This window comes from Sturnus vulgaris, chromosome 2 (assembly GCF_052056855.1).
Source record: "Sturnus vulgaris isolate bStuVul1 chromosome 2, bStuVul1.hap1, whole genome shotgun sequence".
In the NCBI taxonomy this organism is placed as follows: domain Eukaryota; kingdom Metazoa; phylum Chordata; class Aves; order Passeriformes; family Sturnidae; genus Sturnus; species Sturnus vulgaris.
This window is the reverse complement of record NC_142244.1, coordinates 16,594,216-16,703,051: the sequence shown is the minus strand read 5'-3', so window position 1 is coordinate 16,703,051 and position 108,836 is coordinate 16,594,216. Positions and strand designations below refer to the sequence as shown.

Below are 108,836 nucleotides of genomic sequence, written 5' to 3'. Positions count from 1 at the left end.
TTTTCTGTAACCTGAAACCGCTGGATTTTCTTCTTACTTCAGAAAGTTATTTTATTTTGTTATTGATGTTGTGTAGGAGACAATCAGTCTTTGTGTGAAAGGCCTAACTTCTCAGGCTGCTGAGACCACTTTGGTAAGGCTGTTTTCTGCTCTTCTTTTACAGGAAAAGAAAAAAAACTGTCATATAATTCCACTGAGAAACAGATGAATATTATCAGCTGAATTCAGTTCATTACTCCACATACCCTGTATTCCATGTGCTGGTATTGGAACCATCAAATGCTGACAGGACAAGAGGAAATTGCCTCAAGTGGTGCCATGGGAGGTTTAGATTAAATATCAGAAAAAAATTCTTCACCACAAGGGTTATCCAGCCCTCAAACAGGCTGCCCAGGGTATGAGTCTCCATCCCTGGAGGTATTTAAAAGACATGTAGACATGTGGTTAAGGACATGGTTTAGTGGTGTTAACAGTTTCACGGGTGTTAACCCATGTTTAGTGGGTTAACAGTTGGGCTAATTGATCTTAAAGGTCTTTTCCCACCTAAGTCTATGCTTTTTTGGAAAAAAAAAAAATCTCTAAAAATGTCATTCTGCTTTGCAATGGGATCATTTCTCTAACCAAGATACTTTTAGGGCACTTGCAGAATCATTTTTTCATGCTATGTCTCTGGAATCATATCCTGGGTACTTCCCATTCAACCTGAACATTCTAGTATTAAAAGCAGGCAGATGTGCTTTTAGTTCACATTAACACAGATTGGAATGGCTGTTCACCTTGAAAACAGTGAAAGGTATCCCAGTCGTGTAGGAGAGAATGAATCCTCAGTGGAGAATTGGTGCTGTGTTCTGGTTTAGTGTTTACCCAGTTCTGACCTTTCTGATATTTCTGATATTTCTCTGAGATGTCCACTGAGAGAGGGAGGTTGGGGTTTTTGTGTGTGTTACGGAATAAGGACTTTATAATTTAAAATAGTAAAGTTTTCAGAATATACTGCTTATCTCTATGGCCTTTACCTAGCAACTGAATTATTTATGTGTTTTGTTGCAAGTTGTTTCTACCTAACAAGTTGTGTTCCTATGTGTTCTATTACAAGTTGTTTCTCTACTTTTGCAAAATTGCTAAATAAGCTGTGTATCCCCTCCACCTACCTAAGCACCTTGGATGTTTCTAAAATTCTGAATTATCGTGTGTTTGTGCTTTTTCCATATCATGTGTATGTTCTTGACAATCAATAAATGTTCCAAGTAATGATGTTGGACTGCACTGGAAGTGCATTTCTGCAGAGGTGGAAAAAGTTGGTGATGTCAGTGGGTCTACAGGAGAATGCTAGCAGCAATGTGTTTGAAAAGACTTCCCTTTGAGTGCAAAGGATTTCTACCACAAGTGCTGATTACTGAAATTAATTTCCCCTGCACAGCACATATGCTGCAAAATTTCACTTGTCTTTTCTGCTTTTCCCTAATGGTTTTCTGTGAAAGCAATGGAAAAATGTAGTTGTGTGATACTCTCACATCTTCCTCTTTTCTGCAGTAAATATTTTAGCAGAATTTAACCATCCTTTCTTATTAAATCTTAGCTTCTTTTCTATATTTCTATTTAAATAGAAGTAATATTTAAAAGTAATATTTAAAAGTAATACTTAATATACTTCCATTTAAAGCTGTTTCTGGAGCACATAGAGGTGAAATGCTGAAGGCCTGATCAAGTGCACAAGAAGCCTTATTTCTGTGGGGATTTTGCTGTGAATTGGTGGGCTTATATTATTCTCTACAGGACTCAAAAAGCAGTGTCTTCTGTACTGTGACTTCAGTATGTATGAATCCTTCAATTTTGTTAACATCCTCAAGATGCGTGGCACCTCTTCCCTTGAACTGATGGATTCCATTAATCAGTGATATGATATGTACTTAGGGAAGCTTTAAGTGATGGAAAAATTATGACTTCTGCCTCTGATCAAAGCAGAACAAAGCACTTGGCTGCTCCTCTCTCTATTACTGCAGTTTCCTTGCAATCAGGGAGATCTCTGGAGGAGATGGTACCAAGAACTGTAATACCTAGGAAAAGAGAAGGAGCCCTGACTGAGAATAACATCCTTGAGTCTATCTAAAATTTAGGCGGCTTTAGCTGGTCCAGGTTCTTCTGTGTGTAGTAGGAGGTTGTGGTGCTTCCTTACTGCAGTCTGGCAGCTGATGAGCTCAGTTACTTTCCCTGGGATTGCTCATCCAAAAGCAGGATTAAGTCCCGAGGAAGAAATGTGGACGCAAACGTAACAGGCTGGAGTTTCCTCCTAGTTGTAATATGCTAATGGCAGAAATATGTGTTAAAAAAAAAAGCTTGAATTTAAAATGAAAGTGAGGTGATGAACTGTACAGCTGTAAAAGGATTTCCAGTAACTCTGTAATGATAAGGATTCGTGATTAGACTATCAGGAGAAAACTTGTTCCATGTGACTCACAGAGAGGCAGTCCCTGCTTGAGAGCTGGGGCTGTGACTTAGGGAAGCTGTGTATGGTTGGCTGCATTAATGAGACTTTCTTCTCCTCTGAGCACCATGGAAACACTTCTACATAAACACATGGTGCTACTGTCGTCTGCATTTGCAAACCGTGCTGGTGGAAAATGCACGGACACAGTACAAATGGACAGGATCTAGATCATAGCCCAAAACACAAAACACAGACACTCAAAACCCTGCAATGGAGAAAGCGCCAGTCTGACTCACTAACAGACTCCTCTCAGCCATTTAATATACAATGATTTTCTCTCTGCAGAAATGTTATAACCTGCATTTGATTTCTCTACAGAATACCATCCTTTTAATTATGTCAAAATAAAATTCTGATTTGTAATTCAAACCAGTTCATCTAACCTATCTAATTCAAGGAACCTGTACTGAAGAAAAACTGGAGCAATGTAGCAGCAAATTGTTTCTGATAAAAAGGATACATTTCATTTAAATCAAAATAATTTAAACCAGCAAACCAGAAATTTGCGTTTAAATAAATTATTTTACTCTTGATTTGTATTTTAATTTTTTTCCTCCTTGAAGAATACCATGTTTTCACTGGTGTGCAACCCTCTTGCTGTGATTATTACAGCTAAATAAAACCCCTTGCACTGTAACCCATTATACTATACCAGGGCTTATTTCATTTTGCAGGAGGGTATGCAGTATCTGTACAAATCTACATCACTTAGCATGCATTTACTCCCTCAGGCTCTTATTTACTAAGTGGTTTGTTTTTCTGCCCAGGATTTGCTCTGGACTGGCTTGGGTTGGTGATGGCTTTGCCCTCCCAGGCTTTAAAGCAGGGATGGTCCTTGCCTCTCCCCTGCCCCATCCAGAGCTGGGGACTTGTGTGAGCAGTGGGTGCTTTCTGGGGAAGGCAGGACACAATGCTGGAGAGGCAAGTGCTCCCTGCACTTCCACAGGGCCACTGGATAATCTCTGGTGACACCACGACCATCCACATTTGGCCCTGCTGCCACATCCTTCTCCCTGTCCGGGCACTCAGCCATGACATCCATCACGTGCATCCTAGGCACTCCTACTTAAATTTCCTTTGGAAAATCCATTTCTTGATGGATTACATCCTGCTGATGTAATGGGCCTGAAATGGTGGCGTGGGCATTTTGTTTCATTTCAAACATAATTTTACACAACTATTCCCAAAGCAGCATCAGAGTTTCACTTAGTTGCATTTTAACCTCCAAAGCCCGCAGCACTGCCTGACACTTACATTCACAGGCAGGGTCCTTCAGCCTGCCACCGTCCTGGCTGGAGAAACACCCAGAGCATCCCCCAGGGATGAAGGCAGCCCGTCGGGGTGGCTGATGGGGGTGGCAGATGCTGCATCCTGACACACGCCCCGCGAGGAAGCCGTGGGCGGTGAGAGGTGACTTACGAGGCTGAGCAGTCTCCCGGCACCAAGACTTCCCCCTGCACCCTGCCAGGGAGTGTTTCAGCAGCCTGTGACAGCAGCCAGGCACCCATGGCCTGGCACTGAGCCCCCTGCCTCCTCCCTGCCTCAGGGCTGGCCTCGGTGCTGCTGGACCAGGGAAACGACAGGTACCAGGGCAGGGAAGTGGGGCAGGCTGGGCTTCTGCTCGGGGTTTTTGGTGGTGGCAGCAGGCAGGAAGGAGAAGGACGTTATGGAGGGTGCTGTGGCTCCTCAGGCTCCTTCCCCTAACCATGTTCCCCTCTCCTCCCAGCCCAGGAGCTACAGGAAGATGATGTGCCTGCCTGCCTCCCCACCAGCGCCGGCGTTGAGGCTGGGGCTCGGGCTCTTCGTGCTGCTCTGCCTTGGTATAGGTAAGCCGGAGCCAGAACGGGAGTGTGGGAAGGGGCTGGGCACCAGCAGCAGCACCCTGTTGTGCTTGATGTGATGGTCCACAGGGGATGGTGGACCTCAGGATACTCCTGGTGCCTTCTGCCAGGGCTGAGCCCAGGGTTTGGGGCAGCTGGCACTTCACTGAGGATCCCTCACCTCTCACTTTCCCAGGCTGCTGGCTCCCAGAGGGACATGGTGATCTCCCATCACAGCCAGGGTGACAGAAATGAGGGTGGTTTTGGCCAGCTGATGTCTGTGAGGAGCACATGGCGCAGCCCCTTGGGCTCCGGCTTCAGTGGCGGGGTGGTTTCTGCAGCTTTTTGGGTGGTTACAAGTGGGTGCCTGGTGGAAAAGATAGGGAAAGGTGGCAGCTCAGAGTGCTCTGCACCTCCTGGGCAGCTCAGCACAGAGCAGAGCGAGTTCTTTCTCCACCAACACAAATCCCTGTTGAAGTCCTGCCTGGGCGTCCCCTGTCCTTTTCTGAGGACTTGCCACAAAGCTCACACAGATCTCTCCTCGCCTCGAAAGGCTTGGGATGAGTTTTCTCAGATGTGTGAAATGTTAAACTGGAAACCACAAAAAATTCACTTCTGAGCTGGAGTTCATTGTGGATGCAAAATAAGTTGTGCTTGTTGTCAATTTTAGTGTTTTAGTTTTAGCAAGTAATGATACTCTAGAGCAAACCTGGACTGAAGCTTTCCTTAAAAATCAAGCAACGCAAAATGAGGAGCTTTTCATGCTGCTATTGTGAGTGAAACTGGGAGGTATTTGATGCTGGGTTTTATTTTCAGTTTCAGTCTCTGAAATTTAAGATAAAACTTGGAGAATTTAGCAGGGAATGAATTGCCGAGCTCACTTGTTAAAAAGCAGCGACCTCAAATGTGGGATCTCTGCGCTTCTGTCTTCCCCTCACTCCTTCCTCTACTTCTGGGCTTGCAAAGCATTTGTCAAGCACAAATATATTTTGCTTGTATTTGCATCAGGCAAACAATCAATCATGAGCAGAACTGTTTCTCTCTCAGTACTTTAAGAGCTTTTGGTATGTTAATAATGTAATTACGAGCATATGGTAATTCACCAGACGTAATTTCTCTGAAAAGGATTCTGGTTCCTTGGTTAAAGGATGTATAGTTGGATGTATAGTTTGATGCATGCTAATATCCACTGCTAGAAATAGGAGTTTGATAATAGAAAACCAAGTGTTTGTCTAGTTGTACTTTTGGGGCACAATTTTTAGATCCTTCTCAAGCAACAGGTCTCTGGAAGTCACAGTGCCTCAGGAGCAGGTGCTTGGCAGACTGATAAGAGCAGGACAGCAAATGCACTTATTTTCTTCTCTGTATGCACTCACACACACTCTGAACCCTTCCTCTCCAAAGATCAGCATTCCTACATTTCATATAGCTCCTGGAAAATACGTGGTGCAGTATCCACAAAGAACTGAGTTTTAAAAGCTATACTGGTGCTTGTGGGTGATGCCATCTCAAGGTTGCCCACAGGGACCACAGGGACCGAGTTCTGACCTTGTTGTGGCAAAATAATGGAGCCTTGGGTGCCTTCCATGGCCCTGGCATTGACTTCCCATGCAACACTAAATGAGTCACCACAGCCAGCATTTACAGGACAGACCCCACGTGGGGCTGCTCATGACCACACCAAGGCACAGTCAGGGCTGGCTCCCAGAGTGTCCTTGGTTTGGCCCAGGTTTCCTGATGCTGGCACACCTCCCTGATGTTGCACTGCAAAAGGTCAGGTAGCATTCCAGGATGGAAACAAGTGCCCTCTGTAAAGACCCTGTGGATGAAATAGTAACAGAGGGGATGCCAGGCTCAATTTTCACATCAGGCGTTAATGGGGGCTTATTTAAAAGAGATTTGAAGGTTGATTTGAAGGTTGTCTTCCATAGGAATTTCATGCATGTGCAAGCTATGTAGATCCATTTCTTTTCCTTTGAAGTGAATTTTGTTACTCTGACGTTCACCTGAGGTGCCCCACTGAAATGCCAGTGTCATTTAGAGCTGCTTCTGGGATGTCTTCTGCTGCTGGAGACACTGATGTCCATGAACAACACCCCATTGTCTCAGCACAAAACGGCACAACAGCCTTGGTTACAGCACAAACTTTTAAAATTATGATCTGAATGCACTGCTGGTATCCCCATGGGCTGGGCTTTGTCCTGCCATTGCACCTTCACATCTACCTATAAATTGTAGGATGTTCTCTGTCCCAGTTTGTTATCCTAGAAAAATATAGCTTGAAATCCCCCAGTATGACCTTTCCCTGCCCTGTGTGCAAACAAAGCACAGGCACTGACTTCAGGGACCCAGCAAGCCCAGCTTTAAGTCCATGGAGTATTTTTAAACTTCCCTGGAGACTTTTCTTCCAGCTGGGGACCACTTAGCTCTTGGTTTCTTCCCGGGGGTGAAATTTTTTGAGAAGTTTTGAAGAAAATTCCCTACAGCCTTTCTAAGTTACTGGAGAGTTGGGAAGGGAGGGGGAATATCCACTTCTGTGAGTGAGCACTGGCTCACAAGTAACTCATTCTGGGAATCCCCTTCCCTGTGTTACTCCCAGAAAAGAGCTCAGAGTGGAGATGGGTTTCAGAAAGGGACAGTGAGGGCTGAGAAAGATTCCCTATTTTGTGTTCACCCCTAAATATTGAAGTGTCTAGCAATGAGCTTCAGGTGTTTGGTGTCTAATTTCCAGATCTGGTATGGGTTGTGCTGGGGCACATTTCATGGTGGAGATGGCAGAAATTTTTCTTGACATACCAGATTTGCCCACTTGATCACTGGATGCAAATTGAGTTTCTGACTTATTCCTCTTCATGCCTTCAGCTGTTATTTTAATTTCTTTTTTCGGATGAGTTTCTGTGTCCTGTTCCAGACGTGAGGAAAAAAAATGTCTTTCAAAAACAAGGGCAGCAGATCTAAGGAACTCCTTTTTCTGTCTGTCTGTCCAGAGTGAAACCTGCTGTAAGACCTTGTCTGGAGAAACAGAAACCCAGCTAAAACCTACTGCTTTTGGCTTATAGAGAGTGTTTTATTTCTTCTGTTGTGTGCCTCTTAAATGAAAGGATTCTTTAGGAAAAAAAACACACAGAAAATTAAACTTAGGAAAAAAAAAACACACAGAAAATTAAACTTAGACAAGCTACATTTTTACACACAAAATAGCCTAAGTGCTGAGTTTGTAAGGCTGTGGGTCAAATGTTCCTTTCACCCACACCATTTCCTTTTTCCAGTTAGATCGGAATGAACCCAGATAGCTCCAGTGACCTCATGTTGCTCTGACTGCAACATTTTTTTTGCATTTCTTGGATCACTGAGACATTTGTGTCCTGTTTGCCCGTGTGCATGTTGAACATTCCTGCATTTAAACATGCAAAGTTTGGAGTGGCTGCACACCCTGGAGGGGGATGGATGCAGACAGGAGTCACAGTTGAAGGGTACAAAGAGATCATTGCCATCAAAAAATGCAATCCTGCTTCTCTCTGGCTCTGTGATCCTCCTCTTCTTTGCACATATCTGATCCCTGGATGATCTACTTCACCTTCCAGCTTAGCAGAAAGTTTCCTTTTTTCTGTTTTTTTTTTTAAGACTGGTATATTGAACCAGACTCTGGAGAGCCCTGCAAGGGGGAACATGTGGGATTGGAAGGGAAAGGGGAACCAGATCCCCTCTGCTTGCATGGGGAAGGCGTGAACTCAGTGTGAGTTTGCTGTCTGGCTGCATCCCAAGGTCGTGCCAGGCTGGGGGAGAATTTCCACATTCAGAAAAATTCTCATAGAATTACAGAGTTTGTGTTGGGAGGGATCTTAAAGCTTAATTTGTTTTAACCTCCTTGCCGTGGACACTTCCACTGGATCAGGTGGCTCAGAGTCCTTCCCAAACTGGCCCTGAGCACCTTCAGGGCTGGGGCATCCACAGCTTTCCTGGGCAACCTGAGCCAGGGCCTCACCCCCCTCACAATAAATAATTTCTTCCTAATACCTCGTCTAAACCTCCCCCCCTTCAGCTTGAGGCCATTGTCCCTTGTCCTGTTGCTACATGCCCTTGTGAAAAGTCCCACTCCAGCCTTCTTTAAGGCTACTTTTAAACACTGGAAGGTTGCTCTAAGGTCTCTCTGGAACTTTCTCTCCTCCAGGCTGAATGTTCCTCCTTCCTTTCAAGCGTGTTTTCCAGTATAAATGCTGTGCACATGTGGATGTGGTGCCTTCCATAAGTGTGCTGGATGCAGTGAATTCTGTTCACTTGGCAGAAGGAGATCAGTTTTGTTTCAAAATATATTAACTTTCTGTTTAATTGTAGCTGTTCTGTCCCCTTGGAGGGGCATCACCATTGGGAGTCTCGGGAGTTCATTTGAGAATTGATGTGAATCTTTCCCAACTCGGAAATGCCACAGGCTTTGCTTCTGCTTTTTCACTGTTATGCTTTTAAAATATCATTGGTCCCAGGGGACTCCCTGAGTGAAAAGAAAGTGCTGACTGATGGCTCATGGTGGCATTTCTACCTATGCTGTGCTCAAAGGACATCCACATTTTGGCCAGCTCCAATTCCTACCATATCACATGAAAAATGGTTAGAAAAGGGGATTGAAGGAAGTCTCTCTGCACATCATTGCTGTCACCTTAGCAGGTACCCCCTGGTGTTGTTTTAAATGCCCTGCAGACAAGGATTTGATCCCTGTGCCAGGGAAGTGCTTCAGAGAGAGCAGAGCTTGCTGTGTGACCTTGGTTCCTAAACACTGAGAGCCCCTTCCCTGCCTGCCCTGCTCTCAATGCCTGCAGCAGCACCTGCCCAAGCCTCTCCCATCCTGAGTGCTTTCCTGAGTGTCCTCCAGTTAATTCCCAATCTCCATGCCCTGCTCTTTTCTAGGGCTGTGTAATCTCTGCTCCAGCTGTGGGGTGACTGTCGGGGCTGTCTGCAGAGCATCCTTGGGTCAGTGCCTGAGCACAGACCAGCTTTTCTAACAAGATAATGCCTGGCAGGCCTGCAGCATTGTTAGCTGCACTGCTGAGTGTTGCTATGGCTGTGGGCAAGTACTTCAGCAGCAAAAAAAAAAAAAAAATTTAAATTTGTAAATTTTCAACTTTGAGGCAGGCTTATGTGAGAGGTATCATACTTGATTTTCCTACTTACTGGGTTCTTTCACCTTCTATCAGTTTCAAGAGAGGGCTGGCTGCTTGTGGAGCCTGTGAGACAGAGATTTAGTAAGCATTGAAGAAAACTACAGCCTTAAGGAGTGGGGAGGACCTTAATTTCAGAAACTGCTGTGAGGACAGTAGTATGCGTGGCAGTGGTACTGGAGGAATTAGGAAAATTATCTGAGAACATCTTCAGCTGGGAGATAAATATAGAGGAAGTACAAAGTGATCCTGTCAGCAAGAGACAGAGTCTGCGGGGGAAAAAATTAAGAAATTTATTTTTGTCTGTCTTTGTGGCAAATCTCCCCCACCAGCCCCTCTTACAGAAATGCCACGTCTAGTTTCTGCTCCCAAACTGGGAAATCGAAAGAGCACAGAGCAAGATGCAGGAATTTGATCTCTAAAGGAACTAAAATATGCAGTCTTCTGAGGATGTCCAGATTTTAGGGGCTCTCCCTGCCCTTTTTTATTCTAGCAGGGTTACATTCCACGGGCTGAGAATTGAGAAAGGGAGAAGTTTCAGAAAGACTCTTCTTTTTCTCGTTTCTCCAAGTCAAAGACATCCTTCTGTCCCCACGGCCGTGTGTCCCTGTGGTTTGCAGGGGACAAAGCCAGCTCTCCATCCTCTCCTCCCTGAGCAGCACCCATGTGGTGCACTAAAACATGATCTGGTCCCCTTCTCCAAGTATTCCTGGTTCCATATCCAGCTCCTTGGTTGGATCTGACCTCCTGCCTGGTGCCAAGATGAGAAAATTGCCGGTGATTTGTGCAGAGTTGCGATTTTACTCATGTGACAAGCACAGCAGACTGGACATACCCGGGCAGCGGGCTTGTCCCAGGCTGACTCAGAAAGAAGGAGATTTTTATCTCCAAAAGTACAAAACCTGAGATAGATCAAGAGGTGGCAGCTGGCTGGAGCTGCCCCAGCGAGCCCCTCTGCCAAAGTATTTCAGATTCCCTTTTGTCTTCTCAGTGCTAATTGCAGATTCCCGATTTCACAGCCACATCATGGCTTCAGGGATTCCTTCACTGAAGGTGAAGATGTGCAAACACGCACAAAATAAAACAACATCACAATGGAATGAAGGCTGCTGATGGAGTAGGCACCAAAACAGCCTGGGAGTGTTATAATAATTGCCAAATCAACAGTGTAGAGCTGGGCAAACCGGGGTAACTCTTCTGTTTAGGAGAAATGTGGCAGCATAAAGATGGGAAGTGCATAAAACCATGTATGGGGTACCCCACGGTTACAGCACAGAAGCAAGAAAGGATGAACAGGTTTTAGAAAAACCTGTTCAGACCATTTCCCTACCTCAGACCTGCCATGCCCTCATCATGCCCTAGGATTAATCCTGTCACTTGGCTGCTGCAGCCACACTTGAGGAGTGTGAGCAGGTACAAGGAACTGAGGGGAATCACTGCCATCACTGGTTTTATTTGGGATGCCTGCTTCTCTGCTCCCCTCTCTAACCACATTTGGGGTGAGTAAGGGAACTTGACGTGAGCAAAGCATCTGGATTTGCAGCTGCTTGAGCAGCAGCAGGCCCGTGGTTTGTGATGAGAGGTTGGGCTTGGGGTTGTGCAAGGGGAAAGGGCCACTCCTCCTTTTTCCAAGATCTCTCTTTGCATCCTTGAACTTGCTGGAGTGGAGTCAGTGAAGAAGGAGCCTCAGAGGCTTGTCAGGCACTCATGCCTGGGTTAATCTGCAGTCACAAACTCTGTAAAGAGGACAGCAAGCAGGGTCTTATAGCACCCACTTTTCTCTGTTTCATCCCATCTTTCTTAGTGCACAGGGTCTTTACAATGAAACACAGAAGAAGGAAGTGTTTTTATGCACTTCTGAACCTGTGTCTCCACACAGGGCATCTAGCAGGGTTTTTATGTCATCAGTGTGTTCACGGGAGTCACGGATTGAAACACAAAGCATTTCACATACTCCCATGTAGCACAGGACATTTGCTGGCTTTTGGCTCCATGGAAAGGCTGGGGAGAATCTCATTACTCATTGGTAAAATCACCTGGGATAAAGACGAGATCAAGGGGGAGTGTCTAGTCTTTTAAAGATTCAACTTTTCAAAAATTTCTTGACTCATTGTCTATTTTGCTTGGAAATCCCTGTAAAATAGTGCATTGCCCTCAAAGGATAAATCATACAAGTTTGGAGTGAATGTGCTATTCACAGAAAATGAGGGATCTGAGCTGCAGAAGTACCTGCAGAGTGGGAATCCCAGGTGCAGGGTCCTAGGCAAAGTCAGCAATGCCATTAATTTATGAGTAGAAATACCAGCTGCTGTTGCCAAGGTAAATAAGGAACCAGATGGAAAAAAAGCAAAGCAAGGTTCAGAAGGGCAGAGAAATGGGGAAGGCAGGAAAAAGAGAATGGCTTTGGAGCTTCTGTTCACCAGGACTTATCTGGAGGTTCCCAACACTTTGAGGCTGCTTCTCCAGAGCATTGCTGAGTCTTTAGCTGCCTTTTACTGTCAAATGTCTCTGCAAGACTTCTGTGCCAGAGGAAATCTGCTCTCATGTGCTGCTGGCTGCATGTGTGGTCAGGATAGCAAAGCTCTCTGTGGCTGAGGAATTTCTGACTTAAGGCTTGGGCAAAGAGTGCAGGAAATAGGGATATGGGCTAAACAGCTCTCCTGACTCTCAGATCAAACAAGAAGGAACGATTCTGCTCTACACTCCTTTCTGTTCCAGTTAGCCTTGCTGTAGGGGGCATCTGCAGCACAGGCATAGTTTGGATGAAGCAAGCTTTTGTGCCCAGGGAAGAGAAAGTCAGCCCTTCCATCAGTTCAGCATTCCATATGCCACGGGCTTCCACTGATGGAGTGATGTGTGTGCACAGCAAGAGTGGGGGGGCTTCAGAGGGGTGGGAAGAGGAGGGATTTTTTTCTAGAAAAGCCATTAAAAATTATTTCCATGGTGAATATCTTCCCCTTGGCTGCAGAGACCATTCAGCACAGAAATGGCACAGAACTGGATTTTCATTTTTGCTTTGCAGTTCACCTCTAAAGCGAAAGGGGACTTTTGTAGGGCTTAATGACTCTTCATGGACTTTGGTTCCTTCAGGTTTGCAGCATTCAGGTTGCAGTTTCAAGGGTGCAGAGCCTTTTAAGGGTAGACATGACATCAGCAGGAGTTTCCAGCCCCTGCACATGTACTCCCGAGAAGGTTTTTGTTCTCCTTTTGGTTGCAAAGGAGACTCTGAGGGGCAAGGTAGGGAGAACCTCATGTAACTCATGATGTGATGTCACCCTGACATTTACTGTACGCCTACTCTTCCCCTATTGCTGCAAAAGAAAATAGAAAATGGTCTTTATCAATCCCAAATTTGACAGGATGTTTGACTGGCTGCTCTTTCGAGTCTCTCCAAAAATAGTAAGAGCTGCACTGTGAGAACAAGCAAAGATGTGGTCAAAGATAAAAACACACGTACACACAAACACACACACACAAGTGCGGGAGAAGGAACTTCAGGAATCACAGCCTGAAGTGTGCTGCTTTTAAGGTGAACAGAAAGAAATGCTTTCTCACACAGCATGTAATCAAACTGCACAAGTCATTGCCAGAGGATGTTGTGAATGCCAGAAATATATGTGCATTCCTGAAAGGGCATTCCTGAAAGGGCAAGAACTCTTCCTGCAGGGTAGGTCTAGCAGTAGCAATTTAAATGCTGATGTCAAGAAATCCTGAATTTCAGACTGCAAAGGTTAGCAAGACAAGGCAGTTTTTCTCCTGTGTGGAAGGAGTAGTTTTTCTCTCATTTTGCTACCAGTTGATGGCTGACAGAGGTCAGTGTGCTGAGCAGCACCTGGTCTGCCCCAGCTTGGTTGCTCAGGATCTGTAATGCATTAGAAGGGGAAGTACAGGAAGTGGGGGGGAAAATATTGAAACTTTCCCTTTGGAAGTCCAATGGAGTGGCTGAGTGGAGGGAAACCAGTTAAGTAAGAAATTGCTAATTTAATTACATATTCTATTTTATTTAACTTACATTAAAACATTCCATAGTGTCACCAGGACCTCCACAGTATTTTTTGGTGTTTCCTACAGATTTAATGTCAAGTATGCAAGTGGGACAGGGGTGGGTGTGCGGCAGGGGAAGGGAGTGAAATTTATTTCACAGAATCATTTAGGCTGGAAAAGACCTTTAAGATTTTTGAGCCCAAGCTTTAACTCAGCCCTGCCAAGTCCACCAACACATCGTGTCCCTAAGTGCCACATCTACCTGTCACATCCCATCACAGCCTGAGTGCTGCACTCTGCCTCTGGACAGCGTGGCTGCACTTAGGCTGGGACTATCAAGAGTGAGCCAGCATCAGCCAGACTTTGCTAGGAGGGGTGGCAGTTCTGAGGCTCAGCTTTGTGCATTGCTCAGCTCACACTTCAGGCAGAGGCTTTGCACGTGGGCTCTCCCCTCCAGTGATGGGTGATCCCCATCCGTGACACACTGCCTGCCAGGACTTTCCTGATTCCTCTCTCAGGTATGTTTGCTGAAATGCTAGAATAGGAATAACAGTTCTTTACTAGGAAGAAAACTAAAATTAAAAAAATACAGAAATACAAAAAACCCAAACCCAGATCACTGACAGAGTCAGAATACAACCTGACACCCTGTCAGTCAGTCAGGGTGTTGGCAGCAGTCCCATTAAATGGTGGCTGCATCCTCCTGCAGTGACAGATGTGGTTCAGTTGAAGCAGTGCTCCAGTAGAAAGATGCAGTTTTCTTCTGAAGGTCCAGTGATGATATAGAAGGGTCTGGTTTTCCTCTGGAATCCAGTGGAAAAAGGCTGCTCTGATGTTCCAAAGCTCAGTTTTTATCTAGGTAGGAAATGTTTGTGGACATTGATGGAGCATCTCCCAATGGGATGATGTAATTTTATCAGTCATGCAGTGGCACTCAGTGGCCCATTAACAGAAGATGCCTCCCTGGAGGAAGGATGGGTTGTGGAAGAGATAAAGAACACTGCCCCACCTGGTTTTTAACGGTGATAGAACACATACTTTTGTATGTATGTAAGCCAAGACAAATAAATGTGTTCTGCAGGGAAAGAAGAGGGAATCTATATCTTTTCAGTCCTGAAGACAGCTATTTCCTTGTTTTTCTGCTCTTGGCCAGGGGAGTGTAACAGATTGATATCCCACTTCCACCACTGGAGATCAGTGCTAAGGCAGTGAGGCAAGCAGGAGAGAGAGCAACCTGATCTGGACTAACAAAGCCGGGTGCAGATCATCCCCAGGCTTGCACTGACACAGGTGAAAGCCCAGCCACCTGCCCTGTACTGCAGCACAGGGCTGTGTGTCCATGCTGGGACCTTTCAGCAGCAGCAGGAATTCCTTGCTTGGCTGCTCCTTTGGATGTCAGCCCCTGTGAGCCTTTACCCACTGGAAAGGGGAAGGAGTGGGAAAGCAAGGCAGATCATGGCAGTGGGGTGCTTAGTAGGGCAATTACTGCTCACATGGTCAAAGTTGTACCTAATTTCACCCTGGGTGAAATTAGGGTCTCAATTTATGGCTGTGCTCCAGGTGTGGCACCATCACAGTCACTGGTGGAAGTTGGGGAATGTCTGTGCTGGTTCCAAGCCATCCCATGAGCTTTGACAAAGATAAATTTGTTCTAGCTAGACTAGGCAAAATTGCTAATGCTGGAAGGCTGATGACAGTGTGGCTGCCACCTTTGTGTATCATTGTAGGGTTGATTCTGGTTTCTGGGGTCTTGAAAGTTTTGGGTTGTTCTTCTTTTACAAAAAAAATAGCTACCAAAAATCCCTCGGCCCCCCTGAACAAATAGTCCAGTGTGGCCCTGTTAGGCATGCAGAGAACCCAGTGGAGAGTGACACAAATTTTCCAAACACCAGGCTCTGAAAAGGGAGAGCAGAGGAGATAGCAGCTGGTGCATGAGTGTTTCTATCCCTGTTTCTATTTATGTTCAGGCAAGCGACTCTCCTGCCTTCGCCTTCAGCAATCCATGCAGCAATCCTTGTGTGCCTGCTGGGTCATGATCCTGGGTAGGAGTGGAGCATGATGCCCAAGGGTGGCTGCCCTCAGCACAGAGCTGAAGCTGTAGGACAGCTCGGTGGGTGATGAGGGATGTGAGCAGTCAGAGCCAAAAGGGGCGAGCTTTAGGCAGCAGGTCCTGGCACAAGGCTGTTCCACTGGCTCACTGACTTTTGTTTGCCCCTCACCTGCAGGCCAAGCAATGGAGAAGAAAGTAGTCAGAAGCAAAGTGGGGGAAAAGGTCAGCCTGCCTTGTTGCCATCGAATTCCCAGCTCAGAAAGCCTGCACACTTACCGGGTGTACTGGCAGAAGAACATCACGGAAGTGGTGCTGGCCTACTCGGAGGGGAACATGATCTCCAGGCACGAGCGGTACCAGAACCGCACAGAAATGGACCCCTGGAACCTCACCCTGTGGATCTCCCCCATGGAAATCCTGGACAATGGCTCTTACAAGTGCATAGTTCAGCGCAATTCCATCGTGGTGTGTGACCAGTCTGTCATCCTCTTTGTGACAGGTAGGTGGATTGCCTCCTGACACCTGAGGCTCTCCAGTGCCAGCTTCTGGGGGTGAAGGATGCTCTTCCAAGCTCATTCATACTGTAGCAGATAGATTTTCATCAGGAAGCCTGAAAGAAGGTGTGTTAACTGCTTCCATTCCAGCAGCTTCCCTTCTTACCTTTCTAAAAGCAGGTACAGACATTTTTTTTTCCCACCACCAACCTAACCTCCTCCCCTTGGTGCCTTCTTCTTGTGAAAGGATCCCTCCTGGGGCCCTCCCCAGGTACCACTGAGGTAGCCCCTGCTGTCTTTGGGGCAAAGCAAGACCCTTTGTGCTTGGCAAGCATTCAAGGTGAAAGAGAAACAGAGTGGCCACGGCAGCATCCCAGCCCTGCATCCAAATCCCTGCATCCAAATCCCTGTGGAACTGGCTGCACTGCAGCTCCACAGCCTAAGGCTGAATTCATCATGGAGCTTTGAGGCTTTTTACATTAAAGAAACCGAGTTCCTTTGTTCAAGATGAATCTGAATCTTCTCTTAGAGGCCACAAAAAGTTCCACTGGCATTTTCCATTTCCACTGGTGTTTTTGTGGCAGCTGATCTCAAACAAAGACAGATATACTGGTGAGATATATAAATATATACATGCATTTGAATACCTTTAACAGCAGAGAGTTATATGAATCTTCCAGAAAAGTCAGTGAAGGAGCATTCTTCGTCTGGAAGGAGATTTGGCAACAAAAAAAAGACAAGCTCCTGAGGTTTGGCCATTTTCTGCTGGTCAGAGGGCAGAGAGGGCAAGGAGACAAATTTAGTGATCTTTCTGGGAACTGCTATGAAAAAAGGGAAGTGTACTGCCCCCACCCTTTTTTAACCATGAGGGTTGAGGAGTTAACTGCATATAAAAGTTAAAACTAAGGATCTCTTTTCCTGTCCACAAATACTCTGGTTTCTTTCCAGCCAGAAATCCCCTTGCTGTCTTAACAGGCCAGCTGTAATAATTATGGCAGACATCTGCTCCCTTTGGTGAAGTGGCATCAAGTTATTGTGGGGATCAGGAAAGGGAAGTGCTGGAACCAGGCTGGGATGTCTGAAGGGATTTCCCAGGCTGGATGGCAGTGGGCCTGGAAGGAAAACCATCTCTCCTTGCTTGCCACTGCTCAGCAGCACAGTGACTGGTTGCTTGCATGGGCAGAAAAAACTTCCCATGGTGAATGCCCTGTGGGGGAGTCTTTGCTTTGTCCATGGGTTTTGGGAGCTGCAAACCTTGCTGTGGCCTGACAGCATGGTAACCAAATCTCTCTTGCTTCAGCTGACTTCAGCAAGCCCAACATTACAGCAGAAGTGACCGCTGATTCCTGCGATGTGACTGAGATGGTGATAACGTGCTCTTCTCACGGAGGGTTCCCCAAGCCCAAAATCTCTGGAGCCCTCAACAACATGTCCGTGGAGTGGAATGCCAACTGGGTGTCTGAATCCAGCTTCAGCCCATACAATGTCACTGGAAAACTGCTGCTCAATGTCACCAAAGACGTCGACATCACTTGCTCCGTTGAATACAATGGCTTTTCCAAGTCCACCAGTTTGCTTATCAGTACGTTTTATTAATGATTTTTTGTAACCAAACTATTTTGTTGAATCTGCTGAGTTGCCTCTCTGAGAATGCAATAGATATTGTGCAAGTGTTCGTGCAAGGATCACCCAATGATCCTGCCTGTGAACTACACACCAAAATATTTTAAAGGCTGGAAGCAGAGGCAGCTCTGTCTTCCTGCTGCTCTTCTGCAGCTGGGCTGAGAGCTGAACTGGATCCTGTTGTGATCTGGCCACAGGTTGGGGCTGCCACCATCCCATGCCCCTCTGTTCCAGCGTGGCCTTGCTGCCAGCTGTGTGACAAATACCTGGTGTTTGAATGGGGGGACCAGAGAAATGTGTGTGCTTTAAAAGCCACAGGCTGCACTTCAAAAGAATTTCCTCATTTAACAAGCATGTTTGTCCCTGCTTCAGTGAAAGAAACTGTCAGCTGGGGTATAGACAAAATTCTGCTTATAAATGTAACATAGGGTTAACTCATACGAAAAGAATTCCATCACTGAGCATGGCTTAGAAGTGATGGCATAATAGATAAGTCTGTGCTTTGAAAAGCTTGAGGCACAAGTGGAAACAGCATGAGGGAAGGCAGCACACTACATTCCAGATGTTTTGCAGTAGAAGGGGATTTGCAAGAAAATTTGTAAAACCGAAAGGATTTTTTTTAATGCTGTTACCAAAAAGGTATTCTGAAATGTCTCTGGGTCTGATGTTTTTACTGTAGAGATAAGGGCACCTTCAAGGGAAGACAGAGAAGCTCTATTTTTCCTATGGAATTGTACCTTATTCATCAAGGTAGCTTATTCATCTATCTTACTAAAATCAAAGGGGCTTGTGGGGAGAGGTGCCATTCAGCTTCAGAACAAATGCCAGGAACTAGTGCTTTATGAATATTGGCTATTGCTGGATGTAGAGCATAATGTCCCTAATGAAGGGAGAATAAGGCTATGAATAGCTCACTGCATAGAAAAAGAGAGCAACAGGGGAAAAAAAAAGCAGTAATCAGAGGAGGGTGCAGTCAACAGTGACACAGCCACAGCCATCACAAACCCTCCACTTTTTGACTTGTAGGATGTGGAACCACTCCCACTTTGGTTTGGTGTAAATGGTCCTCCAAACAAACCTTTCCTGAGCACTGAGTTAGACAGAACAGAGCCTCTGGTAAATGCAGAAAGCAACCCCTACAGAGTGAGGGAACAGCAGATCAGGCTAATTGATGCCTTAGGAGTGGAATGATGCTTACCTGTGCCAGATGCAGATAGTGGAAGAACTGGAAGGTTTGTGCACATAGGTCTGCAGACCTATGGACATGCAGCAAGTCCTGTCCTGTACAAGAATGGCCCAATACCTACTCCAAAATCCCAGTGTTAGAATGAGATTTTCCACCATTTCCAATGGTGAAAAGCCAAAGGCTCCAGACCCACTGAAACTGAACTCTGCCACAACACTTCCTGCCATGCAGAAAAAAGTCTATTCTAGTCTGTTAAATGCATCATTCTCCTTCACCTGTGAATCCAAAGGGAAAAAAATTAGGCATAAGTCTGATGAAAACAGTAAGGAAAACTACAGAATACCTCTGAGAACAGAAATTTTCTAGCTGTGGACTCACACTTTTCCACCAGTCTTAGCTCATTTCCCTGAAACAGCCTACGTGTTTTGAAATATTTCCTGTCTCAGTCCTGTTCAGGAGAAAGACAAAGACCCAGCTTTTTACCTTCTGTGCATGTGTTAAGAATTTCAGCCCATAGCAAATGTGGATGAATGGCAGAAATTTAGGTGCCAGCTTTGTTTGCTTGTTTATTGAGTAAGTCCATTTTCAGGCTGAAGAGCTGAGTTAGAATTTGGCCAGAACTCCTGAAATTCACATGAAAATGCCAATATCCTGTTGGGCCCTTTATTTATGTTTTATTTCTCCTGTCTCAGAGAAAACAAACGACTGCGTGGTTCCTCCTGTGCCTCCACCTTATAATGTCATTACTGCTTCAATTATCATCGTTATCACCTTCATTTTGGCTACCACTCTGGCAGCAAGATACCTCTCCAGGCATGGTAAGTGCAGCTTTTTTTCCAAGATGTCTCTTGTGCTGATGGAGTTTCTGTGTAGTATACACATTTATAGAAACTTTACTGTCACACTAGGTATTTCTGTACCTTCTTCTCTTTTTTCTCATTTCCTTTTTTTTTTTTCCCTCCAGCATCCACTGTCACAATAAGTCTATCTCATGATTTTCCTACATTTTGTGTGCAGGCAACACTTGAGTTCAGGTTTGAGAGTGAAGAGGTGACAGGGAGTTTTGACAGCAGATCAAAATATTTCCAAAATCAGGGATAATGAAGAGGTTCACAAAGATTCATTCTTATGTACTGAGATGCTTATCCATGCCCCATGAGCAGCTTTGCAGAGCAGTCCTGGAGAATGACAGCAGGCCTTGCAAATACATGAGGATAAATAACACCCAGCTGGGTTCTGTCAGGTCACCAGGGAAGCCACATGTGGGAACAAGAATCCCACTCTGAGGACTCTATGCTTGGGCCACTTACAGCATCTGGCTGTGATATTCCTCATTGGAAAAGGTCATTTTCTGGGCACCAAGGACTCAGTCCACTTACAGACACCTGTACGTTTGCCATGCTTGTGTCTTCTGGTACCTTTACTTCAATTTCAGATAAGTTCACTCCCAACTCAGACGTGTGGAGGTCTCATTACTATTTTTCTTTTCCCTTCCCCATCAACCACATCCCTTCAAAAAGCAATGTGGCCATTGAATCAAGCTGAGCTAATTTCCTTTTAGTGTTTTATCACAAAGAAAGGAAGCTTCTGGAAGGCAGTGACTCTGGGTCACACCTGTGCACCTCCTCATTTTCCACCCCTCTGCCCTTATGACACCAGTGCCAGTTCTTCTCCCCTGCTGTTCCCTGGGGCTGTGTCAACAGGAAAGCAACAAGCAGGCTGAAACCAAGAAAATCACAGTTGATCACAGGCTGTGCTGTTAGCTGCATGTATAATGAACTTCTAATTATAGGAGAAAATTAACTGGAATCAGAAGACTTGGCTCTCAACAAATATGGGCTGGAAATTAAAAGGTTCCTTACCATTAAATTAGCAAGATCCTGGAGCACTCTGAGATAGCCTTTTATATAGGAACGGAATTGCTTTTAAAGCAGATGTAAAAAGCATACCCTTGTGGTAGAATGCAATCACCTGCAAACAGCATGGCACATGGCTGCATTAACTGGAATTTCCCCTTTAGTCCCACTTCCATAATATGCACAGGGAGTAGATTTGCTGAGTCGGGTGGTATTGTTTGGTTCAGCCACTTTCCAGACCAGGCGTGGAAGAAACTGTAAAAGAAACTGTAAAAGAAACTGTAAAAGAAACTCTAAGAAGTATAAGAAACTGAAGCCAGAGCTTCCATGCAGCTTTTCCAGTCTGTGTAGCTGTCCCATTCAGTGCTGCTGTGCATGGCCACCTGTCTGGGAAAGGGAAATATCTGCCCTAAGAGTGCTTCCTGTGGGTGCTGCTGCAGGTCACCTTTCAAGAGCTCTCCTGGGAGCTCAGAATAGGTCTGAGAGTACCTCTGTTGTTCTGGGCTATGGCAAGCTGAGTCAGGAGTTGCTAAGAGTGGTTTCCGAGCTTGAAAAGCCATGCCTCAAAGAGCTGAAGTAGGGGAGGGAAGAACAGAAAGGCAGGGCAAAACCAAACGGAAGTAAGATTTCTCAGATGCGTGATTGTTGTTGTGGCCAAAACAACCAGGTGCTTTGTTGAGGTTCACAGCCGCCTACTCTGAGGAGTTCACAGCCTATTTTGCTGTACTTTAAGAATGAAAACACAAAGCACCAAGATTAGATGTCACCTAAAGAATAGCTTAAGATTCATGTTGTGTAATTTGTGCAAGCCCAATTGAACAAGATTCAACTTGAACTACTAAAATTCAGCCATAGATGGTGAGATATTAAGGGGATCTGCTTAATCTGAGATCCTCTTACAGCACTGAAAGAGTTTTTAGTTTTAACATCGGCATTCTTTCACTCGATAGGTAAACTGCAATTAGTGACATGTAACTTCCATTATTATTTCCCTTCTGACCTTATCTCAGCATGTAGCAACCTGTTTTTGTGCCAGGCTAAAGTTCTAGCCCTGTGTTAATGGGAGTGGTTTTATCCATATGACACTATATAGACGATATCTATTTGTAATAGAGCTTTCTATCAGATCAGACTATGACCATATTCATATGCTAACAAGGGATCTTCTTTTTCAGTTTGTTCTCACTGTTGTAAGCACCAGGATTCAGTGGAAGACGGTGTGAAGGAATATACAAAGGCACCCATGAGCTCTAAAGGGACAGCTGATACATCATCTGTATGACTAGATCGCACTTGCAGGTAGTATTCTTCACTCTTCTCTTGGCAAAACAGTTTCTCAAATACTCTCACGTGCTCGTGCAATATTAGCTCAAAGCACCGCAGCTGTCAGGATCTGCAGTGACATCCCCTGCCATTGCCCCTGTGCTCATTTTATGGGCGTCCCAACTAAACACTGGGCAGTCTTTTAGTGCCTGTCCTGTTGGGCTCACCTGTGAGTTACTCATCCCTACCTCAGGTGCCACATGTGGCTTCATCCCCTAGAGGTCCTGGCTGATTCCCTGTGAGCATTGTGCCTGATCTGATGACTCAACATGGGAATATCGCTGATGATAGAAATTGAGGATTGACCATATGGTGGTAAGGGAGGGGGGAACAAAATAACAACTCCAGCTTTCCTAGTATGATCAGACATGCCAGTCCACTTCTGAGATACGTCCATTCCCTTCAGTAGCTGGAGGAGTGGAGAAGGAAAAGTTTCCTCCCTCAGACTTGCCCAGAAATCACTCATATTTTAAAAGGAGTTACTTTCGATAATGGAATGTTACAAAAGATGGGCTGGGGAAGTCTGGCTTGGCAAAGTTTTATGATTACAAAGGATTATACTTGCTTTGGCTTGAAAGCTCAGCATTTTTCAGGGCCGTGTCTTCCAAAAAGACACTTAAGTGAGGAGACTTAAGAGAAGATTAGCAGCTAACTGTTCTTATTCACATCATTATCCAGGTGACTGCATTTCCTGCTCTCAGGGATTGCCAGGGTAATGCCTGTGGAATTGCCAGGGTAATGCCGTAGAGCAACAGCTGTGGGGTCTGGAAGTCATGAGTTTGTCAAACTGTGCATTGCAGGATCTAAAAGTTTAATAGTTTTGAGATGGAAAGGAGGGGAAACTCTCATTCAGGCCACTCGTCTCATTTCCAAACCTGACCACCCACTCATGTTTTCCTCTGGGGAAAGCCCTGTCTGGAACAGATACAAGAACCTTGGTTGGCATGAATTTTGGGGAGTTTTGTGATGGGAGTGACAGGAGTTCACCTACAGAATAAACCCATTCTCTTTTGTTATAAAAGTTTGCCAAGATTTTCCTGTAGGTGGCTGGTGCTTGCCGACTCCAGCGCCTGGGACATCTGCTGTCTGTGGACTGAGATGGAAGCTGTGCTTCCTTTGTGGCTCACTGCCATCTCGTGATGCTCTCAGCCATGTCATACTGCCGCTTAAATGGGAAGCACGTTCATTACTAATCCTCACTCTGTTCCCAAGGTTTTGCAGGAAGAGCTGAGCCAGAACAGCTCAGAACAGCTCCGAGTTTAGGGACCAGGAGCCCTCTTGTGGAAGGCTCTCGCAGGTGATACCTGTTCGTCGGCTCTGCAGCATTACTGGGGTACCTTTGAGGTGTGAAAAACAAAATCTCAGTGAAATCTTTTCCTCGAGTCCCTCAGGTTGTCCACGCTGTGCATCCCGCACTGCCGACTGCACTGTTGGTTGTACAGCGATGCTTGCTGCACGGACCCTTTGGCTCTCTGCAAGGGGGGGCCAGCAGGAGAAAAAAAAACTCTGCTCACCACCACGGCCGACAACACAACCTCCTGTGAAGGAATGCAAACCCCCACCCACGCCACAGAGGCTGTGTGATGGCCTCCTTACAGACGAGGTCGCTGGGATTCCAGCTGAGAGGACCCTCTGGCAGAAGGATGTCACCAGTGGCACACCAGGTCAAGACTTCAGGAACCTCTGGCTTGATGGTGCCTCTGTGAGAATCAGGGGCTGCAGAGCCCTAACAGGGAGCCCATGCCCACCTACCCCTTCAGTAACACGGAGCTGCCCTTTGGGAGACCCCAAATCCTGACATGCAATCTCGTCAGTTTGTGCCTCCACGTTGGTAGCGTGAGCAGCTAAAACTTTTACGTTCAGCCTCACACAAGTATCTGTTCTTTCCACTGGAGGACTTTGAATTTGGATTCAACCATTACAGATACACATCTCTTCTCCCCTAAAGAGGCAACAGTGGACACATTCTTCATGAAAAAAAAGACACCTTGGAAGTGAGTCTATGTGCCTCATGCTTATTTGCATACTAGACTTTTTAGGGAATGATACACATTGGCAGCACTCCTAAGAGCTAATTAATATTGCTTATCTACTGCAGTGGCACAAGTTCTCATAACATTTCTCTCTTGAAAGGACAGCCTTGCCAACCCAAGCACTCAGGCACAGCTCCTCCATTCAGTTGCTGTGTGAGGGCACACACCCTGTGCACACACAAAGCCAAGCTCTGGTGTGCATTCCTTCCCACTCACACACATTGGAACTTGTGTGACAGCCAGTGGTGACCTCGTGTGTATCTACTGTAACCAAATGTCACTCGGGGTCTTGCTTCATAAACAGGGGTCTGCTTCTGTGTGTACATCTGTCACGGGATACTTTTAAGGGAAAGCTCTGCAGATTTTTGGGAGTTTCTCACAGCAACACGAGGATATTTACTTCACACTGAACGTTGCTGCTTTCTGCCAGTGTTCTCTCTACCCAGCCAGGACTAGAAGGAATTTCCCTACAGGATGCTAACATTGGACAGGACTCATCTGATCCTGGTGTTATTCTTGCCTACTATGTAGGAAAAAATGGTTTCTCATTTTCAGGGGAAAGGAGGAAAATGCCCCAACTCCTAATAAGCTTCCTAAGTAACTCTGCCTACTAACCTAGCTCAACCCTGCCCTGAGTTTGACTTTAATGTTTTTCCCTTTTGCTCTGCAAGCTGCACCAATTCCTGCACTGCTCTATCCACGTTATCAGGGCAAATCAAAGTCTGAAAGCACAATGCCATCTTCTTTGTGGGATGTGTTGTCACTTGAGCTGCTTCTCTTCCTAGGACGCAGCAGACATAGTCCATCCATTTCACTTTTTTCCTAGTTGGTACATATTCAGAAACTGCTGGAGAAAATAGGAGGATTTAAAGTGGTTTTTAGGATACTGAACTCAGAAATTAAGTAAGATAATGGTCCCTTTCTACTCCTGCAGAGTCATACTGTGCCATCACCTTTTTACTGCTTTCCCATTGTACCAAGTGTAATGGGAACTTCAGAATATTCTTACAGAGGAGTTTTGACAGAGAAAAGGAGGTAATATGGAGGATAAGGAAACAATTGCACTTGTATCTTCTGGTTGCAAAGAGAACACAAGTGACAGAAATCAGAGTGTTTCCAAAAGGCAGCCTGACCCTATTGCAGGACTTGGTGCATGAATGATGTCTCACATTTTTCAGGTTTCCTGTTCTTTCAGCCTATGCTTGTTCCAGCACAAACCACCCTCTCTTGGCATTCACTTCCAACTTTGCTAATTTCCAACACTGTTCTTCCCTATAACCACACTGCAATTGCACCTTGCCAGCCACACCACAGCTCTGCCAGTTGTACCAGCATGTTTTCCCTCTCACTATCCCATGCTCTCTCTACTTCTGCACAGCCTCTCGCAGAAGGGTTTGTCTTTTGCACTGTGTCAAACCTTTCTACATCACCACAGAGTCCAGTAACACTTTCAGTAACTTCTCCCAAAGGAAACCAAAAATTTCATTGATCAGTATGTCCAGCATCAGGTTATTTTTCTAGGCTTGATGGGCAGGTTATATGGTTCATTTTTCATTAAGCACTAATGCTCTGGATCACGTTTTCTATTGCCTTATGCTGTATTCAGTGAATTGCACATAGATGGTTCCTGTGAGACCTTCTCAGCTTTATATCTGTGTCATTGTAGCAAGTGAGCTGCTCTGTTTACCATGGGTGTTTTGTATATAATGTTGTTTCCTGGGGTTCCTCCTTTAATTGTATTAAAAAATAAATTGTAAACTAACTTTCCTTTCTTTAGTAATAAAAGATGTCTGTCTATGCACTGGGTAGAACCTCTGTTATTCATGTTAGCCACCATTTCACAGCATCCAGGTAGGTGATGCAGGTGTTGACAAAGCTGTACCAGGTACAACTGGCATCAAGCCACAGCTCTGTCCGGTGTGCTGACAGCAATGACAAAATGACACTCAGGTAACCCAACTTGTGACTTCCACACCCCTCACATCTGTCAGTTTACCTGGGGTTAGCTGAGCAGTGTAGCTAGAGATCATCTTTCTCCCTCCAAACAGGAGGTTTTCTGCAAAAGCAAAACCCAGTGTAAGGTATTCTCACTGTACCCCTGGTACTTGGGTTACCTACTCTGAAAGTAGAGGGTCAGTAATTTCAGTGCTGTGCTTTTGCTGGGAGTGGAGAGAGTGGGGATGTGAAGAATCCCTTACAGGTGTATGTAAAAAACAAGCTCTGAATCAATTCTTCACTCTCCATTCGGGAGTCTAAGAAATAAGGAAGTGCAGGGAACTAAATTCAGCAAGAAACTGAGAAACAAATGGCTGCTAATCTTGAGTGCTTCCCCTGGCTTATAAGCAGCATAAGAACATGTAGCAGCCCTCCCTTGCACAGAGAGAAAATCCACACAACTGCTACACCTTGGCTCTGCCTTCCCTCCCATTAAAGAACATCCCTGCATCAATGGTCAGGCACAGGAAAATTAGTATTCCTTAGGCATCACATCAAATACCACCAAACAGGAATAGAGACAGAGCAATGACACAGCTAAATGTCATCAGAGCTGCTGTACAGATAAGAGTGTTGGATATTGGGTGGGGATGTAATAGCAAGAAGAAAGAAGATAAAAAAGAAGAAGATAAGACGTCGCTGTGTAAGCACAATGACAAAAATGTGACCTAGAAAGGCCTATTTTCTTTTTTTTTGAGGGGATAGGGGGGCAAAGGACAACACCATTACTGTCACCAACACATGCAGAGCTTAAAACAGGAAGAGTGAAAGATATATCCATACTTCTGATTATGCATATCCTTCACTTACACATAGAAAAGGAAAATCAGAGCTGGTCGATGACAACACTGAAATACACGTTTCTTGAATAGAAAAATGAGCTGCACTGGGGTGTTTAAAAAATTAAATGCTCACTTCAGGAGTCAGAAAACACAACATCTTATTGAAAGCAAACTGTGCCAAAAATCTGCTTTAGGTGGGTGGAATACACTCTGTGGGGATCGACTGTTCATATTTCTATCAACAGTAATTATTTGGAAAAGCATTCAACCAGAACAGATTCTTTTCTTATGAAAAGAGCACCTGGATGTGATCCCTTTTAGTAGGACAAAAAAATTTCCAACAAAGAAAGGGAACAGGAATTCTGACCTCCTGCTTTGGGGGAACAGTGATGGGCCACGTCACCCTTCTGAGTACAGAACATTTCACAGTAACTCCAGCACCACCCACAGGTAACAGCTCTGACTTAACAGTTCGTCTCTGGAACAAAATAATAGAGCTGGCACTCTCGTGGCTCTTGCCTTTGTTACTGCCTAGGTAGAGGAATGTCTGGTGGGATTTTAGAGCTCTTCTCAAGGAGAATCACTCAAGGATGCTTCTCTAGTACCAACACTGTACCAGCATAGAGTACCTGCTGTACTGACATAAAGAGCTCATGGACACAGTCACTGCTGGATGGCTTTATTGAGTGTCTTGAACTACAATGGTCACCCCCTAATTTCCAACTTGCAAATGAAATTAGAGGCCTTCTTATTGTTAACTGTCCACAGTGCCAAGTCTTTCATAATCACCACCAAAAATAAGTCATATTTTCTGTGGCCCCCTCAGACTTCTATTGAGGAACCCAAATCATGCCTTTTTCAGGGTATTTCCATATAATTCTCAGCTCCTCCACACTGACTGCCAAATACCCCAGGTATTTGTAGGAACCAAGTAAGAAACCACCATCAGCACATTCTTCAGGCATTGTTTGAAGAGCAGCTTTCACCAGGGCATAATTAACTTTTGGAATCAGTGCACCTTTAGCACATGAACCATCCATAGGCTTCTTTAACTTGAGTACTTCTACATCACTGGTGGTTTGGACATTTTCAGCAGTGAAATGGGCTCAAGATGAGGCCTTGGAGCCCTCAATTCCTGCCAAACCTAGATGACACTTCCTGGTCTGTAAAGTCTCTGTACTTCCACCTTCTCAGGTGGAACAGGTTTGGCCCTCCCAAGCTCTTTGTGCAGTGATATCCATCCCTGACCAATGTTTTCAGCAAAACACTTTTTCACAGGATACAACTGCATTCACAGACAACTTCCATGATCCCTTGACTGAAGGCTTTTACAAGCAGGATCAAAATGCTTCTTACAACAGAGATCTGGAGAAGACTCAGTAGCTCTTCAATTCTCTTGCTCTCTCCATCTCTGGTCTTCCCTGGGCATTGTTTTCTGTTTGGCCTAAGATTTCAGTCATACTGAGCCTGGATTGCCTAAGGAGAGAAGAGAGAGTGCAAAGCAATTTTATGCCTGTATCCTCCTGACAGAGACATGACTGCAGAATCCAAGCTCTTGAAAATTTCTTCTACAACTAGTAAGTTTCAGTAATTCACATGACCAGGGTCACGGCTTTTTCCCCCCCAAGCCTCCAGCTATCCTCCTTCTTTCCTCTCTTTAATAGGTATGGAAAGAAAGCAGCAATGAAGGAAAGACTGGCAAGACTAAATCGGCATTTCTAAGTCTGGTGAACAACAGCAACAACCAAGAGAAGAACTGAGGTTTAGAAAGCCTAGTGTGTTGTGGTTTCTCTCAATGCTTGAACAAAGACCCAGACACCCTCCTAGCCCACGACTGGAAGGGGCAGAGCTGCTCCTCACCACTCTGCCAGCCTCTGTTCGTACAGCTCCTTGCGCTCACGACTCCTCTTCTCCTGCAGGGTCTCACCAGCCAAGCCATACATTGCCATCAGGAGGCCTCCTGCAGGGACCCTGAAGGAGGAAGCAGAGAAGTCACCAGTCACCCAGGGGACACACAACAGCAATAACTTACTGGCATCAGCAAAAGGTTCAGGCAGGGGCCAGATGCTGCATGAAGGAAGTGTCACATACCCCAGAACTCACATCACATCAAGACTAAGGTACTCCTACTGTCACCCACCAACCACAGCTTCTCTTCAGCTGTGACTCACTGGAGCCCCTGTGATAATGTATTTTGAATTTACTCATTGACAGGCACACATAGGACAAAGGGGTGGAAGGATTTATGGTGCCCAAGGAAGATCTCATAGAACACCTAAACCAAATTTCAGACAGTGACACCCCTGCTCAGCTTCCATCCAGTTCTGGAAATACTTGTGTTCTCACTGGTACAGCTCGCTAGGCTGCTCCCAGGCATGCCCACAGCTGACACCATCCTGATGGTGCCAATCTGAAAAGTCAGATTTCTCCTGAGTTAGAAGTCATTGTCCAGAAGCACAGAGCCTCTGAGAGAGAACCATGGGCTCCTCCATGTCCCGGGGAACTTTAGGAGACTCATGACTGCAAGAAACACATGAAGACATGTGTCACCTTACAGCCCAGCCATGCAGCTGCTCCCTCAGTGTTTCCTAATGGCTGCTGCTTCACATTTTAGTTTTGGTGGAGCCTATGTTGTTCCCTCTAATAAGCAAACAGCAGCAAATAAGATGCTCTACTGAGAGCACTGAGCTCTCACTACTGAGAGAGCAGCAAAACACAAAACAAGAAACAAAGAAGAAAAGAAAAACAGTTTAAAGGTTGGAAGAAAAGTGATCATCATGAGGTCCTAAGAGAGATACAGAAAATCCCTCAAGGCAAGAGAGGAAGGGAAGCTCCTGCAGCCCCACCTGTGATTCCAGGCTCACAACTCACCCAAATGCTGCTCCAAACACGATGCCGCCCGCCAGGCCCTGCAGGCCCAAGTGCATTCTGAACAGAGCTCCGGTGAAGGCTAAAAAAAGAACAAACCCACTGAAACTAGAAACAGCCCACCACAGACATCTCACACCAACATAGGGAGTTGCTTTGCTGCATTTCTCTTCTCCATGAGCTGACATCTGCTTTTAACAGAGCAGAAAGCAAGTGCCATGGCCACTGAGACAGACCCTCACCACACAGTCACCATGGTCTCTGCACTGAAACATTGCACAAAGTTCCTTCTGCTTCAGAAAAACTGCCAAATTTTTTCCTGTATCACAGAAGAATCTATGAAAGTAAAACCAAGCTCTCTCTAGGCTGGAGCATGATCTCCCTCAACCTTTTTTCTGTGCAGCAACAGCTAATAATAGTAGCTACCATGTAAGGCAGAAAGGATCAGTAAAAATTGTATCCAACTGTAAGGGCAATAAAGCCTGTAAAACTGAACAAGCAGATCATTTACCCAGAGCCCTGCTGCCAAAAGTGGGCATGCAAAACTTAGCATGAAAAGGGCAGCCTACAAACAGTGTGGTGAATTGTTACCAAGAGTGGTATGCTTTCCCTGTTAAACAGGTGCTTATGAGAACAGGTTATGCACCAAGTATTGCCTTACCTCACATAAGCATTTTTCACACAAAATATTGCAGCAAGTATCTTGAAGATGAACTGATAACCACAAAACTCCCCAATGTTTTCAGCAGTGCCTCAGTATCTCTGTCACAAATAAAGGCACATAGCAGGCAAACAACGGGGCAAAGCCAGTGGAACAAGAAGCAAAGCCCAAGAGAACAGAAGCTGTTCAAGCCCAAGGGATGTGGATACTTGCTTATGCTTTTCTGCTACGACCCTGGCTCACAAACAGAAGCACACAAGGTTACAGCACTCTTACCTCCTGCTGCAGCAAAATTACTGATGGTGGTTTTATCACGGTATGCAGACAGACCCGTGCTCACCACGCTGCAAAGGTAAGGCACAGAAGTCAGCAATTGCACATGGAAAAAGAGAGGCAGCAAAACACAGCCTGAAATAAAGCTGGATTTCATTAAGCCAGCCCTCAGGTTGCCTCTAACTGCCTGGTTGTCCATCTGTTCAGAGCACACCCATGCCAGCCATGACTTCTGTGACTTTACTGCAGGCAGCTGCACAGACACAGGCAATATCGAGTTCATGAACTGGATCTGAGACACTCTTTCTTTTTTTAAATCAAAGATTTTTCTTTACCATTGTATAGAATCATAGAATCAGAATGGTTTAGGCTGGAAGTGATGTTAAAGATCATCCAGTTCCAAGCCATCACTGTGGGACAGGACACCTTTCACTGGACCAGGCTGGTCAGAGCTCCATTCAGCCTGACCTTGAATATCTCCAGGGACGGGGCAGCCACAGCTTCTCTGAACTGGCTGTTCTAATGCCTAGGAACGTATAACATAGTCAAGGATAAAAGAATTAGAGTAATTAAAAGGTCCTACCAGTCAGTCAGTCAGTCCTGATGCAGGACATTTACCCCAGAAGCTGATCCCTGTGTCAATAAGATCTTGCCTTGCACACAGTCCCCAGTACAATAGCCTAAGTCACACTTGTGACACCAGCAGGATCACCTACTCTTGTGTCATCAGATTTCCCTCTGGGATAGGTAAACCAACTCCTCCTAGAACATCAGCTAAGCCCCAAAGCATTCTGTTCTCAGTTCAGCAGCCACATACTCCCCAGCCTCCTGCATGGCATTGACAAGCCAACAGCAATCCTCCTCTCTTTCCCAACACAGATAAACCCAAATCACTTGGGTTTTAACTGTGAGACTTAAAATTTTCACGACTGCAGGGTGAAATTTTCAACTTGGGCTTTACAGAAACAGTGTTGAGAAGCAAATAGCTTCGTTCAGAACCTTTTCCAAAGGGCTGGTGGAAAAGGGCTGATCTGACTGCAGGGGAGACACCTGGTGGAAGATGACGAGGTTACATGTCAAATCCAAAGAAATCCAGGAAAACCCAAAGAAATCAAAAGCTCCAGAAGAGAAAGCCAACAGCATGCTAACTAAACCTAAAAACAGATACTAAACTAAAAGGAGCCACAGAAGCCAAGAGACAGTGAGGAAGAAATTCAGAAAGGAACAAAAAAGTTAGGGAGGCAGAAATATAAAATAACGCCAGTCAATACTGAGGAATCTTAAAAGTAGAATGAGAACTTAGAGAGAGTCAATGCAGGCTTAAATTTTTTAATTTACTAGTTTGAACAACAGGGAAGGAGATATTTCTAGTTCAAAAGGGCTTTGCTCAGAAGACCATGCCTAGTTTGATGTTCTATTGCCAGAAATGCACTGAAACACCCAAGAAAGAAAAACAGGGAAGCAGAACACTCTCTGCATTGGTTTTGTGTGTGTGTAGGAAAAATCTGAAGGCCTAAAAAGGTACAAAGAGCTGGTAAGTCTGATATTCAGCAACTGCTCAAGAACAAGACAATCCCCTGCAAGTGTCTGAGGACAAGAAAAAACAATTGTGAGTAACACCAGTGTATACAAACTAGGAGTAATGAGACATACCAGAAAGGACAAAAATCAGTGTGGGTTAGAAAGCACTTCCAGAAACTGTCAACACACTTTAACACTCCCTCAGAGAAAAAGCACCAAAAGAGATGAAGCAAAAGCAGAAAGCAGCTGTCAAGAAAGGGAAGAACAGTGTTCAAGTCAGTAAGAGCAGGGATTAGATGTACAAACAGGGCTTTTCCACGTTGAGGGTTTGTGTTGATGCATTAGATGATGAGAATTCTGGGGTGATTCTAAAAGGTTAAACCCTCTTCATGCTCCTGCCTGATCAGCCAGACTCGTGTTAAGGCAACACCAGGAGCTGCAATCAATCACCAGAGCTGTGGGCACTGCTGGCACGGAAAGCTCTTGGCCCCGGGTGCTGAAGGCCAAGGAAAAGCACAAGCACAAGGCAGCTCTGCTCCCTCTCCCATCAGGAAATACTCACTTGAATATGGTGGCAAAAGCTGTAACCCTCCAGCTCCAGCGCCAGCCGTAGCGGATGAAACTCCGGAGACCAGCACGGTGTGCAGATTGCTGAGGGGACACAGGGGACATGTCACAGGTCACAGCCACACCCTGCAAGCCACGCCATGGCACTGATGGCCCTTGGCGCTGGCATCCCAACCCTGATCAAGTCGGTCCCCTTCGGAGGAAAAGCTGCTCCCAGCCACCAACAGGAAAACCAAAGTCAATTCCAGTTTGGAATGTCAGCTGGTCTTTCTAATCCTGCTGCTGAAAGACATCTGGGCATCCTCTTTGAGGACAGTACTGGAAAGCAGCAGAGGAGAAGGGAGGAAAACTAGAAACTACTTCATTATTATGAGTTCACAAGTATTAATAAATAATAACCATCTACACTAAATGTCAAGATACCATCAAGCTCTGCTGTTTAACACTGGCACTTTAAAGTTTGAAAATAAGAGGTTTTATAAAATATGTAATAAACAGAAGCTTCACAAGAATTAAAAACATTGCAGTTAATACCATGAAAGTAAATAAACTTTCTCTTCCACTGCTTGTGGTGCAGGAGCTTAGCCTGGGTTCAGATGTGCCAAGAAGTCGCCAGAGTGAAGCCAGGTAGTGGCAATTTACTGGTCACCACATCAGAGGCCAAATCTAATTGTAAATGATGCAAACTTTACATCAGACAGATTTTTAAAGGGGTTTTCTTCCTCATAATCCAGGTAACCAACATTTTAATTGAAAAACAAACACCTAGAAGTTCAAATACATCTATAAAATGTCGCAAATGTTCGGCTCACATTAATTAAGATAAGAGTTCAATCCCAGTTTGAAGTATGAAGTCTCCTGTCATCACAGTAAAACTTAAAAGCAGAAAGCCTTCTCGAGACATGTTAATCAGCCACTTAAGAGAACGGTGAACTTTGTTACCAGCTTTCTCGGTAAGGAAGGGCGCCGGTTTGACCGCAATTTGGGTAACGGGGCACCGCTAATTCCCGCAGCAGCAGACCGGGCCGGCTGCACGCCCTTACACACCGCGTACTCGTGTGCTTGCTACACACTCCCAGCAAACTTTCTGCACCACAAGCGGGCAAACACACGCGTTCCACAAACACGAGGCCACCCCGCGGGCTCCGGTGTCACCTCCAAGGACAGCTTCCAGCACCGGCGCCTCCCCAAGGCCGAGGCCTCCCGGGGCCGCCGCAGGCCCCGCCGGTGCCCGGCGCTGCCCCCGTGCATCCCGGGCCGTACCACGGCATCGGCGCGGTTCTGGAAGATCTCGCCGCGGCTGCTCTCGATGAAGGCCTTGCGGGCACTGATGAAGGCGGGCAGCCCCCCGTAGAGCCAGCCCACCACTCCCGCCGTGAAGGCCGACTTGGCGATGTTCACCGTCTCCTCCGGGTACTGCTGCTGCTCGCTGCAAGGCAAGGGCGGCGATGGGCGCGGGAGGCACGGCGGTACCGCCACGACCCAGCCCCGCAGAGCCCCATCCCATCCCGTCCCACCCGAGCCCGGCCCAGCGCTCACTCTCGCCGCCAGAGTTCGCTGAGCCGCTCCCAGCCCGTCTGCGGCAGCGGCGCGGGGCGGCCAAACCCCAGCGGAGCGCCGGGGCGCTCCGCCATGGCCGAACCGGGGCAGCGGCGGCACCGGGCGGGAGCGGCAGCGCCCCCAGCGCCCTGGCGGGGCACGGCACCGAGCGGAGGGGCTCGGAACCGCTCGGCTCGGCTCGGAACCGCTCGGCTCGGAACCGTTCGGCTCGGCACCGCTCGGCTCAGCTCGGAACCACTCGTGTGAGACGCTGCGCTATTACTGATTTATGACCCCAAACATTTTCCCGTTTGTGCAGGGCCAGGTTTGTCCCCCCTGCCCCCGAAAGAAGAGCTGAGTTTTGGGGGCTGTGATGCCCGGTTCATTAGACAGAGGGAGTGCAGCCCCCGGGCTTTGAGGCCGCTAAGAGGCAAATCCTGCACGGCGAGATGGTGCCTCTCATGGTACTCATTGCCTTCCCTAAAACTCGCTCTGTGTTGAACTCCTCCTTCCCTCCAGGAACGCCTTATGGGGCAATCCTGGCTCGACTGTGCTGACACAGATGCAGCTGTCGTGTATTAGGTATCATAAACCATCAAAGACTCATTTGTGAGGCCTTTCACAAAGGAGTGAAAGCTCCCCACCAGGGGAGTGCCTGGGCCTTCCCACCGAGCCTGGGTGGGAAGTATTTTAACCCATGGGACTTGAATTCCTGGGATTCTTCCCCCACTCCTGATGAACCATCACTTCGGCCACCTAAGGTGCAACAATCAAGTCTCATCTCCCAAGATCTACACTCTGCAGACTTCTTATTAGTCCTCTGATGAAGCAACCTGCATCCAGCAAAACTTCATTTTTGTCTGTTTTATTCCAAAAAGCACTTCTTTACAAATGGTTTTAAAATATCATACAGAGCTGTTCAGTTTCTTGGGAGTGCTGCCTCTCTGTTGGCTAAAAATTGAAAACCAGAAAACTCTTTCCACTCTGGCACAGTTTTCTGGGAAATCAGGTTCTTTTAATGCCCCATTCTGTTTCCTTTGCTGGATGGGATAACCCCAGCACTGGTCCCAAAACCAACATACTGCCCCAGCAACCAGCACTTGACCAATAGGGCCAGCTGCTGTGTCCCTGTACCAGGGCTGCAAGGCCTCTGTGAGGGCATACATGCATTTTAATGTTATTGTTCCACGCAATTTTCTTCTTCCTTGATCCACACTGACTGCAGACAGGCCTGAGAGCTGTTGCTATCATCCTCTTCCATTATAATGTGCTGCTCTCTCAGCCTTGAGGCTGTTTTACCATCAAGGGTGCCCCCCTGGGAGGCTCCTGTGTCCCTCCTGCCACCCCTCACTCTTCCTGTCTGGTTGCCAGAGAAGATGCTGCTCCTTCCCAGCCTCTCACCTCAGGGGCTACAGAGCATTTCAGGAATTGTGGTCCTTCTCAGCCGAGAGGCTGTGGTGGGCATAAACACAGTGAGCACAAGCAGCCCGTGACCAACTCAAAATGGGCAATGTGAGCAGTAGCTGCTACTGTGTGACTGAAAAGACATTCCCTCAACCAGGCTGAAGGAGATGAGAAAAGAAGTGGCACTGCTGTGGGGAAGAAAAGCGATTTCAGAAGTGAGCAGATGTATTACCAGTCTGAAAAAAAATAACCAAAACCCCGAACCAAAAAACCCCCAACCAAAAAACCCCCAAAATAATCCTAGAAAGATTACAGAAGGGGATCAGAGTAGACTCTGCCCTTTTGGGAAAAAGAAGTGCTGAATTTATCTCTGAATACTTTTTCTGGGTTCCTAAGGGTCCCAGGATGTCTGGCCAGGCAGCTGGTGAGAGATAATTAACAGGGGCTCAGTTGTGCAGGGCTGTGCAGGCACAGAGCTCATCTGTTGGAGGAGGAACCACCTCAGTTGCCAAGCACATCACTGATGATGGCCACATCACCACCACCTGCTGCTCCCCTGTGAGGTAGGTAGGGTAACTCTGCAAGGATCAGTTATCCTTTCAAGGGCATGTCAAAGCCTTACCATCAACCTCTAAAACCAGACATAAGCATCAACTCTAAGCTATCCAAAAAGGTTACCCCAAATCCCAGTACCTGCTTCTGTCAGAGAACACCTAATACCCCAATGCTATCACCCATCAGAGAAAACATTTGCCAAACAAAGGGGCAAGTATTTGCCAGCTGAGTGCAGCTAACAGTCTGTGTCTCTTCCCATGACGTTTTACCAAAAGTTCAGTAAGGCTTCTCATTGACTGAATGGGATTTAGGATCATTCTGAGACAGGTAGTAACTAAGTCCTAAATGCTAACACCCCTCCTCTAGGCATGACTGACTACCTCATTAAATAGCCATAATCCAACACGCTGCTTAACATTCTTGTGGTGACAATATCCACTGCCTGGAAGCAATGTCCAAATCAGCCTACTGCTGTTCTTTGTAGTTCTAGTGTGAAAGGTAAGTCTGAGAGAGCAAGAAATAAGTTAATACTGATCTTCAGATTTCCACAGTGATCAGTTTGAGCTGAAGAGAAAAACAGAGAAGTCTCTACAGTTCTGTTTTCAGCTGTCCAGAAGTGATCTCGCTGTAGCTCTTCCTCCTTTTCACTTTGTAAGTCAAGGTTTGGGAATATTCAGACAGCAGATGCTCCCAGTAGCAAGAAACGTCCTCCATCTCCAAGTGCTCAGTGATGAACTGACGTCCCCTAGAGACACACAAGGCACAGTCAGGACTGTTTTCCAGCTCCTACAAGAGTCATTAGTTTTGGTTTGGATGTATATCAATATTCACTCTTGTTTCAAATGAGAAACAACACGCACTGCTCTGTACCGTCTATTTTAATTTTACAATTTTCATTCATGCTCACAGCTCTGACAGTTGCAATGCTTTTGCTATCCTCAAGACAGTATTTGCTATCTGGGATAATAAATATCAGATTTCACTTATCACATACAGCTAGAACAGCAATGATGCATGCTGCTTCAGAGCAGCCTGGATAGAAAATGTTCACAGTGCAGACACAGCTCCCAGGAGCCAGCTCACCTTGTACTGAGACAAAAGCTCCCAGCCTCTGCCAGCTTTCCGTGGGGCTCCTGACATGGGTCATATGTGAAGTAAAGAGCTAAGCACAGCATCCTGTTCTCTGCTCCCCCCTGCTTGTTATGAGTGCTCCAGCCCTTCTGCTGTTATTGCAGAGGATCAGTTATACTGCACCCTACTAACACTGGGGTGTCTTTGAAGGGCCACCCTCTTCAAAAGAAGTGTAAGAAAATGTTTTGGAAGAAGACTGCCTAACAGCCAGGAAGGACACATTTCTTACCTCTCTGAAATTTCTTGTGCTATGGCATCATTTTCCTTTACAAACTGCAAGAGCTCCCTAAAATGAAGACATACACAAAAAAAAGCTATGAAACAACTGGCTCAGTGGAGAACATAATCCCTTAGCTAAATTGTTAGGGAGGGTGAGGTTAAAAGTCTACAAGTAAAGTGACGGTGCTGCTCACCTCAGAGCACAGAAGAAACCTCTCTTCTTGATTGTTTCACATCACTTCTGGACAACATCCTGAAATCTGGGAGCTAACACATTTTTGGCCCACTGATAAGTTCTTCTTTCCCCTTATCTCTGCTGCCCACTTGCAAATTTAAGTGTCTAGTGCCTGCTGATTTCAGTGAGAGTGAAAAACTTACTCCAGTGAAACTGCACTCCCCAAGTAATATCAGCAAAGGATTCTTTGGGGACAGTGATGAAGAGAAAAGACCGTGACCTCCAAGAGTCTTTGCCTGATGCCTCGGAGTGGAGGCTCTTCATGGCCTGACACAAACCATCCCACCTTCCCAAAGGCCTCCCCATGGTAAGGAATGCTCCACGGAGCAGCCTCACACCTGACATCAGACAGGTCTGACCGCACCGGGATGTAGTGGACCCAAGGCTTCAGCTGGGGGTAGAAGAACTCTAACCACTCTTCTCCGACATGAAAGACGAGTGAGCCACACAGGAAAAGGTGTTTCAGGCGAAAACTGGCTGCCACTCCCCGGAAATTAAACAGGTACCTTTAAAATGAGCAAAGAGAGACACCTGATTACACGTTTTGTGTGAGGAAATGCACTTAGGTGTGCTGGTCTCTAAGTAGCAGTGAGCCTTCCCTGACAGGCAGCACACCAGTCACTAAAACACAGGAAAGGAATTTATTTGAAGCTGCTCACAGGAAAGGTGAGCTGAAGTTAAGGGTGTGCTGGCTGAGTTTCTGCTGTCTCTCAAAACTCAGTGAGAAAATCAAGGTGTGATGCTTTACCTCTGATAAAGGTACCTGCCTTAAGGAGGTCTTATGGACAATTGCCAACAAGACAAGGAAGGTCAACATGGATTCCATGACCCTATGGGATCACACAGATTCTGTCAACCACAAGGAAATTTTTCACAGTTTTCTCTTGCCTTGCAGTGAAGCTTTTCTGTTCATTGTGCTTTGCCACATCTATCTCAAGTTATTTTTTCCTCTGTGATTCTGCTTTAATCTGAATGTAATTGTTTCTTATTAACTTGGGAATGCAACCCTAGGAGGTTAAATGGGCCAGCACACAACAGATGGACTTCACAGATAACAAAGAATCCACGATTTTGTTTTCAGTATTTTCTGCCAAGTTGGTAAAGTGGGCTTGAGTGTGGCAAGGGGGTATTTCTCTTAGCAAACTGTATCTCATAGGGATGTTTGTTTGCTTACTTGTTTTCTTTATCAAACACACATTTTTCCTATTATATGGAAAGCTGTTTTTCCTACGGGTAAACCTCCCCAGAACATAAAACTGGTCTTTGAAGTCAAACATTTTGGGCTGAGGGAAGAGAGTTCTTCCTTTAATGACGCTATTTCGGGTGAGATGAAGCTTATATATTATATATATTTTGGGCAAGATGGGAATTACAGCTAAACTTAGTTCAGCTGTAAATAACAAGGAGTAAATCTGAAATTACTTTGCATCCTTTGTGTTACCTAGGATCTCAAGGCAGGGACGAGGAGCTCACTGTATTAGGAACTCAACAAATACATGTAGAGATGTAACAAGAATCATGGTCTGGAAGCAGGGAGATGCCTCTGTCCAATTCCAGACACAGCTCCCACTATCCATGACCTCAGCCAAGCCAGCCTGCTGTAACACCTACACTGAAGGGAGCAGACAAAAGTTCATGTTGACCCTGCCACCCTGGGCTACAACAAAAGTGTGTGAGAAGGTCTCAGCCTACACCATATGATGGGCTGGGGAGCATCAGAGTTGGGCAGTGTATGTGTAACAGAAGGGAGAAATCTGGGCTACAGTCTAGTGAAATACAAAATGAGACAAGTCAATCACATTTGCACAAAAACACAGATTCAGCCAAATGACTGAGCTCTTATATCAGCAGATTCTGGCTGGCAGAACCACAACTAGCAGAAGAAAAAGCAAAACATCTGACATACAAGTGCATATACACTAAGAGTTTATATTGTACATAGAAACCTGTGAGAGTGTTACACCAAAAAACCCTCACTAAAGTAGTTAAAGAATAAAAACCTTTGTAAATCAAAACCACATTCTCCCAAACAACATGAAAAGTATGAATTAAAACTAGGTCTCCTCAGTCAGATTTCAGGTTCTCTCTTTTACTACATACACCCAGTGGCAGCACTTGTCATGCTAAGCTCCCAAATTTTCAACTGTCTTATATCTGCTCACAAGCTTTCATATCTACGTGAAGGTGGTTGTTGAATTAGACCTTAAAATAAAATGAGACCCTACACCATGCAAGGAAAGACTAACCCACAGCCCTTGAACAGCTTTATTAATCAAAACTCTTACTTGTATTTGCAGTGATCAACCAGTGGAATTTCCTTTGCAGGAGGCTTTCCTAAGGTGTCCTTAAAATAAAGAGAATAAAAAAACAAAACAAAATAGTAAGCTTTAAATGGTGATTTAACTTGTTTTCCTTCTCAGTTAGAAACAAAGGTAATGTGTCAAAACCTTCCATTCCCACTTCTGAGAAAACCTTCTCTGGTGGGCTGTTAGAAGGATTATAAAGAATTCTCAGCCCTTCAAACATTACACACAGCCTGTAAGTGAATGCCAGCACAAACACATTAAATGATAATGTTTTGTTGGCAGCTCCAGAGTGGAAAACAGCTTGGGACAATGGACTGTGTGAAGCCAAGTGTAACTGGATTAGCCAAGACTGTCTGGAGAGAGGTGGACTAAGTAAGAAACTAAAAAGTTATCAGCAAAAGTTATAAGAAAGTTATCCACAACAGGATCGAGAAATGGGCAAAACAGAAAAAGGTTTGAAGACTGGCAACACCAGAGAGGCAGCTCAGAGACAGAAGGGGAAGGGTTGGCCAATTTTGTTGTTGTGGGAGAGGAGGAGATTGGCAGAGATTCATTTTCTTATGTGTTCCCCTTTCCTTGAACAACAAACGTAGAAGGAAGAAAAGTGTTTGGCCTGCCAGGCTCCAGAGACTCCTTCCTTTCATCTGTCAGAGAGGTGTGGCCGTTGAGGGAACTGCATACCTCCCCCACTCGAAAGGTTCACCCACAACTCTCCAACAAGATGTTTTCTCTCTCATCAAAGCCATCTTGCAATGCCACCCTTTCTGGCCTTCACACTCACAAGACAGACAAACACCCACCCACCTTTTCAGATTTCCAAGCCTGGTTTTTAGTGTACTCAGCGTCAACAAGTTCTGGGTTTTCTCGGGACAGCAGGATGAGGGGATCTCTCTCAGGGCTTGTTCTGAAAAAGAAATGCTGTCACTAATTGCCAATCCCAGCTCATCACAGCTAACAGACTACAGGATTCGAGACTGCTTCTTTTTGAGGCTGACCTCCCTCTGTGCCCCCAAAATATTATGATGTTATTTCTGTCCAAGGATATATTAACAGAAGAGAATGAGTTATGGGTACCAAAATTATTTGACTGGCTATATATTTAACAATGTTGTTTAAATAATTCCCAGGACAAATTCTGCTTTCTTTATCCTGATGGGTGCCAAATGTTTTAACTCCCACCTTAGTCAGAGAGAGTTTAGAGATGCTCAGCATCTTCAGCAGTGATCCTTCTGACAGGACTTTAAAACACTGCTGATAAACAAGGTTATGACATCCCTCAGACACATTCCTCATCACCTGCTGAGCCTACCTGGTAAGCCATCAAATCCTTCCCTACTGGGGAAGGGGAAGAAACAAAGCATGGGGTTTAACATTGTTTCAAACTGTCACTGGAGAGAGGCCAAAAATAATCTTCTCTTATCCCCCACCACTCAGGTAACCTAAGGCCAGAATACTTTTCATTCAGTGTGGAGCACCTGCACAGCAAATAAAGCATTCACATTGGCAGGAAGCATGTACAGCAATATTAAATCTTTAAATTTGTATCAAGCACCTGCAGTTTCCTTCACAGAACAAAACAAGTGGGTTCCTGAGGTGACAGTTTTAGTCATTAAGAAATAATGTAGCGAATCCATCACGACTTCTGTTTCCAATATTAGGTGATTATAATAAACTAGTTGCAAATGGCAGTTCTTGTGGAGAATAGCTAATAGTGCAGTGCTGTACAATATGTCTCACTTTCCTTACTTTTGGAAAACACACTCTGAGTTACACTTAATTAGGGATTAGGTCTTGGAGACATAAAAATTTCTACATACAGAGAGCTGTCACAGCCTCTGTTGGTAGAATCTTCTGTTGCAGGAAATAATGCTCACCTGGATCCTCGGAAATATCCCTTAGAGATTTTTTTCTTCCATGGCCATTTTTCTGCAGATCTGAAAAATATTTTTTATACATGGCAATAAATTATTTAATATAACCATGAAACAACACTCTTATCAGCTTTCACAGCATGATGTCTTTTTCTATTCTTCATTTTTGATGGAAATCACTTTCTTCATTATAGCATAAAAAAACTCTCAGCCAGGTCCAATGAAACAGGTTTCTCTGTGAATATTGTGTTTAAGGCAACATAATATAGGCTGCTTTCCAGAAGACCTTTCAGGCAAAACAAGGTATTACCCATATCCCCCCACTAAACCTTGAAGGGTATTAAAAGTTTACCTAAGGTCTGAATCCACTTTTTGTACTGTGGCTTTAGTTTGCTGTACTTCACTGAATATGGAGAGTGAAAAATGACTAGAGAGTTTCTAATCAGTCATTTCCCACTGCAAAACAAAATTAGCAAAAACCCATCTAGTGTTTTGCACTTAAAACACAGGAGTTCATTGTTTTTTCTAATCACTATCACTTTAAACCTAATCAAGTCTTTCAAAATAACTGTTCACCTGGGGTTTTTTTCTGCCAGTGCAGTCACCTGCCTCACCAACTCTCAGGGGAACCCTGCCAATACTTTTCTACTGTACCTGGTGGAATATGCAGGTCCTGACCCCCAAGCTGACCTACCTGTGCAGGTCAAGCTTTGCATCTCCTTATAACCCAGTGACACGAGTGAAAACACAAGGATGAGGAAATGCTTTGGACCCCCATTACACTACAACACAATAAGCTTTAGCTATGAATAATCACGTGACTCTTCAGATTTTGAATCACAAAAGATTCAACCTTAAATTCAGATGTCAAGTCAATTACAGAAAAGTGGGTTTTGCTGTTTTGTTTCTGTGTTCACTCACTGTTGCACACTTGGTTTGTCACTCTCCATGGAAAGCAGCCCTTTACTCTGCTAATAAGTCAAAAGATCCTGCCAAAAGGAAGACTCCCAGCCAGAAACATCTTCTGTTTAGCCCAGTAGTGACTCTTGATTCTTAGGAATGATTCCAGGTTTTTCTATTGCACAATGACACTCAAGTAAAAGCAGATCTAAAGAAGGCTTTCCTTTAGCCTTCCAGAAGCTTATACAAACATCCTGGATCATCCCTGCAGTGAAAAAAACACAGCTCCTAGAGAGGTAGTTGAAAAGAAAGAAAAATATTTCTGTATGTCAGGGGAGATTTCTGCAGGCAAAAGATAACTGCTACTCTACTGACAAACCTGCTCTCCTCAAACCTGATAGCAATCTGGCCCTTACAGCATGAAGGATGTGCATAGTTTGTCCTCTGCATTCCTAACTAAAGGGTTGCAAACAGAGGAGCTGATTAGAACTTCCAGTGACATCATCCAAGGTTTCCATGGAGGATTCCCATACAGCAGTTAGACTGCAGGTAATTAATGTGAGGCAGCAGGACAGATCATAGGCCAACAGACCTATGGTCTTAGACATCAACACTGGCCCAGTGCTGCCCAGTACAAGATGGATTTTTGTCTTCCATGAAACCTCCCCCCACACACAACCATTTCCAAAACCTACCTTCTGAGGTCCTCTCTCATGAGGTCCCAGCGCCCTAAACCTGTTGGGTAAATTGGCCAAACAGCTGGTCCTCCTTCCCAAAATGTCCAGGCAGGATACATGATATCATTGTACTCAGATGTCTTAAGAAAAAGGAGAATAATGCAAGAATGAGAGTAGTATCTACTTTGGTTTACTGACTGAGCCCACCAGTAAAAATGTTCCTTCTGGGAACTCTGTTGGCCTTCTCCGTTATGCATCCAAAAGAGGCCACAAGAGCTTTGCAATCACCATTTTCTGGGCTTACAGAATCACTGAATTATTAGGGTTGGAAGGGATCTCTGGAGATCATCCAGTCCAACCTCCCTGTCATGGCAGGGTCACCTAGAGCAGGTTACACAGAAACACGTCCAGGTGGGTTTGGAATGTCTCCAGAGGGGGAGACTCCACGACCTCCCTGGGCAGGGTTCATATGAAGACAGCTTGATACTGAAATACTTCAATGATTTTTAGAAGGCTTTGTCTTGCTGTGTGATGACACAGGACTTTCATGTAGAAAATAGCAAAAGAGATCCATGATGCAGTTGATTAGTAAATAGCAAAAGACCTGAGCTCAACTCACCTTTCTAAAGTCTTGTGCCCATGTGTAGCAACAAATGTTTTCTTCTGATGATAAATCAAGAGGCATTATTACCTCCTTAGAGACAGAGGCACTTAGAGACACTTTGACATTAAAGTTTCCAACACTTCAGTTCATTCTAGACTTCCTAGAGATCACTTAACAATTCACCATAACAAATATCCAGACCAGGTAAGAATTCCAGTTCCTGATTCCTGTTTTGCTTAAATCCTCATATATTACCAGAGGGAAGATCAGCACTTAAGACTAAGGCCTTCTATGAAACCAGACTATAGGCAACTTCCTTGCACTAGCAGTAAACTTCTTAGACAATTATCCATCTATCTGTCATCTGGAGACACTGTAGAGTCCAAGGCCACTGAGGTAGTTAGGAGGTCAGTGCACATGACTTATGAACAGGGGCTGAGGAATGGGTTTGTCTAGGCACAGGAAGAAAGGCTTGGGGGAATGTAAATGCCATCTCCTACTGCCTAATGGGAGAGTTCAGGAGGAGGCACACTCTGTTCTGAAGTGCAGAGACAGAATGAGTGGCAGCAGGCTTTGATTACAAGAGGAGAAATTCCAGTTAAATAGTGGGAAATATGTTTTCATTCTGACAGCAGGTCAAACTCTGTCTGTGGATGCCATGTCCCCAGGGATGCTCAGATCTGAGCAGGATGCAGCCCAGAGCTGTTCCTACTCTGAGCAAAGGTGCTGGCCTGGGTGACCTTCTGAGATCCCTTCGAACTTGAATGAGTGTGTGCTTCTCTATCTGCTCAGTCTTGCTACAGCCAGGCACTCACAACTGACCACGACAGCTCCATGATCAACTTTCTGAGATGCAGAACAGTACAATACTTCAAACTCTTACTCTTTCAGCTTTAGAAAGCACACGGGACCAACACCCTGAAGTCTTCCTAACACTGACTGTTGAAATGTGAGCTGTGCCTAGGTGACTGGATTCCAATTAAGATAGAGTTGAGGTTACAGTTCAGATACTGGACAACAGTGCAGAGCTCAGTTTCTTGTAGGGTCTTGCAGGGCACCCAGGGACAGAATGATGAACACAGCTGCAAAGATTAAACTCCTGCAACCTGCTTTGCAAAAATTTGGGTTCTGCTGGCTAGAGTTAAGGTTGTTCAGTGGTCAAGGGGCAAGACAGCTTGGCTTTACTGCTGCATCCAGCAGCAAGCATGGTTATTGCCTTTACTGAAAAATCTAGAGAGAATTTGGGGATCATTGGGGAGTAGGCAATAGTTATGGATCATATTATGGTTCAGATTGCAGGAGCTGAAGACTTAGCTACAGAGTAAGATGCTGCAAGTTAGCAGAAATAGAGTTTGGTTTGAACTAGCAAGACCAAATAGTTCATTGCTTCTCCTTGCATTTTAATGTCTGCTGGACTTCAGCCAAGATTAGGATTTGTTGTGAAAATGAAGGATGCACTCAGGGCATACACTAATGCAAAGGCAGATTAGTCAAAGCTTGAGGTGTAAGAACATTTTGTTGGAAAGGATGAGACACTGTGCCACAGTCAGGTTTAACAGTGGGAAAGGTAGGAAAACATGCAGGAGGGTTCTTGAGTCTGGGAACAGAGAAGCAAAGAGCGATTGTCTCCATGCATGTGTGCGCCTCTGTGTGTGTGTGCACGTTTTCAGGTGGAAAAGAGAATCCAGGAGAAAAGGGTTCACAGAAGATGACAAGATTATAGAAACACTCATCTGTGGCACCATAATATAAGGACTAAAATATTCACATTAAATGAGATTACTGTATGACAACTGACATGATCAAAAATCCTTAATGTTGCTTATAAACTATGGCTACAATTTTAACAGAGGTATTGGGAGGAATACTGGCACATATCCCACCCAGCTGTGTATCATTCCACTGCAGCAGAGGTACACTTTTTGACCTGGAAGAGGAGCTAATGAGGGGAAAAGCTGACCTATCAAATTGATCTGCAAGTCTGTCTGTCAGAAAACTGGAAGCAAAAGGAAACAAAGGGCAAGAAGGAGCAAGAAATTTTGATGCACAGAAAACCTGCAGAGAACCATCCTCAAAAATATGATCCCAAGAGAAAGAAGGACATGCATGCCTTGGAAATGCTCAGCTTTGAAGGGTGTGTGTACCTTGCTGAAGGAGAAGACTGGGATAATGGGTTTCATCCACTTGGGAACCTGGGGGTAGTCTCGCACATTGATCACCATTTCCATGTCAGGGAGGCGGTGGATGATCCCAAGAATGAAGTGCTCAACTCCACTGCATCTGTGGAGAAATGACACATGGCAAAAGAGCTATAAGGAGGCAGACTCCTGCAGTCTCTTGCAGGCTTTCTCTGCATAGAGGCAGAATAGACGGTGAGCCTAAGCCATACCATGACTGCCTACAGCAGTGTCCAAGTGCCACTGCAGTATGGACACCAGTGAGGCAACACATCCTATTAAATCTGGCCTCATCTGAGCTTTCTCTGGGATGTGACAACCAAACAAATCTTTGTACACTAAAGTGCAACAGTGACACTTTCCTACTGATGCATATAAGCTAATAGTTTATTTTCTGGGCTCCTGCTCTGATGAGGAATTCTGACCTCTGAAATACAATTGTACTCAATAACTTCTAACTTGGCAGTGTTGGAAGTACTCTTCTGTCCCAGCTAGGGAGAGCAGACCCTCTGCACAGCTCTTACCTTGCAGGGAACATGCAGTCCTGCTCACGATACAGTTTGTTTTTAATTATTTGGTAGTGGGTCCCGAGCTTCCGGCTCACCACGTCTGACATTGTCTCCTTGGAAATGCCACCTCGAAAAGGAGCCAGGTCCTGCTTCCAGACACTGAAACAAAACCATCAGCCATTATTATGTAGCACAGGGAGGATACTGTGTATTCAATTGTTGCAGTGTACAGAACTTCTAGCTAAAAGCAGCTCCATGCAGCTTCTAGGAGCTCTGGTGTGAGAATTTAAGTCACTTGGAAGTTCCTCAGAGACTCATAGGTCCAAGCTTCACACTTTTACCTATGTGCTGTTTGCCTGAGCACAAAGCCTAGCACAGGACAACTCTAGACACTCCCTCACAAAAGTACCTGACATAGCCTGGCATGTTTTGAGTAAAACCCTTCAGCTCACTTCACCCTTGTGCTCTGGCCCCCTACCAATGATGGGACACATCAAAACCAAATTCTTCACACAATGTCATGCTATCTAGACATCAAACATGTAGGTAACAGTCTAGTTGCAAGGAACACAAACACCCAGCAACAATGGGTGAGTGAAAGCTGGCCCAGGGGGACAGGCCTATGCAGCACATGTCCTGTGACTTCTGCACATCACCAGCGAGCTCCAGGAGCACAGTATGGAAGTACAAACCTAATGAATATAAGAAAACACAGAAGGAAGATGCAATTTATATAAATTTAGTCTAAAAGTCCTGTGATCTAACTGCTGGGAGCATGAAATGAACGCTGTCAGATTGTAACAGCCAAGGAAATATTCTTTGCTTTTAGGTAGACATTGCATCCTTGCCAATGTCAGGAATTACCATTGTGCAGATAGTCTGACCACAACAGCATGAGCAGTCCGGCAGGGATGCAAACGGGATGAGCTTGAGAACAGGAGGAGAGCTGAACTATGGCACATCCACAGCCATCCTCACTCCATGTTACTATTGCCTATCATGCTCTGCAGCAGATTTGGAGGTTGTAACCACTTGAGAAAGTGTTTGGCCCAAAGGTGGTCAGGAGCTGGCAGGGTGTATGTTTAAAGATTACGATGTCTTTAGGCTGTATCTGGATTGAAACTTAGGAAAAAGATTGGAAGGCTCAGCTAGAAGGGACTTTCCCTCATCAATATTTCAAGAGCAATGAAGATCAAAACTTCCAAACAGTGTACAAATAGTTGCTCAGTATGACTCATCTGATTTTCAAAGTCAATATAGCACTCGAACCCCAAAATGAGTGAGCACGTCTGATACTTTTTAAATAGGAGGCCTGAAGCTGGGCATCGATGTTTTTGCATCTGAAATCCTAATCCTAAAGGCAGAAGAATAGGATAACCCCTAAATTCCTTTTCCTCCTTTAAATAAAAATGCTGCTTAAAGGTATCAAACACCCCCAGTCCTACTGAGTGAGAAGACAGAAGTGAGTTGTTAAGAGAAATGTCACCAGCTATGTGTATGGTTTATTGTGTGCTCATATATGAAATGTATGCTCAGTTGCAGAGGGGAACAAGGTGTGTGACCAGCAGTGCCATAGCTGCAGACGTAACACATTTGGGCCACAATATTCCCTAATAATCCCCAATTATCCCAGCGCTGCCGAAAGTATTCCCTCCTATGTCCGGAGACTTGCGCAGTCGAAAGGAAACTAGTCTCACCTTTGGTGGCAGCTGCAATTTTCCTTTACACACGGCTCATAGGCTTCCACAGCTTTCTTAATTTGGCCAGTTATCGTTTTCCACTTGGCATCTAAAACACAAGGAAAAGCCAAAGGATTCGATCCATCCGCCAGCAGAATAAGCGGCGGGGCGGGGAAGCGGGCAGCGGCTCGGGGGTGCCTTGCAGCCCGCGCTCCGCCACGGGATTGCAGGGGAAGCCGCTCGCCCTCCCGGCCCCGCTCCGCAGCCCCGTGCCGCCATCCCGCCGCTCACCTGCCGCCAGGGCGGGCTGCAGGCGGCACAGCGCGGCCGCCATGGCCCACAGCGCCACGGCCCACAGCGCCAGCGCCGCCCGGCCCGCGGCCATGGCCGCCCCGCCGCGCGGCCCAAGATGGCGGCGGCGCCCGCCCCGCGCGGCCATGGGAGCTGTAGTTCTGTAGTGCCGTAGTTCTGGAGTTCTGGAGTTCTGTACTTCCCGCCCTGGCGCTGAGGGGGCGGGCCGACATTCCCGTGTCGCGACAGAGGCGCGGCGGGTTGCGATAGATGGGGCGGTGCTGCACGGGCAGGACGAGCTCTGAGTGTACACCTGGGATAGACCCCCACAAATATCCTCCTGGCTGCGCCCTCAGGGGTCCCGGCAGCTTCGCACGGATCTGGGCGCTGCCTGCTGGCCCTCGCTCCCTCTGGGCGTTCTTTGGGAGACGAATTCCCTGGACGCCTGCATTCATCAATGATTTATTCCAGCCTGCAAGAGGCTCTTTCTGCTGGCCCGACCACTCGCTGTTGCCAAGGCCTGATTCAATTTGAATATCTAGGGCAAAGTCACAAATCTCATCGTTGCAGTGTAAATTTCTTTGTCGTTGATTTGTGTAAATTTCTTTGCTGCTTTAGGGCTGTAGGCTGCAAGGAATCATAGGATCATTGGATGGTTTGGGTTGAAAGGGACTTTAAACATTATTTAGTTCCAAGCCCCCTGCCATGGGCAGGAATGTTTTTCACCAGACCAGGAGCTCAGAGCTCCATCCAACCTGGCCTTGAACACTTCCAGAGAAGGAGCATCCACAACTTTAGGCTACCCCTTCCAGTGCCTCACCACCCTCACAGTAAAGAATTTTTTACCCAACATCTGATCTAAACCCATGCTCCTTTGGTTTTAATCCATTCCTCCTTGTCCTACTACATGTAAAAAGTCCCTCTCCGTCTTCAGGTACTAGAAGGCTGCAATTAGGTCACCCCTAAGCTGTCTTTTGTCCAGGCTGAACAAACCCAGTTCTCTCAGCCTTTCCTTGTAGGAGAGCTCCTCCATCCCCATAGTTATCTTGGTGGCCTTCCTTTGGACTCATTCCAACACGATTAAATTATCTTTGAAGATCCATTCCAACACAAGCTATTCTATAGTTCTATGAAAGAAGTGAACTGAGAATCGGTGTTTGAGCACCATCAACATAATGTGTAGGACTTTCACTTTGCAAAATGCTTTGTAAGAATGGAATATTCAGAGCTACCCTCCACTTAGTGTTTGGTATTTGAGTGTGGGTCAGCTCAGTCATATTTGGCCATCCTTCAGGAGACAGGCTTATCAGCTGGGTGCTAGATGCAATACCCATGCTGATAAGCAGCCAGATGAATGTAGGTCAGAGGGGCTGGGGATAAGCAGATACCATCCAAACATGAATCCACACCAGTCAATCAATGTTTCTTTCCGAGGCTGAATGTGGGAAGGTCTGTCCCATCTTCACAGGGTCTGTATATTCAAATGTTAACAATAAACATTCATTTTTCCTAGCTTGCTGGCTTTGGATTTCAGGAAGAAAAGCAGTGATTGCTCATTAATAGGAAGGAGCCACATTTACACTAAGTTTCTATAGAGTGAACTCTGATTAGCCACAACAGCCTCCAACTCCACTAGTCATAAAGGCCTCTTTTGTGTGAAACTGAATTAGTCCTGTAGGTATTTGTAGATTTGGGTGGAGAAATTATTACCAGAAAACAGACCAAAGAGGAAAAGCATGTGCTGACAAGGAGTGTGACGGTTTCCCAAGGACTGCTAAATTCCAGAGACCAGTAGTTCTACTGAATTTGCAAGAGCTGATAAAATCCAGGCACCAATATGTGCAAGGCTGCAAGTGAATATTGGGATCAACCCCTGGCTGCGTGGCTGGAGGGCAGCAGCTCCTGCAGGCAAAGTCTGTGGGATCGTGTGTGCACCCATTGAAATAAGTCACTTTGAGGGACTTTCTGAACACCTGCTTGGAAGGTGCTAGTGCCAGCACAGCCCACTACTGAGGTTGTCACTATGAGGGAATAAGTGAATCTTTGTGTATTATCTGCTATTCATAGTAACAACTTCCTAGAGTGAAAACCTTGAGTACTTCTGGCTGTCTCATCCTAAACTCTTGTTGCATGGCCAAACATTTTTTAAGCAAATCAGGAAAATTAATCCCTTGTTTTCATCTTCTCCTTGTGATCCTCTGTCTTCCTTTTGATTTCTGCATAAGGGTCTTCTTTCTTTCTTTTCCTCTACAGTCCTTCTTAGACCTGCAGTAGTCACAGATCCAACTAGAGACTGGACTGAAGACTTCCCCAAAAGTGTGAACCTAAGTAAGGTAAAACCAAAAAATTGTCAATACTCTTAAGTATCTATATTTGCCTCCACAGGCCTCACTCAGTCTTAGCCATCTTTACATCGCTAATCCACCCATTAGTTCTAGCAAAGTTTTCTGTCTTCCCTCTCAGGTTCCAGACCAGATTTTCCTGCTTCTTTCCTGGCTGACTGAATGGAGACAGCAGCTCACTCTTCCAACACCATTTCTGTTTGTTTCTCACAGCTCTCTGCTAATCTCCTACACAGCCAGTAGAGCTGTAGTAGTTCACTCTGTAGCAAAGGTTATTTCGGGTACTTTCTCTGAAGCAAATAGTAGGAGTGGTAGTCAGCATAAATGTTTAATAGACCCTGAGAGCTAAGACTTTAAGATGAAGCTTCTTTTGAAGCTACATTTACAGCCTCTGCTCTCTCAGGCTTTGTATAATGAAAGCACCCCAGGCCACTGTGGTGTGGTTTTGGCATGTGCTGTAATTCCCCCCAAGCATCTTGGATGGTTGTAAGCCTCAGAACCCCTTGACTCTCACTTCAAACACAGCCTTTGCCTCACCTTCTCTACCTTCTTAATTTCCTGTAAATCCAGAGCCCCGTGCAGGAGCATCTGGCTCTGATCTTTGATACCCTCCCTCAAACACAGCCCCTCCCTCATTTTTTTTCTCTGCCAAATCAAGCATAAACACCCACAAATTTACTTTCATCCTGTTCCATGTGCCCGGAGTGGAAAATCACTTGGCTGTAAATCTGGTGTCCTTGCTTTACATATTCAACATAGGTTAGAAGAAGGGTGCTCGGGAAAGAGTTTGGTTCTCCAAGCTGCTTGCAAGATTGAGTTGAAGAAAACATACTTCCTACATGTTGAGTTTCTCTCAGAGCTGTGGTCTGGCTTTTCTTTGCTACTATCTGCTTGAGCAGGGGTGGCAGTGGAGGCTGTTCTCCTTTAATTCATCCTTTTGTGCCAAATGGAAGTCCTAGCTTCCTGAATTGCTCAAATAATGGGGAACATTTCCTATGGAGAATGGCCATCTCAGCAGAGGAAAGAAGGAAGCTGTATAGGCTGCTGAGCTCCAAAACCTGTGATTGACATTACCAAGGCTTCTGGGGATGGGCCCAGTCTTTATCATAAGAAGCCACACAGCTTCTGGAGAGTCAAGATTGTTTCCTGTTGGTGAGATCCTTGTGGAGCTTCTTTTCCCTTTGGCTCTGAGCTGTGTCCCATAACATGCAGCCCTGTGGAGGTGTCAGACTGTGGCTGTCAGGATTCAGGGCTGGCCACAGCTGCAGTACATGGCTTGGGGGTGTTTGGTATTGAATATTCAATTATTTTATGCAAAGAAGGCAAATTACAAAAATGTTACAGCAACTGGAGCACTGCAGAGAAGTGTAGTGGCAGAATAGGGCACCCAGTAAGGGTTGGGTTCATGAATAAAGGCTCAGACTAAGACTGCAGGGTCTGCAGAACCTCAGGGTTGGACTGGGCAAAACAATGCTGGAGACCCAAGAGTTCAGTTTTGATGAAACCCCATCGGAGTGTGGCAGTGAAGGAAGTCAGTAACCAGCCCTCAATCCAGCCTGAGGATTTGTCAAGGCAAAGGAAACAATGGAGCTTCCAAGAAACAGTGGGAAAGGCATCTGTAGCTCAAGCCCAAGGTCAAAGTTTAAGTAGCTGTGCATGCTCTGTGAGCAACACAAACCAACTACATCTGGTACTTGGGAGAAGATGCAAGAACTGCAGTGGCTTCATCCCCTGAGGGATTTGAATGTGGCAGAGGATTCCTGTGCTCATGACAGTGATGACACTGTCATAAAATCTTTTTCACATTGGCAGCAGAGTGTAGCAGCCCCAAAGAGGAAGAAGGACACCTATTAAGTGTGAATTGAGTATGTAAATACACTTATAGACATTGGGCCAGGAATATATCTGAGGCTTTTTATTTGTATCCCTTAAAAACAGTGCAGATAAATCCATCTTTCTTGGAGGAATTAGAAAATCTAGGACTCCTGAACAGAAGGGTGAACTGAGTTCTGGTTCCTCCTAAAGACACAGCACTTCTCACTACCAGTGTCATTGCTGCAGATACTATTTTTCCTGAAGGCCACCATCACTGGAGAATTCTTATATGTTTTTGACCCCATAGTCATTAAGTCATTGGAGTTGTTAAATTATCAAAGCATGGAACTGTAATTGTGAGCATCTTGTGAACTGAGTAACTGAAGTCACCAACACCCTTGCACAAACCAAAAACTGGAAAAGGCAAATTTGTAGTGGGAGAGCATGGGGGGATGTTTGGAAAGTAAAAAGCCTTTTGTCTCATCAAGAGGATGTATTCAATATTTGCACCCATTTCCTTTTGCATTTGAGTCACAGGACATCGCCACAAGCTGAATTTGAGCACATTCCTATAGAAAAAGCCTTGGCATTAGGCCATGGCTGTAAAGACTTTTAAAAATCTGTTTGAGAGGCCATGTTAACTAAAACTGATCATAAATCACTTTTTGCCATTGCCAGTGGGGATCTGGCAAACACCTTCCTGCAAACAGAACGTCTCTTTCTTTAGCTACAGTTGTATAACTTGCAAATTGAATGCGAACCTGAGAAAGATTTAGTAGTTGCAGGCACACTTTCTAGAGCCTTTGACAAAAATTCTGTGGAACAAAGTCCCAGGCTAGATTACGGATATGTCAATTGGGGAAAACAAAATAGAAAAACCCAGCCTTGTCGGTTTTAAAATGAAATGCAGAATTTTATTGCTGGTAGTTTGCTGAGGACGAGACACTGCAGGATGTAATTAAGGTTCTACTAGAAAATGATTTGCACAGCTTATTCTGTCCCTGTTTCAGTTTAAAACGATTTAGATACCACTTCTCTGAGGCATGAAGAAAACTGATCCTTGAAGTGTTGCAGGAAAATAAAGACACAGAAAGCCATTTAGAGCCTGAAGGCAGCGTGAGACATCTCTGCCTCCCTCAATAGACAGAAACACAAGAGATGTGAAATGGAGGAGTGTGTGCTGGTGGAAAACACTTACCCTCTGGAAGGAAGTTAGGGAAGCAGGCTGGCATCAGCTTGATGTGGGAATCCTGAGCAGCCATTTTCATATTGCAGGGTAATGTCTGAGGGAAAGCACCACAGCTTTGTAAGGGAGCAGGTTGCTGGTATCTCTTAATAGTGGATTTCATATTCATAAAAACATGTCTGTCAATGCACTGCCGGTCAGTGCAGCCTTATGTGTATCCCAGCTAATCTCTGGTGCTGCAATTTACCACATCAGGGAAAGTAATGTCGAAGCTCTGCCAGGAAGGGGGCAGTGTCAATCTGTTGCACTCCTGGCACTGCTTAGTTGCAGTGGATTGTCACATCTGTGCTAGCAGAAACTGATATCGTGGTGAGGGTGGGTTTGTTGAGATAAGCAAACGGGAAAAGTGGAACAAAAACGTGGTGAGATTTTGTAGCCTGGGATTGGCAGTGTTTCACAAGTGATAGAGATGCACAGTGACAGAGAGACTCAACAACTAAAGATGGGGTGTGCTCTGTGGAGACCTCACGATCACATGAAGGGGGCTGTTGTAGGCAGTGCATGCTGTGAGGAATAGATTTGAATTTCCCAAATTCCACAAGCCAGTGGGAGAGCGTAAATTGCCTTCCATGATGGCGGTGTCAGCTTAGAGTGGCTATAGTCTAGAAAAGTAAGCAGCTTTTTAGTGTGCTTTTTGCTAACCGTGGGATGGGTTCTCCAGAGGACATGGGTTAGAACACGGGACATCTGTGACAATAGGACATTTCTTAGGAGCAGACACCTTGTATGTACTTGTGGTGTCTATTAGCTGGGTGTAGTTGAATCTGTGTCCCTAGGGAAGCTTTGGGCATCTTTCAGAAGCTCTTGGTGGAGGTGCCATTGTGCAGAGGCTTGTGTGAACAGCACGGATCAGAGCTCAAACAATGATCCATGCAGAGCTCTTTGGGGTTCCTGGTTAGGAAGCATTCCTGGACAACAAGTAACATGGGAGTTCTTCCATGCTATTTCAGCCAGCAACAAAAGGTGTGTTCAGGTATAACATGCTGAGCATAGAGAGGGCTTTGTTTCCTCCTAAAGCCCCAGTGCTTGTCACTGCCACTGTCATTGCTGCAGCTACTTTGCTTCCTGAAGACCATCATTGCTGGAGAATTCCTAGATGTTTGTGACTCCACAGACATTAAGTCACTGAAGTTGTTAAATCATTGAAGCATAGAACTGTAATTGCGAGCATCTTTGTTACAACTTTTTTGCAGAGCTGCACAAAATTCGTGCTTTTTTCTGTCCTAGCATTGTTTGAATGTAATAGAATTTCCTTCTGCTAATAAACTGAGGCATTAAGTTTCTAATTTAGGGATGGGATAAAATGAGTTGTGCTGTGATTTCTAATCATGGGAGAACTCTTCTAATGTGCACACATTCAGTGTTTGTCGTATAAAAATGGTTCCTTAACAATGCCCATTGCAGCTAATTTGTAACTACACAGTGTAAACATTGATTTCTAAAGTTTTATAATAGATCCCCAAGCTACTTAATTATCACTTACTGACCCTTGTTTTCTAATGGTGATTAGTTTAGTTTCCTCAAACTTTATAAGAGCTGTGCCTCAAGTGGCAGTAATATGGACAATTTCTTATTCCATATTTAATAGGATAGGGGGTCTCCAAAGCATTACTAGATCATGTCTTCCCAGAATTAGGCTTTACCTTCACAGTGATAGCCCCCTTAGCTGGACATTTTGAATGTTCTATCTGGTTCAGCTTGTATTAAAGTCAGGGAGAAGTAAATTCAAACCAAAACTCTGGGACTTAAAAAAAAAAAAAAATCACAAAGTCTTGCTTATAGTAGGTTTCTTTCAGGTCTGGCACAGTTTTTGCTCTATAAACCTGTTGGATTCTTCAGCACACCTGTCTATATGAGTTGAAGAAAGAGACCAACCTGGTTTCTGAGAAAAATTTGCCATGAAGAAAATGTGCAGGCTAACTTAATCCCTATGGCAGTTTCATTGACTTGAACAGTTATCAGGCTGAACTTCTCTTTCACCCTTAGTCTTCCACTGCACTCTGCATCCCCCTACACTCTTTAAATGACATTGGCTGAAAGGTCAAGAGAAAAGCTGCTTTTGATTCCCTTGAGGTAGAAAACTGGAGAAAGACTTGTTAATCAGAGAGCAGAGCTTCTTTTTTCTTTTGGAAGAGACTTCCAAAAGCAGAAGTTGGGTTTTTTTTGTCACCTCCTATCATCAGAGAATTAGGTCTGTTTTTAAAGGGGTACAGGTTCAGAGACCCACCAGTCTGAAATAAACAGTGAAACCTTTCTTCTTATCAAATATGATATCACTGAAAAGCCAGAAAATAGGACTGAAGGGTGGGTGCATTGAGATGTTTTCCAGTCCATTCCTCTATCCCATTGCATGGATACCTCTGCCATTCTTGACCAACATTTGCTCTTTTCTTAAAGACATGCAGTGATGGAACCTGCTCAGGCTTGTAGCAGTTTGGGGCTCATTTTGGGCTTGCTTTTCTTGTGAGTTCAAATCCTGCCTTCCAATGCTGACACTGTAACTCCCGTGTAGCCAGTCCTACTCCATCTACTACATTTGAATAGCTGATTTTTCCTAAGCAACTGTAGGAATTTTTCATGTCTTTTTTGAATTCCATTCTTTTTTTCTTCCCAGACTTTCTCAGATAAATCAAAGATGTTTTGAATACTAAATCTGTTTTCCAGCATATTTGCAGCCTCTCCCAATAAGGTGCCATCTAAAAGTTTAATAAGCGCAGCCTCTGTTCCTTCATTCTTGTCATTAATAAAAATATTTAATAATACAAGTTCTGGGAGAGTTCTCTACAAAAATCTTGCTTGATGCATCTTTCCTGTTTGATGGAGAAGCAGCAGTAACTTCCCTGGATATGAGATTTCCCTCTCCTCCAACTGAGAGTCAAGAACAATAATTTTTGCATATTGTGAAACATGCCAAGTTTCAAAATTTTTACTAAGAAAAGTCTCCAAAGGCTGGGCAAGAATAGAATGTCTAATAGCAGAATTTATTCATAGATTGTAGAGGATCTGTGCTCTAGCCATAAAATCCATAAACATTTAAAGGGAGATGATCTGGTCAAGGAAATTCTTTAAGTATTTATGGTACCCTGCTTGACACCTAGCAGGACAGGACACCTCCTGACCTTAAAGCTGGAGTGTTACAGAAATAGTCTTAGCAGACTGTTGAAGAGAAGGAAAAAAAAAAACCAAACCAAGAAACAACCCACAAAACTGTGGATTTAAGCGTTTTGGAATGGGCACTAACTCTATAGAACACTTGGAAATTCCTTAAAAGTTTTTTTAATTTGAAAAAAGCTCTCATGGTTTGGTGCTTTTGACTTTTGGGTTGCACAGTGATCACGTACTGGTGGCACAGTGATTTGCACGTAGTTAAGTCCTTCTCAGACATACTTCTAAGGGTGCTTAGACACTTAAATGGCCAACAGGAGGGCTTGAATTTTTCAAGATAGTGATGCCTTATACCTTCCAGATTTAAGCCAACCTCCAACTGTTTGGTATCAGGAAGACACTCTGTAGAAAGCAGATTATACCAAATGGTTCTGCTGCAGGCTTGGAGCACTTCTTACATGGGGAAAGACTGAGAGTACTGGGACTGTCCAGACTGGAGATGGGTGTGATCTTATCCATGTGCATAAATGCCTGATGGAAAGAAGACAGAGACAGACTCTTCTCCATGGTACATAGTGAAAGAAGCAACAGGAACAAGGTGAAACACAAGAAGTTTTAGCTGAAAATCTTTCTTTCTTTCTTTCTTTCTTTCTTTCTTTCTTTCTTTCTTTCTTTCTTTCTTTCTTTCTTTCTTTCTTTCTTTCTTTCTTTCTTTCTTTCTTTCTTTCTTTCTTTCTTTCTTTCTTTCTTTCTTTCTTTCTTTCTTTCTTTCTTTCTTTCTTTCTTTCTTTCTTTCTTTCTTTCTTTCTTTCTTTCTTTCTTTCTTTCTTTCTTTCTTTCTTTCTTTTTTTCTGTGATGATGGGTTGAAAACTGGAACAGGTTGTCCAGAGAGGTTACTAAGTCTCTGCACATGAAGATATTAAAGATCTGACTGGATACTGGCCTAAGCAAGCTGCTCAAATTTAAGCGTCTTTGATCAGGGTTGAACCAGGCAATTTTCAGAGGTCCCTTCCCAGATTTTGTGTGTTTTGTTGGGGACACTCTTACATATTCTTCTTGAGCATCCATGTGTGGCATCATCAGAAACAGGGCACTGACTTGAGCCCCTTTTTGCACAGAAGTCCAAAGAAGGGAATTCACATTTTGATGTAAGGGAATGAGAGAAAGGTGTCTGTTCTTTGTGTCTCTCACACTTAGCAGAGACACCTCTGTGTGTGCCAACTGATGCCTAATTTGCATTTTACACATAACTGATTCTGGAAAGGCAAAAAGAAACCCCTGTGAGATGTAAGTGCACAGCTTTCCATGTGTACAGGTCTGGATCCATGATCAAGAAACCTCTCACTCTGTTAGACACTTCATCCTCCATTATCATAGTTAGTGTTTTCCTATCATTATGTTTTTAATTACAGGCATAGATGGATATGTAAATCATCCCCCATCTGAACTAATGAAGAAACAATTTCATTTTCTTTCCCATAGTAGGAGAGGATACTGATGAAGCCACAGCCTTGACACAAGGTACCATTGGTTCAAATGACCTGTTTGAAAAATATGTGAAAGGGAGCTGTGGAGCTGCCACCTGGAAGGTCCATGGGAAGAGCTGGGAGCATTGCCTAGTGAGGAACAAGAGCTTGCATACAGCATACCTTTTATGTAAGGTGCATTAACAGTGTGTATTTTTCTCAGCTTCTCAGGTAGAATATTTCCAGTTCTGTCTGTATCTTATTTCAACATTCTTTTTCCCCAAGTTGTACCGTCTTGCTGTGCACTGCAGTGACACTTCTGTGGATATAGTCTGTCCAATAGGCCCTGATATGCAGTTAATGCTGCTTTCTCCAAGTATCTATAGGATCCTGAGAATGAAATAATTCTTCAGTGCACAAGTAGGTCAGAGGGGGTTATCTATTGCTCAAATATAAGATTCATCTCCTACTGTGGGATGCAGAACCTTGTGCTCCTACTTCAGGTTGTTTTTAATGAAGAGCTGCTTGGGTTACACTGTAACAAAAGAAGGCAAACATTGCGAAAGGATCATTTTAATGATTCCTAAAGTCTGATTGGTATTTCCATACTGCTTCTCTTTATCACAGAGCAGCGGTGGTTCAGCCTTTCTACACTGACACACAAAAATTCTGGAGTGAATTTGAGGGCTGGCCTGTTTAGTGGAATGTACCTGGTGCTGTGTGAGGGAGAGCAGCAGAAGAGGCCATTGTATCACTGCATCTGGATGCCATAGAAAGTTCCTGTTGTCAACAGCTGCCCTCTCTAACCAGGTGGTTTGGACTGGAGATGCAAATGATGTTGGCATCAGCAGGTTCTGGCTGCAGAGGCATCAGCCCCTGAATGCCAACTTCTGTGGGGCCAAACTGGCTTTCTCTGAGGGCATTTCCAACAGAATCCAAGATGCAGCGAGCAACAGCTGCCTGCCACTGTGACACAGACAGAGCTCTCTGTCTCTCTCCGTGGCACAGCTGGCTGCTGAGCTCTCCAAATCCCAGCCCTGCCATCCCCATAGGACCTCTGCAGTAAAATAAAATGGCCTGCAGGTCTGGGGTGAGGCTGCTGGAACTTCTGTTATCCCAGATCTGAGACTCCAGGAAGAAGGAAGAATTTCTCCTTTCCAGAACAGTGTTTCTAATTAATTAGTTTTAGTTTCAGGCAAATAATTTTTGGATGAACTGGCATCCTTCAGCAGGATGATAATACTTAAATGTGCTCCTTTTGGGGCCCTGTGCATTGTTGTGCATTAGTCTCTCCTGCCTTGAAAGAAGAGATGTCTGTATTTACAGGTTTATCAAGACAACATTGTATCCACGTGGAGTAGCATACACTGAAACTTTAAAATGTGCCAGACTCCCTGGTTTGTTTATCGTTTTTTTACCTTTAAACCATTAGGTGTTTCTGATTTGCTCTTTACTGTGCCCTCTTTGAAAGGGGGGAATGTTGTCTTGCAACCTTGGGCAAGATGTGGTGTGTTATTCCTCTCACCAGCTCTGAGGTTCAGGGCAACATCAGTGTACTTTACCTTGCTCTCCCCTCCTGTCCTTCCTTCCCTCCCGAGGAGCAGGGAGGAAATGCTGCCCCTGTGATTAACCTGTATCCATTCAGGATATCCATCCTGCCTCGGTCTCCAGCAGAAGTGGAAGCAGCCCCTGCTGCTGGAACATCTTCAGCTGCAGCCCCGCTGAGGTGCCCCTCCTGCTGCTGGAGTGTAAATCCCCAGCAGCTCTTTTAACCACCCTTCTCATGCTACTTGAAAAATAACTTTCTCTTGTCATTAACGCTGATCTATAGCCGCATTAATGTGTGAAATCACTGGGTGTGAAAATAGTGTACTAACCACTACTTAATGTAATATTACCACAGTAATGTCTCTAAAAATATCTTGTCCACTTGATTGCTTTCATTGTGAACTAGAGATAATGTACCACTTACAGCTGATGATTAAAATTCATAAAGCTTTGGTTCTTAATTACAGCAACTTGCAATCAAAGTGAAATGTCAGATCCTGAATGTTGTTTATCTGTATACAAATTCTCAAAACCAAGAAAATATAAGGATCGTCTACACAACAAAGCTGAGCTGCTTTGCTTTAAGGTTAAATAAAATAAATACACATGTGACTATATATTGAGACAGGCTGGAATCAGTGAGCATGAGATCTTTGACTCACCTTGTATGAAACACACATCTTTGGAAAATCTATTGATGAAGATGGAAATGTAAACTTCATAGAAAACTGTCGTGGATGGATGGAAGTAACTGTTTGATGTGCTGTGAATAGAAATTTTGCAAGTCAGGCTCAAGGTTAAACCAAAGATGCAGATATCTGAAAATGTAGAAATGGATTCTCACTGCCATTGGGAATTACCATGGAGGCTGGCAGGAGAGGGCAGTGTCCTTGGTTTCCAATGTCAAAATGATCTAACTGTAATCATGCTCTTGGTCAGCAGTGGCACTGCATGACAAAAATCACTTTATTTTGGGTGCCCTTAGCACTGCATTTACAGAGATATGGTAATTTTTTTAAGTTAATGCTAAGCCCTGAGGGTTTGCTGTGCTCTGAGATGTGCTTTACCCTAAATTTACTAACACAAGCCCTAACTCTGTGTCAGTATAGCTCCCTCCCTTTGCCTTTTTTTTTTCTTTTTGGTTCTGGTATGTGAGATACAGGCATAGCTGAGTGTAGGAACTACAGTTCTATTCCATTTATAGTCTTACTGGCATTCTTCATTTGTTGCATGTGTCCTGTGCCAGTCTGGAAAAATCCAAACCAGAGGGAGCCAATTTGTTATCATTTTCCAACATCATTAAAACAAAATAACATTAAAACAATAGGATTGCTTCCTTACCAAATCTGAGTAGCTCCATTTATTTCTTCTGATTCAACGTCAGTTTGAAGGAGATCTGAACCATTATTTGTAAACTTCTTTAGAAAAGAAGTTCTGTTTGTTGGGTTTTTTTTTCCAGAGGATATTCCCACTGTCTCCACACTAGAGTAGATTAAAAAAAATTAAATCTTTGCATAAATGGGAAATCAAATCTTGACAATAATATTCATTTTCTGAGGGTTTCCATACCACCTCTCCCTTCAGGTGTTACTCTTCCTGGCACTTTTGGGCACCTTTGCAGTGACATTGATGAGGAAAATTCTCAGTTTTAGAGCTGCTCCAGTGTACCCAAGTGTTCTTGCCTGGGCAGTTTGTTCCACAGACATTTGCTGTTTGCCTGTCTCTGTTCCAGCTGCACCAGTGAAGGTTTTCGAGACACCATTTCCTCCACTGGCCACATCATACAGCTCTGATTCCCTGGGACTCACCCTGGCATGGAGTGGTCCTGTTGGCTCTCATGGTTTGTGACAGTTTTGTATCTATCTGCTGGTGTTTACACCACTTGCATGTCTTGAACAGCACAGTGAGTTTGCAGAGGGGAAGGGTTTGTCTGGCTGTGTGGCTTGGTGAGCTCCTTGGTACGTGCTCTCACCAGCAATTCCTAACAGCTCCACACTTCTGCCACTGCTACTGGAGCTCTCCTGCTCAGACTGCTTTTCTCCACATGGATCCTGCTTTAGTTGGAGCTCCTGGTTGCCCTTCTGTACCTGTTTCATGGGTGCCATCCAGAAGACATGCCCAGCCACAAACAAAGCAGAGGCTTCTGAGCAAGCAGAGACAAAGTCACCTTCTCTCCCCAGTTCTGCCCCTTCCCAGCTTCAGGCTAACCCCTTGCTCCTCTTACAGTGTCCTGCTTGCAGCTTTCCTCTGCTTAGTACCTGATCTCTGTTTTGGCATGTAAGGTGTGTGTGGCACAGTCCAGGCCAAAAAAGAACATTCTCATAATTTAAAATACCCTCTTGTTCCTCCTCTTGATATTCCAGACAGAAAACTAGCAGGAAATTTGATGCAAAGGTCCTGTTCATCTTTTATGTGACAGATAACTTGGCCCCTCACATCTCAAGCAACAAGTTAGCAATGTATAATTTTCTGCAAAATCTGTAAGACCCATACTTTCCATTGCCAGTGTCTAGTGGTTTATGTCAAGTAGTTTACAGTTGTAACCAGCATCTGTATACACCTCTTAGTCAGCTTCCAGAGCTCCTAGTCTTCTTCCAGAGCCTCCACAAGCTCATTTGCAGGTATCTCAGGTATCCCTTCTGTGGCACTGTATTCCTCTCAGCTTCCTTTTCAGTCCCACTCCTGGGACTGTTCATGGTCCCTGGGAGGTTTAGGTGCTTCTCTTGGGAGCTCCCAGTCGCAGTGAGGACGTGGAAGGAGATATCCTTAGCTAAACTGTGTCTATGTGGAGCACAGAGGTACAGATAAATGCCCCAGTTTTCACGGTACAGTTGCAGCAGGCAGAATGTGGCACAGCAGTGCAGAGACAGGTAACCAGGAGCTGCCTGGCTTGGGGGAGGAATCCAGGATTTTCTGAGCAGTCCAAGCCCACTGAGGAACGTGTCCTCTGGAGGCAATGTCTGACAGTTATCCCACTCGCACATGTTGAGAAATTTAATGTGAACACAGTGGGCTAGGTTTGCATTTTGCCTGTTGCCTCCTCACACTTCCCAAATGATGCAAAAAGGTCCAGGCATCAAAGGGAAGGCAGCCCCTGGCAGTCATGCCCCGTGCCACTGGAAATCCTGCAGGTTCCTGCTGCCATATGCTGCAGGTTGCTCGGGGAGGGAAAGCTCTCTTGTGCCTCTCAGGTTAGCCTTTTATTCCTTGTAACAAGTTCGGGTCTGGTGATGACAGCTTTGCTCCTAAGGGTGAGACAGTTAATTTAGATTGGGCACCTGTTGCTTCCTTGTCCTCTCTGGCTGAGGATACATCTCCTTTAAATACTCTACTCTGTGAGCAAGAAATCAGACTGTGCAAAGGAGGCAAAGAGGTACAACATGTAAAAAACATGTCCTCCCACTCTCCCTTTCCCACAGGATAGGCAATGTTTGACTTCGCACTTGAGGAAGCAGCTGAGAAATCCTTCAGATGGTTAAACATTTCAAATGGTTTGGATGGCTAAATGTCCTAGATTTTTAAAATTTCACAGAAGTACTTGAGTTACAAAGTGGACCATGAAATGTTTATGGAGATGTTCTTATCCTCCTGCTACTGACATCAGTATGGAGTAAGGAATGGGAATTTTAGGGTAACGGGATAGTAAATGAGTGACGCTATTTCAAAATTAATTTCTTATCCTTTTAAAGGAAAGGCTACACTTGTCCAGTTTTAGTTTCCCTTGTTTCAGAGAATATTTAATTTCCGTGAAAATTTCTCCTTTTGATTTAATAGCATTTATATTTCGAGTGAAGCTTTCTCTCTCAGAGGGCTGCGGTTCGGGTGACCCTGGGCTGAGGCTTGGACTAATCAACGGTCACCAGGGGATCCAAAAGGGAATATTGCCAGTGCTGGTAAATTACCATTTACTAAGAGGCAAATGTGTATTCTAGAAATAGAGCCTCTCATTCACAGCGTGAAGTGAGCGATTTTTCTTTCACTCTGCAGTGAATATGACGTTGGTGAAAGGTCCTGGCCTGAGCACCCTGGGAATTGAGCCCTGTGTAAGCCCTTAGTAGAGAGGCAAAGGATCCTGGCTACAGGCTGCTCTTCTCATCCGGTTTCAATGATGGAAGAGGAAACTGAGTTTATACAAAACCTAGCCCAACCCCCAGAAACATCTCGCTTTGTTTATGTTCAGAGCTAAGCCTGCGACTCTGTTTGGAAGAGCTATCCAGACATTTCTCCATCTGACTTCACATCTATTCCTTGATCTCATCGAGAGATCTGGCTTTTAGCTCCCGCTCATGACGTCCCACTTTTCTCTCTCTCTCTCTCTCTCTCTGCTCTCCAGTCTGAAAGATCCCTGTATAACGTGATTATGCAACCATGCAAATGGACACGGTTCTTTTCATTTACTGCAAACCCTGCTTCGTGTCTCCCGTTAGGAAAATAAAATCCTCTGCGAGAGACACACTGTAGAAGGTAGCAGGAAGGGAGTTCTGTGTGTCTGGGTCTGAATGCTCGGAGGTGGTATTAGAGATGGAAACAGACTATTTGAAGTAAACCAGTGTGCCACCATCTCTCCACAGGAACCAGCATCAGTTAATAGACTCAGACAGCTCTCCTCTGAATCGTTTCCCCCTAGGAAATGGCAGATACTCGCCTTCCCGGTTGTTTTCCTCAGCTGGAGGTCTCCCCCCGCTCCCGCCCAAGCCGAGCTGCAGGGAAATGAGCGGTGCGGCTCTCCCCGAAGGCCAATTTGCACCCTCCCACTGTAAACAGGCAGCTGCTTCTCCACTTTGCGCCCAGGCGGGAGGGCCCCGGGGGGCACTTAAACACTCCCCGCTGCTGCTGCTGCTGCTGCGCCCGGCGCTCGGCCAAGGGCTCCCAGCGCCCGGCCCAGCCTGCCGAGGACGAGGAGGAATGTGGGAGCGAGTCCCTTACACACCGAGGGAAGGAAAAAACCGCCCAAAGCTTGTACTGCTTGGTTAAAGATTCCAGACACTTCCATGGTCACCCCATGTTGTCCCTGTAAGCGAGGACGTCCCTCTCCACTGCGGTTGGGGTACGAGCTGTTCCACTCCCTTTGCCGAGTGCCCCAGTCCTTTTGCCAGGGTCTTGTGACCCTTATCCCACGGGAAAATCCCATGAGTCGTCCTTGGATTACATTGTGCTAAAAGCAAAGGAATGGGGCAGGCTGAGGTCTGCCACTGCTGTGGGCTGCGAGCTTGTGCCCGAATTCCTTCGGCAGCATCTTCCTCACTGCCTGGCGCTGGTGCAGGGGATGTATCAGCTCTCCTCAAAAGCTGCTCCCCCATCTCACTGCCACTTGAGGAGGGTCTCCTCTATCCAGAAAGCTCCTCTTATGGAGGACATAGGGTTCCCTCGCAGATTGGGGCAGCAGCTTGGCAGCTACAGCCTTCTGACAAGCGGCGGGAGGGAGAGAGAGAGAGCTGCAGGAGCGGGGCCGCCAGACTCAGAGAAGGCAGAGCAGGGGCCCCGGCAGGGCAGGACGGGGCGGGAGGGTCGGAGACACTCCCGTGATGGGGGAGGTTCGGAGGGATCCCCGGGACTGGGGGGCTCGGAGGGATCCCTCGGACTGGGGGGGCTCGGAAGGATCCCAGGGATAGGAGGGCTCGGAGGGGCCCTCGGGATGAAGGGGCTCGGAGGGATCTCTGGGTTTGGGGGGATCGGAGGGATCCCCGGGATGGGGGGACTCGGAGGGATCGCCAGGATAAAGGGGTTCAGAGGAATCCCCGGGATTGGGGGGCTCGGAGGGACCCTCGGGATGAAGGGGTTCGGAGGAATCCCCGGGACTGGGGGGCTCGGAGGGGCCCTCGGGATGAAGGGGTTCGGAGGGATCCCCGGGATTGGGGGGCCCGGAGAGATCCCTGGTATTTTGGGGCTCGGCGGTGCCGCCTGCAGGGGGAGCCCCGCCTGCAGCTCCGCGCCCGGCCCGCAGGGGGCGATGGCGGGCCGGGGCTGCCCGAGCCGCGCATCCCTCGCCTTCCCTTCCCTCCCTCCTTCCCTTCTCCTACCTTTCTCCGCCTTTTCCCCTTTATTTTCATTAGTTACCCCCCTCCGTTTTTCTTCCTTTCCTTCGGGGCTGCGTGCCGTTGTTGCCGTCTCTCCCCTCAAGTTGCACGCGTCTCTCGCTGCCCTGCTCTCCCTCTGTCAGCTCTGTGTAGCTTGGCGTGTTTCTCTGTTCCTCTCCCCGGCACTCAGCCCTCCCCCTGTGCAGCTCTCTCCATGAAATGGAGCTGAACAATTGCACCGGAGCAGCTTTTTCTGTTCCTGCCATATGTCCGTGTGCCGAGGCACCATTGCTCTTGTGGTATTTTGGATGCATTCGTGCTGGAAATATTAGGACAATAGCAAAACTCTGGATTTCTGCCTTTGCCTCTTTGGATCATAATGAGATTTGAAATCCAGCGTGAATGAGATGTGATGGATGGCTGTACCGATATTTTGAGCCGGTTTAGTTCAGAGTCATCTGAGATGCTGAGGCTGGGTAAAGGAGAGCATGGCCCTGAACGTTACCTGCCATCCAAACCAAGTCGCTGAAGTGACATTATCCTTCCTCTTTTAATTCTCCCTTTCCCTTTTGGAGATAAATATGGTTCTGCCATATTTATCAAAGAACCAATCAGAGAACCTCTAATAATTGCCCAATTCCTTAAATATGAAAAGATGATGCCTGAAATGACAGTCTGCCATCAGTGCACACTGCCCCATTCACCTGAATATGATGTTAGCTGAAGCTGCCTCTGTAGCACCAGACTGTCTCCCCTTGTCCCCTGATCTTCCCCCTTGAAATCCCTCCTGGAGCACCTCATAGTTCTGACCCCTCTCACACACAGGGAGGCACAGCCTTGTTCCCGTCTTCTGTTAAAAAAAAGCAGCTTTGAGGCTGGGAGCTGTGCTGCCCTGTAATTAATGTACACTCAGCCTCAAATATGCAGTGACAACAACTTAAATGTCAACATTCCTACTTAATCCCTTGCTAACAAAATGTGCCTGGAAAGAGATGGTTCTGCATAATCTCCACTGAACAAGATCTTATTTTAGCAGTACAAGCACTTGGGAGATTTCTCCAGTTTGACCAACGAGACCAAAAGATTGGCTTTGATAATCAGAGCTGTAAATGATGCGTTTGATCCTCTCAAGGAAAGGAATGGCTGCATGTGGCAGAGCATACAAACCCTGCTCTGCCCAAGCCCTCCTCCAGAGCAGCAGCAGGCTGGCCTTCCTGGGTGGTGTCTGTATGACAAGGGATGTGATTTCTGTTCTCTGATGTTCGCTGCTCTCCCCTCTGTTCAGGGAGATGCCCACAGCCTCTTCCTGAGTCACGTTTTCCAGGCTGAACAGCCAGCAGTGTTAAAAAGGAAGTTACAGGGAAAATCTTAATACATAAAATGCTCCTTGTAAGAGCATTAAAGCAGGGACCACAGCCACAGATATGGTGCTCAGATTTCTCTCTGTGTGCTGAGACCAGCCTCACTTTTATCCTGGGGAGCCCAGGCAAAACCTGAGAGTGTTGGTGTTGTCTCCCTGTGGCTATTTTAAGCCTTCAGTGTAGGCAAAAGGCAGAGCACCCAAGGTGAGGAGATGAACCTTCTTATTGTTCAAAGCAGCCTGATGTTTTCAGAACCCTGGCTCCCCACAGGCAGGATTCCTGTGCTTCCAAGGCTGGCATAGCCAGACACAGATCAGTAGGTTCCTCCCCAGCAGGCTGTGGAAGCAGGGGGGCACTGACACAGGATTTCTTGCCTGGGATGGATTGGTGCCTGAGCTCTAGGTCCAGCCTAGAAAACACTAGTAAGAAAGGTGGTGGGCCATTCTTCTGGGCATCACTGCAATTTAACAGGCAGTCCTTGCATCCCCAGGTTATTTGTGCCAGTGGTGGCAAGCACATGTAGAGGAATTTACCATTCTGCCTGTGCTTTTCAATCACTGGGCTCCTGCACACCAGCATCACCTCACACAGGGATAAAATATCCACTTCTTCCCTTTGCATTTTATGGATTTTGTTTTTCCTTTTTCACTTTGTCACTTGCTTTCTAAAGGATGTCTGAGGGGTGCTCTCCCCACCATTATTTCAGTCTCTCATTTCAGCCTGACTGTGTTCACGCTCTCTTCCTCACATCGCCTCTCTTTTATTCTGCTTTGTTCTTCCACCACCACCTGTCACCAAAGTCTCTTCCTTCCCTACTGTGTTATCTTCTAGAGACCTCTCCATTCCCTCTTGCTCCATTCCTCATCAATCCTCTCCATTATTTTCTAAAGTATCTTCTTTGTCTCCTTCTTGCCCATACCTTCACCACCCCTCCCCAGCTCCCCAGCATGGAAACACAGCTCACCAAAGTCGCAGCTCCCCTGTGCCTGTTGTACACCACAGCTCTGCTCGTGCTCACTTGGTGTTCTACATGGACAGGCTGTGCACCCACTGCCATCCCTGTGCTGGCAAGCTCAGCTCACGATAGGAGGGTTGTCCTTGGGAAAGCTCTTCTTGTCCTTCAGCATCTCCTCCCATGCCACTTGGAGACAGGTTAGAGGGCTGCCCAGATCTCTGAGCTGGCCCAACACAGCTGTGCTTAAGGGTGGAGCTGCCCTCTTCTCTGAGTGCCCCCCTGCAACCTCTCTTTCCCTGAAAGGGATCCTTTCCCAAGGATGTATTTACCCTGGTGTACCTTATTGCTCCTCCACAGGGGCTCTGGGGGCTGCAGTGGTTGTTCCTCTGCACTGCCCCTGCTCCAAGCTGCTTCCCTCTGCCTTGTCTGCTCCTCACCTCTGGGGCTCTGAGCACTGCTGAGGCCACCACGCTGCTGGTGCCCCTGATCCCAAGGGGATGGAAACACAACAGCCTCGTTCAGCTTCAGCCAGTGTGGCAAAATGAGACTTCTGGGCTAGGATGGGCTCCCTAATTATTCAATAATGAGTCTAAGGTGTCTGAATCCCAATAACTGTTAGAGATGGCTTTGTGTAGCCCTGAGCCACCCTCTTTACCATCTTGCTGAAACAAGTATGCACACACAGATTCTGCAGATAACTGGACATTTTGGAAACCTCCATTCTTCTGCAGAACCTGTAGTGCTTCCATCTTTCTCTGCCCTTGCCTTACTCCTGTCTCTTTCCATCTACTGTGACTGTTTTCTATTTTTACTCTTGACAAAGGGTTGTGGCCTTAGAGGCTGCTCTTGTAGCTGTAGATGTAAAATACCTGCTGTGTGGTGTTTGTCATGAAAGAACCACTCCTGGAAATTAACTAATTCACAGACCTGACTCATTAACTCTGCAGTCTGTGGAGCTGTGGAGGAAAGTCTGTGTGCTTTCTGTGCCGAGGATACTGGGCTGGGGGAGAGGGATGGAAGGGAGGTGGAGAGACCCCTGTCTGTGATCCCAGCTCTTGTCCTAGCCCATGCTTTGGGCTACCTAGCAAGTAATTTCCCACTTCTATCACCCTTTCCCATGCCCTTGATCTCTTCTCCAGCTCAGCTGATCAGGGCAGGAGCTGTTTCTCATTGTGGCTGTTTGGTGCCTTGTACAGGGAGGCCTTGACCTTGGTGGGGGCACTAATCACTCCTGTTGTAGAAACAATAAGTACTGGAGAGACAGAGAGTTATGGAGGCAGATAGCTCCAGATGTCAGTTTGTTCCTGTCTGGATATCCTCCCTTTACTTTTCAGACATGCAGGTTGATTCCTCCTCCATCTCTTCTTTCCTCAGGCCCAAATCCAGTTCCTGGAGCCAGTGTCAATATTCAATATGTGTCAGAAACACACTGGAAGTGGACTGGGCTTTTCCACCCCATGCAGCATAGTTTTAACATCAACCCACATGTTTGGAGTACACTGGAAGCCAGATGAGGTCACTCAGACTATTTCAAGGCTAGATGTTTGATAGGAGAGGCTTCCCTCTGTGCATCATCCCACAGAGTGCACAGTGCCTGCCCTGGCTCAGTCTTCCCTCCATGCATGTCACTGGAGCTCCCTGAGGAGCTCTGCACCTGTGGATGAAATGAGTCCTCTGCCCAGTGAGACTGCCAGGAGCTTCCCTGACCCACAGGAGGGTCACCCCTCCTTCTGCCAACCCCCTGCCCCATGCAGGCAGCACAGGAATAACCACAGCTTCTCCTTGTTGGGATGGTGGTCAGGACTGGGGCTTGCTGAGTAATGCACAGCTCGGGTGGGTTTCTGAGGCTTGGGGCTGGCAGAATGTGCACACCATAAAAACCCCGTTCCCAATCCCAGTGGGTTGAGGTGGTGACAGCTGGTGCTGTTTGGGATCAGGGATCGTGCCCGATGTTGTGGCTGCATGCATTCCCAGCTGACACTCAGGGCTGAGCACTGCTGGGAATGCATCCAGTGTGCAGCCAGGCAGAGGCACTCAGGCTGGGACCTGGAATGAGGAAAGGAAGCAGAATAACTCCTGGACCAGGAAGGAGATATATTCAGCTCTTCTGTTTAAGCATGCCTTCCCACAGGATTGCTGGGCTCCGCTTGCCAAATGTGAGCTCTGGCCACCAGGGACAAGAGAGTGGGAGCTTTTCTGGCTCGAGGAGAAGGCTCTGAGCCAGGCAGTGCCCACTGAGAGGAGGGTGATGATGGCTGCTGGGCTGGGGTGTGTGTACTGAGGCATACCTGGCATGGGGGCAGGTGACAAAGCACACCTGAGAACACCTTGGGATGAACTCTCTGGATTCCCCAGTCAGAGGCAGATCTCCTGGTGTCACTCATTCCTCCTTTTGCTCCCCCTGGATACTGTGAACATCTTCACACAGCAAAAGGTGGTGCAAGGATGTCTTGCCTGTGAAGACCCAAGTCAGTGTGTCCGTGCAGCGCCAGGGAGCCCTGCAGACTTCAAAGCTCTGGCCTTGATCCCATGAAGTCATGGCACCTTTTTGGAGCCATGCACAAAGCAATAAGGGCAAGGCTTGCTGCAGAAGGCACACTGCTGAACCGAGGAAGCAGGACTAGTACTGGACCCAAGCCAGCTCATATCCCATGAGCTCTGCTATGCCTGCATGCCCTGGTACAGACTTAGCAGCAGCAGAACCCCGTGCTCTGTAATGTATAGGTGTCAGGGTCACTAACACTGTGGGACCACGCAGACTGGCTGCAGGGCAGTGGCTGACCCACCAAATGCATGAGGTGCTTTCCTAAGGGCAGTCTTGTTGCCAGGTGTCATCCCCATCACTGTAGAGGTGTAGCCAACTGTGATTCCCAAGTACCTGCAGATCTGCCCCTGCTTTGGCAACCCTGCCTTGCTTCATAAGGATCACTCTGGTTATTGCTATAGTTGGTGACTGTAAACCTGTAGAGAACCCAAAGACAAATTAAAGTTATTGGAGTGTCAAAAGTCTCCTCTTTGTAACTTCATCCTGCAAGAATTTAGGGTTCTGTCAGAGCAGATGGTCAGATGTCAACTGTGAGGGCAGAGCCAGAATGAGAAGATGTAAGGATTAACCTGGCAAAACCACTATCTGTGGTTCAAGACTTGTGCTTACAAGTCCTGCCAGGCTACCAAGGCTGGAGGTGATGTTTGTCTCCTGTGCTTGGCTGGCACACGACTTGAAGGCTGCACTCCTCTGCATACCAGATCTACCAGAGGTCTGGAGAACCAGCTACACATTGATCCTTCCCATGCCCACTCAGGCAAGCTCTTTCTTTTGTCCAGTGCTCAGAAGTGTGCATTATGCCAGTCTGAGCTTGCCCCACAGCACCTCTGCAGTCCCCCAGGTGGTCTGGATACAGCTCATGCTGGATCAGGTAGGTCAGAAGCACAACAGCAGAGAGCCTTTACTGCAGCAGAGGTTTTTTTCCAGTAAATGCAGTTGTTAATGTGCCTGATACTTGGCCAGGAAAAAGTCAACAATCAAACACCATTTAGCAGGAAAACCAGTAGATATAACCTTTTTGGACTTCAGCATAGATTTTGATAATATTTCTCACGGTCTCCTTCTGGACAAAGTGTCCAGCACACAAATGGATAACTGTGGTACACAGTGGGTGAGCAACTGGCTCACAGGTCAGGCACAAAGACTTACAGTGAATGGGGGAAGAGCAAGCTGGTTCCATTCTAGGACCAGTGATCTCCAATATTGTCATTAACAACTTGGACACAGGACTGGCAGGATTGCTGAGTAAATTCACTGACAAGACTTAATTGGGAGGAGCTGTTGACTCCTTCGAGGGCACACACAGCCTGCAGAGAGACCTTGACAAATTAGAGAGGGGTGATCACAAACTGTACGAAGATTTACAATGGAAAGTGCCAGACTGTGCACCTGGGACAGGACAACCCTTGTTGTGTGTACAGCCTGGGGAATGAGAGGCTGGAGAGCAGTGCCATAGAAAGGGCCCTGGAGGTGCTGACTGATGGTAAATTGGATCTGAGTCAGCAGTGCCCTGGCAGCCAGGAGGGACATCCCTGTCCTGGGGGGCTCCAGGCCCAGCATCACCAGCCAGGACCTCCAGTCCTGGGGGCAGTTTTGGGTGCCACAATGTAAAAAAGACATTAAGCCACTACAGAGTGTCCAAAGGAGGCCATGAGGATGGTGAAGGGACTGGAGGAGAAGCTTTCTGACAAATGGCTGAGGCCACTTGGTCTGTTCAGCCTGAGGGGAGAGCTCATTGTGGTCTTCAACACCCTCATGAGGGGAAGCAGAGGGGCTGGCACTGCTCTCTTCACTCTGTGACCAGTGACAGGACCCAAGGGAATGGCATGAAGATGAGTCAGGGGAGGTTTAGGCTGGATATCAGGAAAATGTTTTTCACTCAGAGGGTGGCTGGGCACTGGAACAGGCTCTCCAGGGAAATGGTCACAGCACCAGGCCTGACAGAGTTCAGGAAGTGTTTGGACAATGCTCTCAGGCACATGGTGTGAGTCCTGGGGTGTCCTGCCTAGGGCCACGAGTTGGGTTTGATGAGCCTGATGGGTCCCTTCCAACCCAGCATTTTCTATGATTCTTTGGTTCTATAATTCTGTGAAATTTCAATTCCCACACTGTCCCCATTCATGGCACCCAGCCTCTATGCCCTCTGACTCTGAGTCCTGTCTTAATGCCCCATCTTTGCTAGGTTTCTTTGGACCAGCACACACAGGTACATCCCATTCCCCCACCTCATCCCAGCCCCTGATCTGTTTTGCTGGATTGATGTGTGCCCTTGAGCTTGCCCTGCAGCACTGTAGCTTCTTGGGGGCTTCTGTGTGAAAGGTGGGGCTGGGGATCACTGGGACCAGCCAGAGAGGACACGAGGGACCCTCCTGCAGCACACACAAAGCATTCACTCACAGGTGACTTTAGGACACTCTGAGAGTGACTGGCTTAGCATTTGAGCATGACTGCTGCAAAAGTGGTCCCTGCTGGGTGCAGGCAGGGGAAGGCTGTGTCCCTGGAGCTGAGGGCTGGGAGCTGCAGCACTGTCAGCTCCAGCCCTGGCTCCACCGGCAGCCAGAGGGGTGTGTGTGTGTGTGTGTGTGTGCAGCTGCAGCATTGGGCAAGAGATGCTAATGGGAAACAGAAACAATTCAAAATGCCTGGTGGTGGGAGAAACACTAACAACATTATGGCTTGGAGCTTGTAGCAGTCCTGCTAGTGAAACAACTGCCGGTGAAATTACAGTTTTTTTCCTTTTCTTTTTTTCATTAGGACACTGAAGTTTTCCAGCTCGTTATACCAGGGCCAGCAATATTCTTCAGTGTCAACAGGGGCTCGGGTGAGCCAACATTTTTTCTGCTAAGGAAGAAGAGCAGGACGTTTTATCCCTTTCCCATGTGCTAGTGACTAGGAGCACTTCATGTCTCCTCAGGCCATGGGCAGGCAGAGGTGCAGGGGTGTCCCTGGCAGGGCTCCAGTGGCTCTCCGATGTGCTGTCCCCGTTTCCCAGCAAATGCCTGCAAGGCAAGCACATTGCAAATGTCACCCTCTGGAGAGAGAGGCTGTAAGGGCTGGGGCAAGTTTTTTTTTTTCCTCTGGGAGGTGGCAGAGCACATTCTGGATAATCATTTCATGCTGCTTGGGAGTGGTGCATAGTTTGGTTTCTCTTTGGTTGTGTTAATTGTGTGGTAAGGTGCCTAGAGCCTTCTATTGGCATCTTTATTTATTTAAATACAAATGAAGAAGGCATTAAATCAATTGTTCTTTTTTCTTCCCTCTCTCTTGCCTTATCATTGTTTCTATCACGTACTCTTAGCTGTACTGGGCTTTTGCTTTTTCAGCTGAATCAGTGAGAGTCCCGGGCTGAATTTCCTGCAGACTCAGGGAGCTGCCCTGGGGAAACACACCTTACATCCCTGGCTTTCCCCTACTGCTATTTCACTTACATTATGGGGCACTTCCTAACTTTACTTGCTGGCTAAGGCTTCAGTCTGTGACCCCCTGCACGCCCTAACCATCCTGCAATTCAAAAATAAAGAAAAAGCTGCACAGTATGGCAACGATCACGACTCGAATACATTTCTCTTACTCCTTCAGCTACTCTGCCTTCCATCTGGATGGGCCAAATTACACGACTGGAGTAACTCCTTCATTGTTTTAACCTCTAGCTCCCATAGCTAGGAGCAGAACCCAGTATTCCTGGATTTGATAATTCTCCTGCTATTTAGCAAGTAGTTTGTAACCAAATGGTAAACTATGAGTTGGGGCCCTCTCTTCTCGCCAAACTCCATAAAATTTAATTACTCCTGGAGTTCAAGTGGTGGCATGTTTTGTGAGAGCTCTGGAGCCTAGTATGCAGCTTTCAGATAGACATTGTAATTGAGCTTCTGATTTTTCCCCCTCCTTTTTTGTTCCCAATTCACAACCATTTATTAAATTCACACATTGAAACCTTGCTGGAAAACGGTATGTCAGCAATCTGCTCGTTGTGGTCTGCCAGAGATCAAAATACCTGTATGCTGGTTTGAGGACATTTGTTATGAGTATGGACTGGTGGAATCAGAAGTGTGGGGTCCTGAGGTGTCTGCCTCACTTGTTAATGGCAGGAGCAGGATGAAGGCAGCCTTGCTCCTTCCCAGAGATCCAATTCAGTCTGCACCATGCAGAGGTGAGAGCAAGGAATGCTCTTCATTAGGGACTGAGCTCTCTCTGCTTGGAGTCTTGTTTGCTTTTAAACTTTGACTCTTCTTTGTCTCTGGCCAAATCTACTGCAGAGGGATGCTGGCCTCATTGCTTGCCCTAAATTCTATTGTACTTACCTCATTACTCTCCTAATGACAAGCTGACAAATGCCTTTGCTTGATTTACTGGCAGTGTTACAGGTGTGTGGAACACTTGTCAGTACCTTGCTACTACATGCCTAATTTTTCAAACGGCTGGGTGTGCTAGCTTCCTTTGCAAGCTGTCTCTGCACACTTACCTGGTATAATGGGTTTATCACATACCTGCACCCAAAGCTTCCAGAGCTATGCCCTAAGATTTCACAGAATCAAAGCATTGTTCGGGTTGGAAGGGATCCTAAAGATCATCCATTTCCAAACCCTCCTGCAGGGAAGGGGGACACTTTCCACTAGACCAGATTGCTCAAAGCCCCATCCAACCTGGCCTTGAACACTTCCAGGGATGAGATACCCACAGCTGCTTTGGACAATTTGTTTCAGTGCCTCACCAGCCTCACTCCACACATCCAAGAATATAATTCCGACCCTACTTGCAGGTTTTGATGTAACTGGCCTTCTGGTAAGAAGTGAACAGTGAAAGTGCAGCAGCCCTCCAGCTGTTTATGGGTATTTTTGGGTGTGCTGGATCCAGGAGGGTCCAGCACCCACCCTGGGACAGGCAGCAGGGCAGAGGAGTCCCTGCTCAAGCCCTTCCCAGGAGCTCCTGGCTGCGCAGGTTTGCACCCTAAACCTTTTAACCCTCATCTCTGGATGGTTTTAAACCAGGCAAGGACATTTTCACTGATCAAACCCCAGGGAACAGAGCTGGCCACCACCTGAGAGCATCACTGGGATCAAACCGAGGCTTTGGAGCGAGGGAGCACGGCAGGTGAGAGGGCTCCAGGTGAGAGGGCTCCAGCCATGGACTGGCAACTCGGGAAGGCAAGAACACCAACATTTCGCACACACGTTTCTCCACCAGCTGGGCAGAGCTCTCCTGCTCTTCTCCTGGCTGTGTTGCTAGGAGAGGAGCGCTCTGCCCTCCTCATGGCTATGAATAGCTCTAGCTTGTTTATCCAGCCCAGCTCCGCCTGCTGGTTACAACCACAGCCGGCACCACCTCACGGCATGACAGCACCGGGAAACAATGCACTCAGTGCCAGGGAACAGCCCCCTCCGGCTCAGGGCGCTCCGGGATACCTCTGCTGCACTGCTCCTTCTCCGCAGCCATCCTCCTCCTTCTCCTCCTCTCACCACACTCCTCCGAGCATCCTCTGCCTCCAGCAGAACGGGCTAAACTCGGCCCGGCCGGGCAGTGTCACCCCCAGAGAGCAACAGGACCTGAAAATCAGGGCATGGGCTCTGAAATCTGCCTTGAAAACACGCACACATATGATGACCTCAGGGTCCTTTTCTGCTATTCCAGTGTCAGAGCCTTTCACGAGCTACAAAAGTTACTTTTCCTATTTTAGTGAAGGTTGATCTTCTTGCATAAGCCCGTGAATTGAAGACCAGGGACTTGAAGAAAAATAACAGCTGGTTTGAAAATTGGCAATAATGGGATTCCTGAGATTTTCTTGAGAATGTTTTGTCTGAGGTTTGACCAGGAATGAAACCTCTCTAGCAGGGATATTAGATGGTCTGTAGTGACAAGGGGAAATACCGATGGGGTTGAGCAAAAGACTCCCTGGAGTGCTGCAAAATGTGACCACTTCAGGACATTTACTCCAAGGGACAGAGGGACAGGCAACAAACTTGAGCAGTCTACACATGAGACAGGATGTGTGTGCACAGGCAACCACAGAAAGCCATGCAAGTTCAGTGTAGCAGAGCAGACACGAACGTGCAGCTTTTGGAACAGCCTGGGCACTCAATGAGAAGAAAAGTGCTGGGCAAGGCAGAGGAGCATAGATCAGAAGAGATATGGATGGTTTCTGCACAGGTAGAACAGGTGAACCACCCATTCTTTTTCAGCATTGTGAGCTTCCATGTGCCTATTCCCTTGGACATCTCGTCTTTCTCCACCTGGGAATTTGCTTGGGATGAAATCTCAATACTGCATATGCTTATCCAGAATTTCCACATGCCCATCAGGCCTTTCAGATAGTTGGACTGCTGAACATCCAGAAATTCAGGATAGGTTGACTGCACACTGGGGAGGTGAACTCTACAGCATTCACACACTATGTCTAATGAATCCAAAAATTGTCAGACCTGCTGTGCATATGCTGTGCAGATGATCTGCATATGTACAGTTTGCCCAGCGTGCTCTGAAGGTGTCTGCTCTACCCTGTACTCACAGAACATCTACATGGTGCAGGTGTATGTATTCCTACTTGGAAAATGGGACAAACATAGGATTTATTTTACACATTCTTGATGTACTTGTAGAGGAGGGAAGCGCTTCAGTGCAGGCAGGGAAACTTAGGTATATTCCCTGTGTATGGGGGTCATATTCTCCTATCCCAGGCTGTTTGTTTTACAGCAGTCACCTATACTGCTGGAGTTGGGGTTGTTTAAGTCATGTTCACTGTGTACATGCACACAGTGAAAAGGGGTTATTTTTCCTGCTGCCCCCCAAATCTTCCACCATGATCTAAACTTGCAGAAGTGCAAGAAAGGGACATCACAATTCTTACTTGAGAGATGAGCCAAATAAAGGGAAGCTCCTAGGCTCCTAAAGCAGGACCCAGGTAGAGTTTGAACATCTGAATGCAAAATGTGATCCTGCAAATCCTTGATTAGCTCACATCATGTGCTGGGGACCCCCAGACCCCTCACACCCACCAGATTTGACAATGAGGCCCCACGGCTCTGTTCTGCACCTACCTGGGAAAGGCTCCCACCTGACAAGGCTAAGCACAACAGCAGCAATAGGAAAGGCCAGACATGAAATTTCTCTTTGCCTAGGGGAGCATAACTCCAGGATGGGCTCTCTATGAGCCCCCAGAGAGGATATATGGAACACCCAGCCAATGCTTCCTTCTTTCCTACGGGGCTTTCCTGTCTGCATGTCCCATGCATGTGCTCCAGCTCCCGAGGTGCTGGCTGTTTTGGGGAGGGCATGCTCACCTCTTCTGCCACAGGCATTATGATTTTCCTAAAAGGATTGTGGCTTCCCTGGGCACACACACACCTGGGAAAGGAAGCATCCACAGGAATCAGCAGCCTGGCTGCTTGAGCTTTGGGCAGAGAGGAGGGGGAACCCCATATTCCAGTCCACCCTTGGGTGACCACTTCTAACTTTTTACCTCATGTCTCTTTAACCAGAAATTCATAAGCAGGAGCTGGGCAAAGGGACCCACGTTTTCCTTCGTACATGGAGTGCCACGAGATCAATGAGATTAAACATGTGCTTACATGCTGCCCTGAATTGCGGCCATGAGGAGAGCAATGGGAAAGTAAACAGAAGGGAAACGTTATGGAAATGAAGGAAGAGGGAAAATCCACCCTGCCAAGAGCAGCAGCTCTCAGCAGTTACAAGAAGATATGGCCTTGCCCAGAGCTGATTAGGCATTAGGAAGGCCAGGGACTGGAAAGGAAGACCAAGTCATCTTCAAAGTTGAAAAGCGACTCGAAAGAGTGAGATTTGGAGCAGTGGAGACAGGCTATCCACTGGGCACAGTCATTCCCAGAGAAGGTAAGTTTAGCTTAACTTGTTTCACACCATTAGCAGAATGTGGATACTTGAAATGATCAGGCTTCAACCTGTGACAACACAGGGAGGCTTTTTTCCCTTTAAAGACTCCAAAACCTGGAGATGAATATCAGAACCCTGCGTACCAGTGGGCACAGTTGCTGGGGAGATGAAGCTGGACATGATGACTACTCTGTCCATAATCTGGCTTTGCTTCCAACAGGTTGAGTGTGGCAGTCATCCTCTCTGGAGGACCTGCAGAGCCAGCTCCCAGCACCTGCCACGGTGAGAGTGCTTGAGCAGCCTGTTTGGGGGGTTCACTGACACCGTGGCCAAAGCTTTGGTGTGACTCTCAAGTCAGCTCTCAAGTGCCTGACTGCAAGTGGTTGATTTGGCTTTCCTGCAGGTCAAACTCCAGACTCTGCCTTCTTCCACCTTTTTATATTCTTCACATAGCCTTCAAACCTTTCACCCAGATCTTTTGGAGCTATCCTGCTCTTCCAGCTGGGAAATTTGTAGGTGTGTCTCTGATTTTCCAGCCTTCTCTCCTGGCTTTGCTCTTCCCCTTCTCCTTTCTCCTCAGTCAACCTTGGTTGTAGTCTTTTCTCACCACTTGACCTCTATTTCTCTTTCCTGAGAAGAACCTCATTTGCATCTGTCCTAGTATCCAAGCTGCAAAATAGACCTGGCTAAAATTTCTTTCAGCAAAACTGCGACTTGAGTAAAACTTTTTTGAGTTTTGGGGGAATTGTAGGAGCTCTGTTTCTGGGAAGTGGATTTTCTGTTGAGGACTTGAGTTCAAAAATGTGCATTCTCCCTTCTGTTACAGGTTCAGAAGATGACCTTGAGTAGGTCACTTCATCTGCCCAAATGTTTTATCACTTGTTAAATTTAGATAAAAATACTTGTCTGGGTTAGTAAAATGTCTTTGAGATCATTGGACAACAAAAGCTATCCAACTGGTGATTATTATGATGATTATAATTACTTTTATTAAATGAAGCCAGCTGATTCTTGTGCAACACTCTTCTGGGCTCCATAGAACTTTACTGTTGAGACTCGGAGAAAAAAAAAAAATCTTTTGTTATCCCTGGACAAGGATGTGTTTTTTGAGATTGAGTTTTGTGGTTTTGTTACGAAACTTATGACAGTGGGTCATGTGGTTTGCTTTCTGGGCCGACTGAACCCTGCTGAACCCGTACGCAAGGCAGCAGAGTTTAATGATTCACAGGGGCTATGTTTTGTTTTGGCTGGTGCTGGATGGAGGCCGTGCAAACCGGCATGGCCAGGGAACCCTCTCGGCTGAAGTCACTGAACAAACTTAGCTCAAACCTCTGCAAGTCCGGACCCAACATGGCCCCGCTGTTGGGCCAGGCCCTTTTTGGGTGTCTTGGGTTCTAAGAGCTGGCCGTGCCTTGTGACACCTAGACTTTCTCACTGGACAACTGGGCTCTCCCTGTTTACAGTAATGGGTAGCTGCAAAAATTTTTGGCAGTCCACGAGGGCTTGGCTTTTTTTTGTGATTTCACCCTCGCCTGCCACCACCGCGCTGCTGGGGGCTGAAATTGACCCCGAGGCCTTTGGCGTTGGGTCTCCGCCGTTTGGCGTGCCCGGTTTATTTGCGCGACCTTGGAAAGGGGAGAGCCGGGGCGAATTCCTGGCCGGCTCCTCGGCAGATCCTGGAGGAGCCGGAACGCTGCAGGAGCCATGGTTGGTGGCGGCGCTGGCGAGGGTGGGACGCGGCGGCCCCGCGCTCTTTGCTCGGCGGGTTTAGCGCTGCCTTTCCTGCCGGAGGGAGCCTGCGATGCCCCGATCCCTCCCGGCCAGGGGGAAAGCAAAGCGGGTGCCTGCCACGTTCGCGGCGAGGCGGCGGGCGCCCTTCTCCCTGCCCCGCGCCTGTCACCGGAGTTGGAGTTCGCATGGAGGAGGCCGGCGGAGGAGGAGGAGGAGGAGGAGGAGGGAGGCGGGAGGAGGAGGAGGAGGGAGGGGGCCGCCTTGTTTGTGGCTTGTCAGCAGCCGCTGGAGACAAGCCTCCATGTGTGAAAGCCGCTTGGCATGAATGCCTGGGCCGTACCAAGCGCCGCGGCGCCCGCGGGGGGAGGCGGCCCCGCCGCCCCGCCGCCCCGCGCAGACAAAAGGCCCGGCACGGCTTCCCCGTGAGTTGCCCCGATGCTGCCGTAGCGCCCGCCCGGCGCAGCTACGCCCGCTCCCCGCCGCCCCCGCCATGCCGCCCCGCGCCCTCGCCGCCTAACGCAGGTAAGGCAAGCGCCGGCCGCGGGCGGGGGCTCCGAGCCGGCGCCGCCGGGGCCGCTCCCCGCCCGCCGCCGCTCCCCCGCCGCGGCTGTGGGGCGGGGGGCGGCCGCGTGTGTCGCAGTCGGCCCCGCGCCCCCGGCTCGCCGGAGCAAAGTTTTGCGGCCGCGGCGCCGTGCCTCAGTTTCTCCCCCGTCTCGGTTTGCTCTGGTCGCTCCCCGCCGGCGGGGGGATCCCGGGACCGGGCGCGGAAGGGACAAAAAAAAAAGCGCCTTCCACCTGTTGGCTTCTGTCCCGGCGGCTTTGATGGGGGTGGCGGGCCGAGGAAGGAGCGGGGGGAGAGCCCGGGGCGGCCGCCGGCCCCGCTGCCCCGCGCCGGGGAGAAGCCCCGGGGGGAGGGTGGAAAGCCGGGGTCTTTTGTCAGCCCTCCATCCCGCTGCCTCCCTCCGGAGCCAGGCGGATCGCCGCGGCGATGGGAGATGGTTTTTTTTCCCCTCCTGGATGTCGGGAGATTAGATGAGATGTATTTACAGTTGCCGTTTATCAGCAAGTAAATATCGAGCTCGGCGTGAGAGCAGCAATGTGAAGCCTGCTTGCTTGCTCTCTTGCCGGAGGTTTTGTAGCTGTTATGCTACTGTTGGTGAGGTGATAATATGCAAGAGCCAAAAAAAAAAAAAATTTAAAAAAAGGCAAAGGGGAGAGAATCCCTGCTCCTCACACCCGGGCTTATCACAGTATCGATACTGGCTTTGGTTAAATTTGGAGGGACATTTTTTTCCTTGTGGCATGAGACACAGAAAGCCTCCTGAAATGCTAGGTGCATCCTCACGAGGTCTTTTAAGTTTGTCGTGTGCCATCATTCAGGTTTCATTGATTCTAGTTGTTTTGTTAAAAAATAACCTACAAGATTCTGAGCTGCACAAATGTTCGTCATCCTAATGTCCTGGCACAACCTATGCGAGGCAGGAGCTGGAAGAGGGGGAGAGAGTGAGGATATGTGCTTTCCCAGTCAGGGCTGGGAGGAGAGCATCATGTGTTGAAGAATATGAGCAGGAATGGGAGATGGGGGAGGGAGTCTAAATTGTCCTGAGACCCTATTCAATCCAGCAAGGAAGATGGAGGATCTTGCTGCTGCAAAAAAATGTACGGCAGAAATCTCAGCCAGCTTCTCTCTGACTTGTTACCTCCCTTCAAAAAATAAATAAATAAGCAGGAAAAGAATCAAAGCAAAACCCTGTGATTTGCTGTAACGTTTTCCATGATACCTTTATCCCACATGCCTTACAGTCAGTCCAGTGATGGAGGTATGTGAGAAGCAGGGAGAGAGACTCTGAGGTTTATCGACAGAGGAGAGGGAGAAGTATCAGATCATGTTTGAAAGGAGACTTGTCAGGCAATGAGGTGGGGAGGGAAAATGCCTGTTTCAGGCAGCTGGACCTGGGGAGAGAAGAAGGAGGCGGCTTCAGCACCTATGGTTCTGAAGCTGGGTGGAAAAATCTGTGGAGAGGGGATGTAGACAGATGGGGGAGCAGGGAGGAAGGATGTCTAAGGAAGACCTTGGACCATCTCCTTTGGAGGGCTTTAAAAAGGGGGGAAATTTTAAACTGAATCAGGGCAGGAGCAAGGCTAAAGCACAGCTAAGCTAAGTGTGATGTAGCAGGACTTTCCAGTATGGAAGAACATAGACGTTGAGTTTTCTGACTTGGCACATTTTTGGGCATTTGGTGAGGGGAAGAGATTTTTTGTAGCTGGAGTGATGGTGACTTGGGCAAGAATTGCATTTGGGAGAATGAAGTGAGAGCATGTGGCTTGTCTTTTCCATAGGTGGCTTCTCTGGTAGAGGGGCCTTCTGTTAATATCTTTGTAAATTTCTGTTAATTTTGCTGAAATCTGACAGTAGCAAGGAGAAAGTCGTCTGTTTCCTGTGAAAAGAAGTGTGGGGATGAAATAAACCTTTATTGCTTTATTGATGTTTCCACACACCCAGCACCTCCACACGAAACATGCAAACACCAAGTTTGTGCAATCACACCTGCTTGTGTCGCACATCCTTCCTCTTGAGGGGCAACGTGCACATCTTGTGAGCGTGGTTCCTGCACAGACATGGCCCAGCTCTCGTGTTTTCCTCAGTTTACAGGATAGCTTGTTCCCTCAGCTTGGTAGCAGTCGTATATGACAGCCGACTTTGCGATAGCACCAACTGCATGTGAGGTGGCTGAGACTTAAAAACCAGTATGTGACATGTTTTAGCTTTTCCATTCATGGCAGCATTCCCATGATGGAACAGGGACATACCACAGGCGTCTCTCGTGCACAAACAAAATGTTACACACGTGCTCGTGCAGAGGACAGATCTCGGGTCAAATGTACCCCAAGTCACTCTTTGAGAAGAAGCTGAAGCAGCACCAGCTCGTTGCAGGCAGAGCTCACAGGCTGCTCCCACACATGCAGATCACATGTGTGCACGCTCCACCTTTCCTCTCCAGGATCACCTGTTTGAATTCCAGCCGGGCTGGCAGCACAGGGAAGTTTTGCACCCTCCTGGATGGGGATTTGATGGTCTTTCTGTTCCAGCTTGGCGCTGGACAGGCTTGAGCCACAAAAGCTTAACAACAGGGAACACTAATGAGCCCCTGCTTGGCATGCTGAGAAGAAAGGACAAGGGCTGAGTGGGCATAAAAACAGTGGCATGGAGCCCCTTGGCCAGAGTCTGAGCCTCGGCATGAAGGCTGGGGAGGGAGCAGAGTCTCTGGAGTCAGGAACAAGACGGCAGCGCTGCAGCAAAGGCAGGAGAGGAGACCATGTTGGGGGGAGGAGAGCAGACTGCTGTTTCCACATCATCTGAAAACTCAACCTGCTGTCAGGACAGAAGGAAGGCTTGTGCATATTTTATGTCACTTTTCTCCTTCTAGGACAAGCTGCTGATCTGATCAGCTATGCACTTTAAAATCCTTGACGCGCCAATCAGCAAGTATGACTCGAGGCCAATAACCAGCCTTGGCCTCCTGCCTCTGCTCCTTTGTGGACATCCCATGCCGCCCTTCCTCGGAGAACGTGTGCACAATTAAACCCTGCACAGCGTTCCCCAACTACGGCATGGGATGTGACGGGCTGCATGGAGACGGGGACAGAAAATGGCAACGTTTCAGGGCTGAGGGGAGTGGAGGCGGGGACGGGAGTTGGCCATTTCTTATGCTGCTTGCTGATGTCTAGAAGGAGGCTAAATGGGTAAATCGGTTTTCCTTTGAGCTGGTGGTGTGCTGTTCCGGTCAGCTGCTCTTGCTTCAGGGGTCTTCATTGGCAGCTCAGGAGTTGGTGGGGCTGGCAGTAAACAAAATGTATTTCGCTCCTTCAGCCTGAATTTTTTGGGGGGCTGTCAGACAAGAGATTTCTCCTCAGAAGTTAGTTATTCAGTGCTGCTTCTGCATGGCAGAGCCACTTGAGCCACTGGCATTGCTCCTGCCCACTGGAGATGGGAGCACCACTGGTTGCTCCCTGCCCTGTGCCTAAGGGTGCAGGCAGCCCAGGCACTGTAGTTTTGACAACTAGTCTCACACACACAAACATGTAACTCCCGTGTCCCGTAAGCCAACTCGCTGCCCTAAACACCATTTTGGGACACGTGGGGAAGCAAGTATTTTTTCTATATTATGCAGAGTTGTGACCCTAACTGAGTTAACGTTGGCCCTGCTTTATCCTTCGCTTGTCCTGCGTGAGAAATGGAGGTGGAGGTCTCACGGAACTTGAGATCCTGGCACTGATCTGATGGGCAGCCTTAGGCAGATTGCCTTAAAGCTCTTGTGGAGCTTCCTGCTGCAGTGTGTGAGATGGGGTAGTGCCTGCCCAGCACCCCAAAGGGTTGTGTGTGCCTGTGCAGACACACAGCACACCAGCCCACGGACAAAGCCTGTGGTTTTGCACCGAGCGTGACTCATGCGACGATAAATTCTGCTCGAAGTATGCGCACACTCGGCGCTCTGTTGGACAGTGAATTCTGTTTTGTCCTTCCAGCAGAAAACAGCACAACTTGCCAGTGACATGGATTGGACATGCATTCCCATAACAACAATATTATAAACATATGGTAAACCTGGTGTAACAACTGCTGTCTGTGTCTCCACGCAAAACAAGGAACCGGTTAACAAAATCTTTAGCCTGTCTGAGGCTGTATCTCCCCAGACTGTGATCTCATCAGCTTTCCCAAGCTAACCTCAACCTGGTCACTGCTTGGATTGTAAACTTGGGATGGGTGGGGGGGTGAGAGCAGTTAGCAGGAATGGCTATTTGTGATTCAGTCCACTTCCCTGTGACTCAGAACTGAACCATCCCTCGGTAGAGTATTTGGGGATAGTACTCTTCAGATGTTGAACAGCAGTCTAGTTCTTAGAAGTTCTGCAGTACTCGGGCTTTTTTGCTTGCAACTGGGTTTTTCTCAGCATCTTTTGTGGAAAACAAAACCCTAAAAACTACTTCTGACTATTAAGGACGCCATGGTAATTTTTGCCAAAAGAAGAAGGGGGAGTGGTCTTAGCCCTGGGCACTTTGCCAGATTCCAGCTCAGGAAATTGCAGTCTATCTAGGTAAAACTCCCTATAGTTTAAATGAAAAAAAGTATTCATCTCTTACTGTCTTAAAGGGTAAGCACTGTGATCTCTGGAGCCTTAAACAGACAGTTAAACATTCTGGCTGGAGAGGTGGTTACAGTTGCTTGCTGGGAGAAGAATTTTTTATGCAAAAACTGGGGCCTTTTTTGCATTTTTGGGATGCTTCTAATTGCAAAACGCTGTATACATTTCAGGTTATTGCAAAGCTTGAATGAATATGTGGCTCAACATACAAATGCAAGGAAATATGCTGGTGTGGTGTTTGCACAGGGAGCAGGCGCAGCCAGCAAATACACATCTTTTCTGTGGCAGAAAAATAAGGACCAGTTTTTTAGTCTTGCGCGTGTGCATCTGGGGGCTGGATTTTGTATGTTTAGCAGCAATTGCTTTTGTAAGCTGCTGCTAAGGCACGTAACTGGCTGTGTGCAATTGCAGTAATGGAATGTGAAAATGCAACTGCACACAGACCTGTAATCTTGCATGCAAAATACTGCTGGTCTAGTTCTCCAGGTACCAAAAAATGGTCTGAGGTTGTACTTGCCTTTCCATTTAGCTGTGTTCACCTGCATTTTTCAGGTGACAGCTGTGTGTATGGAGTGCTGAATGATTATCCTTTCTATTTTTGCTCCAAGAAGAAGGAAATTAAGTCTTTACTACTGATCATGGCACAGTGCACGTGTCGTGATAAGTCCAGGATGGAGGTGGCTGGGGGGTTGCAATGAAAATTCCATAACGCTTTGAAATCCTGGGAAAATGCATGGGTGAAGAAGAAGGAGAAGGAGAATGAGCTCCTGTTCCCCCTACAGATGAGGAGTATTCAGCTGCTGAGTTCGTCAGTGCTGTGAGGATCTGACCTTACCTTCTGCCAAATCCAGTACTTTCAGGGCCCCCCAAAACAAAATGTGCATTAGGGCACAGGTGGGATGCAAGGCTGAATATCCACGCTGGGAAGAGTGTCCTTGAATATTCTAGCCCAGGACCCCCAAAGTGTGAAGCAGGTCTCCTCCTCCTCACTCAGTGATATGTCTCAGCCCTGCCCCATCGAGATGCAGGCAGCTGTTGGGGGGGGACACAGGAGAACAGCTCACTTTCTCTGCACTTCACTCTCCTGCTTCTCTGGTGACAGTGATAACAAAGAGCTGCTCAGCATTAGGTGATATGGATCTCTCTCAGCCCACTAAACTTGAGTCCTGCAGGCTTCTCACTAGCCCTCGGGGCTTGGGTGTCACTGCACCCTCCCAGCCTGGGGTGGCCTGGGACAGTACCCTGGGGACTGACAGCTGAACTTTTTCCACGAGTTCTGGGAGCATGGATTTCTTCTTACTGAAACCTGTGATTTTATTTTGAGGTTATTTCTTGCCATCCTGGGTCCTTGGCTGCAATCACTTCCATTTTGCATGCTGCTCTTTGTAATTGAATCTATCGATGTATATTTAATCCACTTGGCACCGTGGTTGGTAACTAGGCACTGCTTCCCAGCCTTCTGTCACTTGTTTTCACAATTACTGTCTGAAGTTGGGGTGGGTGCCTGTCGCTCAGCTCTTTGCCCAATTGCTAGACTTCCTGGAAAGACCTGTGCTTGACAGTCAGGCCCACAGCTGGGACAGCTCCTGTCCTTCCATCTGGACGTCAGCCAGGTGTGTAGGACTTGGGTCATGGAAGCTAAGCCTGTTGGGTTTAATTCTCTTCTCTGCCACTGATTTGCTTTGTGTGATCATGGGCAAGTCCTTTAACCTCACATGCCCTCAGCTGGGTTATCTACTTCAGAAAGGTGTTGTAATGTTTAATTATTGCCAGCTCTTCAGAAACCCCTGGTGGGGAAAAAATGCATTTTATTCAGAAATACCCTGACCTTCCTGGCCTTTCCAAGCCACCTTGGTGGTGCTAGGAGATACTATTTTTCCAACTTCAATAATGTTGCTTCAATTTTTCATCTGTACATTCACCCACTCTCTCAGCTGCATGTAAAAATGCCAAGCTGTCTGAAGCCATGGAAATATTTTTATAAACTTGACAACCACGGCAAACATTCCTCCTTGGCAATAAACAAACAAGGTACACAACCTGCCATTAACATCAATTTATAGCAGAGAGACCTTCGTCACTCATTGATGAGGGAATCCTAGACAATTCTTGTGCTAGCAAGCCATAAAGTTGTGTTGTCTGAGATTAGGAAAATGCTGGGTCCTTTGGGTTCCTGTGTGCAGGGAGTAATTGGGAAGCTCTGTTTGCCCAAGTGCGTGCCGGAGTTCAAGCAGGCACCCGGTATTTGGTTTATTCAAGGCTCTTACAAACTATGTTTGGCTTGGGTGTACGTGTGCTTGGGGGCTTGGTGTTTGTTTGTAGGCTCAAAAAGCCTGTTTTCCATAGTGGCAGCTGAAACACAAAGGTGGTACAAATTAAACTGGATAAATTTTAGACACCTAAAAAAAAAAAAAAGCTGTGAACAAAAGACATCAGTCAGTGTTGCAGGAGCAGAGCCCCAGTCACGCAGACTCCTGTGCACCCTCCTTCCATTTTCCTTGCATCTGGCTGTGGGCTGGGAGGGTTGGCAAGTACCTGAACCCACACTGCAACATCTCCCTGTGGGCAGTTCCCCACGTAAGCACTCAGACAGTGCTGGTTTTGGTGTGTTCTAGGTTAACTTACTTTGAATACATCTAAACACAGATCTCCAGAGACGTTGGTGGTACTGGCAAAAAAAAAAAAAAGCAGGTACCCCTCTTTTTCTTATGTTACTTTGGGTTATCTCTTACTTTTCTAGCAAGCCCTCTTCCTACCATCTTTGAGTAGTGGATTCTCTGTGGTGTGCTCAGGAGAAGAAAGTCTAGACTGTTCTTCACCTGTGTCTTTGATGGAAGACTCAAAGTAGGGAGCCAAGCTTCTTTCTACCACCTCACTCATTCACTGCCTCTCTGTCTCTGTGCCAGAGTTCCTCCCTTCTTCAAATGAGGATGACAAGTCTTCGCTCTGCTTCCACAAAACCTTTGAAAACTAAGGAGAAAAACATGCAGGGCATTTGTCTTCCCTTTCCAGGAAATCATAAATCCCTCCCCTCTCCCCTCACCCCTCTCCCTTCTCCTTTCTACCTTTTTTCCTCTCTCCTCTCCTCTCTCCTCTTTTCCTCTCGTTTTAAGAGTTATTATTATATTCTGTCCCTTCAGGTCTCCTCTCCTTCCACCGCTCTTGCAATCTGTCTCTCTCTGCCGTTTCCATATCCCCTTCTATTTGCAGCTCTCTTCCTTCTGTTCATGTCATTTTCTTCTCTCACCCTGTATCTTCTACCCTCCCCCACTATTCATGCGCCGCACACTCCTATCGCTTCCCTCTAGTTTATCCTCCAAATTCCTCCCTTATGTGTGTCTCCACCGCAGACCCCTTTTTGTTGTTGCCGGCTGTGTGTCCCTGCCTGGCTGCCTGGCCAGCCCTGGAGGAGAAGGACAGGGCATGGGATCAGCCAGGCAGCCCCTGCTGCAGCCCTGGCCAGCCAGGCAGGGTGGGGGTTGCCCTCTGAGGGAGCAAGGTGACACTCCCTCCATGTGTGTGCTGCTGGCTCTGGATGGAGCTGCCTGGAGTCTCGTTCTGAGCTGCAGCACGGTTGTCACTCTAATGTCTGAGCACTTTGTTTCTGCCTGGAAGCTTGATGAAGTCTGTAGTCTCAAATGTTGTCTCCTGATGTCACCTTGGATGTGACCTTGTGACTTACTCTGGTCTTGACTCATTGTCCTTTCCCCTGACTTCCCCCTGGCTCTGGACACTCTGTCCTGAAAACATGGATTGTGTTGTGCCTGGCTGCCTGATGACCTCTCTGGTTGTTGAGAGGATGACTGTCCCATGTGTCACTTCCAGCTGAGTTCAGGGCCTATGCTCTGCCAGGGAAAGCCATGATGGAGGAGGGAGAGGATGAGCACCAAAGGTCTGGGAAGCCCTGTGCAGCTTGATGGAGAGTTGCTTTGAGCCCACAAGCCACAGGACCCAGCAGGTCAAGACAACTGTGCTGTCTTCCTGGAAGACCTGTGCTTAGTGTCCTGCTGTTGCAGGACAGGAGCAGCAGGGTCGCTGCATTAGGGAGAACCCCTCTCCCATCTGCCTGAGAGCCACCTGATCTCAGGAGGAGGCTGTCCCACTATCTGATGTGAGATAGAGTTTCCTCCAAGTCAGCCGGGGTGGTTGTGGTGTATTTAACCACCTCTCTTCAGAGACAGGATTTTGGCTGCAAGGATCATGTTCAGCGGCAGCAATTGAAAAGTGGTGGGTTTTTTATATCCCCTCGTGGACTCTGTGTTCTTCCCACATAGGGAACGTGTGGCATGGAGAAGTCCCTTTCTCAGGGCAGGGAGAGGTGGCTGTGTTTAGACTGATGGTTGATAAGCCAAATCAGGGCTCTTGAGGTGTTCTGACAGCAAGGCACAAAGAGGTCAAGCAGATGGCCACGTGCTGAAGTTCATCCAGTGTCCTGCAGGACAGGGCATGGTGACTTTTTGGCCTCCAGCAGAGTTTAGCTCTGTTCCTGGGTAGCACATTTCCCCCTGCCAGGAGTCACTCAGTCCCAGGCTTATTAAAGTCATAAGCCTTAGTTCGCCTGACCAGACAGCTCCTGATTTCTCCCTTCTGTCTCTGCAATGCTCTGATCCTTCCGTAGCGTGCTGGCTGATCTCCCTTGTGCTTCATGTGAGGTGCTGTGCACCTTTTCCTGGTTTTCCCACAGCCGTTTTTCTCCCTCTCCATACCTGCTTCACCTGTTTTACCTGCTTTTTCCCTCCTGCTCTGCCTCTGGGCTAGGTCTCTCTCCAGACTCTGTCTAAAACCCTCTGCCTCATTTGCCTTCCCATCTGGCTTCCTTGTCTCCCTGGTCATGCCCTGAGCTGTCAGAAGCTCAGGGGAGGAGGACCATTGCAAGAGCAGGGCAGAGACTGGAGGGTGTGAGGGAGAGCAGAGCAGGAAGGCAGATTCCTAAACCAGGGTCCATCACTTGCTGGTTTTTTGGCCTCTCCCAGGTATGTGCTCTTAGCTCTACAGCAGAAGTCCCTTTTTCCCAGAAGTGTGATTTTCCCATTGCTTCTACTTCACTATTGGCAAGCTCCTGAAAGGTTAATGAAGTCATTCACTGCAAAAGGAAAAAGCACATCTTCCCATGTTTTGCATAAATTAATCTTGGAGATTATGGAGCAGCCGGTGCACAGGGCACAGGATATGCAGCTATGTCCTTGAATACTGTCACCCAAAATGCAGCTCTGGGACTATCATGTAGGTGATACTGTCCACTCCAGTCCTTGATATCAGCTGAGGCTAAAATGTAGGTAAAAAGCTGTGGTCTCCTCAGTCATCTTTATTCATGTTCCATTGTGTGTAACAGGGACTGGGGAGGAGGTACCCAGGAATGCCCACAAGCCCTTCCTCCCATTGCGGTGGATCCTTGTTTCCCACAGATCCTCTTTAGAAAATGCCCTGTATCAGGTTTCATTCCCCCTGGATTTTTTTTTTCTGCCTGAGAAGTATGCAGAAAATCATTCAATTGGTTTTGAACCACATGAGTGGGAGCAGGAACCAACCCCAGAAGATAAGTGTTCTGACCTTTACTGCACTCAGATAACTGAAAATAATAACAAATAAATACATCTTGTTTCTAAACCTCAGACTTAGGGATATGTCCCTGCCTTATTCAACAAGAGCCTGAACTCCTGGGAGGGCTGAGGTTATGAACCTGGTAGCTGCCTGCAGTAAGCAGCAGCCCCTTTGCTTTCCTTTTGTAAAAGGAGCTGGAACCAGTCCAGATATTCAGGATGTGAGGGGACAGGGCCAACATCCCCACACTCCTGCCATCTTGCTGCTGGGCCCCTGCATCTTTTCCCATGGCTAATGTTGGGAGAATAAGAATTTGTTTATTTCTTCCCTGTGTGTTTCTTTGCACTTTTTGCCTCTTGTTTTCAAATATAGGGTTCACCGTTTAGAGCTATGCAGGGCTGGCCACCAACTCTGCATGTACGCAGACCCTGGATAAGATTATGGGATTTGCTCAGAAAAAGAAAATGCTAAAACCTGCGAATCAGTGAGTGTCTGAAAAAAAAGGAAACCTGTCTAGAAGGAGGACATGCTGAACTGTGGCTTGCAGCGAGCTCCCCAGGTCTGGGTCTTAGGTCACTGATTCAGACTTCCATCATCTTTGCAGATGCCCCTGGGGAGGTCCATCTGAGACAGCCTCTCTCTGCAGGCTGCTGGTGACAGTAAATATTTGTACACTGCATGCTGAAGTGCTGATATGGGGCTGGAGTCCCATTGTGCAGTGGGCTACCCAGACCCTGGAAAGGCACAGTACCTGTCCTGAAAGATTTACTGCAATCCCAAATTAGAGCATTCATGGTGCTTTCTGGAGTGACTGTGGCTTAATGTTCCTTGGGCAGGATGTTGCTTCCCTTCCCTCCCCTCCTCTGTGACATGGGGAGATTGTTTGCTTGGTTTCTGCCATCCAAACCACCAGCAACTGTAGAGATGCCTGTATGCAGACCGTGGGGAGGATGTTGGGAGGTTTCTGGCACTCTGTCAGTGTAAAGCACCTTATTTATTAGAGTCTAATGCCCGTTTGGGATGTACTTCTGATCTAAAGCTCCTGAATTCCTCCCTTTTAACGCTAAAGAAGCCATTCAGAGGCCCCCTGGGCCCAATGTGTGCTTCTGCTGAAGACTACCCTGATCATATATCTACCACTGTCTTGCCCAGACTTCGGGTTCAGTGATTTTGTTTTCATTAGAAGATCTCCTCCAACTCACCTCTTCCTGCAGGGGTTCCAGCAGGTACCCAAATAAATATGATATTCAGCGGGCTGTGCACGTGTTTCCATACGCTGTCGCAGTGTGTGGAAACGTGCATTTTCAACATGCAACCTGAGACGTGCCTGGATGTTTGCATTTGTGTTGTGTAGACGCTTGCATTCATGTCTGCCAGTGTATTTGGACTGGAGGAGGTAGCAGGGAAGCCTCTGGCAGCTGGGAAGAAAGGAATGACAAGCTTGCTAGGGGAGGGAGGAGAGAGTTTGGTAGCTGAAGTGAGGATTGGGTAACAACTGGAGGGGGAGATCAGATTTAGGATCCATGTTGCTCACTTAAGAAAATAGGAGAAGAAGCGGTACATTGTTTATTGGGGATTGTGTTATTCCCGTGCATTATTTATTAGTCTTCTGCTAATGGTACTGCATAAAGAAGTGGCACTTCTACAGAAATTTCACAGACAGCTGGAGGATCAGTTCCAGGAGGTATTGTAACCAGGTCAGGTTGGTGTAGGGAATCCTGCTGGGCTCAGTTTTGACAGGCTTTGGAAAAGAGAAGATTGTTCAGGAGGCATTTGGAGGGGAGAAGGGGGGGTAGTCTGTGACTCACCAGGGAACAATGATCGCTGTGAGGATAAAGGGGCAGGCTGGAAGAAGACCTGGAGACAATGGTGAATTCCTGGGTTCAGCAGCTTCAGGATTCCAGCCTGAAGTACAAGAAAGCATGAGAAAATGAAGTGTTTAGGAGGAAGCTTTAGGAGTAATAAAGGCAGCTGATGAGAGAAAGCCAGAAGTAAGGAGGAAGCAATGCTGCACCTTGAAGTGGGTCTTGTAAGGCTTGATTTTGAGGCAGGAGTTGGAAGAATGGATGTGCAGAAAGAGGTAGACTGTGACTGAACCCTTGCTGAGTTACCTCTAGTGTCTGTGAGCACAGACCTGCTGGTTTGCAGCCTCTGCAGACACGACAGGCAAAGCAGAGGTGGTGAGGTACCCAGGGACAAGAGACTAAAGTAAGTTTGTGAAGTTTGTAGGGCAGAGAGATGAGAGCCAGGATGGTGCCCCCGGCCAGTTCTTGGAAACTGATCCTTCCTTTCATTTGCAAGATGCCCAGTCACTTGAAGAGGTGGGACTGATGTTCTGGTAGGTGGCATTATTCTTTCACTCAGCCATGAATCTGAAATCAGCCAATACTGGAGGAGGAAATCATGCCACTGGTGCAAACTGTCTTTGGGTGAGAAGCTAACTCATAATCCCCAAAATACCTAGAGAAAATGTAAAGGTTTTATTTTTAAGGTTTGTTTTACCCTTCCACTTTCAGCCATTGGGCGGGGAACACCCTTCATACTGCTTGTGACTTGTTTCCATGAGCCAAGAGCAGGTCTAAATGGAAGTTGCCTTGGTGACACTTCAACCTGAGAATCTCAGTGCTGAGCTGGTGCAGAATTTTGGGGCTGGAGGGGAGGAGGAGAAACTGCAACATAAACACAGCTTCATGGGCTGTCCCTTATTTTTCTGACTGCAGTATGAAGCCTGCTTTGTTAGATACAGTCACACTGTGAACATGGGAAGTCCTGTAGCACAGACAGTAGTAGCTCCATTAGCTAGAGTCACCCTCTGCTCTCAGCTATCACTGAGCGGTGTTGGGATGCTATTTCTAGTTTTAAGCAGGATTGATGCAAATCATTCAACAAGTACCTGTGACTGTTGGTGTGTTTAAGAGTTGTTTCTGCTTTTTTTTCCCCAGTTATTGTCTTAACACTGCACTGCACCCTACAGCAAACCTTATTGTGTGCAGCTACCTGGGGGTGTGGGTAGTGCTAAGTGCACTGAGAACTGTAACAATAACTGTGGGAGAGTGGCCTGGAGGTTTGGAATTAACCAGGGAGTGATAGGACACAATTCTGTTAATCCACTGTGTCGATTAGAATAGGAGATGGCTTGGGCCAACCAACTGAAATGCCTTTAGAGAGTGTTTCTCCACCTTGGGAGAATGTCTCATCATCTGAGATCTGGGATTTGAGTTCTAGCAGGGATTATCCATTGGGAGAGGACAGTCCATTTTGAAAGTGAAGTGTTGATGAGTCCAAGAATGATAAAATCACCCTTGGACTTTTTTTGTGTGTGTGTGAACTCCTAGAAGTCATCTATGTTGGTATAAATGAGATCATTTGGCCTAATTAGTTCCAAGCTTAATTAGCAGTAATTATCCCAACATGGGAGTAATACTCGAGTAGGAAGTACTGAGTCCTCGATTAGATAGATCTCTAATTGGTGTTACAATATTGTAATTAAAGCATGCTTGTACGCCTCTGCCTCTGCAAGTGATTTGTTTTATGTCTGATTAAGCAGGGAGTCCGGCAGCCTCAAGGAGGCCAGGACATCACCACTGATTGAAACAGTGTATTATTCTTTGTTATAGGAAAGAAATGATGAATCACATGTACTAGGAAACACTGTGGGCCAAATTAGTCCTTTGAGTAATTGCTACTGGAGTTAGGGAAATTACAACAGGGGTAAATTTGGCCTCAAGTGTATCAGCTCTATCTGTGTATCACACAGTTAAACAAATACTCATTTGAATGTGCAGTCTGGCAATTACACCATCAGACAAATGCAAGTGAGTTAATCTGCATTTGCGATCACTGGATTGCAGGGGTGAGTTTGACTGCTGGGTGATGGTTATTAGGTTGCACATTCTGCTCAGATTTTGCAGGAGCAGTGCCATACATCCAAGGATGCAGCTGGCATAGTTTCAGATGGCCACTGCTGGCTGTAGTGTCCTCTCCTTGTCGAGGTGAGATCTGGAAGGTACCTCTAGGGCCACCAGGAGCACATGGCAACTGGAGGAGATGGACAGATAAAGAGTCCTCTTCCAGCAGTGCTACCTTCAGTCTGGCTGAAGATCCTCCCTAGCAGAGGACCCTCCAGAATATCAGGTAAACATGTTTTTTTTTTGAAGAAGTTGAAAATGAAGAGAGTGAAATGGGAACTTTCTGAAATTAGTCAGCATCAAAACACGAAAGCTTCCTATGTCTTTTTAAGAAACCACCTCCTTAGGAGTTGGCAAGTGTGCTGTTTTATTACTTATCTGTTCGCTACATGAGTGGGCGACTGTACTTCCTGATTTGGTTCTCCAACATAGAGAGATCATCAGCATAGGTCTGTAGAGGACAGTAACTCCTCGCCTACAGAAGTAACAAATAGGAATGCATGTATCCTCTGGCTGTCACAAAGGATTTCTAAGCACATTGGAGTCATATCCGAAGTAACACGTCATCTTATTTCCATTTTACAGCTGCAGAAACTGAGGCACGGATCAGTTACTTCTCTTGCTGCAGCTCGTAGAGCTGGTGTGTATGGCAGCACCAGGAACACAGTGCAGGTCTCATCACCTTCTGCTTCCCCCACAAAAATGTCCTTTTCCAGGAAGGAGAGTCCTCCCAGAAAGGAGATGAATTGAGCAAGGAAATAAAGTGTACAGAATTCTGTAAAAGCAATATTAGGGATAAGAATTTAAACACCCCGTACACGGGAATTCAAAGCAAGGGTTTCCATAGCAGCGTTGCTTGGCCATATTGTATATACACTGTTTTGCATTGTGCTGGTGATGTCAAAGGCATATTCTAATATCTGTGTGTGCAATATGTCTGAATCAGAGTTGCTATGAAACTTAAGGGTGAATTACACCATGGAGGCATATTCTTCTGTGGTGTTGGGAGGAAATAACAGAACTAGGTTTTGCTAGGATTTTTCTCCAGAGATGATTTTTCTTAGAAAATTGCTGATTTGCCAGAATTGTTGCTATTTTCAGGAAAAGTTGACTCCAGTTTTGTGTTTCATCTTGGAAAAAAAAAACGGAGAAAAATTTTAAAGCTGTCAAAATGAAACGTTTCAAGAAGGTAAAATGAAACCTTACATTTAATTCATTTAGTCATAGTTTCTAGGTAGAAATTTTGAAAACTACTTTTTCTTTTTTTTTTTTTAACCTGCTCAGATGTAGAACAGTTATTTGAAATTTCTGAAAATCTTGAAGGAATAAAAAGCTTGTTCTTTCACACTACACAGTCGTGGGAGTGGTAGGTGATGAGGGAGTGACTGCATCACCCTTTGTGGCTGCCCAGTTGTGTGTTGCAATGGGAGCTGTGGGAGAGGTTTCCCACTGAATACCTCTCTGACTACCTGGTAAAGGCACGTAGCAAAAAATGCCTGCTCAAAAAACTACTCAAATCTTTCACGGGGCTCAACAATCTCTGAAAACGCCGGTATCACCTAGATATCATAAGGTTAAGCCTTTGCACCGGGGGTGTTTTGGGTGGGAGCTGCAGTTTGTCACATCGTTAAAGCTTCATTCAGCAGATGATGGGATCTCAGAGGGGGAGCTGCCGCCTCTCCCTGCCCCGTTGGGGACAATGGGGCTTGTCCTTCTCACCTCCCTATGCAGGGATAAAGGGAGAACCTCCCCAGAGGCACCACAGCTTCTCCCTGTGCTCTGCCCTTTGCTTTCAGCACCTCAGCCATGCTCTGAAGCTCTCCTGGGGAGCAGGAGGGATGTTGCAGCTTGGGCTGGGAAGGAGTGCTTGCACTCATGGAAAAGCCCTGTGAGTTATTTTGGCATCACTCTTCCTGCTGGCAGCAATGTTTCCTCACTGCCAGCATTCCCAAATGTTGGTGTAGCCTGTGTGCCAACGTCTCCTTTCTCCCTGCCCCCTCATGTTGCAATTGCTAATTTCTGTGCCTGTGCCTGAAGAGCTGTAGTTTAGACTTGCTTTCCCATGCATTGAAGCCATTCTTGTTTAGGGAAGAAACTGCAAAAGAGGTGTGGGAGAGAGGAACATAGGAGCCTGTTGTTTTTTTTTTTCCTATGTGGCAGTGACGAATGCTGGGTATTAGAGAGACAAGCTGACAAACATCTGAATGAGTGGAAGAGACTTCTAACCCAAAGGGAGGAGTTGTGGTTTAGGTTAAAGCCACAAAGGAAGTGAAGGAGGTTACCACTTTCCTGTCTGTGGGCTGGAGGTTCTCCTTGTGCTCGTTTGAAGACTTAGCTCTAGCTTATTCTTCCCTAGGAACATGCTCATCTGTGTACTTCTTGAAAGGCATTTGAGCTGGCGTCTGATCTTGGGAGTGACAAACATCCCCTTTATACTCAGAAATCAGCAGGAGCTGGGAGCTAAAGATCTGGGAATCACAGTCTAATTTATGGAGCCAGATATTCTAAAGTGTCTTGTTAAGCCATGTGTCTTGTTTGGTGCTAGATCATGTAGTGTTTTTCTCTGTGCTTCTTCCTCTTGCTGATTCTGCTTGGATTTTCTGTTGTAAATATCTGTATGCACTTTTGGGCCTTGTTGGCTCCCCACAGGCCTCACTTCTCTTATGCTCCTGGATGATTGGCAAATTGTGTAGCCATCCTGCCTGGATCCATCAGTCTAACATGCTGATACAGGACAGATTCTGAATGTCATTGGGTTCCTACCGGCATGGCCTGTGATCAGGATTTTCCTTGATTTTCTGTGCTTGCTTTTCTTTTCACAGTGCAGAGGCTTTAGCTATATGCGGTTGCAAAGTTTGTTGTCTCAGCTCTGCAGCTTCACTCTTCATCTGAGAGAAGAGAGTGAGTGGTTAACCCTGGTGTGCTGCAGAAGGCATGCCAGGAGGGAGATGAAAGAATTCAGGATTGCTCTTACAAGACTCCTCCTGAGTCGGAGGAGCATGGGCACGTGAGCTGGCTATCTTAATCCAAGCTATCAACTAGTGACTGCACAGTTAGAGCCACCGTCAGTGACAGTGACTTCAGAATGTGCTGCCACTGCCTTCTGATTACTGTGCACTGCTGTACATGAAAAGAGCATCTGAATGGTGCTCCCTGAAGAGCCGTTTTGTGGTCTCTAACCTTCCATTAACAGCTCACCTTAGACCCTAACCCTGGCCTTGGGATGCAGCAGAGTTATTCCATTTACCAGGTGTGAAGATCATATTTTGCCATGTGAGATGATTGCTGTCTCAGGTGTATTCTAGCAACTGGGATTTCTTTTTCTTTTTTCCTTTTTTTTTGTTTGGTTTTTTTTTTCTGTTTTGTTTGTTTGGGTTTTTTAATGCTTTGTTAAAACTACAAGAAATCATTAAAGATTTATATGTGGCAAATGTGTCCTTTTTTGCCGAGTGTTTCCTTTTAGAGACCTTCACAGTATTGATTTGAAGTAGATTTTCCTCCTCTGTTTTAAAACGTTTCCTTTGCCTATGGATTTTCAGCATTACTCACTGGAGCTGTTGTGCAGTACATTCCCCAGACTATACTATCAAGCCAGAGTCCCTTACTGCTGCTCTTCAGAGACCACTTCTGAAGCTGGAAAGACCATTCATTTGCTGTGTTCACTCAGTCTTGAGCAACTATCCAGCATTACATCTTTATTATTCCAGGATGTGCATTGTCATCTAACTGAGCCATGGGTCTGCTTTCACCATTGTGCCAGTGGATTCCACACCTAATCTGGCAAGAGCCTTGAGCTAGCCTTTCCTTGGACTGAGAAGTGTTTGGATGTTTTAGATGTAAAGGGAAAACAAGCTGTATGATGGGGAGATGAAGAAAACAGAGTGGTAAGCAGCTGATACTGTAATGTCGTTGGATATTGTAAGGTGTCAGCTTTTTGTTTCTCAAACTCATCCTTGTGGCCACTAGAGTGAGGAATAGGGATTTCTTTTTGGAGAGGGCAGAGGGCCCATCAGGGAGGCTGAGAGTGCTGGCACAGCACAGATTCTAGAGGAGCGAGGTACCACTGCCCTTTCAAGGGGCGGGCTGGTGGCCACCAGCCACTTCTGTGCCCCAGGATGAGGCCCTGGGGTCTGTGTGCTGCTGGTGGCTGAAACATCTCAGGGACAGCCAGCTGATGGTGTGGGTTCAGTCATCTTTTGGTGGATTGTATCTGTGAGATACTGCAGACTTGGATTCAGACCTTAAAGCATCTGGCTTATGGAATTTGGCTTTGTTTACTGTAGTGTTATAGCCTTAGGGCCACAGAAAGTGCAGCTTTATTGAAATCATTGGAGTTGTGCTTGCTTATGGCAGCAGGGAGCTGGGGACGCGTTTTTTTGGAACATGTTGCCAGGAACATAAACCCTTTTCTTTGGGAGATGCTTTGTAAGGATGACTCAAGTAAATGCCTGGGAAACATTGTCCTAATGGAAACAAGACGTTGAAGTGATCAGGTCTCAGAACAACTCTTATTTCTTCCTCACATCTGCGACTTTGAGAAGCCACCTTCCTAAGGCACAGACCTTCTCTCCTTCCTTATCGTCTTAGTTTTGGACATCATATACACCACCAAGAGCAGGAACACCCAGGGCACACTTTAGTCTCTGCACATGGGGCAAATAAGGACTTGGAAGAGGAAGCCAGCTGACTTGCATGGGATCCAGGCAAGCTGAAGTTTCACTGGACAGAGCAGCAGCAGTCTGTTATTGGATTCTAAAGTGGAAGGTATCTGTGCTTCAGCATTTAAATATCTACAGGAGATTCTTGCTATACTCTTTGATGCTGGATACTCATATAAAAGCAATTACCAAAAATACAAGTGATTTCTAAGGACACTGCACACAGTATTGCCTGCATTTCTTGCATGCTGGGTGGACTGCTGGCATTAATTTTGTCTTGGTTTGACAGAGAGGGCAGGCAAAAGGTGCAGGTTGTGTGTAGGAACAGCCCATGTTGCAAGCAAGTCAAGGCACAGGGAGTGTCCCATCAGAGTTCCATTACCAAGGCTGGTCACTTGTGCAGCACCAGTTCACATGTTAAATAGATGCTCTGAAATAAAAGGATATAGATGGAAAGAAGTGTGCTGTCCTAGGTGTCTCTCATGACCAGCAAGGCAGGTATTGTCAGCAGATGTATTCCTGCTGGGGAATAGCCCGGTATGATTTAAAATAAGCTGGCAGATTTTGTGCTCAGATGGACTAGGAACAGTCATGCAGTCTGTTATTGCAGTTCAGCTGTGAGAGGCCAACACCATTAGCAGAGAGGGACTAGCAAAATTTTTTTGGGCAGAAGTATGTCCAGTCATTACATCTGTTGTTAAAGTGGTGTACAGTTTGCACCATAAAAGTGCATAAGTAAAAATGGAAAAGAACAAGAGTGAAGCATTTATATAGCTAAGCCAAAACTCTCGAGTGCCCTCTAATAATGAAGAATCCTGGTTTTGTTGGTGTTGTCATCTATCATCTTAGACCTTGCAGATCTGAAAGTTGATGATTGCTGCAGAAGAAAGCACCATACTGATGATAAGCCAATGTCTAATCTAAAGAGCAAGAGGGGAAATCTGCATGTTTTCTTTGGAGGCATCTCTGTTTTATGTAATTTTGGTGCAGCACCTGTAAATCAGTGGCTGGTACTTTTGAAATGTATTTCTTTCATCAAAAGCTATTTGAAACAACAGGGTGCACCTATCCATTCAGTCTAAGCTCCCTTGACATTTTTAAATGACAGATAATGAAAACTGTCTTTATTATAACTCAAGCAATTTCATCAGACTGTCACCAGCAAACAATGGCAAACTAAATACTGAACAGCCCTCAACTCTACTCTCCTAGGTACCTGTGCTAGAGTACCTGGTGTCTTTTCAGCTTCTAGGAAATATAAGGGGTGATATGTCTGCTGAGAAGGGTTCCGCATTGAGAGGCATTAGAGGTCAACAGGAATATGTTAAAATCTGTCTGAGAGCCAGTGGTCAGATGGCATTAAAATGGAGCACAAATGTGAGAATGATCGTGGGTGAGAGACATGGCTTATCTAACTGAGCGCTGAATTCTGCACTGCCTTCAGTTTATGAATGGATTTAAAGCATGGTGCCAAACAGACCATATTGCAGTTGTCTAATCCTTAGGTGACAGAGGCAGGCATGATTGTAGGCAGAGCTGCATCCAAGAGGACTCATCAAAACAGCCCAGTCAGCCTGGCATTATTGCTACCTGATCTGTGGGAATCGGTCCAGGCCCTGGATCTGAACTGCCGCAGGGAAACCTGGTTGAAGGAGCAGCTGTTGAGGTATGGTGCTGGCTTATCTTCCCCTGCCTGTCTCTCCCCGGCCAACATTGCTGCAAGGCTTTGCCTGGGCTGAGCTCAGTCACCCAGGTCCTTTCCCCCTTACCTAACCCTGCGCTCCCCAAATTTATAGACTTAACCAAGCTACCCCCCTCAGTTAGATTAGAGAGAGAGAGTGAGAGCAGAAGGGGCATTTCACAATAAAACATCATTTCTATAAGATGGCCACAGAACAGGAGAGGCTAGCACCAGGGAGTGAATTATAGGGGTCTGGAGAAGAGACAGGCTGTGGCAGAAAGAGGGTTGTTATTGGAGGACACAGAGAGGAAAATGACGGGATAGAGGGTGTAGATAAATAGTTAGAAATGGCTGCAGTGGTGTGATTTGGAAGGAAATTCTGTTGCTACTTCAGTCACCAGTGGTGATCAGTTTAGGGAGCTAAGTGGTAAATTACAGGCAGGTTAGGACTCCAAGAACACCCGTGACCCTGTGAAATGCTGGAGAGATAAAAGTTGCAGTAACAGTGAGTAAGACTCAGATCTCATCTAACTGAGCATGAGTATCTCAAGGTGAAATAGCAGAAGGAGAGGAGGCGGGAATATTGATTTCTGCCTTGCAAAACAGACAACAACGCCTACTTTTTCATAGCAAGAACTTAACCATTCGCTTTAATGGGCCAGTCTGCAGTACAGTGGGGGCTTGGTTTCTTTGTGCACAGTCTAGAGGGGAATTCATGCTCAAGTTGTTTTCATTTTTTCGTAGCCTTGAAGGAGAGACATGAGCAAAATTTTACCCTCAAACAACTCTGTGCTGACTGTAAGGGCAGCATGAGTAGAATCTGTCCGTGTTGCTGGCCTGTTGTGCAGCAGGCGGGTACCCTGAGCAGCTGGATGCTGGAGGAGCAGTGCTGGAAGGCACAAAAAGCCCGTTATGCCAGGAGAGCTGTTGTATGTGTTGGCGACAGATGACTTCTTCTGTCTGTCTGAGGGCAGACTTAGCCTCCTATTTATCCTGTGAGAAGGATGCTTCTAATGAGAGGTGCTTTCTTCATCTGCTCATGGCTTTCTCAGAAATGTTGCTTTGGGAATGAAATTTTGTTTGCTCGGTTTTACACCATGAAGGTGCACATGTGTTCCCCGGTGCTGTGGGCAGGCAGCACAGAGAACGTGGCTGTGTGGCTGTGTAAGGGGGCTTGGTGGCTTGTACCAGGCTCAGCAGGTGGCTGAAGGGAAGCAGGAGGTGAGTTTGGCAATTTTGTGGGCTGCTGCCATGTCTGTTCTCATCGATGTCAAAGATGGCCATACACATACAAAGGGAGTGTAAAGTCATGGCTGAGAATCTTAAAAGGCTCAAGGGTCAGGCAATTCCACAGATTCTCCTGGCAGCACCACAGCACTCAGTGAGTGTTAGTAGTTGCCTGTGAAGCATGGGGACAGTGTGGTCAGAGCAGTATTCCTGGGCAATCATTGGTTCTGAGGTCTTCTCTGTGCCAAAATTTCCCACCTTTGTTTGGTATGAATTCATATTTTTCATGTGTTACATGAGCATATGCTTCCCCAGATTCTGTTTACCTGATTTGCCTTCTGAATCAGTATCTGTTCTCTCCTTTTTCTTCTCCCGGTTTTTTTTCTTTTAATCATAGGAGATAGAGCTGAGCATTTATCTCTATGGCTGCACAATATTTGCCTCATACCTGGTTATTGAGAAAAGACTTTCTAAATAGGGAAAGAGCATCCTGCAACTGGAATGTTTTAATACATGGGATTTGTTCATCACACCAGAGTTTTTGATGTGAGATAATGTCTTCAAGTACAGCAGATCAAATATAAGTCTCTCTGGATGTCCAGAAGAATATTTTAACCACAGGCACATGTTTGGGTGTTCATGTGAACAAGAAAACACAACATCAACTGTTTCTCTCTTTTCAGTGCAGACAGGAAAGTGAGAGCAGGGCCTTTCTTGCCCAGGTGAATTTGCCACCCTCTGTACACTTGCCTTGGGGTGATGTGCAGCCAGTGCTGGTCAGATCCATCAGCCACTCTTGTTCCCAACACAGCTCCATGCCTGTGCAGCCAGCCAGGCAGTAGTCATTGCTGTAGGTGACTTACAGGTCGTTTTTTTACCAGCAGTGGGGACAGAGGTGGAGTTTGCATATGTGTGTGTTTCGGGGGGATGTGTGTGACTGTATGTGGATGTTGACATTGGTATGGACAGAGAGGCAGTTCCCTCCTCCGGGAGGCTGTGAAGTCCCACCCACGATGGGATGCAGAGGGACTGTTCACCCGAAGTATGTTAAAAATATTCTCTTGTGGTTTGTACGACGGAGGCTCAGCAAAACTGAGGATGCTCGGGTTAATGTCTAATACTAAAAGAAACTGAACAAGAAAGCAAGCCACAACAATCTCTCCCCCTCCCTCAGGCCTGATTTCCTAATCTTTTAGGAATGATTTACAATAAATAAAAGACTTTCTGAAAGAAGGTTTTTTTTTCCAAGTTAACAATGGATGTTAAACTACCCCTCCCTGTGGTCCTTTCCCATTTCTTTCACACTGTCCAGCTTTAGACTTCATCCTGCAGCAAGAGTCATGAAGGCAACTCCCCTGTGCCCATGCAGAGAGATCAACGGCGGTATGCAAACCATAATCACCTGGATTCCTTACAGGAATGGGTTGTTTCCTTTCGAGAAGGCTCATTAGAGCATGCAGCAGCGTAAACCTCAAAGCCTGCAAGAAAATGGTTTCATAGAGACTGATCTCTCTTGTCCCACAGCTCCTCTGATCATTTACACGGGAGCACAAAAGAGGGCAAAAAACCGCCAAACCTAAAGCAAACAAACAAAGCAAAACATCCTCCTAATGGTGTGTGTTCTCCATTTCCAACAGTGATGGTGTTTTACACCCACTTTGTGCAGGTGTACACGAATGCAGGTCGGGAAGCAGTGAAGAGAGCAAAGCTCTTAAGGAGTTAGTGGAGCTTCCCTGCTGGAAGGTTATAATCACACTGAAAGAGGGAAATCTTGCCTCTGCAGACACAGGAAATATGTGATGCAATTTCAGCACAGAGTTGCTAGAGATAGAATAGCCCATAAACTAAAAAAAAAAAAAAAAAGACCAAAAAACCAAAACAAAAATTGTAGGGAACACTTTGCATGACCCAAATGTGCCGTGTCAAAGCTAATAGCAAGGGATCCCGTGAATGCAGAAGCAGCAAGGTACTGGCTGCATGGTGTATGGTGTGGACATCCTAGGCATGTCCATCCCTGATCCTCGTATAGGGACTGTTGGCTGCTGACAGCTTTCCTTGAGGCAAGGTTTTTTTAAACATTATTGATTGAAAAGGCCCAATCTACTGCTGGATTTGAGGAGGAAAGTGTTCCATGTGGAATGACTGTGTGTGGTTGGAGAAGGCTCCACTTCAGACAGTCGGTGGTCAGGAGCAGGGTGTGACTTCAGAAAAGGGTAATGTCTCCAACCTCCATACGCTAAGGATCCATGTCTCCATTTCACCTTCCCTCAGTCCCATCTTCAAAAGTTCCTGTTTCTCAGATGTTTCCACCTCCTCCAGTTGTGCCAGTTCAGCTGCTTGTGGGGATGAAATCTACATCAGAGCTGCTCTGGTGTTAAGGTTTTGCTCTTGTTAGTAGGGCTTTAAAAAAAAATGTTGGATCGTTTAAACAGCTCACCTATGCATGTAGCTACATAAATAGTTTAAGTGGCACAAGTGAGCGGCAATAACTGAGAGAGCATGGCAGGATTCTCTAAAACTGGGTCTGCTGCAGATGGAACAGTGAAACAGAGCCACAGCCCTACACGCTCTCAATGTTATTTGCATGAGTAGCTCCATTGTGCTTCAGTGGGACTCTACTTATACATGTAAAATTAAGTGTTTGCTGGGCCAGGCCCTTGAAGAGAATAAAAGCTGCAATCGGGGTGTGCCATGCTCTGCACCATGTACAGAAAGTGTCATGCAAATGTATTTTGCTGGCTGGGCTATCTCGTCTGATCTGTCTGCTCCGCAGAACCCGAGCTCCTGTGGCAACTTTCCTTAAGCTTGGTTTGCTCAAATGGAAGAGGGCCCTGCTTTTGAATAGACAGGCTGATCTCCTGCCCTCGCTGCAGACAGGGAGTTGTGAGGAAAGCGTACACAGTGTGGTGAGAGCTGTAATGCTTCCAAGATGTTCTTGGATTTGCCGGAGTGCTCTAAAGAGTCGGGACAGCTGGTTTCTCTGGGGCAGCTTTCATAAGCTTGGCCAAGGAAGGGCAAGGCCCCAATACAGGAGGCTGTTCTCGAGGTTGGTGGGGACGGTCCCACCATCTGGGGCTCTGCTACCTGAAATCCCGAGTTACAACCTGTCTTCGCAGTTAGGAGTGTTTTGGAGCCTGTTGTTGTCAGTTCCCATGGTAAAACCCTTCAAGGACAGCCTTGGGAATTCACTGCTGTGGTGGATTCCCAAAGGTGGTGGGTGAAGTAACAACTTAACTCTTGGGAATGAAGCAAAGCACCTTGATCGCTGCCCTCCGGAGCCCCAAAGAGAGGAAGGAAGAGACTTAAAGCCGTTGGAGGGGAGAGGCTTGGTGTGGTTATTTGAGACCGCTGCCTGCAGAGTTGCACAGTCATTTATAACTGTTTGAAATGTGGGGGGATGGGGTCGGGGGGATGGGAAGGGAGTCGGAGGAACCACAGCATCTGCAAACTGGTAGCATTTTGTGCTCGTTTTCCCCGGTCTAACTCCTACAGGGACAAGACAGCGAAGTACTGGGTCAGAGGAGGGAGGAGAATAAAAAAGGCAGTTTGCTAACTTCTCATGTTTTATCGCTGCTGTCGGGATTGAGGCACAGGGTAGGATTTTCAAAGGTACCTTTGGAAAACGGAAGTTGGGTGCCTGGCTTCTTTGGGCTCCTTAGAAAAATCCCAGCCTCTACTGCCCAGGGCAAACAACTTCCTTTTAAGCAAACCACGATGGGTTCCTGGTGTCAGTGAGAGTGGGACTGGATCTTCTGTCGGAAGCACTGTGAGGTACAGTCTCTTCTTTACGCCATGCTGGGCCGCCTGCTTAGCATGGTGGGATGATTGAAGGACGGGAGGAATTGCAGGTGTTGCATTAAAAGAGACCCGTAGCGATGTAAAAATGGGCAATTTTTACAAAACCATGTGGAGGAGCGTGTGGAACCGATGGCAGCGAAGGTGGTGGTTCAAGTGTCAGTTCCCACACTTCAGCTGTAGAAGGTGCTGGCTGCGATCACTGGAAAGATGCAGGTGGGGCTGGCGTACGTGGGTGGAGAGACTTGTCAGAGACCAGAGGTTTCCACCTTCGGGTCGTGGATCCTTGGAAGTTGTAGCCTCAGGGATTTGTCTAGGAAGAGTGTCAGTGGGCTGAAAGTCTGTCCAGCAGGAAACGCTTCGGGTCTCTGGTCTGCAAATGGGAAGGGAATGAAACCCCAGTGCTAAGAAGTATCTTCCTGAAGGAAGAGTATCTATTTGGGGTAAGATGTGATAATTAGCTACTGTTGCAGTGCTCAGGAAGCTGTAAAGAGTTCCTTAACAGTGTTTGCAAATGGGCAAGGACGAGGGGAGGAGAAGAGAGGGACAAAAAAGAGAAAAAGGGATTGAGGGCTGAGCAAAGAGAGGAGGTGGTTTTATCTGCCAAGAGCAACGCCCAGCGTGAATGTTGCGCTAAAAGGGTCTTCTTCCAAAGACTTGAGTTACTTAAAAGTGGGAGTTGGACAAGATGGGAGTTGGACAAAGAATGGGTCGTTTGAGGATAAAGGGGGAGGGAGGACACTGCATTTCTGTTCACTGATGTTGTATTGGCTAAACAGGTTATTCAGGCAGCGCGGATAAGCAAAACTGATCCGCTGACTTTCTCTGTTCGGCTGCATCGATGTGCCACCGGTGGCTTGGAAATCTCTTCCTTACAGCCACGAGATCGCCCATTTTAAGAACATTTTGTGGAGGTGAAGGAGAAGGATTAGTGGATGTTGAAAGCCGTCTTTTCACGGAGTAAGTCTCAGACTGAAAAGGGCGGGGGATTGCTACAAATCTTCAAAACTCTTCACTGCCAGTTTGAAACCAAACTACACTGATGTCTAATCCCCAAACACGGAGCATTTGTCCAGGATGGGGCCCTTGAGCATTTTTAGGAGTTGATAGGTTGTGTCTGTTTGCCATTACTGCCCGGTCTCTCCCTGTTCAGTTCCAAGCCGCTGCTTATCCCGGCGCTTTCTCTCATCAGAAGAAAGCCCTCAGGTCACTCGGCGGGTGGGCAGTCGGGGTGCTCAGCCCCCGGGGAGGAGGGACGCGCTTCTCCTCCGCAAATTCCCCCCCGCTCTCATTCCGCCTTCTTCAGAAACGTGTGGAAAGGGACATGTGCCAGCGGCCCGGGCCGCTCCGCGATGGTCCAGCGGCTCTCCCGGACCGTGCCATCGGGCTGGTGGCGATTCCCGGTCCCCAGGACGCGTGGAATCCCCCTGGCGGGGGGGCAGCGAGGCTGAGGCAGGGGTACCACGGCACCGGCAGCGGGGTGGGCTTGGGCAGGCCGGTGCCGAGGAGGGCGGGCAGGGCAGCAGCGTGGGGCCGGGCGGCGCCATCCCACATCCCGCACCCCACATCCCTGATCCCGCATCCCCTCAGGGGCCCCGCGCGCCGTTTCCGTTAAGGGGGTGCCGCCGTTGGGGGGGGGGGGGGGGCCGCAGGGTGGGGGCGGGCCCCCCGCGCGCGCCGCCTCAGGGGGGAAGCGCCAGGGCCCCTCCCCGGCCCCACCGGGGGCGCCTCCCCTGCGGTACCTGGCGGGCACCGGGAGCACGGGCAGCGCCCTTCCCGCTGCCCAGGGAACCGGGGGAGTGAGGGCGGCTCTCGGCGCCCTTACTGCGCGGAGGGGAGTTTGGGGTGGGGGTGGGCGGCGGGGGAGGCGGCCCCTTTAAGAAGAGCCCCGGGCGCGTGGTCTCTTTAAAAGGGGAGGAGGGGGCGTGGCCGCCGCGGGGCGAGGGCCGGGCTATGTTAGTGAAGGGGCGGGGCCTCGAGGCCGAGGGAAGCCTGTCTCTTTAAGAGCGCGGCTGGTACCACCGTGCGGCGAAGGGGGAAGGGCTGCAGTCCCCTCCCTCTGGCTGGGGAGAGGCGGGCCGGGAGGGCCGGGCGAGACCACTGCGCGGCGCGGGGAGCGAGAGGCGGTCCCGCC

At 46.9% G+C, this 108,836-nt stretch overlaps 3 protein-coding genes and 2 long non-coding RNA genes across 6 annotated transcripts; 2 read left to right on the top strand and 3 right to left on the bottom strand.

Annotated features, from left to right (window-relative positions):
• The first annotated feature begins 3,917 nt into the window (after positions 1–3,917).
• On the top strand, positions 3,918–25,811 carry CD80 (CD80 molecule). The gene is made up of 7 exons (XM_014882837.2): positions 3,918–4,071; positions 4,215–4,314; positions 15,671–15,994; positions 17,290–17,571; positions 19,491–19,616; positions 21,830–21,953; positions 23,369–25,811. Exons 2-6 carry the CDS (start codon positions 4,233–4,235, stop codon positions 21,934–21,936), a joined length of 921 nt encoding a protein of 306 aa, XP_014738323.1. The 5' UTR covers positions 3,918–4,071; positions 4,215–4,232; the 3' UTR covers positions 21,937–21,953; positions 23,369–25,811.
• A 1,639-nt stretch (positions 25,812–27,450) lies between these two features.
• Positions 27,451–34,354, bottom strand: TIMMDC1 (translocase of inner mitochondrial membrane domain containing 1). The gene is made up of 7 exons (XM_014882833.2): positions 34,217–34,354; positions 33,941–34,106; positions 32,673–32,761; positions 30,593–30,660; positions 29,659–29,737; positions 28,648–28,758; positions 27,451–28,263 (listed from the first exon to the last, which is right to left on the bottom strand). The coding sequence occupies exons 1-7, from the start codon at positions 34,309–34,311 to the stop codon at positions 28,164–28,166; spliced, it is 708 nt and encodes a 235-aa protein (XP_014738319.2). The 5' UTR covers positions 34,312–34,354; the 3' UTR covers positions 27,451–28,163.
• A 711-nt stretch (positions 34,355–35,065) lies between these two features.
• On the bottom strand, positions 35,066–57,923 carry POGLUT1 (protein O-glucosyltransferase 1). 2 transcript variants are annotated; one of them, XM_088157964.1, is made up of 11 exons: positions 54,130–57,923; positions 48,502–48,592; positions 46,820–46,963; positions 46,263–46,398; positions 43,533–43,654; positions 41,941–42,000; positions 40,871–40,970; positions 40,046–40,104; positions 38,099–38,266; positions 37,536–37,592; positions 35,066–36,920 (listed from the first exon to the last, which is right to left on the bottom strand). In XM_088157964.1, the coding sequence occupies exons 1-11, from the start codon at positions 54,284–54,286 to the stop codon at positions 36,764–36,766; spliced, it is 1,251 nt and encodes a 416-aa protein (XP_088014090.1). In that variant the 5' UTR covers positions 54,287–57,923; the 3' UTR covers positions 35,066–36,763. The 2 variants fall into 2 exon arrangements, with proteins under 2 accessions (XP_088014090.1, XP_014738318.2); XM_014882832.2 differs by lacking the exon at positions 54,130–57,923 and adding an exon at positions 48,775–48,903.
• Positions 57,924–59,170: 1,247 nt separating this feature from the next.
• LOC148224635 (uncharacterized) lies at positions 59,171–65,079 on the bottom strand. The gene is made up of 3 exons (XR_015800568.1): positions 61,639–65,079; positions 60,960–61,060; positions 59,171–59,284 (listed from the first exon to the last, which is right to left on the bottom strand). It is a non-coding gene; the product is annotated as an uncharacterized LOC148224635 (long non-coding RNA).
• An 8,886-nt stretch (positions 65,080–73,965) lies between these two features.
• LOC148224634 (uncharacterized) lies at positions 73,966–79,991 on the top strand. Its single transcript, XR_015801929.1, has 3 exons — positions 73,966–73,996; positions 78,648–79,017; positions 79,238–79,991. It is a non-coding gene; the product is annotated as an uncharacterized LOC148224634 (long non-coding RNA).
• Positions 79,992–108,836: the final 28,845 nt, after the last annotated feature.

What these genes read in the sequence shown, in the direction of transcription:
- CD80 (XM_014882837.2), top strand. Translation starts at nt 4,233, where the DNA reads ATGATGTGCCTGCCTGCCTCCCCACCAGCGCCGGCGTTGAGGCTGGGG. An exon ending in GCTGCTCTGCCTTGGTATAG is followed by an intron (nt 4,315 to 15,670) that starts GTAAGCCGGAGC and finishes CCTCACCTGCAG; the next exon opens with GCCAAGCAATGGAGAAGAAA. An exon ending in GTCCACCAGTTTGCTTATCA is followed by an intron (nt 17,572 to 19,490) that starts GTACGTTTTATT and finishes CTCCTGTCTCAG; the next exon opens with AGAAAACAAACGACTGCGTG.
- TIMMDC1 (XM_014882833.2), bottom strand. Translation starts at nt 34,311, where the DNA reads ATGGCGGAGCGCCCCGGCGCTCCGCTGGGGTTTGGCCGCCCCGCGCCG. An exon ending in AGCGAACTCTGGCGGCGAGA is followed by an intron (nt 34,107 to 34,216) that starts GTGAGCGCTGGG and finishes CTTGCCTTGCAG; the next exon opens with CGAGCAGCAGCAGTACCCGG. An exon ending in TAATTTTGCTGCAGCAGGAG is followed by an intron (nt 29,738 to 30,592) that starts GTAAGAGTGCTG and finishes TTCTTTTTTTAG; the next exon opens with CCTTCACCGGAGCTCTGTTC.
- POGLUT1 (XM_088157964.1), bottom strand. Translation starts at nt 54,286, where the DNA reads ATGAATATGAAATCCACTATTAAGAGATACCAGCAACCTGCTCCCTTA. An exon ending in GACTGCATGTTCCCTGCAAG is followed by an intron (nt 46,399 to 46,819) that starts GTAAGAGCTGTG and finishes ATTTCTCCACAG; the next exon opens with ATGCAGTGGAGTTGAGCACT. An exon ending in GTTGATCACTGCAAATACAA is followed by an intron (nt 38,267 to 40,045) that starts GTAAGAGTTTTG and finishes CTCATTTTAAAG; the next exon opens with GTACCTGTTTAATTTCCGGG.